This window comes from Neoarius graeffei, chromosome 16 (genome assembly GCF_027579695.1).
Source record: "Neoarius graeffei isolate fNeoGra1 chromosome 16, fNeoGra1.pri, whole genome shotgun sequence".
In the NCBI taxonomy this organism is placed as follows: domain Eukaryota; kingdom Metazoa; phylum Chordata; class Actinopteri; order Siluriformes; family Ariidae; genus Neoarius; species Neoarius graeffei.
The window spans coordinates 43,191,499-43,335,677 of NC_083584.1; the positions used below are offsets into that span (position 1 = coordinate 43,191,499).

General features: G+C 41.0%; 5 protein-coding genes across 8 annotated transcripts; 3 read left to right on the forward strand and 2 right to left on the reverse strand.

Moving 5' to 3' along the window:
• Nucleotides 1-6,461: 6,461 nt before the first annotated feature.
• Nucleotides 6,462-37,555, reverse strand: LOC132900728 (claspin). The gene is made up of 24 exons (XM_060942995.1): nt 37,322-37,555; nt 36,511-36,631; nt 34,016-34,371; nt 33,758-33,919; nt 30,139-30,195; nt 29,985-30,057; nt 29,782-29,884; nt 28,200-28,714; nt 27,873-28,061; nt 21,971-22,128; nt 20,964-21,154; nt 20,818-20,870; nt 20,504-20,688; nt 18,636-19,125; nt 18,305-18,356; nt 18,126-18,204; nt 17,763-17,863; nt 17,443-17,604; nt 17,039-17,160; nt 11,136-11,257; nt 10,823-10,937; nt 10,674-10,747; nt 8,652-8,813; nt 6,462-6,805 (listed from the first exon to the last, which is right to left on the reverse strand). The coding sequence occupies exons 1-24, from the start codon at nt 37,343-37,345 to the stop codon at nt 6,689-6,691; spliced, it is 3,783 nt and encodes a 1,260-aa protein (XP_060798978.1). The 5' UTR covers nt 37,346-37,555; the 3' UTR covers nt 6,462-6,688.
• A 440-nt stretch (nt 37,556-37,995) lies between these two features.
• ago4 (argonaute RISC component 4) lies at nt 37,996-72,455 on the forward strand. 2 transcript variants are annotated; one of them, XM_060942996.1, is made up of 19 exons: nt 37,996-38,209; nt 43,230-43,346; nt 48,498-48,669; nt 48,770-48,890; nt 49,373-49,554; nt 49,960-50,096; nt 50,214-50,348; nt 50,524-50,611; nt 50,856-51,003; nt 51,314-51,433; nt 57,441-57,602; nt 64,627-64,760; nt 65,431-65,615; nt 66,506-66,665; nt 67,029-67,344; nt 68,366-68,500; nt 68,627-68,728; nt 68,808-69,007; nt 69,372-72,455. In XM_060942996.1, exons 1-19 carry the CDS (start codon nt 38,191-38,193, stop codon nt 69,478-69,480), a joined length of 2,742 nt encoding a protein of 913 aa, XP_060798979.1. In that variant the 5' UTR covers nt 37,996-38,190; the 3' UTR covers nt 69,481-72,455. The 2 variants fall into 2 exon arrangements, with proteins under 2 accessions (XP_060798979.1, XP_060798980.1); XM_060942997.1 differs by having other exon boundaries at nt 57,441-57,569.
• Nucleotides 72,456-75,897: 3,442 nt separating this feature from the next.
• airim (AFG2 interacting ribosome maturation factor) lies at nt 75,898-90,809 on the reverse strand. Of its 3 annotated transcripts, XR_009656800.1 has the most exons (5): nt 90,343-90,809; nt 84,629-84,808; nt 82,343-82,461; nt 77,251-77,479; nt 75,898-77,056 (listed from the first exon to the last, which is right to left on the reverse strand). XR_009656800.1 is itself a non-coding variant. In XM_060942999.1 (4 exons), the coding sequence occupies exons 1-4, from the start codon at nt 90,609-90,611 to the stop codon at nt 77,427-77,429; spliced, it is 621 nt and encodes a 206-aa protein (XP_060798982.1). In that variant the 5' UTR covers nt 90,612-90,809; the 3' UTR covers nt 75,898-77,426. The 3 variants fall into 3 exon arrangements, 2 of the variants coding, with proteins under 2 accessions (XP_060798982.1, XP_060798983.1); XM_060942999.1 differs by having other exon boundaries at nt 75,898-77,479; XM_060943000.1 differs by having other exon boundaries at nt 75,898-80,979.
• On the forward strand, nt 79,252-80,078 carry cldn35 (claudin 35). Its single transcript, XM_060942998.1, has one exon. It carries the CDS (start codon nt 79,252-79,254, stop codon nt 79,936-79,938), a length of 687 nt encoding a protein of 228 aa, XP_060798981.1. The 3' UTR covers nt 79,939-80,078.
• A 27,435-nt stretch (nt 90,810-118,244) lies between the features above and the next one.
• cdca8 (cell division cycle associated 8) lies at nt 118,245-138,063 on the forward strand. Its single transcript, XM_060943001.1, has 11 exons — nt 118,245-118,346; nt 118,645-118,745; nt 130,021-130,149; nt 130,241-130,278; nt 132,281-132,356; nt 132,465-132,529; nt 132,615-132,694; nt 134,826-134,921; nt 137,109-137,238; nt 137,403-137,489; nt 137,576-138,063. Exons 2-11 carry the CDS (start codon nt 118,652-118,654, stop codon nt 137,609-137,611), a joined length of 831 nt encoding a protein of 276 aa, XP_060798984.1. The 5' UTR covers nt 118,245-118,346; nt 118,645-118,651; the 3' UTR covers nt 137,612-138,063.
• Nucleotides 138,064-144,179: the final 6,116 nt, after the last annotated feature.

The window sequence follows — 144,179 nt, forward strand, 5'->3', positions numbered from 1 at the left end:
AATAATATAGCTATTGAGTTCAAATAAGTAGATATACAGTTAGGTCCATAAATATTTGGACAGAGACAACATTTTTCTAATTTTGGTTCTGTACATTACCACAATGAATTTTGAACAAAACAATTCAGATGCAGTTGAAGTTCAGACTTTCAGCTTTAATTCAGTGGGTTGAACAAAATGATTGCATAAAAATGTGAGGAACTAAAGCATTTTTTTAAAAACACAATCCCTTCATTTCAGGGGCTCAAAAGTAATTGGACAAATTAAATAATTGTAAATAAAATGTTCATTTCTAATACTTGGTTGAAAACCCTTTGTTGGCAATGACTGCCTGAAGTCTTGAACTCATGGACATCACCAGACGCTGTGTTTCCTCCTTTTTAATGCTCTGCCAGGCCTTTACTGCAGCGGTTTTCAGTTGCTGTTTGTTTGTGGGCCTTTCTGTCTCAAGTTTAGTCTTTAACAAGTGAAATGCATGCTCAATTGGGTTGAGATCAGGTGACTGACTTGGCCATTCAAGAATATTCCACTTCTTTGCTTTTATAAACTCCTGGGTTGCTTTGGCTTTATGTTTTGGGTCATTGTCCATCTGTATTATGAAACGCCGACCAATCAGTTTGGCTGCATTTGGCTGGATTTGAGCACACAGTATGTCTCTGAATACCTCAGAATTCATCTGGCTGCTTCTGTCCTGTGTCACATCATCAATAAACACTAGTGACCCAGTGCCACTGGCAGCCGTGCATGCCCAAGCCATCACACTGCCTCTGCCATGTTTTACAGATGATGTGGTATGCTTTGGATCATGAGCTGTACCACGCCTTCGCCATACTTTTTTCTTTCCATCATTCTGGTAGAGGTTGATCTTGGTTTCATCTGTCCAAAGAATGTTCTTCCAGAACTGTGCTGGCTTTTTTCGATGTTTTTTTTAACAAAGTCCAATCTAGCCTTTTTATTCTTGAGGCTTATGAGTGGCTTGCACTGTGCAGTGAACCCTCTGTATTTACTTTCATGCAGTCTTCTCTTTATGGTAGATTTGGATATTGATACGCCTACCTCCTGGAGAGTGTTGCTCACTTGGTTGGCTGTTGTGAAGGGGTTTCTCTTCACCATGGAAATTATTCTGCGATCATCCACCACTGTTGTCTTCTGTGGGCGTCCAGGTCTTTTTGCATTGATGACTTCACCAGTGCTTTCTTTCTTTCTCAGGATGTACCAAACTGTAGATTTTGCCACTCCTGATATTGTAGCAATTTCTCGGATGGGTTTTTTCCATTTTCGCAGCTTAAGGATGGCTTGTTTCACCTGCATGGAGAGCTCCTTTGACCACATGTTTTCTTCACAGCAAAATCCTCCAAATGCAAGCACCACACCTCAAATCAACTCCAGACCTTTTATCTGCTTAATTGAGAATGACATAACGAAGGAATTGCCCACACCTGCCCATGAAATAGCCTTTGAGTCAATTGTCCAATTACTTTTGGTCCCTTTAAAAACAGGGTGGCACATGTTAAGGAGCTGAAACTCCTAAACCCTTCATCCAATTTTAATGTGGATACCCTCAAATGAAAGCTGAAAGTCTGGACTTTATGTCCATTATATAACTAAAAATTGAATGTTTCAGTAAACAGGTAAAAAAAAAAGAAAATTTGTGTCAGTGTCCAAATATATATGGACCTAACTGTCATCTCATCTTATTATCTCTAGCCGCTTTATCCTTCTACAGGGTCGCAGGCAAGCTGGAGCCTATCCCAGCTGACTACGGGCAAAAGGCGGGGTACACCCTGGACAAGTCACCAGGTCATCACAGGGCTGACACATAGACACAGACAACCATTCACACTCACATTCACACCTACGGTCAATTTAGAGTCACCAGTTAACCTAACCTGCATGTCTTTGGACTGTGGGGGAAACCCACGCAGACAACATGCAAACTCCACACAGAAAGGCCCTCGCCGGCCCCGGGGCTCGAACCCAGGACCTTCTTGCTGTGAGGCAACAGCGCTAACCACTACACCACCGTGCCGCCCAGACCTAACTGTATGATGGTAAATTCTGTGGTGAAATTAGCTGGCTGGCTGCAGACGGTCTCTTCCAGCCAAGGCTGTCAATCACATCCCCAAGTGTATTCATGCCTTTTTTAACGAAATAGTAGAGTAATGCTTTAAAACTAATTTCTGGGGACAAATAAAAACTGTGGGGCGGCACAGTGGTGTAGTGTTTAGTGCTGTCGCCTCACAGCAAGAAGGTCCGAGTTCGAGCCCCGTGGCCAGCGAGGGCCTTTCTGTGCGGAGTTTGCATGTTCTCCCCATGGGTTTCCTCCGGGTGCTCCGGTTTCCCCCACAGTCCAAAGACATGCAGGTTAGGTTAACTGGTGACTCTAAATTGACCGTAGGTGTGAATGTGAGTGTGAATGGTTGTCTGTGTCTATGTGTCAGCCCTGTGATGACCTGGTGACTTGTCCAGGGTGTACCCCGCCTTTCGCCCGTAGTCAGCTGGGATAGGCTCCAGCTTGCCTGCGACCCTGTAGAACAGGATAAAGCGGCTAGAGATAATGAGATGAGATGAGATGAGACAAAATATAAATGCATCTGCTATTTTATGAAACTGTATACAAATTATATTATTCAAGTTAAACAATGTTGTCTAAGGCAACCCTGTGATAATTGAAGTTTGCAGTTTGTTTACATGATGCTAATTGTTGGTCATAATCCGGTATGTTAGCTTCATTTGCCTGGTAACTTTGCACAATGCAATTTTAAGAAAGATAAACTGTTCAACAGCACGAACATGTACATAAATTCCTCTCTATATTGTTCTCTAAACCGATCCTTTAAGGCTGCTTCAGTGTCAGGCTACCCTCCTGGAATCGTTTTGTTGCTGTTGAGGACGACAGCAGATCATCAGGGCTTTGTCATGGTGTCTTTTGGATGTGTGACGTGTTTTGTTGTTTGCACATCACACAGACTCAGTAAGCATATCGCCTCCCTGTCCCATGACAAGCTCCAACAACATCCCCATTCAAGCACAGCACCTCCAGGCCGTCTCCGCCGAACGCTAATCTCAACAGTAGCCTTAACACATGAAAAATACATCAAACGGAGAAGCAGCCCTGCGGCCCCATCACATGCAGTATCATCTCCATCAACCAAACAAGCAAGGGAGGAGTGGAGACTGGGGGAAAAAATGACCAGAAGATGAATTACTTTTAAGCACAGCTTGTGCTTCACCAGTTAAAAACACACCCAAGGCTCTAAGATTATTATGCACAACGACCATTAGGTTTAGAATCATTATAAAACCTCAGGGTGGGATAGAATATGCTATTGGCAGTATATAAAAACATTGGTTTGGTAGTTAGCAGTCTGCAGTAGCTAATGATCCAGTAGCATCAGTTCAGCTGTATGTCACAGAGTTCATAGGAGCCCACAGCGCTGCTGTCATTGATGGTTACCACGCATTCAACCAGTCAGACGAACGCTCTCGGCTGCAGAGCTTGTGTTGCACAGTAAAGCCCAAATCTAGTGATGAGCTCTGACTGAATGCTTTCTTTACTGCTCTTGGAAAACTTGCAGGATGCATTTCTACTGTAGGTACCATACTCCAACTCACAAATGTTACATTCTGAAGAAAATTATGGTCAAAGCAAGGTCTACAAAGGACTCACCATTCAATTAGAGAACAGATCTCCAAGCGGATGACAAATTAAAGGAAAAAACTTGTGGCTGTGCTATGCTTTCTGCTATTTTTTCACCATGGTTTGGGTCTCCTTGTGAGCGGCATGGTGGTGCAGTGGTTAACGCTGTCGCCTCACAGCAAGAAGGCTCCAGGTTCGAACCTCATGGCTAATGGGGGGCCTTTCTGTATGGAGTTTGCATGGGTTTCCTCTGGGTGTTCTGGTTTCCTCCCACAGTTCAAAGACATGCAGATTAGGTAAAATACCCAGCCACTGAGGTTGTACAAGCCAGTGCATACTTAGTGCCAGCCCCCAGCCTGGACAGATTAGTTAGAAATGGCATCTGATGCCAAATCAAATATACGGAACAGATCCACTATGACGACCCCTAACAAGAACAGCCGAAAGAAGTAGTAGTTTAGGTCTCCTTGTCCCTAGAGAATGAAGGAAGGTTGAATGCAAAGTAATTCTGATTGATCACTTTTAACCCATCATGAAACCCATCCTGATGGGAGTGGTCTCTTCCAGGATGACACTGTCCTCATCCACAGGGCATGACGGCTCACTGAATGGTATCATGAGAATGAAAACGAGGTAAATCGTATTGAATACTGAACAGAACAATCTACAGGAGATTTTCAAGAATGTGTTAAGAGAGCACTCTCCACCGCCATTATCAAAAAAAAAATTGAGGGAATATCTTCTAGAAGAGTGATGCTCGTCTCCCTCCAGATACTTGTAGAGCACGGAGGCTGTTCTGACAGCTCGTGGTGGTCCAACATCTTATGAACGTTCCATACAGTGATTTTTACTTTATCATCCATCTGTATTTCAGCACCGTTTGGTCCTCGCTAACGAGGGTCCCCTTGCCTGGACCACTGGACAAAGTGATTCACAGCACCCAATTAATTAGGTTGAGATAAAAGGGATTATTAAGTCAACAGCAAAGCCTGCTCCTTATTTAACCAACCATTTGCTTAGACTTCTATTAACATCGCCATGCCTCACACTGAACAGGTCATTAGAAGAGCATCTCGAGCCTGAGGGACCAGAAGCTTGGCGCTAAAGCTTCTTTCCTGCTCGGTCACAATAAAGCAAGCGTGAAAAGTCGATTTGAAAGAAAATGGGTTATCAATGGGATAGAGAAGTTAACCTGGTTTCAATTCTGAGCCTGAGTTTTAAGCTCCTGGTCCCAAGAGCGTCACAGCAGGACAATAAAATTACACAGTGAAGAAAACATTTAAACAAACCTTTTTTTTCAGAAGCCTGGACCTAATTAACCAAATATAGTTCTATAAAATACAATAATAAGTTGCCAGATGGCACGGTGGTGTAGTGGTTAGCGCTGTCGCCTCACAGCAAGAAGGTCCTGGGTTCGAGCCCCGGGGCCGGCGAGGGCCTTTCTGTGCGGAGTTTGCATGTTCTCCCCGTGTCCGCGTGGGTTTCCTCCGGGTGCTCCGGTTTCCCCCACAGTCCAAAGACATGCAGGTTAGGTTAACTGGTGACTCTAAATTGACCGTAGGTGTGAATGTGAGTGTGAATGGTTGTCTGTGTCTATGTGTCAGCCCTGTGATGACCTGGCGACTTGTCCAGGGTGTACCCCGCCTTTCGCCCGTAGTCAGCTGGGATAGGCTCCAGCTTGCCTGCGACCCTGTAGAAGGATAAAGTGGCTAGAGATAATGAGATGAGATGAGATGAAGTTGCCAGATTGGGCAGAAACCGCAGTGCTGACGTGGATGACTTGCATACAAGAATCAATCAATCATCGACACCTCAAAGAAAGAATCATGCATTCCAAGAGAAAGCCCTGAGAATATTTTCTTTTCTTTACAAAGGATTTACTTTATCTTTAGCTTGTCCTAAATTAATTGAAGTCCCTAACACTTGTTGGTGCATGTAAAGCTCAGTAAGATTAGTTTTACAGTTTGTCAGGTATGCTACATTTATCATGATGTAATCCGTAATGTTAACGTTTTGTATTCAACTTTTCTCTAGCCTGATTTATTAATATTAGACTATTATTATAGTTATAGCCATTATATATTGTTATTTATAGTACATATAGTGTTTGGTAGATTTAAAATTTCTTTTAAAAGCCCTCATGTTTGTTTTATCTGTAACCGCTCATCCCATGCAGGGTTGCAGGGGGCAAGCTGGAGCCTATCCCAGCTGACCATGGGTGAGAGGCGGGGTACACCCTGGACAAGTCGCCAGCTCATCGCAGGGCTGACACACTCAGACACAAAACCATTTACAGTCAATTTAGAGCCACCAATTAACCTCACCTGCATATCTGTGGACTGTGGGAGGAAACCCACACAGACACAGCGAGAACATGCAAACTCCACACAGAAAGGCCCTCATCAGCCACTGGGTTCAAACCCATAACCTTCTTGCTGTGAGGCGACAGTGCTAACCACTACACCACCGTGCCACCCAAAGGCTCTTATGACGGTCCTTAATTTATATCCAACCTAATGTACATTTATCCTACACATCATTGCTTTGCTGCAGTTTCCAGCATTTAAACTCCATCAAATTATAAAATTTGCATCCATGTTTACATTTACATAACCTGCACTATGCAGAAATTTATAACAAAGCAAATTTTCATTTGTACATAATACAAGTTGCTGCCCCCCCCAGCTCCTTCTGATGTGGCAGGGCATTAAAATGTCACAATGTTAGCAACAGCGGGTTGTGTGTCATTTAGGTGTTCCAATTCTCTATGGTTATAGGAACACTATTGAGTTTACCAATCATAAAAATTTCAGAAGCATGCTTAAAATAAACTTTTAATTTATAATTTTACAAATAAAAAAATACAGAATTACAAAATCACAATATTTACACGATAGAACATTTAAAACAAATAAACGCACAGGTTGAATCACAAACCAAACCAAGTCAGTTGCCAAATTTAAGATGACAGAATCGACAAGAGATTTGGCCAAAACTAAGAAATCAGCTCGTTGGAGGCCTGTGACATCACAAATCTTCAAAACGGCTTCAGTTCTCAAAATAGCTGAAAATACTCCTTGGAGGTCCGGCAGATTTCACTTGATTTTCTCGACATGGTCGCTTTGCAACAGGTGCCAAAGTGTCTGTTTGTACTCTTTTCTTAAACTGTAACAGTCAGAGGAAATAGGAATGAGACACAATATTAAAAAAAGGTCTTTCACAAAAGCGTTAAATCAATTTTTCATACATTAAACTTATTGAGAATGTTGCTATAGCATTTTACTGAGTGAAAACTGCATATAAAAGTAGTTTATTAATAATAGGGCTGATTTTTAAAAAAGTGCTTTATTGTTATATTAATCTAAACAAATGACCTCATTAAACATGAGGAAAGCCAGATATCAGGTTCGATACATCATGAAAATTTCGTTTTATAAATCACATATTGCAGTATCATCATCATCATCATCAGGACATACTATTATTATTTACTATTTTAAATTAGACAATTTTCATAATGCCATCTTTAATCATTTTGAAAATGTACAAACAGGTATAAAGATAATATATGTATATTCTCTGGCCTGGAAAAAGCCCCTCACATAATGCTCAACATTTTGAAATGTACTATAGGAGTATAACGTTTTACAACCTACAAGTTTTCCTGAAGTGAAAGGCATTTCGGTTTTACATACAATCACTACCAAAGATAAAGTTACAGCATTAGTAACACCCAAAAAGTGGGAAAAAAAAAAAAGCCATTTAAAGAACTCATTCCAATTCCACAGAAAGACACCAGATTATCATCCAAAATGTTTAATCTGTTTTGTATTGTATCTGTGCATTTAATAAAAATGTAAAACTAATAAATATTGCCAATGAAAACTCTTTGTACTCACTTGATTCATAGCCTACAACTGTTTTTTAGCCATTTTTGATAAAACTAACTTTAGTTCTTCTACCCAACATGCTTGCAAAAAAGCCTACGCAAGTTAGTACAAACATTTCTGTGGAAATATTTATGTTTTCTCAAAGTAGATGGTATATTCAAACAGTGCTGTCTATTGTATACCCAATTTTTATATATTATATATATAAAACACACACACACATTTTTGATAAAACTAACTTAAGTTCTTCTACCCAACATGCTTGCAAAAAAGCCTACGCAAGTTAGTACAAACATTTCTGTGGAAATATTTATGTTTTCTCAAAGTAGATGGTATATTCAAACAGTGCTGTCTACTGTATACCCAATTTTTATATATTATATATATAAAACACACACACACACACACGACCGTTCAAAAGTTTGGGGTCACTTTGAAGTTTCCTTATTTTTGAAAGAAAAGCACTGTTCTTTTCAATGAAGATCACTTTAAACTAATCAGAAATCCACTCTATACATTGCTAATGTGGTAAATGACTATTCTAGCTGCAAATGTCTGGTTTTTGGTGCAATATCTCCATAGGTGTATAGAGGCCCATTTCCAGCAACTCTCACTCCAGTGTTCTAATGGTACAATGTGTTTGCTCATTGCCTCAGAAGGCTAATGGATGATTAGAAAACCCTTGTACAATCATGTTAGCACAGCTGAAAACAGTTGAGCTCTTTAGAGAAGCTATAAAACTGACCTTCCTTTGAGCAGATTGAGTTTCTGGAGCATCGCATTTGTGGGGTCGATTAAATGCTCAAAATGGCCAGAAAAATGTCTTGACTATATTTTCTATTCATTTTACAACTTATGGTGGGAAATAAAAGTGTGACTTTTCATGGAAAACACAAAATTGTCTGGGTGACCCCAAACTTTTGAACGGTAGTGTGTGTGTGTGTATATATATATTGTTTGCGAACTCTGGCTGCAAAACACTCTGGTGCCCCCTCGTGGTGCACATACAGACCTGTACACAATCACTCATTATTTACACCACTATAATCATTTCAGACTGTGTAACCTCCATGTTTTGAACAGTTTCAGACACTCTTACGAAAAGCTTCATCATAAGTTACCTGTTTCTTTGGGCTGGCAGATGTAGGTGGCTCCTTTTCTGGTGACAAAGTCTGGAAGAGGAATCCTCGAGTGTTACGCGGTGCTAGAGGGTTGCCGTCTGAAATGTTGGCGAGTTTCTGCAATACTGCCTGCGGCTGACTGAGCAAAGATCCTCTCTTCACCTGAAGGGGGAAAAAATAAAAATATTATGATCTGGAATGAATGACTAAGACGTACATGAATAAATACAGCATACAGATGTCAGAAGTTGACATACACCCATCAGCAACACAAAAGTCACGGCAATATTGGGCTTTCAATGATTTCTATGAACAGCTCTTTTTCTGTAGTAGAATGATTGTACAACATACATCTTTAAACAGGGAAAAATAATTTGGTACACAATTTTTCATTTATTTTGGGTTTTCTGAATTGAACATAATGTCAACAATATACATACTGTACAGCACACCTAATATTTGGTCCCTTAGCAAGTTTCACCCTGACCGGATGCTTTTGATAGCCATCAACAAGCTTGTGGCAGAATTCTGGTTGGATATTTGACCACTCTGCATGGCAGAAATTCAATTCAATTTGTTGCTTTCCTGGCATGGACCAGACTTTTAAGTACAGTCCACATACTTTCAACTGGGAAGGCCATTCCAAAAGCTTTATCTTTTCCACAACCAACTTTAATGTGTTTGGGATCACGGTCCTGTTGGAACACCTGATTATGTACAAAGCTGACGGTTTACGGTTATGCTGAAGAATTTTCCAAGACACAACTTGAAAACAGATTGTTAAAATGCCCTTTTGCACCATAAACAAAGACTGATCTATAGACCCCTTTCACTGACGTCACCCGAAACCGGAAGTAAACAGACCCTGCGCCATTTTGGAAGACCAACAAACTCGTGATTAGGGGGAAATAACGGCAGCGGTATGTGAACCCACGAGAATAAAGTGGAGTGGCAAACGACTTAAACAAATCTGAGCTGTTTTATTTATGATTTATTGGCCCAACAGTAGACTTGAAAGAAACCTGTGTGAGACTTGGCAAAAAACTGTGGATATAATGGATAAGTCTGTGCATGATCTGCGGACACTTTGAGGTAAGCAAACGCAAGAAATTCAGATTTAAAACATGCTAAATTGGCCTCAAGTTGATAACTGTATGAGGAGCAAGCCTCCCAGACTTCTACAATTTAATAATAATAATAATAATAATAATTTAGGATGGTTTGGGGCTTGCTCGCTGCTGCCAGGTTGGTTGTTGAGTAGCCTGACTGTTTTTTTTTCTTGCGTGTGGTATCACTGTTGACGCGAGGTTGTTTTTTGAACATGCCAATGCGGACACAATTTCCCCTGATGAGTTATGACTTCAGACGCGATGCGTGTGTGGAGGTGTGGAGTCCGTGTGATATGTGCGTAAGATAGGCTTCTCATGTGTTTGGAGATCCGCGCTCCGAGACAAGCGCAAGACCCCCCCCCCCCAAGGGAAAAAAAGGGACCCCCCGAAAATATCGGCATAGTTCGAACACTGAGTGTAGGCACTGGGTGTAAACAACAAATAGTTTACAATGTCTGGGTAGCAAACAGATGGCAGAATTGGTGTCCGGTCCTCCTTATGTTTCCATTCTCCCTTGCCGCGAGTCTTATCATATGGGTCAAACCCATCAATCACAGCCAGTTTCTCCACATACCGTGCCCTTTCTGCAGCTGGTAATGTACTTACATAACCCGAATTATCAGCCATTGTGTCACTTTACTCTCGCTCGTACTTTGTTTTATATTGTGAGTGCATGTACTTGGTCTTCCAATATGGCGCCTAACAAAATCTCGCGGCACGGTGACGTCATGTGAAAGGGGTCTATATGGGTAAGACTTAAACAAACAAAAAAAGACACCATGTTGCATAAATTTAGTCAGCATCTTGCTATTACGAGACATTCTGTATCAAAAATAGAAAAATATGATTGGAACATGAATACAAATGAATATCAATCACACTGAAAAGCATTTTCTTTCATCCAAACACTCACCACAGGTTTACAGGGCTTCTGAAAAGGGTTGGCGTTAGAAACTGGTTTCTCTTGCAGTGGCACTGAAGAGGTCTCTGGCAAAACAGAAAAAGGTTGAACATACACAACAGCCAGATCCACACCCACAAAGGATTTGTTGCAACATTCACCTTTTTTCTGGAGAGCCTTAGCAGTTAGTTTCTTTGCCAGCTTCATAAACTGACTGTCCTCCTCTCCAATCTTGTCCTCCTCTTCCACTTCTTCTCCTCTCTTCGATGTTTCAGACTACCAGAAGAAAACACTGCTGTCAAACAAACTTTTTAGATCATGGGTTGATTTTTTTTTCACAAAAAAATAATTGTCCTTATGGATCACACAGTAGTTAAAATGTCCATGAGATAAATATACCTGAGATATAAACATCTCAGCTCTGAATTAAGATGCTCCTGGAAATCACCCAGGTTCTCACACACACGCACACACCTGCTCTCGCATCCACTGCTCTCTCTCGAGTCTTTCCTTGTGCCTTTGCAGATCATGCTGATCCACATCTTCCTCCTCTTCCTCTTCCCCCTCAGCAGTTATCCCGAGCTCAAAGCCATCATCTAGGCATCAGGTGAAATGGAGATTATAAAACAGACGACATCGGCATCTTCAGGAAACAGTCATTTGAAGTGACCATGAAAGCAAGAATGCTCTTTTGGAGCCTTTTGTACGAGTCTCAGGGCATTTTGGACAGAAATAAACCAGTATACACAGTGTTGAAAAATGTTTCTCATATATACACGAGTGCATCTCAAAAAATTAGAATATTGTGAAAAAGTTCAATATTTTCCATCAGTTAAGAAAGTGAAAATGGTATATATTATAGACTCATTACACATAAACTAAAATGTTTCAAGCATTTTCTATTTTAATTTTAATCAGTATGGCATTCAGTAGGGCTGGGCGATATGGCTGAAATCTGTATCACGATATGTGTTTCATATTGGTCAATATCGATAATTATTGAAACATTTTATGACCTATTTAAAATAAGGACCAGGAGGGAACAATACTAAATTCAAACATTTATTTTAAACTTAAACTTCCTCTGACAGCCAATAAGCAAGGAATGTCAACACGCATGTTCAATGTTACGATCACAACAAAAACTGAGCAATTATCAATAATAAAGTGCTTAAAAAACTCAAGTGTTATAAAAACGAGCAAAGTGTTAAATGTAAACATAGCAAAACCTGCTATGTGAGAAGGACTGTCATATTTTTAATTTTTTACTGCAAGTTTAGTGCAAAAAAAGTTCACCCTCTGGTGAATAACATTTAAAAACATAAATAAAAATATGCAGTGCTTTATAAACATAAAAGAAATTGAGTGAAACTGAGGTAGACTTAGACTATTCTTAAACTATTCAAGTATATTTTCATTGAAGGTTTAATAAAATAAAAATAGTGTTTTGTAAACATAGAAGAAATTAAAATAAAACTGAGGTAGACTTAAGACTTTACATCTGTAACATCTGACCTTACTGACTTTACCCACAATTTCCTCGCTCGTTCCGGCACTCATCTTTCTTTTCTTGGCCACGCTGTTTCTGGAAAAAAAATAAACACGACCACGAGACAACGAGATGGCGCAACCAAACGCGATACTATTACATGATTGGCTATCAGCGTGTCACTCCCTATGCGTTGCTAGGCACCAGAGGACGAGTGCCTTTGCTCATGCAACCAAGCTTGCTTCGCAACAACAGTTGACTGAAAGCGGACCTAAACCAGAGAGAGCTCGGGCTAACGCTTGTTTCTTGAAAAAAAAAAAAAATTCTATCGAAACGTTCTATTGATATCAAGTATGTGTCTATCGCGATACGTATCGTTATCATTTTATCGCCCAGCCCTAGCATACAGTACAAAAAAAAAAAAATCTCAAAATATTAGAATATTTCATTTCGAGTTTGAGTAAAACAGTATGAACACAGTGTATCTCTCGGTCTAGTTCAGTACACACAACCACAATCATGGGGAAGACTGCTGACTTGACTGTTGTCCAGAAGATGATCACTGATGCTCTCCACAAGGAGGGTAAGCCACAAAAGGTCATTGCTGAAAAGGGTGGCTGGAAAAGGTGCACAAGCCACAGGGATGGCCACAGTCTTGAGAGGATTATCAAGAAAAGTTGATTCAAGAACTTGGGAGAGCTTCACAAGGAGTGGACTGAGGCTGGTGTCAGTGTATTAAGACCCATCACGAACAGACATCTTCAAGAAAGGGGATACAACTTTCGCATTCCTAATATCAAGCTACTCCTGAGCCAGAGACAATGTCAGAAGTGTCTTATCTGGGCTAAGGAAAGAAAAAAAATGGACTGTTGCTCAGTGGTCCAAAGTCCTCTTTTCAGATGAAAGTACATTTTGCATTTAATTTGGAAATCACAGTTCTAGAGTCTGGAGGAAGAGTGGAGAGGCACAGAATCCAAGGTGTTTGAAGCCCAGTGTGAAGTTTCCACAGTCTGTGATGATTTGGGGTGCCATGTCATCTGCTGGTGTTGGTCCACTGTATTTTATCAAGTCCAAAGTCAACACAGCCATCTACCAGGAGGTTTTAGAGCACTTCATGCTTCCATCTGCTGACGAGCTTTTTGGAGATGCTGATTTCCTTTTCCAGCAGGACTTAGCACCTACCCACAGTGCCAAAACTACTACCAAATGGTTTGCTGACCATGATATTACTGTGTTTGATTGGCCAGCCAACTTGCCTGACCTGAACCCCATAGAGAATCTATAGGGTATTGTCAAGAGGAAGATGAGAAACACCCAACCCAAAAATACAGATATGCTGAAGGCCACCATCAAAGCAACCTGGGCTTCAATAACACCTCAGCAGTGCCACAGACTGATCACCTCCATGCCACACCGCATTGATACAGTAATTCATGGTAAAGGAGCCCCAACCAAGTATTGAGTGTATAAATGAATATACTTTTCAGAAGTTGGACATTTCTGTATTGTAAATCCTTTTTTTGATTGATCTTAGGGAATATTCTAATAATTTGAGATACTGGATTTCTGATTTTCATGAGCTATAAGCCATAATCATCAAAATTAAAACAAAAAAGGCTTTAAATATTTCACTTTACATGTAATGAATATAGAATATATGAAAGTTTACCTTTTTGAATTAAATTATGAAAAAAAGGAACTTTTTCATGGTATTCTAATTTTTTGAGATGCACTAGTATTCTAATTTAAATTTGACCATCATTTCCAGTGCAAAGATTTTGGTGACTTGTCCAGATTTTGTCCAAACACATGCTCTCTCCAGATCACATTTATGAACAAACTGCAGGTGTTGCTATGGGAGGTTCAATGGGAGGTGTAGCACATCTTGAACGCTATTGGTTGTTGAATTTCAACACACTTCCTGTTTCATACTGTATATGAAATCAAATCATGACTCAAGCTGCACACTGACATTTTCAAGTTCAATACAAAAATGTTTGTTCATACAGAGCCCAAATTTTTCCCTACATGCACTTTTCTAATCAGACACTTCCATACTGTACTGTCATAAAAAAATACAAATTTACTCTTGCTTTGTGCCTTTTCCGGATGCAATTAAATCAACCAAGACTTACAGTGGTGCTTGAAAGTTTGTGAACCCTTTAGAATTTTCTATATTTCTGCATAAATATGACCTAAAACTTCATCAGATTTTCACACAAGTCTTAAAAGTAGATAAAGAGAACCCAGTTAAACAAATGAGACAAAAATATTATACTTGGTCATTTATTTATTGAGGAAAATTATCCAATATTAGGGCGGCACAGTGGTGTAGTGGTTAGCGCTGTCGCCTCACAGCAAGAAGGTCTGGGTTCGAGCCCCGTGACCGACGAGGGCCTTTCTGTGCGGAGTTTGCATGTTCTCCCCGTAGGTTTCCTCCGGGTGCTTCGGTTTCCCCCACAGTCCAAAGACATGCAGGTTAGGTTAACTGGTGACTCTAAATTGACCGTAGGTGTGAATGTGAGTGTGAATGGTTGTCTGTGTCTATGTGTCAGCCCTGTGATGACCTGGCGACTTGTCCAGGGTGTACCCCGCCTTTCGCCCGTAGTCAGCTGGGATAGGCTCCAGCTTGCCTGCGACCCTGTAGAAGGATAAAGCGGCTAGAGATAATGAGATGAGATCCAATATTACATATCTGTGAGTGGCAAAAGTATGTGAACCTCTAGGATTAGCAGTTAATTTGAAGGTGAAATCAGAGTCAGGTGTTTTCAATCAGGTGTGAGTGGGCACCGTTTTATTTAAAGAACAGGGATCTATCAAAGTCTGATCTTCACAACACATGTTTGTGGAAGTGTATCATGGCACGAACAAAGGAGATTTCTGAGGACCTCAGAAAAAGCGTTCTTGATGCTCATCAGGCTGGAAAAGGTTACAAAACCATCTCTAAAGAGTTTGGACTCCACCAATCCACAGTCAGACAGATTGTGTACAAATAGAGGAAATTCAAGACCATTGTTACCCTCCCCAGGAGTGGTCGACCATCAAAGATCACTCCAAGAGCAAGGCGTGTAATAACCGGCGAGATCACAAAGGACCCCAGGGTAACTTCTAAGCAACTGAAGGCCTCTCTCACATTGGCTAATGTTAACGTTCATGAGTTCACCATCAGGAGAACACTGAACAACAATGGTGTGCATGGCAGGGTTGCAAGGAGAAAGCCACTGATCTCCAAAAAGAACATTGCTGCTCGTCTGCAGTTTGCTAAAGATCATGTGGACAAGCCAGAAGGCTATTGGAAAGATGTTTTGTGGATGGATGACACCAAAATAGAACTTTTTGGTTTAAATGAGAAGCATTATGTTTGGAGAAAGGCAAACACTGCATTCCAGCATAAGAACCTTATCCCATCTGTGAAACATGGTGGTGGTAGTATCATGGTTTGGGCCTGTTTTGCTGCATCTGGGCCAGGACGGCTTGCCATCATTGATGGAACAATGAATTCTGAATTATACCAGCGAATTCTAAAGGAAAATGTCAGGACATCTGTCCATGAACTGAATCTTAAGAGAAGGTGGATCATGCAGCAAGACAACGACCCTAAGCACACAAGTCGTTCTACCAAAGAATGGTTAAAGAAGAATAAAGTGAATGTTTTGGAATGTCCAAGTCAAAGTCCTGACCTTAATCCAATCGAAATGTTGTGGAAGGACCTGAAGCGAGCAGTTCATGTGAGGAAACCCACCAACATCCCAGAGTTGAAGCTGTTCTGTACAGAGGTATGGGCTAAAATTCCTCCAAGCCGGTGTGCAGGACTGATCAACAGTTAATAATAATAATAATAATAATAATAATAATAATGTTCAATTTATATAGCGCCTTTCTCAAAACCCAAGGTCGCTTTACAATAATAGACAGAAAAAAAAAAGTCCACCAAATAGAGGTCAGGATATCATTCCAGTGGTGTAGCAGCCACAGTCCCACCAAAAGGCACACGAAAACAAGTCCCACATCTCCAGCACAGCCGCCGTGATGCCGCCAGCAACATCGCTCGAACACCACGCCATGGATCCACAAAGCAAGCACAGAAGCACTGCCATGCAGAGCGCTGGTATGTCCCAAACCGCCTGCACAGCTGCCACGACGCCACTGAGCAACATCGCTCGGAACACCATGCCAAGCATTTAAACAGAGAGCGCTGGACAACCATGATGTTAAAATGAGCAACAAGCTCACTGCAGTCCATAGCTGGGAGCACAGGCATCACCCACAGCGAACCAAGGCCTGGAGGGAACCGACGCCCAAAACTGGGTCCAGAGCTACACCACCACCGGCGGACAAAAACACTCAAACATTAAATGCAGAAAAAAGAAAAAAAAATTAAAATAAAAAGGAGAGAAAATATAATAAAGCTCCAGTGAGAAGCCGCAGCCAGAATGCGCATGACGTACTCTCAACCGGAAACGTTTAGCTGCAGTTATTGCTGCACAAGGGGGTCACACCAGATACTGAAAGCAAAGGTTCACATACTTTTGCCACTCACAGATATGTAATACTGGATCATTTTCCTCAATAAATAAATGACCAAGTATAATATTTCTGTCTCATTTGTTTAACTGGGTTCTCTTTATCTACTTTTAGGACTTGTGTGAAAATATGATGATGTTTTGGGTCATATTTATGCAGGAATATAGAAAGTTCCAAAGTGTTCACAAACTTTCAAGCACCACTGTATGCACAAGACAGGCAGCCATCATATCACACAATAGCTGAGGAGCTCATGCATCATGTGTGAATCACAACCAGTTGCATTGTGTTCAGTGTGAAAAGGTACTACTATTAACACACACACACACACACACACACACACACTCTCTCTCTCTGAACTTACCAATATTCTTCCAGCGGAAGCGGCGCTCTCGACCAGGTCCATCCGAGTGCAGATCCCCATCAGCTAGGTAACGCTCCTGATACAAACGCAATTTGCGCTTATCGTCATCAAGGACATGCTTCCTGTAAACACAGACAGCTCAAAAGACTAGAAAAACTACAAAAGGTCCATTACAATGCTACAGAATATTGGACTATGATTAGAATGCCACAAATCACACATTTAGAGTTCTTTGAACAGTGACTGCTCCCTAGTGGCAAATCCATGTTACAGCAGCACTGACTTTCTCAAGCCCCACCACACCACAAACGCAACCACATCCAGTTAACCAAACTTCTTGGCTCACCAATGCTGCATTAGAGCACTAAGGAAACATACATGGATGTAGACATGTTTATTCTTACATGTGGATTTTGTTTACTTGGTCCATCAGTTCCTCATCCGATGGGAGTTGCTCCTGTATCTCCTCTTCTTCATATTCATCACCTCCTTCGTCACTTTCATCCTCGCTGCCGACATCACTGCCCGACAGCTCGGCCTCAGAGTCCACAAAGTCAGTCATGCGTCTAAAGCCAAAGAGGAAAGGCACTTTGTAATGAAACAGAAAGTTCGGAAATGTCTGACTTCAACTTTGTTTAAAGATGCATATGAAAGGGTTTAATAAAAACGGTCATTTTATTACAATTTTCATTTCACAGAATTCACAAGCCTGAACACAACTTACATCTTTTTACCCGGATGTCGCCCGAATACCGCCTCCCTCTCCTCATCATCCACCTCATCACCTATCTCTCCGTCAACATCAGAGTCTTCCTCGCCCTCCTCCTGTAAAGGAAAAGAGAAAACACATCATCTATAAGACAACAGAGTAAAAACAAAACATTTTTACTGTGTTCATTTATATCCCTGGTCATATTGTGTGCAATGTATCCGTGCCAATCGGTTAAAAGATTATTGAAAAACAACAATCTTACAATAAAATATAAAATCACCTATTTCTCTCATTAAATGTCTTATGCATTTTGACCACCACATCAATACACATGCATTACTGTCTCAGACACCAAAATCGCATATTCTCACTTACCTTCTCACTGTTGCTGTCAACATCCGACAAAAGCCGAAACTCACAATTGTCTTCTTCCCCTTCCGCCTCCTTGCTCTTACTAAAAACAAACAAATAAGTGTGAGTTAATGAGTTACACGACACGGATCAAAAGGATATTGGTAAAATAGTGGACATGCAGTTTACAAGATCCACTTTACCAGTCAGGTTCATCAAGAGTGGGGCTTGCGGCTGGTTGCACTGGAGAAGCAGCTGAAAGAAAGAATACAGAAAGCATTAACAAATTATTTGATGAAATTAGATGCATTTAAAAAAAAAAAAAAAAAAGGGGGGGTGGGGTCTTTGTTGCAATATAAAAAATAAATAGAGGAACTACTCTTTGACAAAAAGGGGGGGGGGGGGGTCTTTGCTGCAATATAAAAAATAAATAGAGGAACTAATCTTTGACAAAAAAAGGGGGGGGGTCTTTGTTGCAATATAAAAAATAAATAGAGGAACTAATCTTTGACAAAAAAAAAAACAAACACACACCAGGACTGCCTGGGAATTTTCCTGAGCAGAGAGAAAGTAGCTGGTCCATGTCTGTGTCCGAGCTCCCGGAACCCTCTCTGACTGTGAGTTTTGTCTCCACGGCTGCAGTTTCCTCTTTGGGTCTGCCGGTTTCTCCAGGCTGGGTGGAGAACGCACCAGAGCACAGGCCCAGCAGCTCATCCTCACCTCCTGGCTGACTCCGTTCCGCTGAGCCAAAGCCACCTGAGCAGAGCCCCAGCAATTCACCCATGTTGGCGTCCATGGCGTTTTCATCCAGGTTATCTAAAAGCAGCTGGCGTTTGTGAGAGCAGCTCTGGCCACCACGGGGCCCCACGTTCAGGAAGCCGTCTGCATCCAACAGCTGTGACTGTGTGTCCTCCTGCGAGAAGGGGCCCTGAGAGTCCCCACCTTCAGAAGACGGAACACCATAAAGGTCCTGCGAGTCCTCCACAGGGAGAGTGAGGGACGGCTCAGACAGCTTACCAGAGCTCTGAGGAACAGGACAAGATGAAGGAACAGTTGGTGCATTTGTTGGGAGTCAGCGTGGAGAATTCAGCTTATAGCGTTTGAAATATACCACACTCCTGCCAAATCTAAACAAATTAAAAACAAGAATGCTCCGAGAGCACAATATCCCCCGCTGGCAGCTACGCCATAACCCTGCTAAAATGCGACTGAATTGAACGAAATTGCAATATGCGTATTACCGACATATAACAAAGAATTCGGTCAAGTTTCGTGAAATTCTTCCAAAAATTGTGAAAGGAGTTGATTTCAGAAGGTGAGTGCCCTTCCTAGGACAGACAGATGGAACAGACATCGTCAAGACATAATACCCCTTTGGGCTTTTCGGCCAGCAGGAAATAAAAATTGTAAGGGAAGTTGATTTCAGAAAGCAAGCACACCTTGATGAAATTGCCAAAGTACAAGTTTGTTAATCAAGGGCAGAACTCTGGTACAATTTTCCCAAATTAAACAAAATTTCAATCTGCGTATAACTGTCATATAACAAAGCCTTTTGCCAAGTTTGGTGAAATTCCTCCACAAATTGTGAGAGGAGTTGATTTCAGAAGGACCTACACCCTCACGAAATTGTCAAAATACAAAGTTATTTAATCAAGGGTCAAAACTCTAGGAAAATTTTCACAAACTAAATTAAATCGCAATATGCGTGTTACCGTCATATAACAAGGCCTTTTGCCAAGCTTCGAGAAATTCGTCCAAAAATTGAGAGGAGTTGATGTCAGAAGGCAAACACACCCTCATGAAATCGTCAAAGTACAAGTTAATTAATCAAGGGCTGTAACTCTGGTAAAATGCAACCGAATTGAACAAAATAACAATATGCGTACTACCAACACACAACAATGCCTTTTGCCAAGTTTTGTGGGATTCCTCCAAAAATTGTGAGGGGAGTTGATTTCAGAAGGTGAGCACCCTTCAAGGGACGGACGGACATCACCATGACATAACCCCCTTCGGGCCTTTCAGCCAGCGGGGATAACTAGCCAACTAGTTGGTTTTTGTATTTCCCTTTACCACCTTCACCCATGCTTGTGGACTTTAACAACCCTAAACAATTAGACGCTGAGTTATGAATACATTTTTGATCGGAGGTCTACCATCAGAAGTGACCACAGTGATGTTCTAGAGAGCATTTAATTAGACGAACACAAGACAAGACTAGTACGGAATGAGTCAAAGAATTTTGATATATTATGATAACGATGCTTAAGACAAGAATCCCTCAAACTGGATTCTAGACATACTTTACTACTGTATTGATGTCCATAATATTAAGGGATAAATCCAACTGCCTTTAAGAATAACAGCATTAAATATGATCTTGTTAAAAAAAAGGGGCTAACCTTGGAGGCTGAGCTGAGGAAACTGGGTCTGAAGAAGCAGGGCGAAGGTGAACGGAACATGGCTGCAGAAAGACCTTTGCCTGTGGCGCGGCTCACCGGCTGGTATGATGGGAGTGTGGAGCTCGTCAGTTCGAAGCTGCTGTTATGGCTATTGTCCTTGGTCAAGGAAAGCCCATCCTCGTCTTCTGTTGGAGAAGAGAACAGAAAAGGTCTATAATAATCAGTCTATGTATACGTAGCCCAAAATCACGATGACTCTCAGAAGCTTGTGGTTGAGATACTCCGTCCAAATGAACCTGGTCATAAAAACTCACCCATTTTGCTGTCATTTTCATGATTGGCTTGGCCAGACTGCCTAACACCATCCCTAAATATAAAATCAAGAAATTAAAAGTTTTAACAAGACTGATTTGCTTTCTCTCAGATAAATCGGACAGACACAAGCACATACAGTATTTACCCTGTTCTAGAGCACGAGCTGCCCGCGAACAGCATCAGTGTGCCGTCAGTGTAAGGGAATGGAGATGGACTTTTAAAACCAGGAGAGGAACTTCGTTTGGATGTATCGCCTCTTTCAGCTTCCTCTGCCTCTTCCTCATTTTCAGCTTCGTTGGCTTCCTCTTCACCATCACCCAACAACTCCTCAACACCCTATAAAGTTAGAGTTTGGAAAAGAGCAAGCAAAAAGTATTAAAAGAGAAGTGAAGTCATTTTTAAACTTGCATCATTTCTTAATTATTCAATTACATTTTCAGTTTTAGTAACCTTATATCGTGACTCGTATTGGCAACTAATTGCAATTAAATATTATACTTATTGGCCTATTCGGTTTTTAGCCATGTTGAATTTAGTTCGTTTGGTCCACGACAGGCGTCGCTTATCCATGCGATCTTCACAAGACTTGTGCGAGACTTCGAAACGTGAAGGGTCAGTCAGGTGTCAGTGCCGCCATTTTGAAAACTGTTTTCCAAATGAAATATTGCACAAAAACGAGTTTAAATGACGAGTACTGCCTACTTTCTTCAAACTTTCCTGATTGCTATCGAAATAAACAAAACTTCCAGCTTGACTACGTCAGGATTCAAAAGAGGGCGCGCGCGTCTTTTGACAGCGTTGGCAGATGTTGGTCACTTTGATTTCCGCTGTACGTTTTACTTCCGTCCTACGATGTCTCGCACAGGTCTCAACGAATCTCATTTACGGCCATTACTTTGACATGTGGACTGATAGATTACATAGCGTATTTCAAACACTCAGAACTTGCTAAAGCAGTGACAAAATAGCTATCAAAATGCATTCCGATATTGAATAAAATGAAAATAGAATTTTGATTAAAAAAAAATTGCCTTCAGTTCTCCTTTAACAAAATGATGAGGGAGCACTTACTTCAGCTACAGAGACTGGTAATGAGAATCCTAAACAAAGATGCCCTTGTTGGAAAAGATTTTTTTTTTTTTACACTGATACCTCTTCCTCTTCGGACTCCGTCATCTCCTCTTCCTCCTCCTCCTCCTCACAGACTTCATTATCCAGGCGATGAAGGGCAGCTCGACGCTCTCGTTCTTCCTTCCGGCGGATAGCCATAGCTTGCTGCAGACGAGACTTCAGTAAAACCAGCTTCTCTCCTGAAGAAAGACAGGGGAACACTCCAAACGTGAGTAAGATTCAAGGAATACTTCATGTGTTTTATTTAAACTTGATCCGGCACATCTGTAGTATGTGTGAATCCAGTGAAAAAGAATTTCAATTTCCATGAAGAACAGAAAAAGAAAAGTAATTTGCTCTAAAGGCACTCATTATGGAAGCTGTCAATATTTAAAATATGAAAATGCATGTGGAGGTGGAAGTGTGGCGAAGCACCGGTTTGTGAATGGAGAGCAAGGCCAGAGGAGGTGAGCAGTAAAGCGATCACACCAGAGTTTGATTAACGATGATGTCTGTCTCTCGTTTCAACGACGCCCGAGGGCTTAAAGGAGAGAAAGATCTGAGTGGAGGGTGAAATCAAGACCCAGCACAGAGCTGTTTGTGTGTCTTGTTGAGACATCTAAATAAGATAGCTGAAAAGCAAATAGCAAAAAAAAAAAAAAACACACACCCTAACTACCCTTCCTGTGTCTATCCTTCAGTGTCCCTACAATCCTGAAGCGCTACATGTTTAACACAAATTCAAAACTCCACTTCCAATAGTGCTCTCAGGATGAGACGTACAAGAAAATGTATTACCAAACCAGTTCTTATCCATTCCCCCCCCAAAAACAATCGACAAAAATACACATTTTGGAACATTTCTTAGCTCTCCATAGACTTGCATTGTAAACGAGTCTATAGCCAAATGGTTCTCTGTTCTTTTCTGACTGTAGTATGTAACAATTTTTGCCTGTGGTACTCTGGCATAGTCTACAGATGTGGTAAATGGCTATAAAGTTCACAAACACTGCAATTTTCATTTAACAAGCAGCAAATATCAGCAACCAAATAACATAACTTATTTTTTTCGTGGTGAGGTTTCCATCAAATCCTGCGCTCTGATTGGCTGGCGAGCGGGTCCGTATCCTACGGTATGGACCCCAGTTATGGACCTCTGGCGACTTGCTCGTTCATGACAACAAACATAGTAGCATTTTTTGTCAACATTTATCTTTTTTTTTTTAAATAAGATTTATTTATAAAGATTATCAAAAATCTTATAAATTTTTGCTCAGGAGAATAGCATTAATTTTACATCATGGATAATGATAATGACAGTGCTCACAGTGAAAGTGAGTTTTACTACCCTGAGGAAGAAGAAATAAAATAAAACATTTCAGGAGAAAGCTAAAAACCTCCAACTTGCTAACGCCGAGCAAAAACATGGCTGAATCCTGAATGACTCCTATTTATATAAATAGGGGACTACATAGGTGGCAAAATGTGTTTTTCTTGCCATGGAAGTGCACTTGTATACCGAGGAGGAAGCAATTTGCATTACAGCCGTGAATGAGGATTCAAAATGGTGGCTCGGCTCAGTTTTCCCTTTCGGGCGCTCTTGTTTTCTGTTAGAATTTGGTAAAGAAAAAAATAAATATATTATTTACCAGCTTAACATCAGTCCATATGGTGAAATACCGTGACCTCGGCATTGAATACTGACCTCAGCCCTACTTTCAAGACCTCGGTCACGGTATTTCACGATACGGACCTCCCAGCTGGTAAATAATACACACACACACACACACATTATATATACACACACACACACATTATATATACACACACACACACATATATATATATTTATTGTGTGTGTGTGTGTATATATATATATATATGAGTGATTCCATGCTTATGGGTACTGAAATGGGGACATGAACTTATTCACCTAAAACCATTTCTTTTTTTACCATCAGGTCACAAAACATGTAATCTTTAATGAATGATATGTTAAAAGATAACTTTAATTTTCTGAGATGTAATAAAAACATATTTATATGCCAAAGTCAAGCCTATGAGTTCCAAAATGATGTCTGTTACATTACTTCTGTTACGATTGTCCATCTCGCGTCTGTTACAAATTAATTACAATCTAGCTATATACCATGTTAATCTTATTGAAAGAATGTGTATGTTTATTCTACTACACATGTATAACTATATTTGCTAAAACATCACCTTCCTATGTTTCAAAAAGTAATTCTACATTGTTAAAATTGAGAATATATATGTCCACAACACTTCTGTTACGTTCTGACTTTGGCATATAAATATGTTTTTATTACATCTCAGATAATTAAAGTTATCTTTTAACATATCATTCATTAAAGATTACATGTTTTGTGACCTGATGGTAAAAAAAAAGAAATGGTTTTAGGTGAATTTTTAAAAATAAGTTCATGTCCCCATTTCAGTACCCATAAGCGTGGAATCACTCATATATATCACACACACACACACACACACAGGGATGAGAATGAAAAATATTTAAAAAGTCTGAAAAAACCAGGGCGGGACCCATGGCCCAGGGGGGCGGGGCCCATAGCCCAAGGGGGCGGGGCCCATGGTCCGGGGGGCGGGGCCCAGGGGCTAATGATTTTTGGCTATTTTTTATTTATTTTTTATTTAACCCCAAAACCATTAATTTTATCAGCAAAAAGTTGCAACGTATTTGGAAATAAATTCCCCTTCTTGGTGGACTACCAGGTGAAAATGATTAATATGGTACAAGAGACTTGTTTTTAATCAATTCACATTTGATGATTTCAAAAAAATCAATGCACCTTTTAATATAAACGAGCACTACAGTATTATCTCATCTCATCTCATTATCTCTAGCCGCTTTATCCTTCTACAGGGTCGCAGGCAAGCTGGAGCCTATCCCAGCTGACTACGGGCGAAAGGCGGGGTACACCCTGGACAAGTCGCCAGGTCATCACAGGGCTGACACATAGACACAGACAACCATTCACACTCACATTCACACCTACGGTCAATTTAGAGTCACCAGTTAACCTAACCTGCATGTCTTTTGACTGTGGGGGAAACCGGAGCACCCGGAGGAAACCCACGCGGACACGGGGAGAACATGCAAACTCCACACAGAAAGGCCCTCGCCGGCCCCGGGGCTCGAACCCAGGACCTTCTTGCTGTGAGGCGACAGCGCTAACCACTACACCACCGTGCCGCCTACTACAGTATTATATTTCTGCATTTTTGCTATTCATGTCTTTGAATACTCTAATCCTTTACAATGAAGTGCAAACCAGAAAAAAGTTCTATCATATAATTCTCTTAAAGCTTTCTTCTGATGTTATCATGGTAGCAGGAGGTCTTGCATATTAAGCAGGCAACATTCAACATCACTCATCACTTCCCTTTCAACTGTTGTGTGTACTAACTAGGTTTTATCTCGACAGGATGTTGTGTAATGTAATGCATATACCATACGGTCAATTTGAAGATCGAGATGGTGATTTTGAGTTAAAGAACAGGCATGTACAATGGGCATTACAAATTGGAAATTTTTTTTTAAAATCAAAGTTCATCTCAGCCAGGGCTTTGAACCAGAATTTTTTTCCTATTGGTTCGTTCCGAACAGAAACGGAATTTTAACGTTTCCGGTTTTGGGTTCCACCATTAAATAGACGTTCCCGAACTGGTTAGAACAAAAAAATTTCGTTCCCGGAACAGTTAATTACGTTCCCTGTCAGCTGTTTAACAAATGGCTATAAAATTATGTCTGTGTCTCATCCAGCTTAAGCCAAATGTAGGCTAATTCTATTACAACCTTCATTAAATAAGACAATAAATAATTCAAAACAATTATTTCAAATGTTGGCGATTTGGATTCTCAGTATGTCTTCCCATCTACACAAACAGAAAAAGTGCCAAAAATGAAAGATAATTCGTTTAGTGTTACCAAAGGCTAGTCAGGCCCTATAGAGGGCTACCGCATGACGTCACCGCGCCGCGAGATTTTGTTAGGCGCCATATTGGAAGACCAAGTACACATCTATGCAAGTACATACATTCATAAAACAAACTACACCTGAAATGTAGCCAGGCCCGGTTCTGCCCTAATCTGGACCCGGGTGCAACATCGCGCAACCCCCCCCCCCCCCCCAAAAAAACCACCAGTCTAAATCAGGACAACCATCACATAACTATAACTATAAACATTTTATATCAACTATTTTAACTAAATGGGCTATAATAAATAAGCCTGCAGGCAGCCACGGCGGCTGCCTCAGAAAAGTAACCATTTGTCCTACCTTAAAACTCGTTTTGCATTTTCTGCCTCCTTTTTTGTATTTTCAACCCTCCGTTTATTTTCTTTCCTTTTCTGAAAACCCGATTTGTGTCCAGACATTTTGTTCTGCTACCAACGAACTAACTCGTCAGGTCTCGTCTCTCGAGCCCGCGATGATTCCGGTGGGAAGGGCAACAACTGATACATTTTTACAAACAGCCAATAGGGAGGTTGCATCGTTCAGGCTCTTCTTTGCTCAGACACTCAGTAATGGAGATGTGATAGTAGTCCACCTTCCCGCTCTCTCCATTCAGGCAGCGACCGTCACACAGGAAGTGAACCCCAGCGGGTCATAGAAATTTGCGCAGGAGAAGAATGGCTTTTTTATTTGTAGGCTACAGAAACTTTGAGGAACGAAATAAAAACCGGTATTAACTGGTTACCATTATTTTTAATAAGCGTTTCTGTTCCGGAACATAAAAAATAATAAAGTTTCTGGTTTCGTTTCTGTTCCATGTGAAATAGAAAAAGTTCCCGGTTTTCGTTTTCGTTCCTTGAACCGGTTCAAAGCCCTGATCTCAGCCTAAAAAAATGTGGGCAGACGCTCCCGCGCGGCACATCCCAGCAATTCCCCCCCATGAAATGAGCAATAAGTAGGAGAGTTATACACGGTATCATACCTAAAATTTTATCAGAAATATAGATATGATACTATGATTCTCCCCAACATGCTACATTAGACAAGCTAACCTCATTTATAAAAAGATACACACTTATATATGACGTGTATTTGATATATATATGATGTATATTCATACATTGTTACTTTACGGAAATCTTCAATAAGTTTGGTCTTTTCATGACAGCCTGTTGTAGACCTAAATAATATAATGCACATGAAATGACACTCCTCACCTCAACATGTCCTTTACAATCATTTAAGCCACCATGGGCAATGCTGAAACCACTGCTGCAAACAGTACATCGCACGAAACTGTCATTATTTTCTACCCTTATTAGACAGGGAGATTCTTTTGTGTAATCTGAGGTGAAGTGGGGTTTGTACTTCGGTTTTTTGGGGCGCGCTCTCTCTCTGCTATGCCGGTCCTGTAGGCTGCACCGACTCAACTGAAAGCTTTGGTCCTCGAGAAAAGGGATAAAAGCCCACCCACACTGAAAGCTGATTGGCTTATTTTGCTGAGTAACCCAATCAGGATGCTCTGTGTCTGGCATGCGCTACATGAACAGGCACACAGGCAGTGTTGCCACATTGGGTGGTTTTAAGTGCATTTTGGCGGGTTTTGAACATATTTTGGGATGGAAAACGTCAGCAATATCTGGCAACACTGCACACAGTCTCCCTCGCGCGCGCACATTCTAAGACGCGTGATGCAGACCTTAATGTTGCGCGCGCATGCTCTTGCTCGCTTCTATCAATATGCAGGAGACTCCCGGAAGTTCTGGGAGACTTGGGGTGTCTGCGTTATAAGGTGACCACAGATCGTTAATCATACCCCCCGAAAATTTCTCAACGGATTTACATCGATCTCAGAAACGATCATTTTGGTCTGAAAAAGTCGGAAATCCGCCGATCGGCGGAAAATTCTCATCCCTGTATATATATACGATATGTTCTAAAGTATATACCTGGCTTCATGTGTGTAGGCTCCTCTTCCTCGTCATTGACTGCGACAGTGATGGATTCAACACACAGCTCCTCCTGTCCGGGCACAGTGCTGTCCTTCCTCACCACGTTTACATGAAGCGATCGCTCTCCTTTAGATCGTGGCGCAGGCTGGACATGCCTCAGAAAACGTTCTTTCAGAGCCTCTAGACCTGAGCAACACACAACACACATTCTAAATGAAACGGGATTAAACAGTATCCATCATGACAGCCTGATTAAAAAGTAAAATCAAGCTACCAAAGACTCACTACTATACACTGCTACATCAACACATGGTGCTTCCTCACCAGGGTTAGCCTGCTGCGGCTCCAGCTGGACAAATGCTCCATCATCAGCACACAGCCTTGCTACAGGAGGAGGCTCAAAACCCAGCTCACGCAATCTGGCCAGCTTATCCTTCTTGGGTTTAGGCACTACCGTTCCTTGGTCAGCCAGTGCTGAGCCATCCTGTTCTGACTGCCCTGCCCCAGACTTAGTCTGCTGAACCTGTGGCACCATATGATCCTCTTGAGGAGGTTCAGAACTCTCAGACATGTCCACAGAAGGAAGAGCACACTCTTCCTCCATGACCTCTGGCTTCTGGAGCTCAACACTTGCAACCCCTGATTTGTCTTCAATGGCTTCAATAGCAGTTTGTGCATCATGTTCATTTGCAGCACCATCCTGTTGGGAACAGCTGACTGGATCAGGCTCATTCAGATCAGCCTGTGGGTTCAGGTTCTGTTCTGGTGCCTCAGACTGGTTTTGTGTAGTAGAGGATGCTGAAGACGCTTCGATAATGTAGGCCTGGTATTTGGCAGATCTTGAAGAAGGGGGAACAATTGCAGAAAATTAACAGATCTAGGGGTACCATTGTAAAAACATCTAAAAATGACCAAAACAAAACATATTTTGAGAAAGGTCACTTGGGCTACGTTCACATTACCAAGCTGAAGTGACTCAATTCTGATATTTTGCCTTCATGCAACACAGATCTGACGTTTTCAGGGCTGTGTTGAGACAGAAATCAGATCTTTTCAAATGAGATCTGAGACATTTTCATGTGTGGTCGTAGATCGGATACGTATCCGATTGTTGGCCACAGGACGTGAACGAGAAAAGTCAGATCAGAATTCATGTATACGCATGCACTGAGCACGGTCTTCATCAGCCAGCATTGGCAGTGCAGCAAAACAACAATGGAGCAGAGCTACAATAACTGCGCAAACGGCAAAAGAAAGCCGTTTGGCTTTGTTTTCCCCCTTCTCGACGTGCGTGTGTGCACGTGTGAGGTTTTTTTTTTTTTAATGTCATGTCAGTATCTGAGGTTAGATTAGATAAAACTTTATTTCATGGCAAGAGCATTTCTAAAAAGGTACTATAGGTTTCTTCATAAATAAATAACTAAAAGAAATAAAATTATATAAACAAACAACTATATGAGATGCTTCAGATACACGCAATAAAAATGATAAAACTTTTTGCGGTGGCACCTTGTTAAAAACATCTAAAGTACTGTGAGAATAAAATCATTCCCTGATCGCATGCAGCTGATGAACTGTGATGTCCTCCAGAGCAAAATGAGACGCATACACTAACTACCAGCGCATCCATTTAGGTTAGCTCTACCGCCATGAGTCGTCTCACAAATATGTCTTGTGATGATGGTGACGCAGATGACGCATGCAAAAACATATCAAATGCGTGCATGCGTGCCATTTAGGAGGACAGACGCATTCACATTAGTTAGATACAGGTCACTGGCAATTATGAATGTGTTTGATCCGAGCCCCCCCCCCAAAAAAAAAAACCAGCTCACCCAGATCGAAATTCCACAATGAGGCTTGTAAAGTGAACATAGCGTTTACGTGTAATGCAGAATGTGCCTACTTCAGCAACGTCATAGCAGGCCTGTCAGGACGAACTCTTCTCTTGAAGAACTGGTCTATGCCTTTGGGTTCTGGCATATGGTATGGTAGTCCTACTACAGATTCTGGTAAAGCAAAAGAGAAACCAGAACGGGAAAAGATTAAAAGAGTTGAACAAATTGAAAGTGAGCACAACTTTATGTTCAATAAATTAACTCTATTAACCTCTAACAAGCCTCTGGCTATCACTGTGGAGCTGTTTCATTGCCTCCTTACTCGCCCTTGCTGCTTTTCTCTCCTAAAGCACAAGCCAGTGGTTAAATAAATTAATAGAAAGAAAAAAATCTAGAGAAAATACTTCCAAATGAATGACTTGTACCTTGCGCTGGGGTTTGCCTTCCTGCCCTTCATCCTCTTCAGAGTCATCTAAATGGGGCTGCGGTCAGGAGAAACAATTATTTACACTTCACGTTACTAGCCAAGTGCATTAAAGGCCTATTCTGACTGGATTCGTTTATCAGGGGTGGGAGTGGGTTGGCAGGAAGTCTATAATTTTTTTTTTTTTTAAACACATCTCAATGACAAAAATCTTGTATCCAGACAGCAGTGAAATAACCACAGGAGGAGAGAGAGAGTTGTTTGCATTGTTAGGTATTTAAGGAACCTGCAGGGATACTAGTCAATATTTATAGAAATTTATAGACTGAGGGGATCAAATGAGAATTGCACATGTAAAATAGGAAATTATCCCAAGACTGCATGGAAACTTAATTGTCTGGATAGAGCTTTAGGGAAAGAATGAGTATATGACCCGAGGAGAAGATTTATCAGCTCCTGATAAAAGTTTTAATCAATCGATCAATAAAGACCATCACAAATTTGCTTGTCCCAGGTGTCTGGGACAGCAAGTTGTCCACCTCTGTTGCCCCTTTTCCACCAAAGCAGTTCCAGGGCTGGTTCGGGGCCAGTGCTTAATTTGGAACCGGGTTTTCTGTTTCCACTGACAAAGAACTGGCTCTGGGGCCAGAAAAACTGGTTCCAGGCTAGCACCAGCTCTTTGCTGGGCCAGAGGAAAGAATCGCTTACGTCAGCAGGGGGCGGGGGTTAAGACCAACAACAATCGCAAGACCGTGAAAGGTCGCCATTTTTAAGCGACGAGAAGCAGCAGCTGTACAAACGCGAAGTCATCCATTATTGTTGTTGCTGCTGCTGCTTCTTCATGTTGTTGTTGCTTCGATATTCGCGCCAAGGTTTATGCAAACGCAGCGACGTAACTGACGTATACAGCGACGTAACTGACGTGGCTCCCCTTAGCACCACAAGCTATGGAAAAACAAACTGGTTCTCAGCTGGCTCGCAAGTTGAACGAGTTGTGAACCAGCACCGGCACTGGCCCCAAACCAGCCCTGGAACTGATTTGGTGGAAAAGGGGTATGTGTATTCCTACTACACTGAGTAGCTTTAACTCTCTGGGGTCTGAGGGTATTTTCTGGCACTCTAATGATTTTGGCATGCTCTGATTTTGTCGTCAATTTCAACAAGTCGAAGCAGTATTTTCAAAGTCATATCACTTTTTTTTTTTATTCAGCACAAGCTCAGCTACAATAATATCCATGTAGTATGTATGTCATTGGGCGGCACAGTGGTGTAGTGGTTAGCGCTGTCGCCTCACAGCAAGAATGTCCGGGTTCGAGCCCCGTGGCCGGCGAGGGCCTTTCTGTGCGGAGTTTGCATGTTCTCCCCGTGTCCGCGTGGGTTTCCTCCGGGTGCTCCGGTTTCCCCCACAGTCCAAAGACATGCAGGTTAGGTTAACTGGTGACTCTAAATTGAGCGTAGGTGTGAATGTGAGTGTGAATGGTTGTCTGTGTCTATGTGTCAGCCCTGTGATGACCTGGTGACTTGTCCAGGGTGTACCCCGCCTTTCGCCCGTAGCCAGCTGGGATAGGCTCCAGCTTGCCTGCGACCCTGTAGAACAGGATAAAGCGGCTAGAGATAATGAGATGAGATGTATGTCATTATTGTACTTTGAAAAAACATGACCTTACCCATTGTTTACGAACCGTTCTAATCATTTGAGGTGATTCTGTTCAGTCTTAGGAATGTATCTAGGACAAAAACATAAATCTGCGCCACTGATTTGAACTGGCCATCAAAAAATGTATGTCCTATTGTTTTGGGATAAAGGGTTGGCAGTGGGAGGGGTATTAAATGAGAAGTGTAAAATATTTTATTCAATGAGAAGAGGGAAAACCCCTCCCACTGCCATCTCTTAATCCCATCAGGTCAATTCACAATGGGTAAGGCAATGTTTTTCACACATTCCAACACAGTTCTAAAACTGCTTTTGAAGCATCTTCATTCATCTGGTATTTGACTTTATTTTGTTATTTGACTCTATTCAGTGTGTCTTGAAATTAACTCTTGTACTATTTTACTCCGTTCAGAGCCACAACCAACTTTCTTTGACACGGTCGAACACAGATTTATCTTTTCATCTCTCGAATTATTTGGCTTTGGTCCTAACTTCATTTCTGCCATGAGAAATTTTGCTCCCACTCCAAATTTTACTCTCTAAACTCAAAATAGAGTGAAATTAACTAGAAGGAAAATACTTTTAACTCAGGAAAAATTGCTCAGTCATTTTTCTTGTGTATGCATTACAGCACACACATATCAGCCGAGCTCATCAGTAACAGACTATTTACACGTACATGAGTTGATCTTCGGCCGGATCAGGACAAAGTGTTAAAAAAAAAAAAATCATCAGTGTTGCAGTTCTCAAGATTGTACGACGGAGCATTAGGGCCATTCATGAAGGAGAAGATATTTTTTGATATGACGAGATTAAAGTCAACATGTCGACATTAAACTCGAAATTCCGAGAATAAAGTTGAAATTGGATGTCGACTTTAATCTTGATGGGTCGACTTTAAACTCGACATGTCGACATTAAACTTGGAAATGTCGAGAATAAAGTTGATGTCAAGTCGACTTTAATCTCGACAAACACGTTAAATGTCGAGAAACAAAGTTTATTTTTTTTCTGAGTTTTGCATGCAGACAGAGCACTGCTCCACACTGAATCAGACCAAGTACTCAACATGCCACCCGTGGACAATTTGGTGAAATTATACTTTGGTATTGGATTAAGCAACAAAGAAATACTCGCTGTTTTAGCGCAGAACCACGGTGTGGTAATAAGTATTAGGACGCTGAAAAGATTGTGCCAAAAACTCCGTCTTTTTAGGAGGAAAAACTACACCGACTTAGAGGAAGTGGCCGCATTCTTGCAAAGCGCAATATCTTCTCCTTCATGAATGGCCCTAATGCTCCTGTCGACATGTCGAGTTTAAAGTCGACCCATCAAGATTAAAGTCGACATCCAATTTCAACTTTATTCTCGGAATTTCGAGTTTAATGTCGACATGTTGACTTTAATCTCGTCATATCAAAAAATATCTTCTCCTTCATGAATGGCCCTAATGCTCCGTCGTAAGATTGAACTGAATCGCTGTCCTGAATCATGAATTGATTCGCTGTGCTGAATCATCCAAAGCTCATGAAATCCGTGTACCATCTCGCAACAAGTTTTACTTCCAAATAGCCCGAACTATATCTGACAGACTTTATCCTGTTTACGGTGGGCGTTCCCACTACGAAAGAGAAACCGAAAGAGCGAAAGTGATCGTTATGCTGTTACCATGTGAATAGTCTTTTATGAATGCATAAGTGGCGCTCAGACTCCGGTATGACTGAGTAAGATGACAAGTTTTGTGTTTCATCCAATTTAGGTAATTTTAAAAATATAATATTATTTGGCAGTGGGCACACAGGAAAGTGTAAAATATAAAAGTTTCTGTCAATATGTTTATCATGCTTGTATGATAAAAACTCGAAGATATTTATCTCAATACATGACCTACTCATTCTAAACCTGCCGAGCTTCGCCGGCGAAGTTCTCAACCCCAAAGGGTTAATGATTCGTGCTTTTCTCACACCTTGTTCTTGGCCTTCTTTTTCACAGCAGCTCTGATAGCATCCAGAGACTCCTCTTCCTCAATCACCCCCTCTGCCGTATCCTCCTCCAGCTGAGCATCAAACAGGTCATTATCAGCCAGCAGACAACCACTGTCATTGAAAGCCTTGGGCAAAGGGGACTCCTGAAAATACGCACAGAGAAAGAGAAAAAGAATGCAGCAGTTAGCAATGATGACATTTCTGAACAGTGATTTTCTGAAAACCCTCAATGAACTCACTTCAGAAGTTTTCATCTTCTCTTTCAGTTGTTTCACCAGAGCACTTCTGCGCTGTTCTTTCTCTTTGTGTCGCTGTGACTTCCCCCTCTTTTTGGTCTCTCCCTTAGGTTTTCCTTGAAGCTCATCTTCTGGCTCACTCTCATCACTGGACATGACAACACGAGATATTTTCTTTCCCCGGCTCTCTTTTGGTCGCTCGTCTTCACTGGCCTTCGTCCCCTCGCCGCTGGACTCTGACAGCAACACAGCTTCAGCTATACCTTCCACGGCTTCATCCTTCTCACTGTCGCTGTCCTGGAGAACCTTCCGGGAACGGGGCTTCCGGTTGATGACAATGTCATCGTCTGAATCTTGAGCTTAGAGGTTGAGATAAGGTCTTACAGTTTAAAACGGAACTTGTCAAGACATACATGGTATTTGAACTTCGTAGCAAACACAGTATATGCAGGGATCAGAGAATTCAATTTAACATTTTAAATACTTTTTAATGCCTATTAGTAACACAAGACCTACTTGCCTTCTCATAATGCGCTTATCAGTGACTCTACCTCACAGAAACACTTCCCAAATCACAAAAAATAAAAATTAATGCTTTACAAGAGGCACTCAACCACACATTTGGTCCAGGCAGCAAAACCTCAACCACACATGCTCAATGGGGAATACCTCCTCAGGAGCAAAAAGAAAATAAAATCATTCAGGAAAGTAACATCCCACAGGCCGATAAAGAGCCATTATAATGGTAGCTACAGACATAAAGCATCACTTTATATTGACATGCGCTCAATAGCATCAACTTTTAATCTTCTACAATGACCTGTATACTTATGAAATAATTACTTATCATAGCCAGTTTCTTAAATATACAATGTTAAGTGCTGATAAATTAATACTGTAAATGATTACTGCTTATCTCATCTCATTATCTCTCTAGCCACTTTATCCTGTTCTACAGGGTCGCAGGCAAGCTGGAGCCTATCCCAGCTGACTACGGGCGAAAGGCGGGGTACACCCTGGACAAGTCGCCAGGTCATCACAGGGCTGACACATAGACACAGACAACCATTCACACTCACATTCACACCTATGGTCAATTTAGAGTCACCAGTTAACCTAACCTGCATGTCTTTGGACTGTGGGGGAAACCGGAGCACCCGGAGGAAACCCACGCGGAGAACATGCAAATTCCACACAGAAAGGCCCTTTCCGGCCACGGGGCTCGAACCCGGACCTTCTTACTGTGAGGCGACAACGCTAACCACTACACCACCGTGCCGCCCGATTATTGCTTATATTCAAAAATAATTAACAGTTAATTTATCAGCATGTAACATTAGATATTTAAGGAATTGACACATGTGATGCAAACGTGCCAGGTTCAAAGACATACAACTTGCTCGAACCTCTCTTTCCTCCTGTGGTCATTTTATTCCTGTTCGGATGCGAGAGATTTATCACTGATGAGATATGTAACAAAAATGTATTACAGACATCCCCCTGATCAACTAATCCAATCTAAACAGGGCCAGATAACCCATTTTCACTGAAAACTGATTAGCACTATTATGCTGTGATGGTGTCATGTAGGAATGGGAGTAGAACAATAAAGTTGAAATGTTGAACAATCCCCTGGAGATGGAATAACTTTAATGGTAATCTTTCGCAATGGCTCCAGTAGGAAGTGGAACCAGTTTATTAACATGTTGTGACCAGTCGTCATGTTGCTGGTGGTGACGTAAACGATGCAGTAATATTACGACGGAAATGACACCTAGATAATCTGAATACTCCATACTGCCTCACTGTAAAGCGACTGGTGGCAAATTCAAAACAACAAAGAAAAAAAAACATCAGCAAACATTGCTGGAAGTTGGAATGAATTACACATCCTATCCAGTCTTACTTGTTTTACACGTTTTATGGAGCTTCGCACTGCGTACCATCCTGCTGAATAAATTCATGTGAGAATATACAACACCCCTTACTTTACCATTACGGAAGACTGAGTGGGAATGAAAACTTCCATCCATCATCTGTAGCCGCTTATCCTGTTCTACAGGGTTGCAGGCAAGCTGGAGCCTATCCCAGCTGACTATGGGTGAGAGACAGGGTACACCCTGGACAAGTCACCAGGTTATCGCAGGGCTGACACACAACCATTTAGAGCCACCAATTAGCCTAACCTGCATGTCTTTGGACTGTGGGGGAAACCGGAGCACCCGGAGGAAACCCACGCGGACACGGGGAGAACATGCAAACTCCACACAGAAAGGCCCTCGCCGGCCGCTGGGCTCGAACCCAGGACCTTGTTGCTGTGAGGCGACAGCGCTAACTACTACACCACCGTGCCGCCCGGAATGAAAACTTATTAATTGTTATCTGTCCTGTGTGGGTTTTTTTTAACCTGATATATTAACAGGTTTTGAATGTGAAAGGGTCTAAAGTGTTAACATCAGCTTCCCATATGTTCACATCTTTAACAAGTCTCGATTTACCTTCTTCAGCCTGAACGACAGCAGCGGCGGCGGCATCAGTCACACCCTCGTCCATGGGTGAACCCACTCCACTGTCTGAATCACTCTCTGCCTCAGGGACCTCAGCAGGAAGCTCAACAGGCTGTGCACGGACAGAAAACACTTGTATGACTCAAGCTTCACCTGTCACACACAGCACACTCACAGATAACAGATTAAACTGGGCTCGATCTGGAGGGTACAGATCTGGAGGGGAATAATGCTTTACGGTCAACCACTTTAGAGCACCAAAGAGGGATTATACATCAACATAACCAGCGTGCAATGAACCTGAGTCCTGATTCACTAGTCAAGGGCAGTTAAAGGCAGGACTAGGGCAGTTAACTACCATCATATTTCCCCCCCAACAGTGTTAGAAAGTAACTATGAAACTAACCTTCTGGGCTTAGTAACCTAACCATGACTCTTAACAAGCTAGCCATGTCTAGATACCTAATTTAGAGCCAACATTTGCTAAAATATGTAGCTGGACAAGATTACCAGTTAACTAGTACACACTCTTGGTTAAAATATAGATTAGTTGTTACAGTATGTCTTAGACAGCCTGGTCTCTTTGAGTCAGTGCTTGATGGTGTGCTACTTACACTACATAGCAAGACAGCTAGGCTAGCTACAACTTTTTAATTAACCTTATTTAACATTTGAGTGGATTGTAATCTTTCAAAATCAAATTCCATAATTAATATAAACTATGACTATAAATTATCTGTATGAAGCAGATATTAGCTGGAGTTTGAGTGAGCTAATAAGTTTATCCAGCACTCCATTTTACCCGCTCAGAGAGAAGCAGGCTCATCTTTTGTCCTCCACTGGAGCTATTCGGCGCAAAAACTCATCAAAAACAAATCCAACAACGACAAAAAAAGGCTTTTACACAAAAGAAAAGCGAACTCATAAACACCACGAAAAGAAAACGGAAGAGTTTTTTTTGTCGTCACAACAAAACTAGGCGTAAAAAACCATCTCCCGCCTGATCCTCTGAAAAGGGAATAAAAAAATTCAACTGTTCGCGCGCTGGAGTGAAAAGTGCACTTCCGGCCTTTCACGTCATCATTTTCAAGCGTTCTGATTGGCTCAGCGGTTGGCACGCGACGCTGTTCTGTCTCCGAGCCGGCGATGTGTTTAAAGTTGCACGCTTGTAACGCGACCGAAAAACAATTTCCTACTCCGCATAAAAAATATCTACACATTTTAAATAAACATACAGCAAGCGATTAACATTCCAACAGTGTTTCAATGACATTACCGTTGATTTCATTAAAAATGCAGGCCATACCTTTTCGACAATCAATTAGACTAATTAACGTTTTCAAGAACAAAATGCGCCATATTTAAAGGATATTTATAGTCTTGGTTTATTTAATCATGGGTTATTTCACTACCAGGACCACATTCATGTCCTGTTTGTATGTACTGCGCAATTGCGCGTGCGCACTAAGCTGCGCACGTCCTCACGCATGCTCAGTTACAAATCCAATGGATCTGCTTTAAATCACACAGAAGACAACGCAGCGCCTGGAACAGATACGTATCCTTCAAGTTCTTAAATTAGCCACATTAAGCTTCGAGATACCGCCCCCAATTTCAGTGTCGGTACGGAGCCGCCAGGCCGGGACAGAGACGGAGAGAGAGCCCTCGGCCATGGAAGCGCTCGGACCCGGTAAGCGGTGAATATGAGGCGCCTGTGACCGCTGACAGTGGAGCGCAGGTCGGTGTAGCGCGTCACTGTGGGCCGCGGCTTGGTTTGGCTGCGCTGTTTTGTAGGCCTCAGGGACAAAAAAACAAAAACAAACAAACATACTGCCGCGTTTCTTTTGTCAGAATTGTACTTTTGTTTGCTTGTTTACTATAGTTGCTTACCAAGATGAATACTTAGTCAGAAAGCCAACAAGTGTTTGTGTGTGTGTGACGTCGGGACAGTTATTTATTGTGTAGGAGCGTAGTGAACTGTAACACACACAGCAGTGCGGAAGACTCGGTATGGTGGCGACGATGATGGGGATTTAACCAAGAAGCGAGTTTTCTTCCTGGTGTGTTTGCACAGCCGTGAGAGAAAGAAAGAGAAAGAAAGTCAGTCAGTTAGGTAGCTGGTCGTCTGCTCCTGTTCTGTACTTATTTCGGAGGCTTTTATTGTAAAAGGAAGTAGTGTTTAAGTCTCAAAAAACGCAGGGGCTTTTGGAATATTTGAGGCAGTGACTGAGACTAAGCGTCAATTACATCGACGTAGTAATTATCGTGTTATTACCTAGTTTAAGCCCACGATGAGGGAGTGCTCGGTTTGTAAATGTGTTTATAAACTGGTGTTTGATTGAGTGTTGTCTGTGCGGCTGATGGACAGGTTTCACGCGCCACTTGAACACATCCGGGCTATCAGGACCCTGCTTCCTGTCAGACAAAAACATTAAGGTCCATGTGGACAAAATGGCATTCTTGTAACTTCCAGCCCTTGGTATGAAGCCCCGTTTTGTCTTCCTGGAGATAGAAAGGTTCAACGAATGAGAGTAAACACTCCTCCTTCTTCCCTGTGCTGAGCGGCCAGGCTGTGAAAAGCGGAAGGAGTCGCCAGTGTGTTGATCTACAGCTGTATTCGAAAAAAACTACACATTGATCCTGAGTGTAGTAATGCCACAGACAGGCAAAAAATGGTGCATTAGTACTCTCCATCATCTCAAACTTATCTATCTGTGACTTTCCCTCGTCTCGTTTTTCCCTCCACATGGCATAGCAGCACATTGAGCTGCCCAGGATTAAATTAACTCCGGGCATCTATTGGAAAATGGGTTTACATGACACACACACACTATAGATCACATTTTGAAATTGATAATCTTGCAACAGTTTAAAATCAGTCATGCCTCTTGTGCTTTTTTTTTTCTCGAGTGCAAGAAATTGCATACCCTTCAAAGTTTAATTTATGAGCAAATTTAAAAAGAAAGAACTTTATTCATCACACACTTGTGAAATTTCCTCTCTGCATTTAACCCATCTGAAGCAGTGAGCACACACATGTACCCAGAGCAGTGGGCAGCTATGCTAACAGCACCCGGGGAGCAGTTAGGTGCCTCGCTCAAGGGCACCTCAGCCCAAGGCCGTCCCATATTAACCTAACCGCATGTCTTTAAACTGTGGGGGAAACCCACGCAAACACGGGGAGAACATGCAAACTCCGCACAGAAAGGCCCTCGCTGGCTGCTGGGTTCGAACCCAGAACCTTCTTGCTGTGAAGCGACTGTGCTAACCACCGTGCTGCCCAAGATGTTTATTAAGATGTTTATTATTAGCATATAATAAAACCAGTCCCCCCAAGATTCCGCGGGCCCTTTTTTTTTTGTGGTTGTTGCGGGCTAAAATGTCTGATGTTGCGGGGGGGTTTCCAAAAAATTACGATGAAAGTTGCGGTATTTATAGGTTTTTGTTGCGATTACATTGCGGGAGAAAGTGAAAGTTGCGAGAAATTGTTACATTTTCTCTTTTTGTGATTAAAATTGAGTGACATGTTAAATATTAAGTTATTACTGAAAAACTACTGATTAAGAAAAACAAAGACACTGAGAAATGAGAAACATCTTTACCAATATAAAAGATTACCAGGACTACAAAAATGCAGAAAAATAGGCTTTACTGATCCAAATGCACCTGTTGGTTCAAAAGTCGAAGTGCATAGAACCTCACAGCACAACATGAAGTTACCTTAAAATATAATATAAATGCCTCAGCTTTCATGTAAGAAAAAAAACCTATTAATACTAGTACTGTGTGCAGGCAGTCTCTCCTGAAGACTAAATTAAACAATTATAAACTAATAAAATAAATGGCTCAGGCTTCATAGAATTAAAAAATCGATTTGAACAGAATCTCACAGTATGATGCTGAAGCTGCCTAAACAATGGAAAATAAAATACCATTTTGGCAAAAATGTTGGCATCCATTAACTTCTTGTATTAAGTAAAAAAAATAATGTGAAGTGCACACAGTCCTTCACTGTAAACATAACACTTTCAGTCACAGAATTTAAGCCTATATAAACACTGACTCGCACATGCTGCTTCTCTTGAACGTATACACGGAAGTAAGGTGGAAGGTAGTTTTTCGACGTCACCTTAAGACGACGCCAACGATTGGTCAAATTTGCGGGAAAGTTGCGGTGATTGGATATAATTGCAACACCGCCCTGAATTCGCGGGGATTGGTTGAATTTGCGTTGAAGTTGCAAATCGCAACATCGCGAAATCCTGGAGGGTCTGTAAAACCCGTTAGAGTGTATGATGTTCGTGGTGGGATCACCCGTTCAAAAGGTTATTTTTCTATGTTTAAGTTTGATTTGGAATACTTTTGTGTACACCCCTCGCCAGCCTCCAAAACCTAAGTCATCGAAGCAGCTTTTGGATCTTCTCAGGTGTAATATACGCTCACTGGCCACTTCAATAGGAACTTGTTCTTGATTTGAAGATGTTCTTGGCTGCAGGAGTGGAACCCAGTGTGATGATCTGTTGTTGCATACTGAGATGCTTTTCTGCTCACCACGGTTGCAAAGAATTGCTGCATCCTTCCTGGCAGCTCAAACCAATCTGGCCATTTTCCTCTCGCCTCTCTGATCAACAAGGCGTTTGTTTCCACCCACAGAACTGTCGCTTACTCAATGTTTTTGCTTTTCGCACCATCCTGTGTAAACTCTAGAAACTGTTGTGTGTGAACCCCAGGAGACCAGCAGTTTCTGAAATACTCAAACCAGTCCATCTGGCACCAACACTTATGCCACAGTGAAAGTTACAGAGATCACAATTTTTCCCCGTTCTGATGTTTGAAGTGGACATTAACTGAAGCTCTTGATTTGTATCTGCATGATTTGATGCATTGTGCTGCTGTCAAGGGATCGGCTGATTAGAGAACCGCATCAAACAGCCAGGGTATGGGTGTACCTAATAAAGTGGCCGGTGAGTGGATGTGACTCAGTTGTTCCCCTCCAATATGTGTTCTGACTCCTCTAATAGCTAATGTTATAATACCCATGGCTAATATCTGCCTATTCTTCTTGATTTTATTAATGACAGTAAATCAAAAATCACCCCACCCAAAAAACCCTCTGGTCTGGACACTTGAGAGGGTCTCCAGACAACCCACTTTTCACCTCTGAAGTGAGAAACTTTCTTACTGACCTTTTTTTTTTTTTATCTCCGTGTGAAATGTTTGAATGGTAATAAGTATCCACTTCATAAATCAGGAGGAGAGATTAACAGTTCTTTGACAAATAAAGCTTTAGTATTACTGTAATTTTTTACAGTATTTCAAAAGCCCACTGTAATTAGAGGCAGGATGATTTGATGATAATGATGGCATATTTTGAAGACTGCTGTCTAATTATTAGTGTTGGGGCACATGGTAAATTGGTATTTGTTTGTGCCTCATCTTTCATATTGCAGAACAAAGCCATCTGTTGTAAATGGTTCAGAATACCTCAGCATATGACAGGTTGTGCTGAATAACCCAAACATACCATTTAAAGCATGTTTCCTGGTATTCGTTTATATGCTCGTATTCTGTGTAGGCTGAACTTTCATTCAGACATGAGTTCAGACTTTAGCCATGGCACACGTTGTTAATAATTATTTATTAGAAGGATAAATCCCTTGAGATGAACCATTTAGTTTTCAAGTGGGTCCTTATGGTCTAGTGGGTTGAGGTTGGGCGCAGTTGACATAGTTTTAGGAAACGCACAAGCATGGACGAGGCCCAATTAGGCAAAAAAAAAAAAGCTTGTACTGCACCCCTCCCCTCAGCTAACAGAGTTAAAGGGGATCTAAAGGCAAATTTTTTTTTTAAAATCTAAATTCTATTTATCTCATTTTATAAAATGTAGGAATGCATTTCTGACCGCTATTTTGTCACTGCTATAACAAGTTATGAGTGTCTGAAATATGCTATGTAATATCAGTCCGTACGTCAAAGCAATGGCTGTAAACGAGATTCGCTGAGACCTGTGCGAGACATTGTAGGATGGAAGTAAAACATGCAGCGGAAATCGAAGTGACAAGCATCTGCCAACGTTGTCAAAGATGCGTGCGCACCCTCCTTCGAATGCTGACGTAATCAAGCTGGAAGTTTTCCCTGTGTCTGAAATTGCTCCCTACTCACTATATAGGGCACTATATAGTGAGGACGCCGTTTTGTAGTGCTGTCCGAAACCTTAGTGAGGATTCAAGGGCAAATACAGCCCCAATTACATACCGTATAACGGCGCCCAAATTACGGGCTTGTCAAAGGGCCCAAAATAGAACATACGAAAATCGCCCAAATGAGAAGAAAAAAAATCCTGTTTCATAAGGGTGGAGAACCCAAAATATTTTTAAGTTATTGTTAAATGTCATTTTTTGGCATATATATATTTCAACTTGTTGTTCAGTCGCTTCATAACATGAAGTGAACATGAAATGCGTCTAGCGATTACCGTAAACCGTGTCTGAGTCTCTGACGTCTGAATGTCGTAAAATATACTTCCTTTGTTTGTTGTGAAATTCTTAACGATTCATGATAACACGTGGCTGTCGGTTTGTGATACTGTTGATAGTATAGATTGACAAGTGGTCGTGGTAGACCTAAGACAACTGGTAAATCACATGATAAGAACAGCAGTTCATATATTCATGGAAAACGCAAAATCGATGGCATTATTAAGTCTACAGGCGGGGGAATGGAGAGGTTTATCACACGACAGAACAGTCAGAAGACATCAGACGATATTGTTGACAAGGTCGAGGTCATTGACTTGTCGTCTGCAACAGCTGCCTTACAGTTGCCAGGTACGCTATGGATTTTTATTACATATTTTATGTGAGACTTTTATGTAATCTGCTTTGTACCAGCTTATTTTTAAACTTAAGTGAAAATAATTTTTACCCCATTTATGCCCAAATTAATTTATACCAAATTATATTGGAAGTTGAATTGAAATAGATGTGCGCCCAAATAGATGCTGTGATCATAATTAGGCTTACAAAATATAGCATAAGCTATTATATCAAGTACTTGATTTTTTTATGTGGTTATATTGTATATTAATATCTTGTTTTATTTTAATTGATATATTGTTGAATTGACACATTCTAGCTTTTTTGATATGTATCAATAGCTTAATTTAGACAGATACATATGTCATATTTTTGATATTTTGATTGTTCTAGATCATTATTGTTTCACTGTTTGAGATTTTAAAGTTCTCTGCTGCTCATACTCTTGTGCAAATAGATTGATATTACATATTGCTTCCCATTTTTCATGCATATAAAAAATTCATGAACTATTTTTATCTTTTTAATTTATTCAGAATGTTGGAGAAAACTTTTGACTTTTTAGATACAGCACTACTTTATACTTGCACATGATTATGTAATTTCTATTATTTTTATTGCTAGATATATTTATAATTAGTTTAAAAAATTACTAAAAATGATATGTCAAATTTTCTGCACACTACGCGCAAAAATAGTAAAAAAAAAAAAATGTTGGCTCGCTGCACTCGCCATGGTGCCCAAATTAAAAACCTGTCTTTGCCCCTGGGATTATGTGGGAAATGCGCTCAGTATAATATGCATTTATCACAAAAATACATGCATGTATTTATTATTTTGAAAACCCACCAGCCTCCTGATCTGGCACGCTTTAATTGTGCGATAGTAATGACGTAAATACCAGCGCGACGGACTTGTCCTTATCCTGTCATCCTTCCAACTCTTCTCTACTCCACGTTGGTTCGAAGTCATATGGAATTATCTCCATCACTGATGAAGCTGGCAAATCTCGAAATTAATCTAAATTGGAATGATATAGCGATCTGGCTGCTGTGTAAACAGTTTTCAAAATGGCGGCGCTGACCCTTCACGTGTGAAGTCTCGCACAAGTCTCGTGAAGATCGTGTGGATAAGCAACGCCTGCTTTCAGACCATACAAACTGCATTCAACATGGCTAAAAACCGAAAAGGCTGATAAGTGTAGTATAATATGCCAGTACGAGTCACGATATATGTAAGGCTACTAAAACCGAAAGCGTAATTGAATAACACGTTAATTAAGAAATAAAGCAAGTTTAAAAATGACTTCAGTTCCCCTTTAAGATGCATGTTCTCGGGTCCTTGTTGAGCTTTAGGCCCCTTGAGTAATTGAAGGCTTTTCTCTTTAAGCCTAGGTCACAACCAGCCATACGTGCTCCTACGGCCGGTCTGCGTGCAAAGAAACGCACGGAGGGCGCGCGTGTGACGTGCTGATTTTCGAGCCGTAGACTGGCCGCAGACCGGCCGCAGAGGTTCTTTGTCATGTCAAACAAACTCTACGGGCGCTTACGTTTTTTTCAGGTTGCAAGACAAACTTGCGGCCAACGTGCGTCTTTCTCCACGAACAAAAAAAAAACGCAGCGATTTGGGAAACGCCAAAAATCGCACGGCCAAAAAATCGTACGTCTGGTTGTGACCTAGGCTTTAAGATGCCTCCTTTTTCACTTTCAGCATGTAAGTAGCAGACAGTGATTGTAGATAATGTAATATCCTCATCACTCCAATACCTTTTTATTTAAAAAAAGAAAAGTGTGCCAATGGTAGATTCGTATCCACAGTATTTTCTAGTTGTAGCATCATTACTTGATAAAGTACCAGTGAATAAAAGTGGCATAAGTGGGGGGCTATCCTGTCCTTAATGGTGTCTGTTTGGCTTTCAAAAAAAATTCACGGTGCTGTTCTGTAGGGCCAATTTGTAGTCTTCTCTGTAGCAAAAAGTGGTGGGGATTCCCTCTGTCCTCTCACTGTGGTGAGATCTTGTGTTCCTGGTGTCACGGATGATCCTCCTGCTCAGCTGTACCCTGTGCTGAGTAATGTAATCCAGGTGATTGGGCAGTGACTGCTTGTCATGTGCTCAATGTCATTACTGACTCAACACTTTAATCCATCTACTTCTCACCTTCAGCCCATCATGCCAGTCCTCAACATGGGAACGTTTGAGTTACCAGAACACTTAATAGCAAAAACACCTCATGAAAAGGTGTAAGTAACTTGCGAATATTTGGTGGCCAAAGCTTATTTCAGATGCTTCAGAAAGGTGTAAATAAATAATTCTAGGAGGCATTTACACACCAAAGGATGCTTTATTTCGTAAATGGGGGGGGAGGATTTAGCATGCATTAGGGCTGTGCCGATAGACAATGCCATCGTCCATCGACGATGGTGGTCATCCATCACGATGGAGAGCCACCATCGTGATACCACGCCCCCTCCTGTCATAAACATGCATATACGGTATCATCTGGGCCTATTTAACCTAAAAAGTTAGTTTTTTGTTAGTTTAGTTAGTTAGTTTTGTTTAATATATAAATGTATTTTATATATATATATATATATGAGTGATTCCACGCTTATGGGTACTGAAATGGGGACATGAACTTATTTTTAAAAATTCACCTAAAACCATTTCTTTTTTTTTACCATCAGGTCACAAAACATGTAATCTTTAATGAATGATATGTTAAAAGATAACTTTCATTTTCTGAGATGTAATAAAAACATATTTATATGCCAAAGTCAGAACGTAACAGAAGTGTTGTGGACATATATATTCTCAATTTTAACAATGTAGAATTACTTTTTGAAACATAGGAAGGTGATGTTTTAGCAAATATAATTAATAAACATGTGTAGTAGAATAAACATACACATTCTTTCAATAAGATTAACATGGTATATAGCTAGATTGTAATTAATTTGTAACAGACGCGAGATGGACAATCGTAACAGAAGTAATGGAACAGACATCATTTTGGAACTCATAGGCTTGACTTTGGCATATAAATATGTTTTTATTACATCTCAGAAAATTAAAGTTATCTTTTAACATATCATTCATTAAAGATTACATGTTTTGTGACCTGATGGTAAAAAAAGAAATGGTTTTAGGTGAATGTCCCCATTTCAGTACCCATAAGCATGGAATCACTCATAATATAATATAAATAAATCATTATAAAGTAATACCCTATTACCGCTTGTTCACGTAGGCTATGGTGCAGGGACGTGCTAGTGAACATAACATGTGGTTACACAAATACAGTATGCTACTAATAATAAATTTTGACTTCATTTTTTAGCCTACACTATATTTTTAATGTAAAATTTATCATGTTGTTCAAACAAATAGCCACTATTAACGACTTCAGTCGGGAAATATTGCACCTTATCAAACGGCAGTGAAGCGCAGACTTCGGCAGAAGTCAAATAACTTTAATCTGGTAAATAGGCCTACTTTCAGACACAAAATGGTCCACTCTAAGCCATAATGTCAAACCAAAGGGAAGAATGAAGGTGATTCTGATAAATGTAAAGACGGTAAAAAAAAATTAAAAATAAATAAATATATATATATATATATATCATGATTTTAAAAGCTGGTGCAATAATTCAAACACTAATAAATTTGAAAAATTAGCGTGTTCAAGTGCGCACTAAAGGCCGAAACGCATCTTCAATTGATATGGTGTAAATAAACAATGAGTAATAGCTTAAGTGTAGGTTCTTCTCATAGTTTGAATACTAGTCTTTCATTGCTAGAGCAGATTAATATCTTGCCGTGATCAGTGAGTGCTCGGGGAGGTTCGTTTCCACCTGCGCTTTGCGCAGCTCATTTCTCCGAAGCCAGCTGTGCGCAAACGCAGTGTTGACTGCTCTGCAAACTCCAAACGCTCGGTCTGTACTGGCCCTCTGTTGCGCAAGCGAGTTGGTTATGGCCAGGTTCAAATTGTTCCCAAAACAACTTAACCACGGCCATTTCAATTGCCTGATGGCTGTGACAATATTCGCCCCGTTGTTATGCAGGTGATCTTTTTCTCCTCTATTTTCCATTAGGCAAGTGTCTCGTGCAATGCGTCTTCTAAATTGTCCGCTGAATGTGTCTCTGGCATGAAACTCGTCTGCAGGCATTTGGACTGCATTGCCCACTCTCGGTCCACATAATGTACGGTAGCTGACATATAGGGCATCATGTTGCAGCTGGACCACATATCCGTGATCAAGGCCAAATATTCCACATCACCTAGCGCTTTTTTTTTCTTTACGTGCCAAAGCCTCGGATGAGTATCTAATACTTTTAATAATAATAATAATAATAATATTTAATAACGTGGTATTAAAATCCCACCCCCACCCACGATATGATCGTCCATCACAATGTTTGCACTGTAAACATCGTCGATGCCAATTAAGGGGATATCGCACAGCCCTAGCATGCATGCAGAGGTGTTTCATCAGTGGAGGGGAAAAATATATTAAAGTACAAAAATGTCAAGTTACAGATTACTACTATAAAAATCAGTAGTTTTGAAGAGGAGTCTGCAATTGTTTGTTAGAAAACCACTGGAAGAGAAAATGGAAAGGGTGAGACCAGTGAGTTTATACAACAGCTTGAATTCTATAACAGGCACACAAGATATTGACAACCATAGTCTAAATAAGAGGAGGAGGTGGGTTCAGGAGCAGGACAGGCCACAGAGGACCACAGTACCCCCTGTGAATTATGTGCTAACTGGAGCGTGTAAGACCACCACGGGTCTTGACCGCTCCAGTTCGCTGAAGCATTACAGCGTCCACCTTGTGACAATGTACAGTACCCACACATTGAATGCACAGTAGATTGGAGGATGATACAATGGAAACTTGTACATCCAGTTTAATTGGGGGGTAATTTTTGGTATGAACAGAATGATCAGTGAGGCATCTACTGATTTCATAGAAATGTGAGAATTTCCAGAACACCAGACATCATTCATTGAGAATAATTACGTCAGATATTTTTTTTGCCCCCCCCTAGTGCTTTGTCTAAATCCTGGTTTTCTAGTCTCTTATTTTACCAAAATGAAGTATCTAGTGTATATATTTATATTATTAAATACTCTTGTTATTTTTGTATGTTTTCTGTAGGCCCGCCTGCCCCTACCTCCCTTTTCCAGCCACCACGCCGGCCCGGCTTGGGCACAGTGGGGAAGCCGATTCGCCTGCTGGCCAATCACTTCCAGGTGCAGATTCCCAAGATCGACGTCTACCACTATGACATTGAAATCAAGCCAGAGAAACGACCCCGGCGGGTCAACAGGTGAGATTTGACTCCAAAAGGGACAAGTCCGAGAGCAGAGATGATCATTGTTTTGATATCGCTTTTTGACAGTAGCATTTTCTTCATTGTGTGTGCGCAGAGAGGTGGTGGACACCATGGTGAGACACTTCAAGATGCAGATATTTGGGGACCGGCAGCCTGGATATGATGGAAAGAGGAACATGTACACGGCTCATCCACTGCCTATCGGGAGAGACCGGGTAAGCGGTGACTTAAAGTTGCTATTACACTTAAATCGCCCTTAAAAAGGCATTTTTGAGTGCAGAAAGATGACTTTTGTTCAAGGCTGTGTGTGTGTGTGTGAGAACTCCTGGACACTGTGTCTTTTGTTGTGGGAGAAATACGGTTTAGTTTTGGAGCTCAGTAAGGCTGTGCTTGGGTCATGCTAACTGTCCTACGAGTACATGGCTACTTATTTATTTCTGAGTATCCCACACCAGCTTGTACAGCAGATGTGCTTTTGTGTTCACTTCTTCCTTCACTTAAAATTATACTGCCACCATTAAGTAGTATTGAACCTTGTCTCGTGAATACCACATGCTCTATGCCCAGTCACACAAGCTTACACTCGTTTCAGTTGAATTCTCTGTGATCGATTGTTTGTTTTTCTTGCAGACGTCAGGAGCAAAATGATTTGGTGAAATTTAGGAAACGGCAGTAAAATATGCTTTGTATGTTTCAGGTGGATCTGGAAGTGACACTGCCAGGCGAAGGGAAGGATCAGACCTTTAAGGTTTCTCTGCAGTGGGTGTCGGTGGTCAGTCTGCAGATGCTCCTGGAGGCTCTGTCCGGTCACCTGAACGAGGTTCCTGAGGACTCCGTGCAGGCTCTGGATGTCATCACACGCCATCTTCCCTCCATGAGGCAAGCTCATGCTATGCTGATTTAATATTCCTCCATATTTACTTTAGGAATGCACTCTGAGAGTTAACGGTGGACCAGTTAAGAAAAGATCCTTTTACTGTTTGTCCCAGGCTCATTTTTGCTTGATAAGACATAATAGGTTTCAATATTAAGGTTAAAGTTAGAGCACTTTTGGTAATGTTTGGTGACATGCAATTCAGAAAACTCAGCTTCTTGCAAGGGGGGGTATTTATTTATTTGTAGGTATATGGCTTTGGATGTAAAAATGAGCTTGTTTGTTTGAGGTTTAATTCAGTTATCTTCATGCAAAAAATTTGGTAGTTTGAGTTGGTGACTGTTGGTGGATGTGTGTAAATGCACTGATTTTACATCATTCTGAACACCACTCTGTATACTTTATTGCAGGTACACTCCTGTAGGCCGCTCTTTCTTCTCTCCCCCTGAAGGTTATTACCATCCGCTAGGTGGAGGAAGGGAAGTGTGGTTTGGGTTCCATCAATCTGTTCGTCCAGCCATGTGGAACATGATGCTCAACATCGATGGTAAGAGGCCTTTGACAGAATCTGCAGCTGTTCCAGCAGCCCCTTCTGCTACTACCTTTGCAATCTTTTATAGTGAAAGAGTTATTATAAGCATTCTTTTGTTTCCCAATCCAATAGTTTCAGCCACTGCATTCTATCGTGCCCAGCCAGTTATTGAGTTCATGTGTGAGGTTCTAGACATCCAAAACATTAATGAGCAGACCAAGCCCCTTACAGATTCTCAACGTGTCAAGTTCACCAAGGAGATCCGAGGTGAGTCGGCAGCTCCAGTTTGGACCAGTACGCAAACTTGTCATTAACTGTATGTGATGGGAATTGAGTGTTAAATTAGTCTCGGCTTTAATCAAGCATAGTTTTGAGTGTCTGTTTTTCAGGGTTCTTGGCATGTTTGACATATTTTTGCATATGGTTGTGTTCCTGTGTACAGGGTTGAAAGTGGAGGTTACACACTGTGGGCAGATGAAGAGGAAGTACCGCGTGTGCAATGTTACCCGCCGCCCAGCCAGCCACCAGACGTGGGTCTTTTTAACACCATTTGAGACTTAACTTCCTGTGCAAACATTCCCTTAAATAAATACTTGATGCATAAACTGCAAGTGGTTGTTTAACTGGAAGCTTTTTATTTAGTTTTTTTTTAATCAGTGAGTGTTGACTGTGTGATTTTACTGTACTGTGAAATAAGGACCTGTATTATGAAATCCATATCAATAAACCTAAAAACAATCACTCTTGTAATGAATAAACCTCTTGCTTTGCCAGGTTTCCCTTGCAGCTAGAAAATGGACAAGCCATGGAATGTACTGTAGCTCAGTATTTCAAACAGAAGTACAGTCTACAACTTAAATACCCCCATTTACCCTGCCTTCAGGTGGGGCAGGAACAAAAGCACACGTACCTTCCCCTTGAGGTGAGCCATCTTATTTATTCTAGAGCTTTTTCCGTCTAGGGCTGCATGATGTCTAAAATTGTAGCCCTTGGAGCTTAATTAAACATGAGTACTAGAGTCATATGAAGGATTATCTAAGAGAAACAATATCAACTCCAAATTATACTGCCACAGTTCCAGCTCTATGGTCTGACACACTTTGCCTGAAAATGCGGCTCCTCTTCAGTAGTTTATGCCAGCCAAAGTAAAGTGATTCCCCGCCATGTTTGATCAGTTTGTATGATAATTCCATCAAGCACATCTAAACTTAAGTTTTTGTCCATTTCTGCAGGTCTGTAATATTGTAGCAGGCCAGCGGTGCATAAAGAAGTTAACTGATAACCAGACTTCCACCATGATCAAAGCCACAGCCCGCTCAGCTCCCGACCGCCAAGAGGAGATCAGCAGGCTGGTGAGTTGCACTGCTTTACCTCTGGTCATTCCTGCACAGTACTGTTCTTTATAAATCCATAGTCCCTCAATAGTGTTCTCAGCATTTTTCTGTATTCCAGAAGGAAACTGAAGTGACTCAAGCTTGGCCTTTTTAAGGAAATTAGGAGAAGATAATTTAAGTCTGCTGAAGAACATTGACAAAACTGTGTTTATTTATTTATTTAGATTGTGTAATTTGACCTTACTAAAAGTGTTAAGGATGGCATGAAGAAGATTCAGTACTACATTACAGCTATAACTTATTTGTTGAAACTACCAGCGTGCTTAAAAAAAATGCACACAACATACCATGGGTCTGGGTTTAAAATTATATTTAAAAAAATGTGATCTTGGTGCAGTTTGTTTAGAGAACAGAACTGATTCTGCAGCATTTGCAATTGTGCTACCATTGCATAAGAGTGTGCCACTACTCCTGCATAAGATGCAAATATATTTTACTTTCACCACACGTACATGTGTGCATGCAGCTCCTATGCAGCTGGCATTGTTCATGTACTTGCTTTCATAGTTTATCTACATTTGGAAGATTAAAAGCAACATCCACTATATGGCAGGTCTGAGCCAAAACATCTCGTCCAAGTTGAATTTCATAGCAATTTTAAGCACAGTGATGTTAAACACACTGATGTGCTCCTGTTCTCTTTAAAACTTCCTGCTGGTGCTAGACTGCCTTCACTGTTTACATTTGGTATCGCACAACACGGATACGAATGAGGACGTGTTAAGTAACTATAGGATGCGCGTGGTGGCCGTCTTGCATACACGTAATTAACAGCAAGTATAAATCAGCCTTACCGTGAGTTGGCCTAGTGGTCAGCGTGTGTGCCTCTCAGCCGGGATATCTACTCGTGGTTAGGGATGGCGAAAACTAAAAAAAAATCTTGACCGACCACCGAGCCTCATTAGCCGGTTAAAGTCGGTTAACCTATGAGTTTAACAGGGATGCAAACGGCGCGCCTTTTGGCGGATGCCGCTGTTCTGATAAACGGTCCTACATCCGCGAAGCGTCCTAGGAGGGGATGTCAGACATGTCTGTCGAGCAGTCCTACATTGCAGGAAATCCTACAGTGTGATTCAACTTTAACTTTTAGTCATAGTTCGCGGTTTTTCCCTCTGCAAATAACATGCTTCTACATTGATACAACGTCCACCAACCCTGTCAGAATTCATATGAATGTAGGACGTTCTGACAATTCAGACGACTCTGTCAGAATATGCTTTTGCATTCATATGAATCTAGGACGCTCTGACTCAATTGACCCTGTCAGAATATGTAGAATTAATAGTTTTTTTTTGTTTTTTTTTTGTCACTATTCACAAGTACCATTTGCTCTATTAAAATGAGTGTAGGACGTTATTACAATTCAAATGACGCCGCAGAACGTTCTCACAACTCATATGACCCTATCAGAATATGCTTCTACATTAATAAATGAATGTAGGATGTTCTGACAATTCAAAAGACCCCTTCAGAATATGCTTCTACATTAAAATATGAGTGTAGGACGTTCTTACAATTCAATTGATGCCGCAGGACGTTCTGACAACTCATGACCACGTCAGAATATGCTTCTACAGTAAGTAGGACGTTCTGACTATTCAAATGACCATCGGAATATGTTTTTACAATATCTGAATGTAGGGTGTTCTGACACATGCTTCTACATTAAAATACAAGTGTAGGACGTTCTGACAGTTCAAACGACCTCGTCAGAATATTCTTTTACTTTAATATATGAATGCAGGACTTTCTGACAACTCAATGACCATCAGAATATGCCTTTACGTTAACATATGAATGTAGGAAGTTTTGACAATTCAAATGACCCCACCAGAATATACTACACTCACTGTAAAAAAGAATAAGTTAAGCTTACTTGGAAAAAAAGGTGGAAACTCGTTGCCTCAAATAAATGAAGTAATATAACTTGTTCTCTTTCAAGTTATCTTTACGTTTGATCAGATAGGTCAGAAGTTGAAGCGCTTTGGTGGAAATCGTGAAGGGGAGATATTTCAGATGTATTGCAAGACTCACGCAATGGTTAGAAATCAGCATTATGTTAGATTAAGTAGTAAAGATTGAATGCACGCTGTTAATCTGCACCGTTTATTCTGCACTGTTTATAGCACAGCTGATGTAGGACAAAAATCTGTTCAAATGCCAAGAAATGACATTTTGTGCTCTGCGCATGTGCAGTGGGGCTTTGTAGGACGCATTGACGTGTAGGACAGTTTATCAGAACACCGCCTTTTTCACAGCTGAATCGTGCAGATCCGATTTTTTGGGGGGGGGGGCGTTGGAGTGTCTGAATAATTTCAACGGCATTTGCTTATTTAGTAATTTTAATACAGAATTTACTCTGATGAAATTATTCAGACACTCCAACGCCCCCCCCCCCCCCCCCCCCCAAAAAAAAAAAAATCGGATCTGCACGATTCAGCCGTGAAAAAGTCGGCATCTGCGCCTTTAGTTTGTGTGGAGAGATATGATCTGCAATAACATGCATTGTTGGCTACAGACCGAAACATACTTTCAGAATGCACTGGCCAAGGCAGGACTAAACTCGATGTGGCTTCTAATAATAATAATAAAAATAAAAAAACAGTATAGTAATTTGTAAGCTAAAAAGCCTGTGTCTACACTTTTCTCTCGCCGAGTGGCAGCTGTTTTCAACTGGGGCGGGAGGGCAGGACATGACTGAATGGGTGTTTCTCATTTGTCAGCTGTCTTCAACTGGGGCGGGAGGGCGGGACATGACTGAATGGGTGTTTCTGATTTGTCAGCTGTCGTCCTTACACCGCATGGCATGCCCCAAGCGTTTACAACACAGAATTCCAGGTTCTCCGCTCCAAAATCGGCAGCTTCAAAATGATTTTTTTTTTTTTTTTAACCGACAACCAAAAAAAAATTAACCGGTTGACGTTGATTCGGTCAACCACCGGTCAAACGGTCATCGGTTAACATCCCTACTCGTGGTCAGGTCATGCCAAAGACCATCATAAAAATGGTACCTCCTGCTATCTGGCAAGGTACACCACAATACAGACGTGAGTAGGGAGTCAAACTCACGGTTACCAGAGGACTAGCGTCCCCCCCACGTCACCCTAGCTATGTAATAGGCGAGAAGCCAAGGGCAGGGTTCTCCACTTTTCAAAAATAAAAGATGGCGGGGCCCTGGTGGGGGAGTGGAACCCCAGTGGGGGGGCCAGGGGGACGAAGTTCCCCTGAAGCTGACGGACTTTGGGCTTTTTTGACAGTGAAACTGACCAATAAATGGATAGGAAATGCTAAATCATTGTTAAAATCATTTTACAAAAAAATTAACATTCTTACTGTACAGATCATCTTTGTCAATGTGAAACTCATTTGACATTTCAGTTGAGACTGATGCGCCTGTTGCGCATCCCTGAATTAATTATATTTTTTTCTGTGTGTGAAAAATAAATGAACTTCCATGCATAAACAAAATACCCAATTACAATAAATGCATATATTATTTTTTACAATACACATAATGTTAATTGGGTGAAACCACTCCAATCCATGCACAAGCTGGTGCGCGTGCCTGAGACTGGCCCTACAAAGCCACCCTTGCCTCTGTAGTTCGGGTCCTTTGATCCAGGAACCCAGGAGTCCTGCAGTAAACAAACAGTGAAGCAACGGGAAAATGTAGCTCTCGCCTACATGATCACAGATGCGTAAAATAAAAGACCTGAACTTAACTAGTGTGTGTGTGTGTTGTTATATGATTACTGTAACTGTATATGGTCAGAAAAGACGACTATAGATAAGCGTAACCATTGCACAATAACACTACAAACACCCGCAAAGTTATTTAGCTGCTGGCTAGCTGCAGCTTGTAGCTTCCAACGTTACTATGTGTCGGCATAGTGTAATGTGGTGCGGTGTAGTGTAACGCAGGGATAGACCCGTATGCATTCATTTAATGTCTGCCACGTGTTAAATAGTTACAAAATTATAATAAAGCGAATACTTTACGATTTATTTGGTGTATACTGATGAAGCTACGGGTGTTTTTTGTTTTGTTTTGGGGGGGGCCACGGAAAGGGTGGCGGGCCAGAATTATAACATGGCGGTGCACCACTTTAAAAGCGCCCGTGGAGAACACTGCAAGGGCTACTGAAACAGAGCTTGGTGTTGCCTGATGTGGCATGGGAAAGACTTTTTAAATCAGCCTTCATTTACTGTGACCATAGATGTACCATATGACCTCATGTGCACACAATCTACAGAAGAAAAAGAAGGAAACTATGTTGGAAAGCTGTAAATGACCCAAACGCCAGTTTGTGGTGATGATAAATAATAAAATGGTTCTAAACCTATGTTTATATTTTATGTACAGTACTGAGTATTCACTTTCCATTCATTCATATATAACCATATGATCGAATGGGATGAATGAGTCGTTGCTGTATGTACCGTCTCACTCACAACTCACCAATGACACACAGAATGTATTTATTTTGACTTATAAACTTCTATCAGCAGAACAACGGAAGTCATTGCAGTAGCTGATTGCTTTAACAAGCCATTAATATTTCTACTTGCCTTTACAGAGCATAGTGTGCTAATATATGATTTTAAAGTTTTATACTAAATAGCAGTTATTTTTGCTCATGATTTATTTTGTTGAACTTCTCATGTGCTTTTAAATCCACAATTAAAAATGCAGACAAGCCCTCAATTGCAAACATGTGCTAGGAAGCATAGCTTCTGCAGCCTGCTACAGTGTGATAGGAGTTTAGTAAATATTGTTTCTAACAGAACTAGTGAAAGATTTCAGTGGGAATCTTAATTCTAACCCAGAAATGGTGATTTAGTATTTCATCAAGTATCTTATGAAGTTCTGGGTTGTAATGAAGTAACAGCTGCCTGTCTCTTTGGAATCTTCCTCATTATCTACCACAGAAATGTCCTGGATGCCTGGAAGCTGCCATCTTACACATAATGACTAAATGTATTTGTGATCTCTCGGTTAATTTTTAACCCTTTACTACAATGATACAGGAGCCACCTGAAAACTTTGTCTGCGTTTGCAGCTAAAGCAGCAGGGGACAAAAAGAGGAAGGTGAAGGGTGCATTTGTTTTGGGTCGCAGTTAGTTTTGCTTCACACCAGCTTTATCTAAGTGAACCTTGAAACTAGAATAGAAAACAAGAAGGTGCGACCGTGGGCTTTTTGGATGATGATAATGGTGGGGCTGCTCATTATTAAGTGGTGATAACACCAGACCTTTGCCCATGTGTGTTTTGGGGGTGTTTAACTGCTTTGTGGTGCGTCTTTGGACTGTAGTGCACAACTAGAAGGTATCACATGATCATTTAGTCTATATGGTGCTAAAGTCTGGCTGTATCAGAGTGGAGAAAACTAAAATGGGTTAATTGTGTGGGGAAAAAAAAAAAACCTACACTTTTTGTACACATTTTTCATGAGTATATTTTCCTGTCAACAGGAAGGTTAAATAATAAGTGAAGCAGAGAATGTAGTGTCTCCATTTAAGATTTTCTTTCCATTTGTAGGCCATCGGTTTTATTTATTTATTGTATGATGTAATATTTTCGTTCTTGCCAGTAATGCGTGTAAAGACCATTTTTATGTTTTATCTGCAGTGTACAGCAGTAAACATCTTTCCGTGCACATTTTATCATGAGAAACATAAGGCACATGGCTTATGTTAATTGTAATAATTATATAAAGTAAGCTGCTATGCTTAGCTGGTTCTGCAGACTGCAGCTAAAAAGTTTATTTGCTATGTGTTTTAAAATGTATGCTGTTAGTGGATGGGATAGCTCCATACTGTCATACACTTGAGCCTTTGTGGTAAAATATATTCTCTGTGTGTGTGTGTGTGTGTGTGTGTGTGTGTGTGTGTGTGTGTGCGCGCGCGCGCGTGTGCTAGGATTTTCTTGTTTTCTCTGAATTTATACAGTTTCATGTCTTTTTAGGTCAAAAGCAACAGCATGGTGGGTGGCCCTGACCCCTACCTTAAAGAATTTGGCATCGTGGTGCACAATGACATGACTGAGGTGACGGGGCGGGTCCTCCCAGCGCCCATGCTGCAGTATGGGGGCCGGGTGAGTACAGACACTGGGAGGGACTGTGGCAGGGTGAGTACTGGGGCACGGGTGCAGGGTGAGTACGGGTGGGGCCATAAACACAGGCGAGTGTGTGTGTGTTTTGTGATTCGTGGTGGGGTGAATGGACTAACCAAGAGGAGGATGATCAGACTCGTGTGTGTGTGTGTGGGGGGGGGTTGTGTAATCTGTTACTTAATTGATACTTGTGTGTATGCGTGAATCTCTTTTGGCTTTTTGTTTTATGGTAATTTGATTCTGATGGAGAAAATTCATCATTTCATCCCTGAATTGAGTCATCATTTTATTCGTGCTGTAAAGATCTAGCTGTATGAGGTGTGCTTTGATCAATCAAGTTACTGGCTAACGGAGTCTTATCCTCTTCCTCAGGAACGTATGGAGCTTTTGAAAGACTGCTTTTCTGTTTGCTCAGAGTTATTTGCAACGCTTGAGTTTATTAATCATTTGGGCTGCCCCCCTAGTGTTTAGGAATGTAGGCTCATAAAATGTAAAGAGAAAAGCAATCTCTCATTTTTGTTTAACTTCACAGTACCATTTCATTAACTGATTGCATTCAATACTTTAATGGTTTGCAGTAATCTTTTAACTGTGTAATTTGTAAGTGGGATGAAATGTTGGGTAAAACATGAACCATTAATTAAAATGCGTATTGGCTTGATGTGTTAACCACTTGCTGTTCTAACGTGATCATCTCCAGTTTTCAGTGTCTATACTTTATTGCATATTAAAAGTAAACAACCAAAAATGGGGGGGGGGGGGGACATCCTTGGCACTTAAGTCATGCTGTTTATTTAACCTTTGAAGCAGAGGAATAAGTAGCTTGAGTACTGAATTCCCTGAACACTGGAGTTGCTTAGTTCCTACTGTATGTGTGTTTATTTAAAATGTGTTTAGGATAGACAGCTTCATGCTTAAGCAACATGTTTGGACACTGTTATGCCTAGTGATTGATTTTATATTTGTTTAATCATGTTGCAGTTGATCAGCCCTGGCTGGAGTGATATTGATTTGAAATGAGTGGGAAGTTTTGAGCAAAAAACAGGCCATTTGCAGGAATTGGTCACATGTCAATTTTCCCCATAGCAACAAGCCCATGGTTTAGGTTGGTTTATTTAGCACTCATAAGAACAATGGTGCAAGCAGGGAACGAAGCCCGAAGGGCTAGTACAAGAGTTCCACCCCTATCAATAATCAGCATCAATCATTATGATGATGGCTAAAAAGTGAACTTTAAAAAGTAAGGAGACAATGTACAAAATAGTCGTTGAAAAATGGAAAATATAGAAACAAAATACAAAAAGTGAATAATAAGGAGATAAGGTACATAATGAAAAGAAACATCAAAGAGGGATGATAATCATGGAAAAAGGACACAAAAAAATAAATAAGTGAAGAAGTGAGGCAATGGAGAGGGCAGAGTAGATGCGATGACTGGAGGATTCATGAAAAGGTAAAATGTATTTTAAGCTGCTTTTTGAAGAGTGAGGGGGAAGATATGGATCTTAATGGGAGAGGTAGTTCATTCCATAGCTTAGGGCCTCTATAAGATGTGTTGAATTGATGGTGTGATGTACTAGAAAAGGGTAAGTATAGATTATTATTGTTACTACGTCTTGTGCGATATGAATGGACATCTGATGTGTAGATAAAGAAATTTTGGAAAGTGTCAGGGAGATCTTGGTTTTTGTAAATAAACTTGTGAGTGAATAAACATATATTTGGTACATACCGTAAAATACCAAATAATAGCCTGGGCGATTATTTGTCTCAATCACGTAAGAGACCCGGCGCGTATTAGAGACTAGGCGGCTATTTGGAACAGGCGATTAATTCCTTCTTCACAAACACCTTCCCCAAAATCTACCTCAAAACGGGGAAAAAATCATTCTCAGATAGGCCTACTTTTAACCAGTATAACTTAGTTTGTTTAGAGTTAGATTACAGATAGCACGGTGCCGACTTCGGGGAATTTTGAAGACGCAGAATGCATCTTCGCATGGCACAGTCGGGGTGGATAAAGGATAAATCGCACACCTTTTCCTGTTAATGACTAGTTAAGTGCATGCTTTACAAAATAATCAAGAAACCACACCATTGTCTGTGCGCAGCACTGTGATTTAATTACTCTGCAAAGTTATGGTCACTTGCTATCACCCTCACCCATGCAGCCTCCACCCTTTGCGCTTCGCGATGTCTGTCAATCTGAAATTGCATGGAGGGCGCGACGCTGAAGCAACATAATTAGGGTGCGAAGTGTCAAACCAAAGGGTTTTTTCTTATGCTGAAAAATAAGTGACCTGCAGTGGCTACATACTGTCATCTTGCATCACGTTTCTCTCCAAGACATCTCCCTATTTGGCCGATATGAGCCTATTCCCCGAGTGAGTTGGTACGGTGGCTCGACCCCGTAGAAAACTTAAAGTTCGGATGAAAGTTAGTTGAATAGGTTACTGACTTGTAGGCCTACATGTTGCCTGCCTGACGCGTGCTTCTGCCCAACTTGCACGACAGATTACTTGTTGAAAAGGCCCCTTGGATTAGATTGGCCGTGAGCAGACTGAAATGCATGTTAGAACGCTCTCACCTTTTTTGTAAAGTGTCTTCCAGATCCGAATGGGTAAGGGCAAGTGAAATGGTATAAGGTCTTTAATAAAACTCAGTGTGTGCTTTGACGCATGCATTCGGCAATTTAGGTCGTTTAACAGAAGCAGCAGTCCAACCTTGGAAGCCTGCAGTCCTCAATGTCACCACACACGCTGGCTTTCGTTGGGTATACCCAAAGGGGTGGCTAAGACATCTGTCAAAAGTTACGGAGTTGCATTCCTCAAGAAATATTACGGTAGACCAAGATTATAACATTGAAATGGCATGTTTATTATCACGTAAGTTACGTGTAAGTTACGTGTCATTCTGAGATGCGCAGATAGACAGTAAAGGGAATTCCGAATTCCCTTTACTGTCTATCTGCGCATCTCAGAATGACACAGGACAATGGGCGAACTAGATTTTTTTTTTTTTTTTTTCCCCCAGCCACGGCGCGCCGGAAATCCGGCGCGGCGCGCCGGAACGCTATCACCCCTGCGTAACAAAATGTTGTAAACAGTATTATAGAAATAATTTCATTTTGCATTCATTCATTCATTCATTCATTCATTCATTCATATTGTTTCGGTAGAAAACTATGCAATGCAAAATCGTTTAAAAACCAGAAAAGTGCTGGGCCTCAAGATTCTAGATAGAACGTTCGGACGCTTTTTTTTTTTAGACCCCGGCGAGTATTCGGAACCGGCCTTTATTTGTCACAACACACGCGTACACCCGGCCGTTAAAGGGAACTCGGCGGTTAATTGGAACTCGGCTATTATTTGGTATTTTACGGTATTCAATTTTTGAATTGGCAATGAAGAATATTTTTCAAAAAGTGGTGCAGATGGAGTGTATCTGTTTAGAATATGAAATGAACCTTAGGAACAACTTCTGAATAATACATAATTTAAGATGAGTAGGGTAAGAGGCTGCCCAAACAATATTGCAGTAATTCAAATAAGGAAGCAAGAAACTGTAGTACAGAGTTGGGTGGGCTGAGGGATGTATTAACGGGCAAACCTTTCTTAATATGCCCAGCATCTTCGTAGACCTTTTGCAAACAAGGTCGATTATGGTTTGACCACTTGTGTCTTTCATCAACTATAATTCCCGGAAATTTAGTACACTTTACTTGCAATATTTCAGAACCGTTAATATATAATTTAGCTAGCTCTTTTGGGTAAGACTTATTTGTGTTGTAAAAGATCATGAAGTTACATTTCTTTACATTAACTGTTAATTTATTAAGTTGGAACCATTTAGAAATATTAGATAATTCATCATTCACACTATTAATCAAATGATTGAAGTTTATTTTATTTATTTTTTTTAATATTATTTATTCTTTATTTAACCAGGGGAGTCATATTGAGACTGTCGTCTCTTTTTCAAATGGTCCCTGGCCAAGAAAGGCAACACCTTTTAAAATTTAAATAAAAAATAGAGAAACCTCATCTACAAAGACAAATAGACCAACATCAAACAAAGCCAAACACACAGCAACAAACACCAATTAATACAGACATAAGAACACAAAAGCAGAGCACACCATAATGCACAAAAACATAACACCACACAAATCACACCACATTACACAGCAACAAAACACAACACCTAACAGAACAAAAAATTAAATACAATGAACAAAATATAACGAAAGAATATAACATACAACAACCAAGACATCATACAACAAACAGCATAAGAAACCACAAACAAAAAACAAGAGATAAGAACAGTAAACTACATACAATCACACTTATAGCTGAAGGCCTCTGAAACATACAATTTAAACTCCTTAAGCGAGATAAAAGTGCTTTACTTCAACTGTTTGTCATTATGTGTTGCAATAAGATTAGTGTCATCAGCAAATAATATGGGAAGATGTTTGCAAGATATGGCTAAATCATTTATATAAATCAAAAATAATAAAGGGCCAAGAATTGAACCCTGAGGAACTCCGTGTATGATTCCTGATTTGGTGGAAGAGTATCCATTTAGAGATGCATATTGTTCTCTGTTTAAGTAATTTTTAAACCACATTAGGGCAATATCCTCCACTCCATATCTATTTAATTTGGAAATCAAAATACTGTGGTTGACAGTACCGAAAGCTTTACTTAAGTCTAAAAAGACCCCAAGGGCAAACTTTCTTTCCTCCATGGTGGTTGAAATAACATTTGTTAGCTGAAATAATGCATGCTTTGTTGAGGTGTCCCCCCCCCCCCCCAAAATCCATATTGGTGTGCATATAGGATGTAATTTTCAGCTAAATGCTTAGATATTCTTGAATAAACTAAATTCTCCAATATTTTAGAAATTCAGGGCAGAATGGATATAGGTCGATAATTACCGAAGTCCTTGGTATCATCTGTTTTGAAAATAGGAATAGCTTTTGCAATTTTGAGATCGACGGGAACAACTCCAGGTTGTAATGATAAGGAAAGAATGTGGGTTAAAGGTTGAATTATATAATTAATAGCTTCTTTGATTTAAAATGCTCTTTATGCCATCATGACCTGGTGCTGAATTTTTTAATTCCAAGATGATGTCACGGACTTCCTGTACACTTGGAGAGTCGAAGGTATGGAGAGGAGGAAAACGCCCTTTAATCATATTACATGGGTCTACATGGGAATCCAAAATACTCGATGCAAGAACAGAACCAACACTGACAAATTGTTGAAGCCATCAGCTATTTCTTTGGAATTTGAAAGAATCCTCTCTTTCTCACGCATCTCTGTAGGTGCAGCTACAGGTGAATTTCTCCCCCCCCCCCCCCCCCCCCCCCCAAATTTAATAAGTGGTTTATGAGGTTCCAAGTTGACTTGATATCATTTGAAGCTTGTGTGACTTTATCTGCATAGTACTTTTTTTTTCCTTATATGGGCTATGAATGTTTTTATATTTCTTATAGGTTTTTATGTTTGCTGGGGTGGGGTTTGTGAGAGCTTTCCTGTAAAGCTTGGGGTTTTTTTGCGGGAGCGTTTCTTCAGTTCATCTGAAATCCAAGGTTTCCCCTTAGAAGAATTAATATTGTATTTTGAGTTGATCAAAGGAAAAGATTATTCTAAAGCAGAATTAAACTGTACTAGAAATGAGTGATAGGCTTCATCAACATCTCGTAACCCGAGAACCTCATCCCAGGAGAAGTAACTGATGGCTGTTTTAAAAGATTCTAAATTATTTCTAGTGAATTTGCGATGTTTCATTTGTCCATAATCAGAATTGGTGCATTTAAAGTTTGGATAGTCTGCATGTAAAATCTGGAAAACCAGGAGATGATCTGAGACATCACACACCAATAGACCCGAAGTGATTTCAAAGTCTAGAGAATTGAATAGAATGTTATTGATAATGAAGCTGATGATCTAGTAATTCGAGATAGCTTTGTTATTAAGGGATAAAAATTAAGAGTAAATAGTTTTTGAATACTCATTGAATAAAGAGTATTCAAAAAGTCTTTTGTTGAGGTCAGATCATCTTTGAGCAAATTAATGTTGAAATCACCAAGTAATACACACAATTTATGTTCCTTGTTTATGATTTCTAAAGTAGAATACAATGCATCAAAAACGTATTTATATCAGAGTCGGGTGGCTTATAAATACATCCAGCCTTTTCTACCGAGGGATGGACGGGATGGAATGTCGATAAATAGACTCAAGTGTCATGTCAAAATCAGCACACAGATCCTTTCTACTGGTGAAATTATAGTTATCCGACACATACAATGTGTGGTGGGCAAGCTAACTTGACATTCCTTGACAACCATAAGAGTTTGACTGGCGATGCGAAGCAATCCATTTCTATGATGGCTGTTTTTACCTTTTCTACTGTCTTTGACCTGAATTTTCGTGTGTACTTGGCAAAGTTTGTGGTTTTAACTTCTGTCGTAAGTTAAAGTGAATCATTGGCCGTAAAAGATTTTTTTTGGACTCAAATTGGTCGCCGCCAAAAGAAATTCATGTGCGAAATGGCGGAGTTCTCAGGTATAATTTGTAATTTCTCCTTTTCTACCTTTGATCATTCGCTTAATGTGTGAAGATTCTTGAAAATATTTACAGATCTATAAATACAGATATATCCGCCATTTTGCATGTGAGTTTCTTTTGGCGGCGACCAACTTGAGTCCAAAAAGCTCTATTTTATGGCCAATGATTCACTTTAACTTACGACAGACGTTAAAACCACAAACTTTTTCCAAGTACACACGAAAATTCGGGTCAAAAAAGACAGTAGAAAAGGTAAAAACAGCTATTATAGAAATGGATTGCTTCACATCACCAGTCAAACACTCATGGTTGTCAAGGAATGTCAAGTTAGCTTGCCCACCATGGGCTTGTTGCTATGGGGAAAATTGACACGTGACCAATTCCTGCAAATGGCCTATTTTGTGTGCGCGCTGAGTTTATGGGCTTCACTAAGAGTGTAGGGACTCTTTCCACAGAACAAGACGGTGGCTACGCCCAACCAGGGCGTGTGGGACATGAGGGGGAAGCAGTTCTATGCAGGCATCGAAATTAAAGTGTGGGCCGTGGCCTGCTTTGCCCCTCAGAAACAGTGTAGAGAAGACCTGCTCAAGTGAGTGGTTACTTTTTTGCTACCAAAGCCTCTTTTCCACTGTTGGGCTGAAAAGTTTTGTTTCTTGTTTTTGTTGCTGAATTAAGATTGTGATGTACCCAAGAAAAGCTACAATGAGGACAGGGCGCAGTGAGACAGCAAAGTCTATCTGTGTATGAAATAAATGTCATGTAATGTAGTTGTTTTAACCATTTTGCCACAAGTGTTTCCTTCATTGAACATTGCACCATCTTCAAGCCAAGCTGACATGGAGTCACAAAACCAGTCTGTGCATACCGGTCTCACTCGTTACACTGCACCGTGTTAACTAATGATGCTGAAGAAACCTGTTGGCTGGAGCTTGTAAATGTTGTCAGCCCAAGTCTAGGTGAAAAATGCAATTTGAACAGTTACTCTCAGTGCTCAAAATCATTCAGTCCTACATTGCATACAGAAAACTAAAATTCCAGCCTGATTGTCACTTTGGTTCCTTTGTCTTGCACGCATCGTTTTCTTCTTCTAAATTGTTCTTTATAAAACTAGCAATAAATGCTGCTTTTCCCCTTGCTTTTAACTTGTTTCCCAACTTTTTCTTTTTAATGGATTTAATCCATTCCAAAAACTAAATCCGATTAGCAAGTTTTAGGGAAAGTGACCCCCAAATGTTAAGCCTTTTGCCTCTCCTTCACAGAAGCTTCACAGACCAGTTGAGGAAGATCTCCAAGGATGCTGGCATGCCCATTCAGGGCCAGCCCTGTTTCTGCAAGTATGCCCAAGGAGCAGACAGTGTGGAGCCCATGTTCAAGCACCTTAAAATGTCTTACGTTGGCTTGCAACTCATTGTTGTCATCCTACCTGGGAAAACCCCTGTCTATGGTAATGAGATGATGCTGAATGAAAAAAAAAATGTATATATTAGTGCTGTCAAAAATGTTGCGTTATTAACGCGTTAACTTGACTCAATTTTAACGGCGATAATTTTTTTTTATCGCGAGATTAACACTCTGTGACATGATGTAGGTTTTTCATAAGCTTTTGAAACTGCCAGGAACTTGGAACAGAGACTTTGCTTAGAAAAACGATAACAGCTAGACTGTAATGCCACGCCCCGCACAGCCAGAGTCCTCTGCCCTCCCCCCAAAGAACCACGCGGGGCAGCTCATGCTGCCGCGCCTCGGGACGAAGAGCCACAGTGCTCGGCTTAGGTTTCGTTTTCCCATCGGCGGCTCCAGCCTGACTTTGCAGTGGCTGTGACAAGACGTGTTATACGGAGCCGTAGTAACTCGTCCCCTCACTTTTAATTACCCGAGCGCACGCCTTAACGCAAAGCGTGCGCACGGGTTATAACTCGTGCACGCGCATTAATATCTCGTGCACACGCCTTATAAGTCGTTCCCACGCTTTTTTTTATTCACCATGTCCCCTCTACGGCTCCGTAGTGTTATGCTCTGCAATAAAAAAAAAAAAACATTGGTACAAAGCAAGCCCATTCACTTTTTTATGCTGATAAGAGAATTACAATGGTTTTTCATGTGACAAAAATGTGCGATTAATCGCGAGTTAACTATGACAGTCGCGACATTAATCGCGATTAAATATTTTAATCGCTTGACAGCACTAATATATTTATTTTTTTTTTATTTTTTTTTTTTACTGGACCTCATTAGCCAAACTTCTGCCTTGCTTGTCATTCTCAATGTAATTGTGCATGAGTAGTGAATGCTGAAACAGTGTTGAAGCAAACTTTTTTTCTTTTTTTTTTTAAGCGGAGGTAAAGCGTGTTGGAGATACTCTGCTGGGAATGGCAACCCAGTGTGTCCAGGTGAAGAATGTGGTGAAGACCTCCCCTCAGACACTCTCCAACCTCTGCCTCAAGATCAATGCTAAACTGGGTGGCATCAACAATGTTCTGGTACCCCATCAGAGGTGAGGTGTGCAGGAAATGCACTGTGGAAATGACGGCATACTCTAAATGTCAGTTTTCTTTTAATTAATTAATCCTTTACATAAATAATTTTTGTGGTACACAAAGCAGGCTAGATGTGAATAAGAATTTGATTGGCCATATAGTACCTCATCCTAGTGGCTAATTTTGCACGTAATCAAACACTCTTGTCACTGATTTCAGTGATGGTATATTGATTTGGTACTCATACCAAACTCAGCAATGCAAAGAAATTAGGCTGTTATTTGTAATTTTACCAAATGCAGTCTGTCATGATTATCTGCCAGCTAATAGGAAATGAACAAAAATGAATGATGCCTCCAAATACTTTGTGCCTCCTTTAGACCATCTGTATTCCAGCAACCGGTGATCTTCTTGGGCGCTGACGTCACTCACCCCCCAGCAGGTGATGGGAAGAAGCCGTCCATAGCAGCAGTGGTGGGCAGCATGGACGGTCACCCAAGTCGCTACTGCGCCACAGTGCGGGTGCAGACTTCGAGACAGGACCTGTCCCAGGAGCAGCTATTCAGCCAAGAAGTAATCCAAGACCTCACCAACATGGTGCGTGAGCTGCTCATTCAGTTCTACAAATCCACTCGCTTCAAGCCCACACGCATCATCTACTATCGTGGAGGTGTGTCCGAGGGACAAATGAAGCAGGCAAGTACAGCACGGCATGACGTTTTATATTGATCGTGTTCATTTTATAGAGGTGATAAGTTATAAAGGTTATAACACATTTACAATTTTGTTGGTTCAGCTGTTGGTTAGGGGGTTAAGTGGCTTTCTGTTCATGGAAAATTCACCATTGTGCTTTCGAACGCATCATCTCCAGTGGTTTACGAATGCAGTTGTTATACACAACACAAAACGGAAGTCAAAGAGCAGGATCAACTCAAGTACAGACAGTTTCAACTTTTGTGCTACAAGTTAATTTCTAAGAAATCATGTTTTATATGTTTTGAGCGAGTGGGGAAATCTCTGAAACGTTATTAAATTTGACAAATTAAAACATTTCCTTTATATACTGTATAATATCGTGATGTGATGCCGTTTTGGCAGTTTGAAACTGTTTACACCTTGGCATGGTTTGTACAAGTCTCCTGTACTGTGCTGGGGTGGGTTTCCCAAGAGCCTCTTAATGCAAAGAGCATCTTAACTAGGGGAGAGAGTGAGTGTGTTCATTGTGATGCTTGCTCTACCATTTAATGATGATCTTTGTGCTATGATGCTTTTGGGAAACCCACCCCTGTATTGTACTGGAGGGATGAACAGCATTCCCCATGAGCACTATATTCCTTTTAATAGGTGTTTTGTTGCTGGTTCTAAAGAGCACTGTCTAATATGGATGGGGAAGTTGTTATTCTGAGAGAGGCCACTCCCATCGGAATAGAAACGTTTCATCACAGCATCACTATAATCTAGTGTATATTTTTAATATGTTAAAGAGACGTTTTTCTCCACCTGAAACTCAAATGTTGTCATAAACAGATTCTCTCAAAGCCTGGTGGCTTGAGAATTTTGCCACTCAATATTTTACTGAAAAGTGAGTTGGTCCCTATACTGATTGGATTCTCCAATCCCTTAGCAAGTGATCACTTGTCATGCTCTTGAATGTGATCTGTCAGATCGATGCATCAGGATTTTGATGGTGTCTGATGCCTCTCTGTGTCTACACTAGGTTGCATGGCCAGAGCTGATAGCCATCAGAAAGGCCTGTATCAGTCTGGAGGAAGACTACAGGCCAGGGATCACGTACATCGTAGTGCAAAAACGTCATCACACCCGACTTTTCTGCTCCGACAAAGCTGAGCGAGTAAGTGATTCAAGTGACTCTAAACTGTTCAGCTACCCCCAGCTTGGTTTTAAGTAGAATTCAGTCAGAAATATTTTGTCCATACCATAGGGGTTTTAACCTGAAATGATTTGTCGCCCTCTGCAGGTTGGGAAGAGCGGTAATGTTCCTGCAGGCACCACGGTAGACAGCACCATCACGCATCCCTCAGAGTTTGACTTCTACCTGTGCAGTCATGCTGGTATCCAGGTGAGTCTGTCTTCCTGCCTTTAAGTCGACCTATATCCATCTGTCCCTCAGTCCGTAATTCGGTCTTCGCTTGTTGTAGGGCACCAGCCGCCCCTCACACTACCACGTGCTGTGGGACGACAACTGCTTCACTGCAGATGAGCTGCAGCTTCTCACCTACCAGCTGTGCCACACATACGTGCGCTGTACGCGCTCAGTGTCTATCCCAGCACCAGCGTACTACGCCAGACTCGTCGCCTTCCGCGCCCGCTACCACTTGGTGGACAAAGACCATGACAGGTACATCACAGTTTCCCATGTGCTGTTGTCAAAAGAAGAGCTTTCTTCATGTCTGATGGTTATGTATATGTTACGAGGCACGTAAAACATTCAAAAACAGACCTCTTGCATTTCAGTTCAGTGACATGTTGATGACTTGCAACAAATTTATTTATTTGTTAAATAATGAATGTTTTTCAATATTTGAAACAAAGTGGTCTAATGTGCCAGCCAAGAGAAAATGGTCAGGGGTGGAGTTTCAGTTGTCAGTACTGAACAAAATGGCAAAGAAGTGTTACAGTTGTCAATTTGATATATAAAATATATTTATATTTCCCTGAAAATTAATTAGAGATCTCTCTCCTCTCTCTCTCTGTGTGTGCAGTGCGGAGGGCAGTCATGTATCAGGCCAGAGTAACGGTCGTGACCCTCAGGCCCTCGCCAAGGCAGTCCAGATTCACTATGATACCCAGCACACCATGTACTTTGCCTAACTGCTTCAATCAGCAGTACATGCACTTCTCTCTCTCTCTCTCTCTCTCTCTCTCTCTCTCTCTCTCTCTCTGTCTTCATCCACAACCAAAGCGGTTCTAAAGCCAGAGGGCTGGACACGTCTGAATCAAGCGTTCGCCCTCCATGGAACTGCCCACCAGCAATCCTGCACTGAGAGACCACTAGTCTCCAAGGCACAGAATAAATCAAATTGAGCCATTTTAAGAATTTTAGTTTTTCAGTTTTGAATGTCATTTTCTTTTCTTTTTTTAATTTGTAATATACACTGAGTGTGAGCAAACCTGCGCCATTTTTGTCGTGACAGCTCTGGCTCTCTCAGCTAAGCTGGACTTTGTCTACTTTTACCTCAGGCCACTGTTGGCTCAAACTTGTCCTTTTTATGATCGTATTTTAACTCTCTCTCCGCTCAGTCTTTTACAAGCGAGGTGATCTGGGTATCATACCCATTACTCTTCTCCCATTTGTGTGTGTGTGTGTGTGTGTGTGTACGTTTCATGGCAGGCCACTGAATTGTAAAGGGAAAAATCAAGGAGTTAACTGCTGTAAATGCCTCAGTTTATTTTATAGTGCTCATATATATACATATATAAAAAAGACACATCTATATATAAGCTTATTTCAGTAGATTTACATTTTCGCAGGATTGCATAAGCTGATGGTTATGTGTAGCAGGAATTATCCATGGTCTCAGCTGTGTGACTGAGTATCAAGCCGGGACACTGAGGTCTTATTATAAGTTCCTTTGTGTCTGTGGCAAAGTTAGAAACACGTATGTACTTTGATGAATGGATACGTATAAGGTGCAGGGATGGTTATGGACGTACAGCCGGCCCATCAAGGCTAGCGTAGTAGGCAAAAAAAAAAAAAAGGGCAAAGCTTGCAAAAATAACTGCACTCTCCCTTACCTTTTATGCATTTCTACAAGACTCAAGTCAGATTTGTAAGAGTTTAATATAAAACCTTTTGTGGTTAACTGTTAGTGTTCAAAGTCGGTCATTGTTACTGTTGTAATGTTGCTGTTATGTATATCAGACTGTCAGAATCTCAGTTGCATAAAGAGTTTATCCGGGAGTTGTTTCGATGGTGTTGGGTGAATCCGGTTTCTTAGCTCAACATGTTGTAGCATTCTGTCCATGGTTGTGGGACCCAAAGCGCTTTGGTTGGTGTTCCTTTTTTCAGTTTCAGGTGATATCATGTATGATTTTTATGTATTGGAAGTAATGAATTATTGTGGCAAAGATTTTGCTTTGACTGTGTTTCTGCTCCCACATGTCAGACAGTGGCTTGGTGGAGAAACTGTTTAGACAAGGAAGGATGAAATGACAATCAGGGCTCAGGGGGATTGTTAGAGCTGTTTAAAAAGTTGGCCATTATTTGAATTTTACACATGTTTTATCGCTGTTGTGAGTGAGTTGAACATGTTTATGTATAGATAAAGTCTGAAGGTGTGTATGTGTTTTATATAATTTTTATTTTTCCTTTGGAGGTGGAAAAATGCAAACATTGTATTATTTGCTAAGCGACACAAGCATAAGCACTGCCTATGATGTATGATTTTGACAATGCCTGACTTGGTGTGGTTGAATGTTGGGAAGCCTTGTCCCGGGTTATGTCGTGTTGTTGGGCCTCTGCGTGCGTCTTGTCAGGTGGGCAGCTCATCAAAAACCCTTTTGTAATAAACCATCTATAAAGCCACAGGTTTGCTATGAATGAGTTTGAGCTCTCGCCTGTTTAGGACGTGACTGTGGCCTGTTGAGAAGGATGGGACAATGGCATCACTCGCAATAAGTTTGATTAAGGTGTTGGGCAATTTCATGTTATACAGATTTTCTAATGTTTATCCCATAGCGTACCATATTTGGCAGAACAATCGTGCCTCAATAAGCAGGTTGTTAAATGGTAAAATGACTAATTCCAATTTCATATTATGGCACAGCAATATACATCAGATGATCAAAAATAATGCTATAATTATTCTCGTTGATGTGGCTGTTGGTATGATTGCCCATGGACATTGTGTGTTTGTGGGGTTGTTTTTTGTTTGTTTGTTTTTGCTTGTGTCAATCAGTGGGAATGTGCATTTGGTGGACTAGCTCTTTAGGCTCTATGGAAAGCTATACATTTTAGACTTTGCTTGCTTGCATGCCAGAGTATTGTCCTAAATCTATTACAGAATATTTATTGTCTCAGAAAAAGGAAAAAAATTACTTCTGTAAAGGTGTATGAATTAATTGAGACTGCTTGTTTTTAGGGTAGCAATATTGACCAGTCTCTTTTGACAAGATTTGATAATTCCGTCACAGACGTCAGTAAGTCCTGTGGGTCAGGCTGGATGCTGTGAGGGAGTGCCGAGTTCAGTCTTGACAAACTCAAACGAGGTACTTTTTTTTTTTTTTTTTTCCTTCCCCTCCCCTTCTTGGTGTCTTGCAGCACCAAGACTGGCATGTCACCCCCTCTGATAGTCCACAATATGCCACATGGCTGCTCAGCTCAGGCCCTGTTGATGACACTCACTCTCAGCATCCAGAAGCTCCAGGATTACACAAGAATTACCTCTTTTTAACCTTTTGACCCATGGTTTCTCACTACTTCCCTGATTTTAAGAGAGCATGAATTTTTAAAAATCTCCTCTTTATATATCAAAGATTTGTTATTGGACAAAAGTGTATTGTAATTTATTTCTTTTTTTTTTTTCTTTTTTTTTGTGCGTGTAGCTTTTGTGCTGTATTTTAATGTTTTGAGCTGTGTGACCTGTCTAGTAGCAATAGAGGGTGCTCTTGTTGACCTGCTGGGGCTTCCTCTGGCCTCTCCTATTAGGGTGCCACATCACTTGGTGTATTGCTATTTGACATTTTTAAAAAAAAAAAAGAAAAGAAAAAGACAATTCCCTTTTTTTTTAGCCTGCAGGGACTATTCGTGTTATTGTGCAAAGTAATAAACTGGTATTTTACGCCTATATCGCATCTTTGTCCTTATTTGTTATTGATACGAATGCTGGTTTGCAGTCATGTCTTGCAGTGTATAAAGGTTTCTGGAACAATGAACTTATTGGATTTTAAATGTGAAAATGAAGTTTAATCGAGATGGAGTTTTGAGGATATTAAGTCTCAAGTTAAATGTATAGAAAGTGTGTCTATCTCCCCTATTTTAATGGACCAAAAGTAGCAGGGCAGATGCCTGCCAACTGTGTATCAGCACATCAGTTCTAATGATTCCATATCATGTGCAAGAAGGTGATTAAAGGAGGAACTAAATCTAGAATGGGCTGTTCAACAAGCCCATCTGAGGCATCGACAGTTGTTTGGTCATGTAGTGCATCTCTCAAAGACTAGCATAAAGAGAAGAATGCTTCAGCACCAGCACATGAAAACCATGTTTTCAACTGTCACTTTGTAAATCCTACTGAATGCACTTGTTTGTTGAAAACAAAATTTCAACAGGAAATGGAATCATCATGCATTATATTTTTAAAGTTGTGTTCTTTAAAGCTTTGTTAGATAATAAGTGTTCTAACTTCCCAGAAAGCATAAAACCTTTAAGGATTCTTCCAGAAGTAAAACCAAAGAACCATTAAAGACTTGCTCTAAATTTTTATAAGTAATGCAAACACCATGCCTAATACACGAAGGTTGCCTGGGCCAGCAGGAATGGCTGAAGTGCCCTTGAGCAAGGCACCTAACCCCCAACTGCTCCCCAGGCTGCTCTGGGCATGTTGTACGCTGCTCTAGATAAGAGCATCTGCTAAATGCCTGTAATGTAACAATAACATGCTTCCCTTGGCCATCTCTCTGTATTTGCCCTTTATTATCAGACTTGATGTTATTCTTGTACATGAAATGTAGAAGGATGATACAGCAAGCTCCTTAATATTGTTTTAAATTGTCATATGTGCCATTTTTAAACATCCCCCCCCAATATTTAATGTTCAAAATTGCCCTAGGAGATCAGGAGACACAGCTAAGAAGGCAGGCATAGCAGATGAGCACTAAACCAACAACAAATACTGTACATAAATGTAATGAAAGGTAATCACTATGGCTGATAAAGGCCCCTCCGTTATATAGTGTGGCCAGAAAATAGTCTCAAGAGCAATATTACCTAAAAACAATGAGATTACACGGTTGCGCAAAGATATGAAGCTTGTGTTCGAGGGGTAACTGTATAACTGTAAATACACTTTCACGAGTGAGCAAAGTGAAAGAGTGAAATATTTTTCAACATAAGAAACTTCACATCTTCACCACCGTGTAATATTTTTTTTATATTATATGGACATATCCACAAAAAATACGCAAGTTAATCAAAAGAATTTTAATTTTGAACCGGTTCGGCATTTTGACAACGTGCATTTAGTTAGCGGGAAAACACTGGGTTTATTGATGGCATGCAATATTGTTAGCATATTGCTTATCCTGTGTATTACACCACTCTACCCAATGGGGAATGAGCGTGCAATATTATTACAATACTGGACGTTGTCAAGACAACACAATATCGCACGTCGGAGACGTAAAACTTCCATATTAGCGAGCGACAGTGACAATTTGTAAACAAACATGGCTGCCAGGTTTACTTTGTTAAAAATGGAAGATTTTGAGAGAATTTTGGCTGCTAGGTAGCACTGTTGTGTAGACTGCCGTGCTAACAGCACCAGGTTACAGGTAAGCTAGCATTGGCCTTCGCTAACACTATTGCTACACTGGGTGGAAGCTAACTGGACTACTGTGCTAACAGCACCGAGTCGCAGGTAAGCTAACGTTGGCCTTCGCTAATGCTATTGTTACACCGGGTGGAAGCTAACTGGAATGGCACACTAACAGCACCAAGTTGTGGGTAAGCTAGCGGCGGCCTTCGCTATCACTACTGCTATGGTGGGTGGAAGCTAACGACTGCTGTGCTAACAGCACCGAGTCACAGGTAAGCTAGTGTTGGCCTTCACTAATGCTATTGCTATGGCAGGTGGAAGCTAACTGGACTGCTGCACTAACAGCACTGAGTCACAGGTAAGCTACCACTGGCCTTTGCTAACACTACTGTTACACTGGATGGAAGCTAATTGGACTGCCACGCTAACAGCACCGAGTCACGGGTAAGCTAGCGACGGCCTTCGCTAATGCTATAGCAGGTGGAAGCTGACTGGACTGTGGCACTAACCGCCCCGTGTCACGCAGACGCGCAGCTTGTAAACAGGCAAGGCAGGCAACTGCTTGGGGCCCCCTGGCCCAGGGGCCCCCCTGAGAGTCAGGGCCTGAGGGCTTATTTATTTTGTTTTTATTGTTCTTTACCATTGTATTTTCACATTTGGAATTTAAAAAACTTTGGTTTCATACATTTTTTTTGTTGGTGTTAGATTATTTATAACATATTGGTGATGAACACTGGTCAGAATGACCCCCTGGAAATTTTTGCTTGGGGCCACAACAGACTCTAGAATCGCCTCTGGTGTCTCGGGTAAGCTAGCGTTGACCTTCGAGAATGCTGATATGAAGAGTGTGTATGTATTATTATAATAATAATAATAATGGCTAGCTTTTTTTTGTGGTCTACTTGTCTTCAACTCATTCACTATCATGCTAGCTGAATAGAATATATCTGATAGACCACAAAAAAAGCCAGTCAATATTATTTAAATATATCATGGTTGCTGTCCAGATGTGGTTCGTATGAAAAATGAGTGGCATATATTTCCCAGTAAACACTCTCATCTATATAATATAATGTGATATGCAATCACATTGTCTGTACCATAGAATTGAAGAATCGAGTTGTCCATCTTGAACTTCATAGGTCCCATTTTTCTGATGATTTAGAACAGACAGTTGAAGAGTCATTTCCCTAATGCAATAGAAGCAGACGTGGGATGTGACAGACTGAGGATTTACCACAACCTGTTGGTAAACAAGACTCCAAATCATATCCAAGATGAAAATGCAAGGTGGTGAGAACATGCCCATATGAGTGTGAAAGTATCCATAGGGTAGTGGGAAGGTGGTGGGTACGTAATTTCTCTACGTAACTTTACAATGTAGTAAAAACGTTGCTAGTAGTCCAGAATTTTACATAGTAACCACGTAAAAACACTACGTAACAACCAAACCACTACGTAGTTACTACGTAAAATTTAGTATTAAATCTGATTTTATATGGGAAAGCTGCGGTCATGCAATATTACAATACCACGGTCATGAAAGTAGCCATCTACTGGACATCTCTGTTCAACTTGGGCTCCATGTGTGAGGTACCTTTAATCTCACTGTCATACCTGCCTGGCTCAAGGCAGCCACAACATAAAGGGGAGACCACGCCGTTGCACAATTAACAAAATACATTTTTTTTGTTGAATACTTTATTTTCACAATTTCACTTTTTCAACTTAACATACATACCTATAGGTACAATAAAACAAATCAAGACACAGAACAACCACACATACACAAAAAGAGACAAAACAAAAAAAAAAAACCCTGAGAGAAAGATCAGAACCTTGGTCAATACAAAGAAAAATACAGAAATAAAACTATTACCAATCCCACACAGCAGCCCAAATCACAAACTGGTCATTTAGGCCTCATCAAGTAAATCCAAGAATGGTTTCCATGCTTTTTCATAATACTTTGGTGAGTTCCTTCTGCTAAAGCGAATCTGTTCCATCCTAGAAACCCAAACCATTTCGTTGAGCCACCTCTTAAAACATGGGGAAGATGGAGATTTCCAGTTAAGTAATATCAGTTTTTTGGCTGCTACCATGCCTGTTTTGAGAACCTGCTTACAGTAGGAAGGAAGGGTCGATGTCTTTTCAGAGGAACCAAAAATGGCCAGGTTACAGTCTGGTTGAATATTTGTTTTATATTGCTTAGAGAACCAATTAAATATGTCACTCCAAAAGTTGTCCAGTACAGGACAGTACCAGAATAAATGTGCGAGTGAACCCTCGGCTCTGTTACATCTACCACACATGGGAGACACCGATTCAAATATTCTATTAAGTTTAATTTTAGAATAATGCAGTCTATGCATGACTTTAAATTGAATTAACCGATATCTAGAGTTTATAGAACACTTCCTTACATTGGACAGGCTCTCCTCCCATATTTCATCTGACAGTGGAACTCCCAGTTCTTTTTCCCATGTATCCCTGAGATAACTAGTACTCGCTGATGTCTCAAAAGTAATGACGAAGCGGGAAATCAAATGTTTGGGATTTGGTTGTAAGAGAAGTGTATCATAAAAGTTATAATTTTGTGGTCTTATTGGGAAATCCGAAATATGTTCCTTTACAAAGTGTCTGACCTGTAAACAAAAGACATTTATTAAAGTAAAATAAAATAACTATATACAAAAGTCAGCACATGAAAGATAAAGCAAAACTGTAGTGTATGTCAGCATAATGAAGTGTATTCCAAAAGTAAAGCAAAAAAGGGTCAAGCGCAGCCCGCTCTGGCCCCCCAACGCCAGGAGAGAGTAGGAGAGACCCCCGGTAGACTGCCAGGCCCATACTTATCCACCTCCCAATCACGCCATCAATTAGCCTACGTCACTAGGACTGGAAAGCTCCCCCTGCAGGCCAAAGACAGACAACACAGAGCCAATAACACTGGCAAACGGAACTGGAAACGTGACAAACCCAGCACAGGCAAGCTGGGACGTCACACTCACCAACTCATACCGTTTGTGGAATAATTGTAACCCTCCTTCTGATCTTATTAAAAGGTTTGCTGGATCATTAATATCATAAATATGAGTGGCATCACCTGTAATGTGATTTTCCTGTTTGATGCCGGTGACACAGGTGAACAGTTGAAATAAACCACGTTTCACTACATGCTGCCCTTTTGTATGCGGATTCTCAAACGAAGCTCTCTCTCTGCCATCATTCCGTCTTTGCAGTCTTTTGTGTTTCCCCCAACCTGCACCTGATCCTCCCTGCTCATTTCAATTCCTGTCCTGTCGTCATGGTCACTGTTGCCAAGGAGAGGGGGTCTGCATGAAAAAAGGAAACTTGAACCAGGGATCTTGTATCCTTGATATATAATTCATGAACTGAGACACTGATATTTACACGTAGAAAACTGAGAGAATACAATTGAGCCCCACACACGCAAAAAGCCATTCGCTTGATTCAAAAATAATGGCAAAAAAAAAAATTTATTATTATAAATATGGATTCTGTGATAGATTTGTATTTTACAGAGTTAGTTGTTCATTACTAATTGTAAAACGATTATACTTTTTTGTCGTTAAAAAGTGATCACAATGGCAAATAAAACTGTTAGCTATTTTAATCAAATTTAAAAAAAAAACTTTTAAAACCATTTATAAGCTAAACCTGAAATAGATTTTTGAAAACGACAACGTTTAAATGGAAATAACAATTCATACCTTTCTTCATAAAATATTCCAAGAGGTTGCTTGTTTTTTATCATGTTTTACAGATCACGTCCTCATCTCTAACATTTGTCTTACGAAAACATTCACCAACAATGACTACAAGCAATTTGTCACTTTTTATGGCTAACAAAATGAATAAAATTATTTTATTTTAAAGTGATTTAAAATAAATGCACAGAGAAAATTTAACTGTTATTTTTATGGCCCCTAGATTGCCTTTGTGCTAATTAATCCATTTACAGATCATGTGCTCTCCCTCCCTCTCCTGTTTCACTCTCTCTCACTCTGGCTCTCCACACATTCATTTGTAAAGAACAGAGTGATATTAGCCAGTGTTTTCTGTTTTCCAGAGATGGCAGCATCTGGCATCCCAAACACGTTTAAGGTTTTTCAGTAAACGATCGCATCTCTGACTGATCGACAATCAGATTGGCACCATTTTATTGTTCAGAAGAGTAGCTTCTAGTCTTTGTCTGTCCTCAAGTGGCCTGAGTCTCAGCGTCCTGGCTGCATATTCCTGCTTCTATTAACCATACTCTTCAACACACAAGAGGATCCCCTCAACAGCCTGGGAGACTAGAAAGACCTCCACTTCTCCACACCTGCATATCTGAGCCGGCTCCAGTCTGTTTCAGCTAAAACGTTTGTACCGTTTAACAGCACCGTTAACATTCCGTTTAACTGTACTGTTAACATTCTCAGCCTTATGATTGTGGACATTGTATTTACTTTTGTCTGACGTCAATCTTAATTTTTTTTGTAAAGCTGTTTTTTTGTGTGTGCGCGCGCGTAGAGATTAAATGTTCACTTGGATGAGATCCATCTTCAATCGTAGTTCCGTATGGTATCAAATTGAATCTACCTGACCCAGCTGAGTAAGGCAACACCAAACCAGGAGAGAAAATATCATTCCAGTAACAAGCTGGATTTTTTTTTTTTAACGTGAAAGGGGGAAAAGCATCCTTGCTCCTTCGAGTGATAAACTTTGGTTCTCCAGGCACGCTGTTGATTGAGTCTTCCACGGCTGACTTGTAACAAACAATAGCGCTGGTTTGTTTCTTAATAATTCATTACATCAAAGAGAGGGAGAAAGTCGGCATGGTAAAGAACTGAAGGAGAATACCAGCAGACAGCATTTGAAAAGCAACTCCTGTACTTTGCGAGGATTGGACAGAAGTGTTAATTCGTCTGAAGAAATCTTCAAGAAAGGAGCTTCCTGAAGAGAATCTGAAAGGCAGAAAGTGACGAATAGTTGGAGGAGGGAGTGAAGAGGAATCAGACAAGTAGCCCTAGCTAGACCTGCAGCAGGAGAAAAAGTGTCGTCCCGGTTGTGGCCCGACGGGTGGTACAGAGACAGTAGCATCATGGTGAATACAGGTATGCAACTGATCAGCTTCACCTGTGCCGTTACTGGCTGGGTGATGGCTATCGCTGTGACTGCGCTGCCCCAGTGGAAGGTCACTGCTTTCATTGGGCCCAACATCCTCACTTCGGAGATTGTGTGGCAGGGCATCTGGATGAACTGCATCTATCAAACCACTGGGCACATGCAATGCAAGACTTATGACTCGTTGCTGGCACTGCCGCCAGACATTCAGGCGGCCCGCGCTCTCATGTGTGTGGCCATTTTCCTGGGCTGGCTGTCCTGCACGGTGTCCTGTTGCGGAATGAAGTGCACCACTTGCGCCGGGGATGATCGCCATGCCAAGGCTGGCATAGCGCTGTCCGGCGGGGTGCTCTTCATCCTAACAGGCCTGTGTGTACTCATTCCCGTGTCCTGGACAGCCAACACAGTGGTGCAGGACTTCTACAACCCCAACGTTCCCATCCAGAAGAAGCGCGAGCTGGGCCAGGCCATCTATCTGGGCTGGGCGGCCGCAGTCATCCTCATCATCAGTGGCATTGTGCTGAGCACCACCTGCTCCTACATCGAGAAAGGACACTACAGACGTGGCTACATGGGCCGCAGCTTTGCTAATTCCAGGCCGTCCCCACTGGATCCCCCGAAACCCATCACCACCAACAGCGTACCTCTTAAGGAGTATGTCTAATGTAGAAGGCAAGCAATGGCATTTCTATAAAACTTGAATGGAGATTATAGAAGGGTACAACAGGGTCAGTTATGTAAAATACACATAGTGGAAGCTCTAGGATTGGACCGACAGCTGTCCTGTAGTGTTTTAGAGGTAGCTTTAACTATTTGTATTGTTTTTCACTACTGTGATGTTCTCATGACGTGTACAGTGATAACTGCACTAGAGTATTTCTAAATAATTTCTTATTTATTAATTTAATTGTTGCAACGTTAATTTTACTCTGTTGGTGGTGTTCCCAAAGAAGATTCCTATGTTTTGTCTCAAATTTCTGCGTTTTTTTGAATTTTTCAAATGATTCCAGTGTTTGTGAAATGTTTGCTTCTAAAATAAAATTAAAATGGTCTGAAACCAAGCTGAAATGTGCAATTTGTTTTGTCATATTCTTGAACCTCATACATGATGTAAGCAAAACACCGATATGTCCTGTATCAAAATAAGCCAATTACTTTAAGTAAAGCAACCAAATTAGTTATTGCATAACCATGCTTCCTCTGACTGAACGAATGAATGAATATAAAATCACTTCGTTAAAACCATAGGAAGTGTGTTAATGTAAAAATGTGCAGATATTTTAGTATCCTTCCAGCAGTCTGCAGCATTTATTAATAACACTACAGCTGTAGAAATCCATGAAAACAACAACAAAACAACTCAGTGATCCTGTGTAAGTCCATAAATACAGAATTGACTGAGCATGTTGTGATGCTCCTGCTGGAAATTCTTCACAGGAAGAAACTACGATTTAATTCTTGTAAACTACCGAAAGCAAGTTCATACAGAGGTTGTAATATGAGATGATAAGGACCAGACATTATACGTCACAACTTGTGTAACAGCGTTTCCATCTGGTAATTATATGAGCTCGTAGCGTCACTGGGATACATTTCTTCCAACGAGGACATTAAACACATGACATAAGATGAGGCGAAATCCACAGATTCCATTAAAATGTTACTTAATCAGATTCCATGAAGAAGGACACTTGAAAGAGTGCATCTAAAACAAAACAGAAAAATAACAGTGAGGAGTATTTAACAGCACGTTCAGCACCAAAAGATTCCTTCATGTACATTACTCCTTCCCAAGTGCAGGACGAACAGACTGTCATCAGACTGTACAACTCTCTGGGGGGAGGAGGTAAAACAGAAGGACAGAGGACGGGAAGGAGCAGTAGCCTAGCCTAACGATAAGCAATACCAGACAATGTGCAATATAAAGTGCAATATATCTCCTGCTGTCCCCCCTTCCTCCCTCTTCCCCATATCTTATTCTTTTTATATTTGTATATGTAAATAATTTATTTTAATTTATCTAGAAGTTTTCTCTATTTCTTTTCTCTGTTTATCTGTAATGATGCTGCTGGAATCTTCATTTCCCTGAGGGAACCCGCCCAAAGGGATCAATAAAGTTTTATCTAATCTTTTTTTTTTTAAAGATTTTTTTTGGGCTTTTTTCACCTTTATTGGATAGGACAGTGTAGAGACAGGAAATGAGCGGGAGAGAGAGATGGGGAGGGATCGGGAAATGACCTCGGGTCGGAATCAAACCCGGGTCCCCGGATTTATGGTATGGCGCCTTATCCACCTGAGCCACGACGCCCCAGTTTTATCTAATCTAATTACAATTAACTGAACAAACCAAACAAGAGTGCTCTGAGAGCACAATATTCCCCGCTGGCAACTAAGTGCTTAATACATCCTTATGAAATTGTCGAAATACAAGTTTGATAATCAAGGGCCATAACTCTGGTGAAATGTGACCGAACTGAACGAAACTGTAATATGCGTGTTACTGACAGAGCCTTTTGATAAGTTTTGGAAAATTCCTGCAAAAATTGTGAGGAGTTGATTTCAGAAGACAAGCACACCCTCATGAAATTGTCAAAGTACAAGTTTGGTAATCAAGGGCCCTAACTCTGAAAAAATTCAACCAAATTGAACTAAATTGGAATATGCATATTACCAACATATAACAAAGCCATTTGCTAAGTTTCGTGAAATTCCTCCAAGGATTGTGAAAGGAGTTCATTTCAGAAGACAAGCACACCCTCATGAAATTGTCAAAGTACAAGTTTGGTAATCAAGGGCCATAACTCTGGTAAAATGCGACTGAATTGAACGAAATTGCAATATGCATATTACTGACATACAACAAAGAATCCTGTCAAGTTTTGTGAAATTCCTCCAAAAATTGCGAGAGGAGTTGATTTCAGAATGCGAGTACCCTTCCTGGGACAGATGGACAGATAGGCAGATGGACAGACATCACCACGACATAATCCCCCGTCGGGCTTTTCGGCCAGGAGGGGGGGATAAACAAAGCACAAAAGTTCAGTGGCCATTCGATAAGGACAGGTTACCTGAAATTCTTTCTTCTTCTCGAGGTGAATCTAAAGATGTCCATCTCTTTGGTGCTGTCTCTAGAAGCGTGAGATCATCGGGCTTCAGCAGCTGTAACAGGTTCTTCCTCTGGATGTATCTGAACACAAAGCTAAGGACCAGCATACAGGCCTCATGCCTAATATATTTACTAACCCCTTCTAAAACATGCAGTCAGTCACAACATCTTTTCCAAACAACTGTTCATGCAACACGGAACAGCAATGTTTATGTGGCTGGTGGAGATCTGAGGAGAATTTCTACCTTCCACTACATCCTCCATCCTCTAATCCAATCTCAATATCCTGATTTCTATATAGTCATCTCCTTTGTAGCTGCTTGCAGGCATACGCCAATTCTTGACAGAAAGAAATCCAGATTCATTCAGGACTATACAGTGTGTATATTTGAAATATGGAAGTAATTTAAATTTAGTATGGGTAATAGTGATATTGCATAACAATATTAATACATAGATGGCTTGGAGACTTGACTGAATTCTTTAAACCAGCAGTCAAACTTAGGGGCCTAGGCAGTCAGATTTGGGGGCCTATGCATGGGGAAACCCCATTTCCAACCTAATGGTTAGAGAAGAAACTTTGGGAACAAAAGGTTACTGGTTCGATTCCCTAGACCAGCAGGAATGGCTGAAGTACCCTTGAGCAAGGCACCTAACCCCCTTGTAAGACCTTGTTGTACTGTACATCACTCTGGATAAGAGCGTCTGCTCAAGGCCTATAATCTAATGTCATGTAAGCAACAAGGGACCACTTATCGTAGTGAATCCCAGGACCACCATAAAAACACACTCATTCACACCATAGGCAATTCTGGCATGCTTTTTGAAGAGGAAACCAGAAAAAACTTAGAAGACACAAAAAGAACGTGGACAGAAAATCCACATGGATGGTAGCCTGAGCTCAGCATCAAACCAGGAACTGCGGAGCCCTAGTCCTTGATCTGTCAAATTTCTCAGTAGCCTACAGATTAATTTTATGAACGTAAAGGAGTATTTGGATTATCTTCAGTAAGAGCTTTATCCTCATTGAGGTAGCACTGGCTAATGTTCATGAGTCCACCATCAGGAGAACACTGAACAACAATGGTGTGCATGGCAGGGTTGCAAGGAGAAAGCCACCGCTCTCCAAAAAGAACATTGCTGCTCATCTGCGGTTTGCTAAAGATCATGTGGACAAGCCAGAAGGCTATTGGAAAAATGTTTTGTGGATGGATGACACCAAAATAGAACTTTTTGGTTTAAATGAGAAGTGGTATGCTTGGAGAAAGGAAAACACTGCATTCCAGCATAAGAACCTTATCCCATCTGTGAAACATGGTGGTGGTAGTATCATGGTTTGGGCCTGTTTTGCTGCATCTGGGCCAGGACAGCTTGCCATCATTGATGGAACAATGAATTCTGAATTATACCAGCGAATTCTAAAGGAAAATGTCAGGACATCTGTCCATGAACTGAATCTCAAGAGAAGGTGGGTCATGCAGCAAGACAACGACCCTAAGCACACAAGTCGTTCTACCAAAGAATGGTTAAAGAAGAATAAAGTTAATGTTTTGGAATGGCCAAGTCATAGTCCTGATCTTAATCCAATGGAAATGTTGTGGAAGGACCTGAAGTGAGCAGTTCATGTGAGGAAACCCACCAACATTGAAGCTGTTCTGTACGGAGGAACGGGCTAAAATTCCTCCAAGCCGGTGTGCAGGACTGATCAACAGTTACCGGAAACGTTTAGTTGCAGTTATTGCTGCACAAGGGGGTCACACCAGATACTGAAAGCAAAGGTTCACATACTTTTGCCACTCACAGATATGTAATATTGGATCATTTTCCTCAATAAATAAATGACCAAGTATAATACTTTTGTCTCATTTGTTTAACTGGGTTCTCTTTATCTACTTTTAAGACTTGTGTGGAAATCTGATGATGTTTTAGGTCATATTTATGCAGAAATATAGAAAATTATAAAGGAGTCACAAACTTTCAAGCACCACTGTATAAGCCTACCAGTTTTTGATTTACTGGGATTTTAAATTTGAGTTGAGTTTCCAAATGTGACCAAATCACATTCTTGATCCATACGACTGACAGGCCTTCTGTAGTATGTTTATGTCACCACCGTCTAATGACATCCATCTGACTCTTTCTAATTACAGTGGATGTGATGTGCTACTTATACTGACTCTGCAGCACCACATAGAAAGTAAAGAGCTGGGGGTAATAGGAGTACACAAGCGTGTCAGATCTGGGATACTGTATCCGATAGTAGCGTTCTGTGTCCTGCAGCCACTCCAGCATGTCAGCGATAGATGGGGAGAGAGCACATCTCATCACACATGTGCTAATAGGAAGGACGTCCGAGTTTTGTTCATACAGCTGGAAAACAGCAGCCACCTGCTTACAGACTGAATCTCGCACTAAGCCAAGAGCATCTCTGTAAAATCAATAAACAAGATTTCAATGCGGGAACTATACATACGGTATCCGTCAAAAGTTTGTACACCCCTACTCATTCATAGGTTTTTCTGTATTTTGACTATTTTCTACACTGTAAAACAATACTGAAGAGATCAAAACTATGAAATAACATATGAACATATATTGAAATTATGTGGGAAATAAAAAAAAAAGTGTGTTTAAAAAATATATACATGTTTGATATTTTAGAGTCTTCAAAGTATCCGGTGTTTACCTTGATGACGCTTTGCACACTACTGGCATTATCTTAACCAGCTTCATGAGGTAGTCACCTGGAATGCTTTTCAATTAACAGGTGCCTCATCAAAATTTAATTAGTGCAATTTCTTGCCTTCTTAATGCGTTTGAGATCAAACAGTAAATAATAAAAACACAGTAAATAGCCCTATTCCATAACTGTAGTAATCCATATTATGTCAAGAAGCGCTCAACTAAGTAAAGAGAAACGACATCCATCATTACTTTAGGACATGAAGTGACTTAATAAAAATAAAGAAAAAATACTGAATTATAAGGTATGAATAAACATTTGACTGGTACTTGGAGAGAGACAGAGAGAGAGAGAGAGAAAATGTGCAAAAGTCTTAGGCACCCTAATTTTTTCAGTACAAACTTTGTTATAGATTTTTATTTGATGACACCAACATTATCTAGTCAGTCCAGAAACATTTTAGATTCCAAACATTAGTTTTCCAGCACAAAATTAAATTTTACAGAACAATGTTTGTAGGTCAAGAAAGAAAGCACCTTATTACTGTCCATAAGAGACACTTTTCAGACAAACAAAACATAATGAAGGCTGCTGGGTTTTGGTGCAAAATGAAGACGCGAGTGTGACAGTCAAAGTGTCCAGAAGAACTGTGGCTGGTTCTGGAAGATGCTCAGTAAAACCTACAGCTCATTTCATTATCAAACTGCACTCACTGGACCTCAGACTACTATTATTATTTTTTTTAGCAAAGGGTCGTCACACACCAAATAAGAATTTTGTTTCATTTATTACTGTTCACATAACCTGGCGACTTGTCCAGGGTGTACCCCGCCTCTCGCCCGTAGTCAGCTGGGATAGGCTCCAGCTTGCCTGCGACCCTGTAGAACAGGATAAAGTGGCTACAGATAATGGATGGATGGATCACTGCTCTTTATAGTTTTTTTTAATACTAGTCATCTTTGCTCTACATTTCTTTTTATGCACCCAAGACTTTTGCACAGTACTGTATATATATATATATATATATATATTTATTACACACACACGTACATATATACAGTCCTGTGCAAAAGTCTTAGCAACATGTTAAGAAATGCTGTAGACATCCATCCATTATCTGTAGCCGCTTTATCCTGTTCTACAGGGTCGCAGGCAAGCTGGAGCCTATCCCAGCTGACTACGGGCGAAAGGCGGGGTACACCCTGGACAAGTCGCCAGGTCATCACAGGGCTGACACACAGGCTACATCCACACGACGAGATTTTTTTTAGCGGGTTAAAAAAAATATATATTATATATCGCGTCCACATGGGCAACGGATCAGTAAAATATCAGGTACATATGGCAACGCAACGCTTGCTGAAAATGATGCAATACACATGCCACACCTCTACGTGCGCTGTAAGACGGTCCCATCGGAGACAGCAGAACAATAGAAGAAATAGGACGCATGCGCATAAACCCCTTCTTCTAGTCATGTGGTTGTCACGTCATCGTAAACAAATCCGTTCTACTCATCCAGACGACTTCGCAATGGCGCCGTTGCCAGATTTTTCCACTCTGGAAACTGTTCTCAAAAAATATCGTTTTGGGGCACCCAAAACGCCGGTGCCATGTGGACGCCAGGCCGAAATGATAAAAAATTTTATCGGATTCACCTGAATCCGTCGCCGTGTGGACAGGGCCATAGACACAGACAACCATTCACAGTCAATTTAGAGTCACCAGTTAACCTAACCTGCATGCCTTTGGACTGTGGGGGAAACTGAAGCACCCGGAGGAAACCCACGCAGACACGGGGAGAACATGCAAACTCCACACAGAAAGGCTCTCGCCGGCCGCTGGGCTCAAACCCAGGACCTTCTTGCTGTGAGGCGACAGTGCTAACCACTACACCACCTGCTGTAGTCCAAAAACGGCTTAAAAATAATGACATGAAATGTTTCACCATTAAAAAACACTAACAGCAGTCCATTCCATTGCGATCCATGTCGCAAGTGACAATTGGAGACCCCAGATTCATCAGACTATCTCTTTCGATGAGCGCATCTAGCTGCCGCTCTTTCCAGAAGACTGGCATCAACCAAAGCCCTTCCACGTCTTATTTTGCACCGCCATGTGTCACGATTAGGGCTGTAACGATATGCGTATCGAAATCGAAATACGCAGAGCCACGATCCGTATCGCGATACAAGAAGGCAGAATCGCGGTACACCCTTTCAAACTTCTCCTCAGCCCAAAAACAGAGGCGCTTCCAAACTTCAATTTATGAATACTTTACTTTTTATTTAAATTACATTTTAAACTTACTTAAATTACTTTTATTTTTTTATATCTATTAGTAAGTCGTTTTTTCGCCGACCTGCGACAATCTTCTGCGAGTCACGCAACGTCCACACTCGCCACTGGCAGAGCATTCATTTCTTTTAAGCGGTCGCCATTCTGGTTGCGACGCGGGGAGCGAATCTGTAAACAAGCAGCTCATTGGCTGGCTAGGTGTGCCACAAGCCAATCACAGTCACTTGACCGGAAAGGCATGCAGTGTTGCCAGATTGGGCGGGTTTAGGTGCTTTTTGGCTGGTTTTGAACATATTTTGGGGTGGAAAACGTTAGCAATATCTGGCAACACTGAAGGCATGTCTGCTTGGGCGGAAGCCTTCTGCGGCAGTTACATTTTGACACGCGAGCAATGTTTCACCATAAAAATTCCGTAATTTCCATCTGTTTTCCGCGATCACAGAAAATCATTGGCCCTATGAGAGTGAGACAGTGAGAGCCACCCCCCCAAAAAAAATCTTAACGGATTTACACGATTTGGAAAAATGACTTTTTCAGAACCGGCTCAACAGTATTATTTTGAGAAATAAAACAATCTTTGGATATACATTTGTTCATTTTTGCATACATATTACTCATTCTCTGCAGTGGTCTGAATTATTTGTTATTAAATAGTTAATGTAAGTAAGTAAATGTTAATAAGTCAAATTTACTACTTAAAAAAAACATTTAAAAAAAAATCGTGGGCGTATCGAATCGTGGGTCAAAAATCGCGATACGAATCGAATCGTGAGTTGGGTGTATCGTTACAGCCCTAGTCACGATCAGCTGTCAGATTATGCCAATTGTCCCAGAAGCTGCAAAGTCTCAGATCGTCGTTTGCGCAATCTTCCCATCGCTTCTTCGGTCTTCCTCTACATCTTTTACCTTTGGCTAGTTCTCCAAACAAACTAACAGCAGTAAGCCATAATAAATGAAACAAAGTCAATATTTAGCGTGAGACAACCCTTTGCTTTAAAAACAAAAAAATCTCAGGTACAGTGAGTGCAGTTTCATGCGGAAATGAGCTGTAGGTTTTACTGAGCATCTTCCAGAACCAGCCACAGTTCTTCTGGACACTTTGACTGTCACACTCACTTCTTCATTTTGCACCAAAACCCAGCAGCCTTCATTATGTTACATTTTCTTTTTTTAATCTGAAAACTGCTCTCATGCTGCTCAGATACAAACTTTTTTTTCCCCCTGTAACATTTAATTCTGTGCTGGAAAATGAACGTTTGCACAGTTGCCTCACAGCAAGAAGGTTCTGGGTTCAAACCCAGTGGCCGACAAGGGCCTTTCTGTGTGGAGTTTGCATGTTCTCCCCATGTCTGCGTGGGTTTCCTCCGGGTGCTCCGGTTTCCCCCACAGTTCAAAGACATGCGGTTAGGTTAATATGGGACGGCCTTGGGCTGAGGTGCCCTTGAGCAAGGCACCTAACTCCCAACTGCTCCCCGGGCGCTGTTAGCATGGCTACCCACTGCTCTGGGTATGGTGTGTGTGTGTGCGCGCGTGATCACTGCTTCATATGGGTTAAAGGAACAGTCCACCGTACTTCCATAATGAAATATGTTCTTCTCTGAATTGAGACGAGCTGATCCGTACCTCTCCGAGCTTTGCGCGACCTCCCAGTCAGTCAGACGCGCTGTCACTCCTGTTAGCAATGTAGCTAGGCTCAGTATGGCCAATGGTATTTTTTGGGGCTGTAGTTAGATGCGACCAAACTCTTCCACGTTTTTCCTGTTTACATAGGTTTATATGACCAGTGACATGAAACAAAGTTCAGTTACACAAATTGAAACGTGGCGATTTTCTATGCTATGGAAAGTCCGCACTATAATGACAGGCGTACTAACACCTTCTGCGCGCTTCGACAGCGCATTGATACCTTCACTCCTGTTTTCCCCCTCTCCCCCGCCCCCCTGACTAGACTGTGTTCCAAGGAGTGCAGGCTACTTGTCTTGGTGGTCACGTTGGTTGTATTGACGGAAGTTGGGGGGGGGGGGGGGGGAGAAAAAAAAACAGGAGTGAAGGTATCAATGCACTGCCGAAGCGCGCAGAAGGTGTTAGTACGCCTGTCATTATAGTGCGGACTTTCCATAGCATAGAAAATCGCCACGTTTCAATTTGTGTAACTGAACTTTGTTTCATATCACTGGTCATATAAACCTATGTAAACAGGAAAAATGCAGAGGAGTTTGGTCGCATCTAACTACAGCCCCAAAAAATACCATTGGCCATGCTGAGCCTAGCTACGTTGCTAACAGGAGCAACAGCGTGTCTGACTGACTGGGAGGTCGAGCAAAGCTCGGAGAGGTACGGAGCAGCTCGTCTCAATTCAGCGAAGAACATATTTCATTATGGAAGTACGGTGGACTGTTCCTTTAAATCCAGAGAGGAAATTTCACAAGTGTGTGATGAATAAAATTGTGCTTTCTTTCTTTCTTTCTTTCTTAAAATGTTCTTGTACTGACTCGATAATGTAGAAGAAGTCATAAAATAGAACTCTAACTACAACAAAGTTTGTATGGATGTTAAGGTTTGCGATGGGAGGTTGGACAGGATAAGGAACGAGCACATCAGAGGGACAGCACATGTGGAGAGCTTGGGAATGAAGCTAAGTGAGATGAGACTGAGATGGTACGGGCACATCCTGAGAAGAGATGCAGAACATGTTAGAAGGAGAATGTTGAGGATGGAGCTGCCAGGCAAATGAAAACAAGGAAGGCCAAAGAGGAGATACATGGATGTGGTGAGAGAGGACATGAAAGTGGCAGGTGTGGTAGAGAAGGATGCGGAAGACAGGGAGCAATGGAGATGAAAGATCCGCTGTGGCGACCCCTAATCGGGAGCAGCCAAAAGAAGATAAAGTTAGTATGGGAAAAAAAAAATCAGGTGCCTAAGACTTTTGCACAGGACTGTATATATAAAATTTGTCAGACATTTAAAGAAAGACAACTCACACTTTCTCACTGAACTCCCTCAGGACTGTGTCTGCAGAGTTCAGTAGTTTGTACTGAAGGCGCTCTGGGAGGTTTGGAAAAGTCCTCAGTGGAGTGTGGACTATCTGAACGCTCTTTAGCGCCCTCAGCTGTTCTCCTAGGTTCCCTAAGGAACTCACTAAAGGTGTACACTCCTCCAGCACTCTCTTCCAAACACTCTGATTCTCCTTCACACTCTGAAAGCATTTCCTGAGCTCTTGGTGCAGCTGTACTACCGCTGCCTGAGTCATAATGACCACACTTTCAGCAAAAACTACTGAGTGATTAAACGGCTGTCACCATTATTTTTATATCACTAACACGACTATCACTGTTAATCCATGTGAATGTAAATATGAGCTACATTATATAACGGATCGAATATCCATCATTCACTACTTTCTTACTGTATACGTCTCCTCAGCACGTGCGAGCCCATGTGGTACTTCTTCTTCTTTTAATGGCAGATTGTCGCAATCTGTGTATACCGCCACCTACTGTACAGGAGTGTGTGAAGGGACTGGACAGATTCTATGTCAGATTACTAGGCTACAAAAAAAAAAAATTATATTCTTTTCATTAGACCTGTATCATTAAGATAAATGATTAGTGCTTTAATTCTATTTCGCTGTATTCCTTCTTCCTTTAGTATGTTGTGAATGTCTGAACCTGCTTCAAGCTCCAACCATTTCTGTCTTTGAGAACTGTATTTAGGGCGGCACGGTGGTGTAGTGGTTGGCGCTGTTGCCTCACAGCAAGAAGGTCCTGGGTTCGAGCCCCGTGGCCGGCGAGGGCATTTCTGTGCGGAGTTTGCATGTTCTCCCCGTGTCCGCGTGGGTTTCCTCCGGGTGCTCCGGTTTCCCCCACAGTCCAAAGACATGCAGGTTAGGTTAACTGGTGACTCTAAATTGACCGTAGGTGTGAATGTGAGTGTGAATGGTTGTCTGTGTCTATGTGTCAGCCCTGTGATGACCTGGCGACTTGTCCAGGGTGTACCCCGCCTTTCACCCGTAGTCAGCTGGGATAGGCTCCAGCTTGCCTGCGACCCTGTAGAACAGGATAAAGCGGCTAGAGATAACGAGACGAGATGAGATGAGAACTGTATTTACTACAATGGAATAAAACATGCTCAACATCTTCCTTAACTCTACATCCTTGACAAAGACCATCACTTTTACCTAATATCTGTAATGTTGCGTTAAGACCTGTGTGTCCCAGTCTTAATCTTGTATATACTACCTCCTCATTTCTGTTAAATCCCATTGATGTTAATATGCAGACCTGACTCTGCATATTAAAGTATTGTCTACCTTTGGGTTCTGTTTCCCATTCTTTTTGCCATCTTTTCATAATCTCTGTTTTAATTAAGGCTTTAGCTTCTCCTTTTCCCAGTGGAATATGAATGTCTATCTGTTCTTGATCAATGGATTCTTTGGCTATGTGGTCTGCTATTTCATTGCCTTTAATTCCTATATGGGCTGGTACCCAACAAAACTCAATAGTTAAGTCCCATATTCCTTATGTGAGCTAAGAGATGTTTAACTTCAATTACTAAGTCTTCCCTTGTTGAGTTACCTGATAAAAAACTTTGTAAAACTGACATTGAATCTGTACATATAACTAACTTGAGTGGTTTGATTTCTTCAATCCATCTTAATGCAGAAAGAATTCCAGCCATTTCAATTGAGTAAACTGATAGGAAATTATTCAGTCTATAGCCATATGTTTTTTTTTTATTCTGGAATATAAATTCCAATGCTACATTTACCACTTAATGCATCTTTTGATCCATCAGTATAAATTTGGAGATATACTTCTTCTTCTTCTTCTGTGATTTTTATTGGCAGCTTGCAAGCTTAGTGCCCCATGTGGTACTTCCCGTTATTGCACTGTACGTCACAAAACCCACCAATCCAAAACGGACATCTACAGCGTCCTGCAATCATCTGTGCTGTGATTGGTTAAGCTATCTATCTTAACCAATAAACTGTTGCTTGAATATTCTTGAAGACGGTTCACCTCTCATCCGAAAGGCTTCTTCAGTTCTGTCTGACTGATAAGGAGTATCAGCTATTTATCCTCCAGACTTGCCAACTTTTCAAAATTCTCATGGGGGAGAAAAGTGCTTGAAAGACATTTTCAATCGGCCGAGGGTCTGATTTGCGGTTGAAATGATAAAAACAGTGGATCCCAATTAATTGCAAACCATTTGAAATTGATACAGTTAAAGAGTTTTTGAATTGTTGATATTATTCTATCAATTACTCTAGGTTATGGGATTCATGTATCAGGCATGAGAGAGCTCAGCTCAGAGTGAAAAATCTCAAATAATACTCATGTATTGAATTTTAATATAATAACACTGAAAGGGAAGTCTTAAATCAGACTTTTAGCTGAAAAATCTCCTGCCTGAATATTGTCTACATACAGAGACCCACAGAAAATAACACAAGTGATGCTTTAGAAAAATGTTTATAATTTCTTAAAATAGTCACAGTGAATGAAAGTATTATTGGATTGCATCAAATTCAAGATTCAAGATTTTTATTTGTCATATACACAATAACAGACACAGTGGTTTATTATTGGGTAATGAAATTCTTATTTTGCAACTGCCCGACCAAACTACGCTTACCAATATAAAAAGAAATATATATATATATATAAAATATAAAGTGCATATGGAATGCAAAATATAAAGGTAGAGTGAAAAATTAAGATCTCATCTCATCTCATTATCTGTAGCCGCTTTATCCTGTTCTACAGGGTCGCAGGCAAGCTGGAGCCTATCCCAGCTGACTACGGGCGAAAGGCGGGGTACACCCTGGACAAGTCGCCAGGTCATCACAGGGCTGACACATAGAGACAGACAACCATTCACACTCACATTCACACCTACGCTCAATTTAGAGTCACCAGTTAACCTAACCTGCATGTCTTTGGACTGTGGGGGAAACCAGAGCACCCGGAGGAAACCCATGCAGACACGGGGAGAACATGCAAACTCCACACAGAAAGGCCCTCGCCGGCCACGGGGCTCAAACCCGGACCTTCTTGCTGTGAGGCGACAGCGCTAACCACTACACCACCGTGCCGCCCTAATATCTCATCTCATCTCCTTATCTCTAGCCGCTTCATCCTGTTCTACAGGGTCGCAGGCAAGCTGGAGCCTATCCTAGCTGACTACGGGCGAAAGGCGGGGTACACCCTGGACAAGTCGCCAGGTCATCACAGGGCTGATACATAGACACAGACAATCATTCACACTCACATTCACACCTACGGTCAATTTAGAGTCACCAGTTAACCTAACCTGCATGTCTTTGGACTGTGGAGGAAACCGGAGCACCCGGAGGAAACCCACGCGGACACGGGGAGAACATGCAAACTCCACACAGAAAGGCCCTCACCGGCCACGGGGCTCAAACCCGGACCTTCTTGCTGTGAGGCGACATCGCTAACCACTACACTACCGTGCCCCCCCGCCCTAATATAATAATATATAATATAATAAATATAATAATATAATATCATCCCCATTCTTTTTCTTTTTTGTGTTTAATAAACACCTTAACCTAAACTTTGTGTTCTCATTGTGTTGCTTCCCTTTGAGCTGGGGTTTTAACGCCCCCCCCCCCCCCTTTTTTCTTCTGTTTTCCAGTTTAGTCTCTGAAATTTTTGAACAGCTCTTTTACTACTATATTTTTAGGGAGATTATTTCAGTTTCTTTTATACAGTGTATCGTTCTCTTTTATATATATCTTTCTTTCTATTTCAAAATTTTTAAAGTTATTTTTTAAGCAGGATTAAAATAGAAGAAAGAAGAAGAAACCTTTATTTGTCACATGCACACTTCAAGCACAGGGAAATTCATCCTCTGCATTTAACCCAACTGAAGCAGTGAACACACACCCAGAGCAGTGGGCAGCCCAGAGTGCCCGGGGAGCAGTCAGGGGTTTGATACCTTGCTCAAGGGCACCTCAGCCTAAGGCCACCCCATGTTAACCTAACCTGCATGTCTTTGGACTGTGGGGGAAACCGGAGCACCCGGAGGAAACCCACACAGACACGGGGAGAACATGCAAACTCCGCACAGAAAGGCCCTCGCCGGCCGCTGGGTTCGAACCCGGACCTTCTTGCTGTGAGGCGACCGTGCTAACCACTACACCACCTTGACACCCAAAAATCCATCTGATCTTTGCAAAACCACAAACTGCTGGTGGAGGGAAACTGAGCTTGAATTCTCCTCCACTGCACAGTTTCACACATAATGTAAAGACATTTGCTTTCCAATTCTCCATTTTTTAAAAATACATCAATAAAATATTTTCAGTTTGTTCTACATTTAAACACACATTTGCGATTTTAATGAAATGCCCTGTCATTATTTTGAGTTAATACCTTGTTATTTCAAGATAGTAGGTCATTAACTTATTTTATTTTTTTCGCAGTCCGGTTTCCATCAAATCCTGCGCTCTGATTGGCTGGCGAGCTGGTCCGTATCCTACGATACAGACCCCAGTCACGGACCTCTGGCGACTTGCTCGTTCACAACAACAAACGTAGTCGCAAATTTTGTCAACAATTATTTTCGCATTTCTCAGGAGAATAGCATTAATTTTACAGCATGGATAGCGATAATGACAGTGTTCACAGCTAAAGTGAGTTTTACTACCCTGAGGAAGAAGAAATAAAAGAAAACATTTCAGGAGAAAGCTAAAAACCTCTAACTGTTGCTAACGCCGAGCAAAAACATGGCTGAATCCTGAATGACTCCTATTTGTATAAATAGGGGACTACATAGGTGGCAAAATGTAGTTTTTTCCTGCCATGGAAGTGCACTTGTATACCGAGGAGGAAGCAATTTGCATTACAGCCGTGAATGAGAACTCAAAATGGCGGCTCGCCTCGGTTTTCCCTTTCGGGTGCTCTCGTTTTCTGTTAGAATTTGGTAAAGAAAAAAATAAATATATTATTTACCAGCTTAAGGTCGGTCCGTATGGTGAAATACCGTGACCTCGGCCTTGAATACTGACCTCGGCCCAGAGGGCCTCGCTCAGTACTTTCAAGACCTCGGTCACGGTATTTCACCATACGGACCTCCCAGCTGGTAAATAACATATATTTTGACTTCCTCAGACTTTCAAAATATATCATAGTTAAGTTATTGCATGAAATCGAGTCGTACATGAGCTGATAGCCGATGAGGTGCGTAGCACTGAGTTGGCTATAAGCCATGTGCAATGAGATTGAGTGGAATAACTGTTTTATTCTATCCACATTCACTGGATTTTGAGAAACTGAGCATTTTTATTTTTTTGCAAATTCGATAACTTTGTACAAAACGTTTGACAACGGAATGTAAACAAACCAGCAAAATGACAATAGCAATTTGTGAAAAATGCTATAATTCTTGAAAAATAGGAGGTTCTTACCATCAAATATTTTTATTCCATATTTTGTTCTTTTTTGGATTTTTGGGGGGTTTGTTTTTGACTAGCTTTTATTTCTTCCTCGATTGGTTCAGCAAAATGCTCCACCATTTTCTTCTTTAGGGTTTTTTGGCGGTTGGCAAACCAACTTCAAGGTGCATTACCATCACTGACTGGGCTGGAGTATGGAACAGGAGAAATGTGTGTGTGTGTGTGTGTGTGTGTGTGTGTGTGTGTGTGTGTGTGAGATTCTTTTAGCTATTTGTTTCTTTTAAATACTTGATAAAGTGATATATCTGATTTGATGCGCTCTGCCATTTTGTTTTTCACTACTCACAGTATATGAGCTGATATCCTAGTAGTAGAATAGTCAGAGCGTGTGCTTGCTCATATCCAGTGGATGTGGATAGAATAATTTAAAATATCTTGAGTTAATTCATTATTTCAAGATATTCTGTAAATATTTTAGTTGATTCACTTTTTTAAAAAATCAGTGTGCTTCAGGGTTTCCAAAAGGAAGAAAGACTTACACAAAGAACATTAATATTTTAATCTGCAATATTTTATTAATGAAGCCCTGTGATGACCTGGTGACTTGTCCAGGGTGTACCCCGCCTTTCGCCCGTAGTCAGCTGGGATAGGCTCCAGCTTGCCTGCGACCCTGTAGGACAGGATAAAGCGGCTAGAGATGATGAGATGAGATAAGATTTTATTAATGAACTGGAATAAGACAACATTAGCTCTAACTGATCTGATTCGCTCTTACAGAGCACTGAAGTGGGAGGCTCTTTAGAGGAGATTCTTTACAACAAACATAGGAATGGCAGTAATTCGTCAGTAAATGTGTTTGCAAGTGTGCAAGTGTTTGTTAGCGAGAGAGTCAGAGAATGACAGCTTTCCTCTGTCCCAGTCCAGCTTCACTCTGATCCTCTGGAGTTTCTGTGCTACGTCTGGATGTGGTGTAGAACCTGCGAAATATTGACCATCATAATACAACACATGCCAGATTCCATTTCTGGAGATTATCTTCTCCTTCCTCTGAACAGATTCTGTCATCACACCCACACTCCACCATGTACAATTTCCAACTTCAACACCCCAGCAGTGTATCCCTGAGTTAAAGCCCTCCGATCCCAAAATACACCGATATTTATCACCAAATCTCTCTGGAAGTTTCTGTTTCTCCTCACTGCATCTCTCACTTTTCAGATAATCAGATACAATGAGTTCAGGATGAACAGTATTAGTTCATTAATAAACATGTAGAACTTAAGAACATGCCTTGTGTCCTTTTCTCTCTGTGTTTAAATTACAAATGTAAACAATCTTTATAATAACTGTAACTCGAAAACTTTTGTAAGCCACTGAAACACTCCATTTTTTCATTGTCCTTCTGTTCGTGCTTCAAACACTGAACAGTCTGACAGAAACAGAAGCTTTCCAAAATAAAACTTGCCTTATATTGTATGAGTTCAACATGAAAGGTGAATAATAATTCCAAAAAAGTATACAAATGAAATGTGTCATTATATTGACCACATTAGGGTTACTAATAAAGGCAGAAAAAAATAAAAAAAATATTCATGTTCAATATTCAGAACACACACACACACACACACACTTAAGCGTCTTACCGTTACTTACTCTCCCAGATTCTGAACTTCAGGTTGGCCAGATGTTTTTCCACATGGATCAGTGCTCCTGAAAGCTCCTCTGGATGCTGCAGTGTGCACTGGGCTCTGCAAAACCATTCAGGAGTCAGTGTTTCTGTGGGTTTGGATTCAGAAACACAGAATGAGGGAGACAGGAAGCACATCACTCACCTTCCTGGTGCAGATTTAAGGGGGGGCCCGCAAAAATAGTTTTAGTATTTTAGTATTACAGATACCGAGATATGCCTGCTGTTTTCTAGTTAATTAATACGGTTTAAAAAATACACAATAAATCATTATGTGGGATTGAGCTGAAGAGTTTATGGTATAAATTTATATTTAATAATAGGTCTTATAGCTTAGGTTTTTTCGCACTGACACAAATGCAGTGAAAAGCAAGCTGGGTGAGTCCTGTTGGATTTTAAGAGGGTGCGGGAACTTTGTGCATCGACAGAACAACATACTGCATTCCCGGACTGCACTGTAGACTACATGTAAAGGGTGTGTGCCATCCTTTTATGTTTATGGTATCATTAACACGCATGCTCACAAGCCAAGATGCTGCAGCAGACACACACGTGTCGGCTGCCCAACTCCCGTTTGTATTTATTAATAGGGTATGCCTATACTTACTATACCCTGTGTATGTACGTGGGACACGTGCCGTTTTGGGGGTGAGCCTCACTTTAATTTTTACAACAGCAGATGGATAGATCTGTGAGAGATGTTGATTTTTGCTACGGCTTTGAAGAAAATCTGCTTGAAATCCCCTGAGTCTTGGGAACTAAGACTTATTATAGGACTTGTTCACATGTAACTCACACAATCATTGTATAGTTATCTCCATCTATTAGACTCAGGAGCTCAGATTGCAGTTACTGACTTTATTACCTCACCCAGGATAGAGTCCACCAGAGATGAGGTATCGTTTTTGGTTGGATTTGTTTGTTTGTTTGTTTGTTTGTAAATGATGTTATGGGAAAATGACTGGACCATCCATTCATTATCTCTAGCCGCTTTATCCTGTTCTACAGGGTCGCAGGCAAGCTGGAGCCTATCCCAGCTGACTACGGGCGAAAGGCAGGGTACGTACACCCTGGACAAGTCGCCAGGTCATCACAGGGCTGACACATAGACACAGACAACCATTCACACTCACATTCACACCTACGGTCAATTTAGAGTCACCAGTTAACCTAACCTGCATGTCTTTGGACTGTGGGGGAAACCGGACCACCCGGAGGAAACCCACGCAGACACAGGGAGAACATGAATCTTCATGAAACTTTCAGGACAGATGGACATTGGGGTCAAATAGAAACTAAAGAAATCGCTTTCAGACATGTTTATGCTTATTACAGAGGGAAAGTGCGTTCCACTGAGCTCTAGCACTGGGCCATTTCTGGGAAATAAGAGTTTCGATCATGGCGACAGTGTGTGTATGTCAGCCTCGGTTCGGAGGTTTCAGTTTCGAAAACTGTAAGAGTAGAATTATATAAAGTACAGACACTTGGTATATTTTACTTCTGTGATTTTTAAATTGTTCATTTTTGGATTACGCTTCATTTTTGTGGCTACTGCCTCATAGAGTCAATATGTTATATTTACTGTATGGACATGGTATCAGAAAGCAATTTTATTTATAAACAGTAGCCACATGGACCCATAGGGTACTTTTTTTTCGCGATATCTTCCTTCAAATTCATCATAAGTGCTACCGGGTGAGGTTTGTTTTGCCTGGCAACACTTGTTATAGACATGCAACTCTTGCAGTCTTTGTTTATAGTTATCTCGGTATTAAGCTCTGTCTTAAGTGGCCACTTACATTCCCTCAGTTTCCCTGGGTATATTCCCTGTCTTATACGGTATGTACACTGAATGTCCTGAGCAGGAGCTCAGTGCAGTTGCTAAAATAGTGATAATTTATTGATATGTTTTGTGGTCAGTGCACTACACTGTAGTGTGTCATTATATGACAATGCAACTTTCATAAATATTACCATATATCGTTGTAAGCATGTTCTATGCATATAGAATAGAATAGAATGGAATAGAATAGAGTTTATTGCCATTTGCACAAATACACTGCAGTACAAGTACATTGGAATTATTGTGTGTTTTCCATGAGTCAGCTTCACAGACATTATTATAATATTAAAAAAGGGGGGATTTACAAATATACAAAACAACAATATACATTCTAAAACACACACACTATAATACACAATTATAATACCTGCAACTCTGACAATATCATTTTCAGTGACTAATAAAATGGTTTTGAAAGTTCATACTTTTAAAAATATTTTTGATACGGTAATTTTCTTTAAGAGAGTTCATTTACAACATGCTCTGACAGCTCAAAACGCATCTCCAGACATTTAAAAACTGCAGAGCTTCCGGGGGCCTCTGGTGGCCCTGGGACCCCCTGCCTTACTGGGTTGACCCCCCCCCCCTTTTCCTGATCCACCCCGCCTTCTCACTGTGTCCTTGTAGTTCTGTAAAACAACAAAACAAATATTAGTGGATATGATTTACATTTTTACATCACTGAAATGTGATGTTACTGATGATGAAAAGAAGTTTTACTTTCTCACAATATCAACTGACTAAATGATCCTCACTTGTAACAGTGAAACATTTTCAGCTCTCATCTCCTCTTCTATGGTTCGGATTGTGTCTGAAAGAGATGATGTGTCTCTGCTCAGCTTCTCAATCTTCTCCATCATCATCTGACTCTTCTGCTCCTCTTCCTCTCTTAGTGCAGTGATCCTGACTGCATCTTCATCTTGTAGAAACTGGTGAAGCTTCTCAAATTCCTCTTCAATCTGATGCTCTGTGTGTTGGGGCTGAATCTGCATCCATCCATCCATCCATTATCTGTAACCCGCTTATCCTGTGCAGGGTCGCGGGAAAGCTGGAGCCTATCCCAGCTGACTATGGGCGAGAGTCGCCAGGTCATCACAGGGCTGACACGTAGAGACAAACAACCATTCACACTCACATTCACACCTACGGTCAATTTAGAGACACCAGTTAACCTAACCTGCATGTCTTTGGACTGTGGGGGAAACCGGAGCACCCGGAGGAAACCCACACAGACAACATGCAAACTCCATACAGAAAGGCCCCTGTCGGCCACTGGACTCAAACCCAGAACCTTCTTGCTGTGAGGCGACAGCGGTAACCACTACACCACCGTGCCACCCCTGAATCTGCAGTGAAAAGGAAATCAAATGAAACATATCTGAATGTGCGGTGATGCAAAATATAATTATGATATCAAACCCATATTATTGAGTCTAACCTTTATATGTTCCGCAGTCTGACTCCAGTTCAGTTTACAGTCTTTAAAGATCTTTAGTTTCTCCTGAAAGGGCTTCAGTGCAGTTTTGAGTTTGAGCTTCTCCTGAAATAAATTAACACACTGTATGGAGACTCTGTGTTTTTGATATTATTTTAACTCAGATGAACCAAACTGATGACAAAGTAATTGCAATAATTATGAATAACAGCATTTGTTCACGTGACCCATGAGTTCATATGTACTGTACATTTACTTACAGTAAGTAATCAATGGTGCACACTCTGTGGTTGAAGTGTTTTGTTGAAGTCGGACACTCCAAACACACTGGCTGTTGATCATCCAGACAGAAGAATTTGAGTTTCTCACTGTGCAGACTGCAGACTGTTTCAAACCTTGATGAAGATCTCTGACTTCTGTCCTGTAAGAAAATCTCACACAGGTTCTTTAAGGCCAGGTTTATCGGAGGATACTTCACAGTCGACTTCCTCCTACAAATAGGACATTCTCTGGATCTTTTGGTTTCCCAGAACTGCTTCAAACACACTTTACACACACTGTGACTGCAGTGCAGGAGAACGGGATCCTTGAAGATTTCACGGCACACAGGACAGGAGAAATCCTCCTCTGAAAATTTAGAAGCCATTTTATTTTGCTGCTGCTGTTGTTGTTCTCTACAATCGGAATGCTCAGAGTTCCACTGTCGCAATTAGAATTAGAATCAGAATCGTGTTTATAGCAAAGGACATTTTCGCAAGGAATTTGGAAATTACAAGGAATTTGCTTTGGTGCTTGAACAGTTAAGATAAAAAAAATTAGTAAAGAGACAAAAGTAGAAATATAAATAGAATGAAAATATGGAGAAATCTAAAATATACAATTAAAAAAATAAATCAACATAGAGCGGCGGCTACAGTTATCGGCACCGTAACAATCTTTTGCCCATTGCAAAAGTAGAAAAGACTTTCAATTTATAAATTGTGCATGAATAGTTACTCAAACTTCCCCTGGAAAAAAAGGAGTTGATTCCCGATTACTTAGTGTATCAGATCACGTGACACCGTTCCACAAGTATTGACACCTTTGTCCACAGTTATCGACACCGTTCCACAATTATCAACACCCAGATAATTATTTATTTAAAAAAATCTGGTATGTGGTATTAAGTTAACAAAACATAGTTTTTATTTAAAATTTGTTTGGCATAGACTTATATTTAAAATATATTTTATATAAATATATGGATGTCGGTGCTTATGTAATTGAGGAAGTAATTCTAATGCTTGTAAACAAAAGAACTGATAATGTTTAACCTGTGTCAGAAAATCTTTTTGTTCCACTTTCTAAGTATTTTCGTAGATCACATCTTGTTAATCATTCGTTGTTGTTTGTATTAATTTCTAGTTTTGTAGTTTACCAATAAATGTCAACAGGCAATTGACATTGTAACCACATGAAAATCCAGGTCAAAGGTCGCATGTCATTCTTCGAAACAAAACGTTATATTTTTACATCTAAAGATATTAAATGTCTACTGATATTGTAATATGTGGTAGATATTTACAACAAACTGCAAAAAAAAAAATCTGAATGGAATAGAAAAATCTGAATATTTCAAGCATGTAATTTTGTACGTATATGCTAGGAATTTAATTCTGGTCTAATTCTATTTATTACAATAGGATTCCAAATACTCTATAAGCATTCCATTCTGTTATGAATCAGAAAAAAAATTATTATAAGTCACAGCACTTTTATTTGATACAAAGATTGATACATAACAGTCATGCATGCCATTTAATTCCACAGGGTGTCGATAATGGTGGACACCAGTGAAAGTGATCACTATTATTGAAACATCACTTGACTTCTCAAATGTGCGTTTAGATACAATATGGCGACTGTCAAATTAAAGAGTAAGAAACAAGATAGGTTTTGACAAGGATATCATGAAATATCGGTGAATTTGATGAGTAAAAACATGTCCGTGACCTTTCCACCATGCTTACCTGCAATGATAATGTTCGGGTTTTTCTCAAATCGCTGATCGTGCTGAAAAAACTTCCATCTCGGGTAACGAACTGTGTCATCAGATGACAAGATCGAGGCGGGTCTTCCGGTTCATTAATTAACCAATAATAACTGTTGTACCTGAAACTCACCTTTGTAAAATTGTTTTTAATTGTTAAATCTGAAAAGGTGTCGATAATTATGGACTGTCTAACTGTAGCCGCCGCTCTATGTAAAGAGTATGTGAAATGGATTATTTAAATGTCTAAGCTGTACAGCGTGTGCTGGAATGTGCAATCAATGGTCACAGGAAAAAGTTGGCCTTATGGTGTGAGGTTTTAGTCTTAATGGACTGCAACCTCCTATCAGAGAGGAATGATTCAAAAAGTTTGTGTCTGGGGTGGGAGGGGTCAGCCACAATCCTTTCTGCTCTTCTCAGGGTCCTGGAATCATACAGGTTCTGAAGAGATGGAAGATTGCAGTCGCTCATCCTCTCGGCAGAGCGAATGATACACTGCAGCCTGTCCTTATCCTTGGCAGTAGCGTACCAGATGGTGATGGAGGAGGTGAGGATGGACTCACTGATGGCGGTGTAAAAGAATGACAACATTCATCACACATACACTTGTGAAATTCCTCTCTGCATTTAACCCATCTGAAGCAGTGAACACACACATGCACACACACACATGAGCAATGAGCACACACACATACCCAGAGCCGTGGGTGCATCATCATTGTCTTTGGCAGATTGAAGTTCTTCAGCTGCTGCAAAAAAGTACATCCTTTGCTGTGCTTTCTTGATGAGAGAGTTGATGTTCATCTCCCACTTGAGGAGTGATGGTTGTGCACAGGAAGCGGAAATACTCCACAGAGGTCACTGGGGAGTCAAACAGGGTGAAGGGAGGGTGTGGCAGAGATCCTCCTAAAGTCTACAATCATCTCCACTGTCTTTCACTTTTGTAAAAAGTAATCACACCCTGATTTCAGCTTTCTTTAAAGCAGATACACAGAAGCTTTTATTTTTAAATACATTTCTGAGTGGATAGTATCTCCATCCTTGACTCTTGTATGCTGCATAAATGGGAATAATTTTTTTTTTTGAGAGTTAAAATCAACCGCAAAGTTGGCATTCGAGCTGCCCCGCTGAGCCAGCCAGCCCTGAGTGCGTGACGTCACTGCTGTAACCTGTTTTAAGGCCGAGGCCTTTTACAGCTATAGACCAAAGTCATATAAATAAAAACTGATGGTGAAAATAAGAAATACCGTTACCAACTTGCTCAACTAAGACTGATTTGACTTCATTGATTGTGGGTTGACTCTCATTAAAACAGGATAGGTGTTATAACTTATGCAGCATACATGTACATGCATGCATTTTCACTGATAAAACGTAAAAGGCTAATTAAATAATCAGATGAGCTGAGACAATCACATTCTGAAGCAAATTAAATAATCTTATACCGCTAACTTAAATACACAATACAAGTTACATTTATTAATCTAAATGCAGGTAAACAACGTGTTTTTGTTGTTTTATATCCAAATGAGAGTCGGAGTTTACCCGTCTGTGTTCTCGCTTCTTGAAGGCCGATCTTGTGGCCGATTGTTTTGAAACAATCTGACTTTCACTTGCTCGTTCAGTTCTCCGTTCATTTGCGTCTTCCACGTAAGGGCGAGATGGCAGCAATATCCAGTTTAGAAATAAGACGGCTGCTCCACTCTTTCTCCATTCTCTCCATTACTGAGTACTCCACCATTACTACTCAGCTCAGGCAATTACTAAAACCTAGGATGGAACAGGATGTCACTAGTTTTAGCAACAACCACGAGGAGGTCACTGCCTGAGCGATATGTCCTGTCCCGTTCCATCCTGGGTTTTAGCAACAGCCCTCGGCTCACTCTGGGAGGACTGGTGCAACTGAACTTTCCTTTTTTAAAAAAAATAAAATAAAATAAATGCTTTCCTTTTCTTGTTTTCTTTTCCTTTAATTGTTGGTACTGCACCCTCTTTCAATATGGGCATATAGCCAACGCTCCTCAACAGATCAGAAGTCTCATACGAGTCTTCAGTAAAATGTGCAGAGCAGAGGAGAGACCACTTCATAGGCGCCCAATGTGCCTGTGAACTTCTCGCAAAACGCGTCCAAATCTTTGCAGTTTGAACATTCTTGAGCCATGAATGCAACGTAAATCCACCTTCTGTCATGTTGCTGCACCCGCCAGCAACACATCTACGTGGCATGGCGATAAATTAGCTCAAAATGGAGGATCGGAGTTGCAGTCAGCTCTGTGTTTTAGTATAGCGGAAATGGCGATGAGACCGATAGACTTCCTGCTGTGATGTTACGGACGTCAAGGTCATTCACTCAGACGGCTACCTATATGAATCACTTTAATCGTAAAAATTACTGTGGTATTTTCCCTGTGGGTGGGTGGAGCACAGAGGACGGCAGGACAGAGATCAGGTGAAACAAGGCTTTTATTGCCACACTTTTCAGTCTAACAATCTCGGACACACAGAGACACACACATCTATCAGCGTCTCGTCCAGGGATGAGCTCCTTCTGCTCTTGCTCTCCCTCCTGATATAGGGCGCAGTCACTGGGAAGACACACAAACACAGGTTAATTGCTCTCAGGTGACGTGATTCTGCCACTTACCTTCCCTGACTCCGCCCTCCTGTCACAGACCGGCGCTTGACCATGCCCCCGCTGCCACAATTACTATATTAGATTTATTGTTAATGCTTAAAACTATTCCTGTGCCATTCTTGAGGCCTCAAGGCATTTATAAACAAAAAGTCTGGCCATGGCTCTGCGTATCTGCTTTAAAGTTAAATAGATGACTTTGTAGTTTCAGTTAATAATCACTTTTTTTCACAGTGCTAAAAATGAGACTCAGAGTTCAAAGTCAAAGTCAAACTTTATTGTCATTCAGACCATACAACAAGCAGTCCACAGCTGAAAGAAATTATGTTTCCCCACACTCCAATGTGCTGGTATGTACAATAAACAAATAAACATGTTACAGTAAATGCACACAAGACAACAATAGGTAAACATACTAGACAGCTAGACAGACTTGCATATTGCACTATAAACACAGACTTAGGCTACATCCACACGACAACGGCAACGAGATTTAAAAAAAAATATCGCGTCCACATGGGCAACGGATCAGTAAAATATCAGGTACATATGGCAACGCAACGCTTGCTGAAAATGATGCAATACACATGCCACACCTCTAGGGGCGCTGTAAGACGGTCCCTTCGGAGACACCAGAACAATAGAAGAAGTAAGGATGCATGCGCATAAATTATTATGCGCGAGACTTCATATTAGCCACAAAGTCAGGAAAATCTGTTCGTAAAATTACATTATAATGACCAAATACAATGAAAAGTATTTTTCCAGTCTCACCTGTGAAAGGTAATCCCATGTGATCTCGTTTGGACGGCAAACCTGTTGGTACAGTTAAACGCAGCACATGAATGAGGCATCTTTATTCTCCGCTTTGCCCCATCCAATATGGCGGCGAGGATGACGTATGATTCTACGCGGAAGGCGGCGTCTTTAATGGTCCGGAATAAATTGAATGCTACACGTTGATGGATTAATTTGTTCTTCTACGCCCTTTTTGAGGAATGTATTGTAGGACTTAAACCAACATCTGAAGAGGTGAGATCGCTCCTTTTTTTTCCCTATTTTTGCTGGCGGGATTGACTCTGCCCTAAGGGCTATTCTCTCTCTCTCTCTCTCTCTCTCTCTCTCACTTTGCACCATTACACAATAAATATTCACAGTGAAAATATTTTGTAAGCGCATTTCATGAACCAAGTTATAGGATTTGTTGACAACTCGCATCGAGTTCGTTACACTTCTACCCAGCGTGAAGCACATGTGGTTGTGACGTTATCGTAAACAAATCCGTTCTACTCATCCAGACGACTTCGTAACGGCGCCGTTGCCAGATCTTTCCACTCTGGAACCCATTCTCAAAAGATTTCGTTTTGGGGCACCCAAAACGCCGGTGCCGTGTGGACGCCAGGCTGAAACGATAAACAATTTTATCAGATTCACCTGAATCTGTTGCCGTGTGGACAGTGACAGTAGGGTCACAACCAAATATTGCACAAGAGAACATATTGCACAAAAAAAAATGGATAAGAACCATAACACTGCTGAGTGATGATAAAATGCATAGTGATGAATTGTAATTGAGTTGTAAGTTCTCCATAAACTGAGAATAAATCTCAACTCACAGAGCAGAACACTGCAGGCTGTTTATGAAGGACTGCAGTCGTCTCAGACTCGGCACTTCCTTAATAGGAGGAGTTTTAGAGAAACACATTATGACCTGTTCCACTCATCAGTTACATCAGATATCTGGATGGTTCATTGTCCAGTCAGAGTGAAGCCATCTGGCCGCCATATTACCGTGCACATCGCATGTATTTGGTTTATGTCTTAAAGTGCATATCACGGGTAAATTCAGGAGCAAGATCAATGTAATTCTCCTATTTTATATTAAACTTTGGTCAAATATCTGCCACATTTTGCATTTTGTGCAATTTTTTTACCTTACGCAATACCAGAAAAATTCAGTTGAAATCAAGCCATTTGAGGCGAATTGGTCCGCCTCTGAAAAAACTTGGCATTTGGATTTCCCGGCAAACATTGATTTTTGTGACGTCACATGCGGGACGCCTCCCTCTGAATCCTACGTCAGCTCTGGTTTGTTTATGAGAAAACGACTGTATTATTTACATCCCCGGTGTTGTCTCCGTCGTCTTCACTAATCATCATAATCATCATCATCAAATCCAAACAGATTAAGCCCCAATTCTGACATCTCATTGTATTCTTCATCCAAAGGTGAAGTAACATTGCGTATTCCATATTTCAATGCAAACTCGCTAGCTGTTAAACTTGGTCTACACAGGCTGTGCACTGAAACCGTGCAAGGTCTCTCAGCCTGCTGGCGGTTCCGCAGGTGATGTCATGAATCTGGCTCCAGACTCCTTTGGGATTTTTCCAGATGCATTTTGTTATTTTATTTTTTTCTGCTGTAAACAGATGGCCTTGTACAAAATTACCCTTCTGGATGAGTGTGTAATGGGACATACTTTCATATGAAAAAAAACATGAAATTGGTCCAGAATATGCACTTTAAAGCATCGTATCCAATCAAATTTGCCCCAAGAAAAATATTTCCTGACTTTTTATTCCCTTTCATTACCTCCTCTTATTTTTTCATCTTTACCCACATTCCTTACATGCCTTTATAGCGCTCCCCTTCATTGTTATTGCGTTTTTCCCTTTTCCAGTTCAGTCTCTGATAGTTTTTTTGAATGGCTCTTTTACTACGCTAATTATTTTTACAGAGATTATTTCAGTTTTTCTCTCATACAGTGTATCTTTCTCTTTCGTATATTTCCTCTTCCTTTCTATTTAGGACAATTGTTGAAACAGGATTATTTTCTCATGTTCTTTACCATTTTCACATCATTTTCACAGTCATGTCTTAAAAGTATTTATTGGTCACATAATTCACATCACACATGAATCAACCCTGATAGAGTTCAATAACTTATAGATTATTCCTCAGAACTCACACTAATATCTCACATCTTATTTTCTTTAATACACATTGGCTTTTTATACTATTGAATTGTTATATTGATCTTATTTTTGTTTGATATAGGTATGAATAGATATTACCTGATGTTATTTAGGTTTTCTTGAAATTTATGTCAATTTTTAATCTTTTGGAAATATTAATTTGTATGGAAATATTTTCTAATAAATGGAGTATTAGAATAATTTATTGTTTTGTTATAATCAAGCAGTAATTTGTAATTAATTTAGGACTTGTTTAATTTTATTATTATTAGATGATTGATTGGGGCGGCACGGTGGTGTAGTGGTTAGCGCTGTCGCCTCACAGCAAGAAGGTCCGGGTTCGAGCCCCGTGGCCGGTGAGGGCCTTGCTGTGTGGAGTTTGCATGTTCTCCCCGTGTCCGCGTGGGTTTCCTCCGGGTGCTCCGGTTTCCCCCACAGTCCAAAGACATGCAGGTTAGGTTAACTGGTGACTCTAAATTGACCGTAGGTGTGAATGTGAGTGTGAATGGTGTCTGTGTCTATGTGTCAGCCCTGTGATGACCTGGCGACTTGTCCAGGGTGTACCCCGCCTTTCGCCCGTAGTCAGCTGGGATAGGCTCCAGCTTGCCTGCGACCCTGTAGAACAGGATAAAGCGGCTCGAGATAATGAGATGAGATGATTGATTGAATATCCAACCCCGATTCCAAAAAAGTTGGGACAAAGTACAAATTGTAAATAAAAACGGAATGCAATAATTTACAAATCTCAAAAACTGATATTGTACTTACAATAGAACATAGACACCATATCAAATGTCGAAAGTGAGACATTTTGAAATTTCATGCCAAATATTGGCTCATTTGAAATTTCATGACAGCAATACATCTCAAAAAAGTTGGGACAGGGGCAAAAGAGGCTGGAAAAGTTAAAAGTACAGTCGGAGGAAAATATTTGTACACACTTTAGAATTTTTTACATTTCTGCCTAAGTTGGTCATAAAACATCGCCTGAACTCTCCAGCAATCTTAAGAATGAACAAACAGTGTCTGCTTGAACTAAAACCACTCAAACAATTACATGTTATCATATTTTTATTGGCCATAAGATGGAAATATTGACAGGATAGGGAGGCATAAGTAAATACACCCTTAGCTAAGGCTCATCCAAGAGCTAATTAGACTAATTAGATGATTAAACAATTTGACTCAGGTGTGAGCCAACCTGATGTCCAATCACTGAGGTGTGTCGTAAGCTACCCACCCCACTGCACTGTAAAAAAGAATAGTTGAGAATACTTGAAATTTCAAGGCAACAGTCTGCATTAATAATTTTATGTTTTGCCAACGATGTGCCCATGATAATCCAAACTATGATAACACTGTTATCTTTATTAAGAATTCTTAATTAAGTCAATTTTCAATTCCTCATTCTGCCAACATAGATTTCTCTTTTTGCTGAACAGTGGCATTCACAGTAGTACAAAAAGGCAATTGAGGTTCTCACAATTTTTGGGGGGGCTTTTTTCACCTTTATTTGGATAGGACAGTGTAGAGACAGGAAATGAGCAGGAGAAAGAGAGATCAGGAAATAACCTCAGGTCAGAATCAAACCCAGGCCCCCAGATTTATGGTATGGCGCCTTATCCACCTGAGCCACGACAACATGAACTTCAACCGAAGAGAGAACCACATTGCCCAGCCCTTGCATTTGGGAGAGGAAACCACGTGTCTTGGTCATTCAGAGCATGCGCTGAATAAACACCTGTGACAATTATGTATTTTCAATTCAGATTATTCACTATTGTATATTTACACATCATTGAGGTGCACCCTATCAGTTTGATGTGGATTTTTCTTGATGTGGATAATTCTAAAAAATAGAATTATGCTTTGTTCAAGTAATTCCATATTCACAATTGAATGGACAAGAAAATATGAATAATTATTAACGAACAGAAAAATCCACATCAAACTGATAGGGTGCACCTCAATGATGTGTAAATATGCAATAGTGAATAATCTGAATTGAAAATACATAATTGCCACAGGTGTTTATTCAGCACATGCTCTTAATGACCAAGACACGGGGTTTCCTCTCCCAAATGCAAGGGCTGGGCAATGTGGTTCTCTCTCTGGTTGCAGATCATGTTGTCGTGGCTCAGGTGGATAAGGCGCCATACCATAAGTCCAGGGACCCGGGTTCGATTCTGACCTGAAGTCATTTCCCGATCCCGCTCATTTCCTATCTCTACACTGTTCTATCCAAATAAAGGTAAAAAAAGCCCCCCCAAAAATTGTGAGAACCTCAATTGCCTTTTTGTACTACTGTGAATGCCACTGTTCAGCAAAAAGAGAAATCTATGTTGGCAGAATGAGGAATTGAAAATGGACTTAATTAAGAATTCTTAATAAAGATAACAGTGTTATCATAGTTTGGATTATCATGGGCATACATCGTTGGCAAAACATAAAATTCTTAATGCAGACTGTTGCCTTGAAATTTCAAGTATTCTCGACTATTCTTTTTTTACAGTGTGGAAAACCAGTTAAAAGGTGTGTTTTGATGAGAGGCATGTTCTGTGCATCATGCCTCGCTCAAAGGAGCTGTCTGAAGACTTAAGACACAAAATAATTGATTTGTATAAAGCTAAAAAGGGTTACAAAACCATCTCTAAGACCCTTGGTGTTCATGTGTCTACAATTAGAAAAATTGTGTATAAATGGAGACAATTTGGAATGGTTGTTACTCTGCCAAGGAGTGGCCGCCCTGCGAAGATCACTCCAAAGGCACTGCGAGTCATCATCAATGAGGTAAAAAAGAATCCAAGAGTGTCCACTGAAGACTTGAGGAAATCACTGAAACATGCAGACATCTCTGTGGACACATCTACTATAAGAAAGACACTGAACAAGAATGGGATTCATGGGAGAAGGCCACGGAGGAAGCCATTGCTGTCCAGAAAGAACATTTCTGCTCATTTGGAGTTCGCGAAAAAGCATTTGGATGCTCCTCAGCGCCACTGGAAAAACATATTGTGGTCTGATGAAACCAAAGTTGAATTGTTTGGGGGGAACACACCACATCATGTGTGGAGGAAAGTCGGTACAGCACACCATCAGCAAAACCTCATCCCCACCGTCAAGTATGGCGGTGGTAGCATCATGGTGTGGGGGTGCTTTGCTGCCTCTGGGCCTGGACAACTGGCTATAATCAATGGGAAAATGAATTCTCAAGTATATCAAGATATCTCATCTCATCTCATTATCTCTAGCCGCTTTATCCTTCTACAGGGTCGCAGGCAAGCTGGAGCCTAGCACAGCTGACTACAGGCGAAAGGCAGGGTACACCCTGGACAAGTCGCCAGGTCATCACAGGGCGTATATCAAGATATTTTGCAGAAAAACCTGAGGCAATCTGTCAAAAAGTTGAAACTCAAGAGAGGATGGGTCCTGCAACAGGACAATGACCCTAAACACAGAAGCAGGTCGACATTAGAATGGTTTCAGAAGAACAAAATTCACGTTCTGGAATGGCCCAGTCAAAGCCCCGACCTCAATCCAATCGAGATGTTGTGGCATGACCTCAAGAAAGCCATCCATTCCAGGCATCCCAGGAATCTTGCTGAATTGCAACAGTTTTGCAAAGAGGAATGGTGCAAGATTTCTCCTGATCATTGTACCCGTCTAGTCTGCAACTACAGGAAACGTCTGGTTGAAGTTATTGCAGCCAGAGGAGGGTCAACCAGCTACTAAATCAAAGGGTGTACTTACTTATGCCTCCCTATCCTGTGAATAATTCCATCTTATGGTCAATAAAAATATGATAAAACGCAAATGTTTGGGTGGTTTTAGTTCAAGCAGACACTGTTTGTTCATTCTTAAGATTGCTGGAGAGTTCAGATGATGTTTTATGACCAATTTAGGCAGAAATGTAAAAAATTCCAAAGGGTGTACAAACATTTTCCTCCGACTGTACAAAAAAGAAACAGCTGGAGGACCAAACTGCAACTCATTAGATCAATTGGCAATAGGTCATTAACATGACTGGGTATAAAAAGAGCATCTTGGAGTGGCAGCGGCTTTCAGAAGTAAAGATGGGAATTCTGCACCGACAAATAGTGGAGCAATATCAGAAAGGAGTTCGACAGTGTAAAATTGCAAAGAGTTTGAACATATCATCATCTACAGTGCATAATATCATCAAAAGATTCAGAGAATCTGGAAGAATCTCTGTGCGTAAGGGTCAAGGCCGGAAAACCATACTGGGTGCCCGTGATCTTCGGGCCCTTAGACGGCACTGCATCACATACAGGCATGCTTCTGTATTGGAAATCACAAAATGGGCTCAGGAATATTTCCAGAGAACATTATCTGTGAACACAATTCACCGTGCCATCCGCCGTTGCCAGCTAAAACTCTATAATTCAAAGAAGAAGCTGTATCTAAACATGATCCAGAAGCGCAGACGTCTTCTCTGGGCCAAGGCTCATTTAAAATGGACTGTGGCAAAGTGGAAAACTGTTCTGTGGTCAGACGAATCAAAATTTGAAGTTCTTTATGGAAATCAGGGACGCCGTGTCATTCGGACTAAAGAGGAGAAGGACGACCCAAGTTGTTATCAGTGCTCAGTTCAGAAGCCTGCATCTCTGATGGTATGGGGTTGCATTAGTGCGTGTGGCATGGGCAGCTTACACATCTGGAAAGACACCATCAATGCTGAAAGGTATATCCAGGTTCTAGAGCAACATATGCTCCCATCCAGACGACATCTCTTTCAGGGAAGACCTTGCATTTTCCAACATGACAATGCCAAACCACATACTGCATCAATTACAGCATCATGGCTGCGTAGAAGAAGGGTCCGGGTACTGAACTGACCAGCCTGCAGTCCAGATCTTTCACCCATAGAAAACATTTGGCGCATCATAAAACGGAAGATACGACAAAAAAGACCTAAGACAGTTGAGCAACTAGAATCCTACATTAGACAAGAATGGGTTAACATTCCTATCCCTAAACTTGAGCAACTTGTCTCCTCAGTCCCCAGACATTTACAGACTGTTGTAAAGAGAAAAGGGGATGTCTCACAGTGGTAAACATGGCCTTGTCCCAACTTTTTTTGAGATGTGTTGTCATGAAATTTAAAATCACCTAATTTTTCTCTTTAAATGATACATTTTCTTAGTTTAAACATTTGATATGTCATCTATGTTCTATTCTGAATAAAATATGGAATTTTGAAACTTCCACATCATTGCATTCCATTTTTATTTATAATTTATACTTTGTCCCAACTTTTTTGGAATCGGGGTTGTACATAAATTGTAAGTATAGCTATGGATTGGTATCTAAATAGTTAATTTGTAATATCTACATGTAACTCTCTGTTCCATCCATTATTTGCATGATTAGTTTCATTTCATTGTTCATTCTGTGCAATAGAATGGTTTATTTATTTATTTTTTATTTTATTTAGTTTAAAATCATTCAAATTCTGTAAAGCTGCTTTGCGACAATGTCTATTGTTAAAAGCGCTATAGAAATAAACTTGACTTGACTTTTTTATTTTTTTAATTGCTGCTCTGGAACAGTATATGAGGGTTCACAGCCTCCGGGCAACAGGAAGTGACTTTACTTTTGTGGACCCTGACCCACAATGCTGTCTCCATCTCCGTGGAAACCAGAATTGTTCTGTCATGTTGTAATGTACACTTTGTTTTGTTCTCTGTTGTACATGTATGTCTATGTATTTTCTATTTTGTTGAATTAATAATAATAATAATAATAATAATAATAATAATAATAATAATAATATGCAGTAATTCAATCTGCATGTTTCTTGTTTGCCATAGTGATGGATAGCTTGACGGACGAAGTGAGGCAATTGCCTCAAAAGAGTAACCATGGAACATGATGTTTGTGGATGATATTGTGATATGTGGTGAAAGTAGAAAGGAGGTTGAGTTGGGTTTGGAGAGATGGAGGTATCCATTATTTGCATGATTAGTTTCATTTCATTGTTCATTCTGTGCAATAGAATGGTTTATTTATTTATTTTTTATTTTATTTAGTTTAAAATCATTCAAATTCTGTAAAGCTGCTTTGCGACAATGTCTATTGTTAAAAGCGCTATAGAAATAAACTTGACTTGACTTTTTTATTAATGAAGAGGAATGAAGGTGAGCTGTAGCAAAACAGAATACATGTGCATCAATGAGAATGGGGATGAGAGTGTAGTGAAGATGCAAGGAGTAGACGTAAAGAAAGTTGGTGAATTCAAGTACCTGGGGTCAACTGTGCAGGAAAATAGGGGCTGCGATAATGAGGTGAGAAAGAGAGTGCAGGCAGGGTGGAGCAGTTGGAGAAGGATTTCAGGAGTCATTTGTGATCGGAAAGTCCCAGTAAAAGGGAAAGGTAAGATGTATAAGACAGTAGTGAGACTAGCTGTGATGTATGGACTGGAGACCGTACCCTTAACGAAGAGACAGGAGGCAAAGTTGGAGGTGGCGGAGTTGAGGATGTTAAGGTTTGCGATGGGAGGTTGGACAGGATAAGGAACGAGCACATCAGAGGGACAGCACATGTGGAGAGCTTGGGAATTAAGCTAAGAGAGATGAGACTGAGATGGTATGGGCACATCCTGAGAAGAGATGCAGAGCATGTTGGAAGGAGAATGTTGAGGATGGAGCTGCCAGGCACACGAAAATGAGGAAGGCCAAAGAGGAGATACATGGATGTGGTGAGAGAGGACATGAAAGTGGCAGGTGTGGTAGAGAAGGATGCGGAAGACAGGGAGCAATGGAGACGAAAGATCTGCTGTGGCGACCCCTAATTGGGAGCAGCCAAAAGAAGAATATGCAGTAATCTTAGTGAATGTATCCATGATGATAAAATGTATTGAATACTGTACATTAGGGCGGCACGGTGGTGTAGTGGTTAGCTCACAGCAAGAAGATCCTGGGTTCAAGCCCCAGTGGCCGGCGAGGGCCTTTCTGTACGGAGTTTGCATGTTCTCCCCGTGTCTGCATGGGTTTCCTCCGGGTGCTCCGGTTTCCCTCACAGTCCAAAGACATGCAGGTTCGATTAATTGGTGACTCTAAATTGACCGTAGGTGTGAGTGTGAATGGTTGTTTGTCTCTGTGTTAACCCTGCGATGACCTGGCGACTTGTCAAGTCAAGTTTATTTGTATAGTGCTTTTAACAATAAACATTGTCGCAAAGCAGCTTTACACAATTTGAATGACTTAAAACATGAGCTAATTTTATCCCTAATCTATCCCCAATGAGCAAGCCTGTGGCACCGGTGGCAAGGAAAAACTCCCTCAGACGACATGAGGAAGAAACCTCCAGAGGAACCAGACTCAAAAGGGAACCCATCCTCATTTGGGCAACAACAGACAGCATGACTATAACATTAACAGTTTTAACATGAAGTCAGTTTTGTTGATGTTATAAACTCTTCATTGATGGAAACTTGAGTGCAAAACTGTTCATGACAACTGCAGTCCTAAAGTTAGCAAGACAATTGTAGTCCTCAGCCATAAAAGCATTACTGTAAGTGTCCAGAGCGTCTTCCAAGTGTGACTTTCAACTGTCCATATGGGGCTGTCCTCCACAGGAACAAAGTGAAAGTATATTATATGCTGGAGATTTTCATTACTCTGTATACAGGTGTGCACGGGAATAATACCATCCATCCATCATCCATAACTGCTTATCCTGTGCAACGCTGTGGACAAGCTAGAGCCTATCCCAGCTGACTATGAGTTCAGAGTGTCTTCCAAGTTTGACTTTCAACTGTCCTCATGGGGCCGTCCTCCACAGGAGCGATGTGATGAGACTCCAACCAGACACAGGGCACCAGGATGGATCAAGCAGGTCCGAGGAGCAGAAGAGGTCAGCATCTCGATCCCAGGACCGACATGTAACTCAGAGGGACAGATTTGGGGGGAGGGGGGAAGAGAGAGGGAGAGAAAACACAGGTTGTTAGGTATGCCCAATGTCACCTGAATAAGTAGGAACAGTATACATATTGCACTGAGTACAAGCAGGGACTACGGCAACTAACTATGACAGCATAACTAAAAGGGGAGAGCCAGAAGGTAATACAGGCATGAGGGAGCAAGGGTGTACCCCGCCTCTCACCCATAGTCAGCTGGGATATGCTCCAGCTTGCCTGCGACCCTGTAGGACAGGATAAGCGGCTACAGGATGGTGTAGTGGTTAGCATGGTCGCCTCACAGCAAGAAGGTTCCGGGTTCAAACCCAGCGGCCGGCGAGGGCCTTTCTGTGTGGAGTTTGCATGTTCTCCCTGTGTCTGCGTGGGTTTGCTCCGGTTTCCCCCACAGTCCAAAGACATGCAGTTAGGTTGATGTGGGGTGGCCCTTGAGGTGCTGAGGCACCCCTGACTGCTCTCTGGGCACTGTGTGTGGCTGCCCACTGCTCTGGGTGGGTGTGTGTGTGTGTGTGTGTTCACTGCTTCAGATGGGTTAAATGCAGAGGATGAATTTCACTGTGCTTGAAGTGTGCATGTGACAAATAAAGGTTTCTTTCTTCTTCTACAGATAATGGATGGATACTGTACATTATGAGTAAAACACAAACACCCCACAAAAATCAACCACACACACATGTGTATAAATAAGATATCCAATTTGATGAAGGGTGGCACGGTGGTGTAGTGGTTAGCGCTGTCGCCTCACAGCAAGAAGGTCCTGGGTTCGAGCCCCGGGGCCGGCGAGGGCCTTTCTGTGCGGAGTTTGCATGTTCTCCCCGTGTCCGCGTGGGTTTCCTCCGGGTGCTCCGGTTTCCCCCACAGTCCAAAGACATGCAGGTTAGGTTAACTGGTGACTCTAAATTGACCGTAGGTGTGAATGTGAGTGTGAATGGTTGTCTGTGTCTATGTGTCAGCCCTGTGATGACCTGGCGACTTGTCCAGGGTGTACCCCGCCTTTCGCCCGTAGTCAGCTGGGATAGGCTCCAGCTTGCCTGCGACCCTGCAGAAGGATAAAGCGGCTAGAGATAATGTGATGTGTGAATGTGATGTGTGTGGCACAGTGGTGTAGTGGTTAGCGCTGTCGCCTCACAGCAAGAAGGTCCGGGTTCGAGCCCCATGGCCGGCGAGAGCCTTTCTGTGTGGAGTTTGCATGTTCTCCCCGTGTCCGCGTGGGTTTCCTCCGGGTGCTCCGGTTTCCCCCACAGTCCAAAGACATTCAGGTTAGGCTAACTGGTGACTCTAAATTGACCGTAGGTGTGAATGTGAGTGGTTGTCTATGTGTCAGCCCTGTGATGACCTGGCGACTTGTCCAGGGTGTACCCTGCCTTTCGCCCGTAGTCAGCTGGGATAGGCTCCAGCATGCCTGAGACCCTGTAGAACAGGATAAAGCGGCTAGAGATAATGAGATGAGATGAGTTTGATGAATAACATGTCCAGTTTTGTGGAGCTTCCTAGGCAGAGATGTGCCCATACCGATCAGATGTGCGTGGTAATATGGCGGCCAGATGGCTTACTCTGACTGGCCAATGAGCTATCGAGATCCTTTACAGTGTGTGAATCATCAGACTCAAATGGCTGTTCGATTCCTAAAACGTAAATGGTTGCACCCGATTCTGACTCAGAGTCAATTCTACACGATACTTTTTCAACGTCGCTCACGACAAATTTTAAACGATACTAACATGTTAGAGCTGCCTATCAGACACGAACTCTCTGAGATAAATTAAATTTAAAAAAGAGTTTGAATTTAAACCCATCTGTCAGTTTCGCTGACTCTTCTCGACTCTTAATGATTTGAAGAATCGGATCTTTTTTTTTGAACGAACAGGAACGCCCTGTATGAATGACGTAGAACAAAAGCTTGTCCCTTATTGGTTGGAATATCTCTGCGAATGAATTTGAAAAGCTTTTTGTCAGCCGTTGTGCTGCTGAGGTACTTCGAGAGGCAACAGTAAACAGAAAGAAACGAGTAAATAGAGTAAACAGGTAATGGGAGCGCCAGAGTAATGGAAGATAAGTTGTTCCTCGTCACTATGGTTTGCGTTACTGAGTGCTGTGTTGTGGAAAATGCCGTTATTTTCCTCCGACAGAGCTGATTCGGCTAGTCAGTGTCTGATCACCAGTGGGTTTGGGGAGGAAATCTGCAGGAATGTTGTTGTTTTGTATAACGTATTAATTTCTAAATAAGATGATTGAGGTGAAAACTAGCGATTGTTATCTAACCAGGAAGAACAAGGCACTCGAGTTCACTATCTGTAGCCATCTTCACTGTGTTTTCCTCCAGAATCAAAATGGCGCCTAGAAAAAGGACCACTAATGCTAAGAACAAGAAGAACCCCAAGATGGCCAAACTGGAAGCCTTTCTGCTGGACTTTGATGATGAAGGTGAGTTAATTTACCTGCCCTCCCTTTTCCCTTCTCACACACTCAACACTTCACATGTGCTCAAATACAATGCAAGGATTTCCACAATAAAATGTTATTCTTTCATTTTAAATCCACTGGTATTATTCAGGGTGGTGTAGTGGCGTTAGTACTGTCGCCTCACAGCAAGAAGGTTCTGGGTTCAAGCCCAGTGGCCGACGGGCACCTCATTGCATGTGGGTTTCCTCCGGGTGCTCCGGTTTCCCTCACATACCCCTTTTCCACCAAATCAGTTCCAGGGCTGGTTCAGGGCCGGTGCTGGTTCACAACTCGTTCTTCTTGCGAGCCAGCTGAGAACCAGTTTGCTTTTCCATAGCTTGCGGTGCTAAGGGAAGCCACATCAGTTACGTCGTTGTATACGTCAGTTACATCGTTGTATATGTCATTACGTCACTGTATACGTCAGTTACGTCGCTACGTTTGCATAAACCTTGGCGCGAATATCGAAGCAAAAACAATTTACGGGAAGACTTTTTTGTTTGGTTATCCTCGTAATTGGTTTACGGGAAGATTTTTGTTTGGTTATCCTCGTAATTGGTTTACGGGAAGATTTTTGTTTGGTTATCCTCGTAATTGGTTTACGGGAAGATTTTTGTTTGGTTATCCTCGTAATTGGTTTACGGGAAGATTTTTGTTTGGTTCATGGGACAATTTGGCTGGAGTTTCTCTAAGCTCCGGTGAGGGGGGACGAGGGCTGATAGGGCATGCCCGCCCTCTGAGCACCAATACTTGTCAAGAAGACCAAGGATTAACTCGAGCATACATCTCTTAATATTGTTTTTATTTTGGGGGGCAAGTGCTCTGGGGGGAAAAAAGGGCACTTTTTTGCGCATGTGGAACACCTTATTATAAAAGTCTGAGATTTAACCCTCCACTTGTGTTCGGGTCGCCACTGACCCGTTTTAGTTTTTAAAGGTGTAAAACAACCACTTAATGTTAATTTATTACATCAAGGCTTTTTGACTTTGCCAGGAATCTCTAGTTGAACAAAATAGAAAAAGAAATTTTTGTTTTCCTAAATCTGAAAATGGTCTAGCAAAAAATATAATACTTATGTGCAGTTGTTTCTGTATGCGACGGGCTACTTCACGACAAAATAATTACAGCTTGGGCTTAGAGGGCAAACAATACATTTTCACTCGATTCATGTGTTACCTGGCTGGTGGGGCAGGGGAAGAGCTGACTGACTGCCCGATGTGTTGTCTGCGCTACGACAAGGCCGTGGCTTCCAGGACGCTATGCTGCTGCAACCTCACATTGAATGCACTGCACGCTTGTTCACGTGACAGAGCAAGAGGGGGTAGGCCCATAGGTCTGACACCGATGTGACTTAGAACTTCACCAAGCTGCTATGATTGCCTGTTGTTGAACCCTTTCTTGTGCTATGTTTGAGTATATGTAAAGGAATAAGTTGTTGCGCTAGATAGTTGTTGCTGCCAGGGCGGGCCAGCCCCGCGCCTCGGGACGCGATTCACCCCGAGGCGAGCCGCGGCGCTCCGCATCAGTTTCCTTTTAACGGCGGCTCCACTGATGAAACAATCTGGCTGTCCTACTACTAGGCAACTACTTGCCTACTACTAATACTAGGCCTATTGTAGTAGTAGTAATAATAATAATAATATTTGCCTATTGAAAGGCGATCAGGTGAAAAATCTAAACAGCCCTGTTGAAGCCCCAGCAAGATCTATGCTATTAAGCCTTTTGTAGGTTAAACAGGCTTCGGCAGACAATGTTCTGGAAAGGCTGTGTTTTTCTTTGGTTTGATTAGCCTACGATTTAATCTTTAAACATTATGGCTTCAGCAGTTCGCTTAAACATTGGAGGCTGCGGAGTCGGGCTGCAAGATTTCCCAACACTTAAGATGCCAAACTTCATAGTAAGGAGAAAATAATTCCACAGTATTTAGTGCCTCATCAGTCTCAAAAATTAATAGTGAAGGACCAACGCGAATTAAGTCCCAAAAAACCCATCTCGTAGGCCTATATTTTACATTTTCAAAAAAGTCCGGAATTGGAAGTCGGTCAGTGGAGTGTAATGAAGTGTCTCACTCACTAAGCACAAAAGGTCAGAAAACAGTGCAGAAAACAGCGATTGCTTAAATAGGCTACTAATGTTTTACATTAGTAATTTAATGTATGTGACAAATTAATTGATTAAATAGATAAAGAAGCGAATACTCTGAAGCTCAAAATTCAGGAAAGTGGCTCCGGTGTCGCAAGTGCACAAGAACAGTTATTTGAAAGTTAACCGAATGAATTTGTGCGTGCGCGTGCGATTTCATGAAGAACCGGGACAATTGGCATACCGGTGAAAGTCACACCTATGACTCATTATATTCACGCGCGCCCTCTCGCCCACTGTTGCTTCGTTTTCCCGATTTACACGAGTGTCTGAAGATGGAGTTTTCAGAAATCTCCACTCTGCCCAGAGTTTGCAAAAGTAGCTGTTTTCAGTGACTGAAACCTCCGTATAGGTGTGAATGAGAGGTGCAACCGAATAAATAAATATGCGTCTTTTTTATCCGGCTACATGTAGGCTATCACTGCGCAAAGCCTCTAATGTTGAAATGGTAGTAATATTTGTTAAAATAATAGTGGGCTAATCTCCACATTAATTGGCAAAATGGCCCAAGGGATGTGATGGGGGGGGGGATGGCTGTTTTATAAGGGGGATGATTTGAGATTTTTATTTCAGAAGGGGGATGCCTCCCCCCTCAACTCGAGTACTGCATATAAGGCCATATTTCACCGGACATAGGCCCTTCGATTTCCATCACTAGAGCGCGTCAAATTACTTTCGGTTTTGCCAGCATGGACGCGCTTCTTTTAAATGAAGGCACGGATGTGTCAGACATCGACAAAACGGTAAAGAATAAGTGGAGATGGGCTTGGCGAAATGAAATGGGCGATAATGGCAAGCTCCTGCTGCTGTGCCAAGGAAAAAGAAACAAAAACAGGCATCAGGTGTTGCCAAACTAGATGCCTTTGGCTTCACTGCAAAGAAGCAGAAAAAGTGAACTTTCACTTTACTTTTCTTGTTTCCTGGCTTTATTTCAACAGATTTTCTTATTTTTCTTTCTGTTCCACCCTTTTGAAAGCATGGTTCAAGTTCGACTGCACTTGCACTTTTCTCTTAACCACTGCTGTGCATTACTAAAGTATTGTTGAAATAAATTTTCACTTTGCGCTGAAAACTTGATGTTTCATCATTTATAGCCAGTAATGACAATGGTAAAGTCTTGCCTTAGCTTTAGTCATTGTTAAAATTATGTAAATGTACTATAAGTAGGGGCTGAGGGGATAATGACAACACGGCGTTTAAAATTTGACGCATCGCTGACGTGGTAGGGGCCAACGACATGGAGCTTTTTTTTTTTTCAGTCAGATGATTTTTTTTTTTTTTTGCTTTAATTCATGAAGGTGTAAATCCAGCTCTTCCTGGAAATGATTTTCAAATTAAAGTTTGCTGAAATAAAGGTGGACATATTTTGTGTTTTACAATTAAACATTTGCACCCCAAAAAAATGAAGTCACATTAAAAAATGGAACAATATATGTCCCTTAACTCTCATTAGAATATTGCTTCTGAAATGGTCTAAAGTAAGTCAACTGGTCAACAAAAATCAAAGCATGTTCATTACTTTGTTCCTGTATACAGTATGCATGAAAGTGTTCATCAAAATAAACGCAGGTCATTAGCACGGTCCCTCATGCAGCAGTCGGTGAAGCGCACATAGATCTTCTGGCTTTAGCCAATCAATGTGTGTCTATGCAGTGGGCGGGGTGACATGAACACTTCAAGTGTAAAACCCAGGATCGGAGTTGAGAGTTAGAAGTTCAGAATTAGTATTTATACAATTACACCGACAGGTTTGATTTAGTGACGCTTTGTTTTTACACCCGATTTTGACACCAACTGCTTATCAACTGAAGTCAAATATAATGGCTTTAACTCTATCAGAGTAAAATTAACTCTACTTTTGCTCAAATTTCACTAACACCCAAAATTTAACACTTCTGAATTTGCTGTGTATGTGTCAGCCCTGTGATGACCTGGCGACTTGTCCAGGGTGTACCCCGGGTCTCACCCATAGTCAGCTGGGATAGGTTCGAGCTAGCCTGCGGCCCTGTACAGTTAAAGTGGCTACAGATGATGGATGGATAGATGGTATTATTCAAGGGTGGCACGGTTGTGTAGTGGTTGGTACGGTCACCTCACAGTAAGAAGGTTCTGGGTTCGAGCCCAGTGGCCGACGGGCACCTCACTGTGTGGAGTTTGCATGTTCTTCCTGTGTCCGCGTGGGTTTCCTCCGGGTGCTCTGTTTTCCCTCACAGTCCAAAGACATGCAGGTTAGGTTAATTGGTGGCTCTAAATTGACGTAGGTGTGAGTGTGATTGTCTCTGTGTCAGCCCTGCGATGACCTGGTGACTTGTCCAGGGTGTACCCTGCCTCTCGCCCATAGTCAGCTGGGATAGGCTCCAGCTTGCTCACGACTCTGCACAGGATAAGCAGCTACAGATTAGGGATCGACCGATGTGTTTTTTTTCAGGGCCGATACCGATTATTATGGAATTGGGATGCCGATAACCGATAAATGTAAACATTATAATTCACATGAAATTAAACATAGCACATACTGACACAGACCTTCATATCCATGAAATGTATGTTTAATTGTAAAATTGAACATGAAATTTTGTGCAGGGAGATGCCAGCAGCATTTGTACAATAAAGTCAAACATTAGTTAGAATAAAATGAGAAATAAAAAAATAAAATATTCACCAATAAAAAAATAAATCACTCCCTACTATATTACAGCTCACCATTTTCAGTGGAAAATAAATGAAAATACACTCTGGATTCTTTTACACCAAGAACTAAGTAAGACTCACCAACTTCAAGTAGTTTTTAAATAGCAAATCAAGTGTAGGCCTGCAGCATTTTTTAAAAAGTAAAATCAAACATTCAGTAAAGTAGGCTATCACTCCCTATTAGGAGCGGCTGCTCCTTTAAGAGTATATCGCTTTCCGAATCAGAAGCGCTAGCGAGGAGAATCACTTGTGCAAGAATTATAAATACTAGTCACACCTGGCTTGTTTAAATGTTCAAATAGCGCTTTATAAAGTTACCTAACATATACAAGTGCAATGCGCTTTTTGAGCACGAGTCACGTCATGAAGTTTACTCATCACCATAACAAATAGCCTTCTGTAGGCTAGGCTTGCGCTAGCCTACAGAACACAAACACTGCGTTTTATTTGGTCTTCCCTTGACCACCTCTCTGTATGGCTGTCATTCTACTGTTCGAGTAGAACTACTGACACATTCACAACATTTCCAGACGGGGATTTAAAAATGACTGCAGCCTACGTTATGCTGTTTCAGCGAGACTAGTTGGTTGTAGGCTAATTCAAGTGCTTCCTTCCGTAAGCTAAGTTTGCCTGGCTACACAGATGCAAATGGACAATTTTAATGAGTAGTAGATGAAGATTGTAAACATATAATGATGTTGTGCTTTTGCAACTTGTATGTTTGTGACTTATTGCGGGAAAAGCAGCGTGTCCTTACCTTGATACGGGCGCCTTGAAACAGTTCAGAGTGTTTAGCTGCGCGTGTCGATTGGCTATATCTCTTGTGCCAAACAAATCAGATGTTGTGGTGGGCGGGACCGTGTTCTTGAACTCAGAGAGGCGAGTGCAGGAAAGGACGTGCAGTGACAGTCGCGTTAGGAACGAAATGGCTGCAAAAAGGCATGTTATCGGCATATCGGTGGAAATTATGGCCGATACCGATAACCCTAAAAATGCAGAATATCGGCCCGATATATCGGCCAGGCCGATTTATCGGTCGACACCTACTACAGATAATGGATGGATGCTATTATTCAGGGGCGGCACAGTGATGTAGTGGTTGGTACTGTCACCTCACAGCAAGAAGGTTCTGGGTTCGAGCCCAGTGGCCGATGGGCACCTCACTGTGTGGAGTTTGCATGTTCTTCCCATGTCTGCGTGGGTTTCCTCCGGGTGCGCCGTTTTCCCCCACAGTCCAAAGACATGCAGGTTAGGCTAATTGGTAGCTCTAAATTGACTGTAGGTGTGAGTGTGTTTGTCTCTTTGCATCAGCCCTGCGATGACCTGGCGACTTGTCCAGGGTGTACCCCGCATCTCACCTGTAGTCAGCTGGGATAGACTCTAGCTTGTCCACAGCCTTGCACAGGATAAACAGTTATGGATGGATGGTATTATTCCCGTGTACACCTGTATACAGAGTAATGAAAATCTCCAGCATATAATATACTTTCACGTTGTTCCTGTGGAGGACGGCCCCGTATGGACAGTCGAAAGTCACACCTGGAAGACGCTCTGGACTCTTACAGTTATGCTTTTATGGCTGAGGACTACAGCTGACTTGCTAACTTTAGGACTGCAGTTGTCATGAACAGTTTTGCACTCAAGTTTCCATCAATGAACAGTTTATAACATCAACAAAACTGACTTCATGTTTAAACTGTTAATGTTATAGTCATGTTGTCTGTTGTTGCCCAAATGAGGATGGGTTCCCTTTTGAATCTGGTTCCTCTCGAGGTTTCTTCCTCATGTCGTCTGAGGGAGTTTTTCCTTGCCACGGGTGCCACAGGCTTGCTCATTGGGGATAGATTAGGGATAAAATTAGCTCATGTTTTAAGTCGTTCAAATTGTGTAAAGCTGCTTTGCGACAATGTTTATTGTTAAAAGCACTATACAAATAAACTTGACTTGACTTTGCAGTTAATCAGCATCTAGAGCCTGACTGATATACAGAAGGACTTTTAAAACCAATACTGGTTTCGATTAGGGCTTTGACCTTGGCCCAAAAATCATATTCGAAGTTCGTTTGGAAATTAATCTAGACATTCGAATAGTATTCGAACTTTTATTAATTATATTATTCTTAAATGCCTCACTAACACCTCGGCATCAAAATTAAATGATATTCAGTCCACCAGGGGGCAGTGTTCAGTCAATGTCAATAAGATTACGTGCAGGAAATATGAAATATTCAGGCGTGTTTTTACAACCACTACTAATGAAACGTGCAGTGTCGTAGTAATTGGCATTATACCGGCTGACACTTTTAACGTTACATAATCCACAAACTTCGTCGTTTGTCCGTTGCCTTTTTTGTGTGAAACGCTGTTCCTTCGGTTTCCTGGTTGCTTGTACTGATGAAAGCCTCTAAACTGTAGCCTCACTGACAATCAAAGGGGAACGTTTACAAAATGAGCAGGTACTGCTAGGCCTATACCTAATCTGTGAGTTTATAACACTGCCGTTCCGAGCCCATTCGTGTTGGCTTTTGAGAATGTTTGTTTTGAATGAGACCGGTGTCAGCTGTCATGTCACTGCTTCCTGCTCGCGTCTCTGATTCACAATTCAAACAAACACGGACACGATATGTTATAAGATCACAGATTAGTTTTACGTGCTCACTTCGTTAACTTATGAACTTCATGGTATGTAAATTCCACCATGTGTAGGCTAAATTAATTTAGGCCTATAGGCTACTTGCGCAAGTAAGCTAATAATTTTTTTTATTTTTTATTTTTAGCAACTATCCAAAGTTGACAAAAATAACAGCACATGAAAGCATTACTGTGCAGTGTCGCATAGTCTACGTTAGTAATTTCATTTCTTATGTTATAACATCAGGTGTACAAAAACCAACCAAATATCTGCAGAAAAAAAACAAACACCGATATTTTCAGAAGAAAAAGTCACATTTTATATTGCATTTAATCACATCAGCAGTTACATTACACTTCATTTATTGTAGGCCTATGTTGTATTTAATAAAGTCAGACTCTGTCCAATCTCGCAAAAATGACTGACTTCTGATGAGGAAATGAAAAATATTAGAGTTAATATTAGGAATTAGAGTGTCTATCTTCACCTGCCGGCGTATCACAGACCCCTCTCGCAGCCCCCCTCACCTTCTAGCGCTCCCGCGTGCAATGTCTTCAAGTGGGCCCTCAAGTTTGAAGTTGTTGATTGATAGGCCAATTTGTTTCCACATATTTTACAGGTAACCTTTTTTTTATCGCATTCTCCATCTTTTTTTCGAATCCAAAATAGCACCACGCATCACTTTTTAAATTCTCCGGAGTGCAAATCTCCAACATGCTAGCATCTGACTCCATTGTTCAATGCGTGCCAGCTTGACGCTAACGTCTACAGGTGCCCAGATAAGACAAAAGACAATGACCTTCGCGATTCACATAAATTCCACAGACGTTAAAAAAAAAAACCTGCGACCTGAACTGAAAACGTTTACAACCACATTCACAAAAATAAAAGAATTATGCCTAATGATACCATATACAGGTTCGAATATTTAGAGCTGCCTAATATTCGTTCGAACATCACTTTTTTTTTTTTCACAACATTCGAATTGTATTCGAATATCGAAGTTCGAAGTCAAAGCCCTAGTTTCGATATTTAAGGATTTAAAAAGCCGGTTATGATCTCCATCTATTTTCTGTACCTCTTATCTGTCAAGCGCAGCAATGGAGAAGGAAACATCTTCAGGAAAAAAAATGGACCGTAAACAAATATCCGCAATAACAGAACAAAAGCTCAGAGGTAACCAATGCGCACTTGCCCCTTTGCGACTGCTGTTTACTCCTGTTGTGCATTGTGCACACCCTCTGTTCATCATGCATCCTTGATTACAACGGTTCCACTCAAAAACTGGTGAAAATATGGGCTACCTGGGCCCAAGGTTCAAAGAATCCTGAACAGAACTGATTTTCAACCCTGTTGGTTGAAAGGGGGCAACAGGGACGAACAACCATTCACACTCATGTTCACGCTTATGGACAGTTTAGAGTAGCCAGTTGACCTAATCTACATATCTTTGGACTGTGTGAGGAAATCTGCGCACCCGGAGGAAACCCACACAGGCACGAGAACAACATGCAAACTCTATACACACAGGCTCCAGTTGGCCATGAGGTTCGAACCCAGAACCTTCTTGCTGTTATGTTTTTGCCCCTGATAATGAAATGACCTCAAATATAAGTGGACACGCTCATATTTTACTGTTCGCTCCTTAAAGAAAAGGACAAGACCTTATTTCTCATTATTTTTCAGTGACGTTTAATGTCCTCATAACAAGACAAGAACGTTAGGCTAGAACAGGGTTGAGCTGCCACTAGGGGGTGCTCAAGATAAAAAATGTAATGGCGATTTTTAACTCTTCTTCTACGCCGTAACGGTTCTGCAGTAGTTTGTGGCTTCATTCATTCATTCGCAATGCTCAACTGGTCGAAATAGGCAAAACTAAATGCGCCACCACAAATCAGGGATGAAGGAGGAGAAACCCCAACAGATAGGGAGGAATCGGGGGCAACTGGTGAGGAGGAGAGAAGAGAGGGAGATGGGATTGCAGCGGATGTGGGAGAAGAAATGCGGAGTGCAGGCAAAGAGACGGAGGAAAGGAGATTGCAGCAGGGTAAACGACGTGAAGATGAAAATCAGACAGGGAAAAAAAGGAGGAAATACGATGACCGTTATCTGGGTCTGGGCTTCACTTGGATCGGCGACACACACTGTCCCAAACCACAGTGTGTAGTGTGCGGTGAAGTGCTAGCGAACAGCTGCCTGAAGCCCTCTTATCTGCGTCGCCACCTTCACACACAGCATGCACACGCAAGTCAAAAACCACTTACATTTTTCAGAAATAAATTGGAGGAGTTACAAAACGGCCAAAAACAAATAGTTTCATTCATGTGGCTCTACAAAAGATGCATTAAGAGCGTCATATTTGGTCAGCTACAGAATAGCGAAGAAGGGGCTGCCTCACACACTTCCTGAAGACGTGTGTTTGGCAAACGATGTTTTATCATTTTAGCACGATTAAAGATGCTGCCTTTATAAGAAAGCGTGTGTTTTTTGAAACTGGGGAACTGGGGGTGCGTCAACCTGGTTGGAGTATAGAAGGGGGTGCGCGGCCAAAAAAGTTTGGGAACCGCTGGGCTAGAAGTTTCAGAACTTAGTGCAGGGGTACAATGGAGTTGTGCTGAGTTATGGCAGAAACTCGACCCAGTTAGGTAGCGATGTATGAAATGACAGGCATAGTGGTATTAGCATGAAAGCTGGAGTTTTGGAACCATGTTTTGTGTTTGAGTGAAGCGTACAGATGAGGAGGGGAGAGAGCTGGACAGATTAAAGGACTGAAGTGCTGCTGCCACCTCACCTCACTTTTTTTTTTTTTTTTTAATAAATAAAAGTACAGATGAACCAAGACATAGATCTCATTGCCACCACAACTAACAGTGGGTAGTTTTGTAGCATTGTAGGTAATGTAATCATCCCTTAACCAAAGTGAAAACAGATCAACATGTCGATCTCATCTCATTATCTGTAGCCGCTTTATCCTGTTCTACAGGGTCGCAGGCAAGCTGGAGCCTATCCCAGCTGACTACGGGCGAGAGGCGGGGTACACCCTGGACAAGTCGCCAGGTCATCACAGGGCTGACACATAGACACAGACAACCATTCACACTCACATTCACACCTACGCTCAATTTAGAGTCACCAGTTAACCTAACCTGCATGTCTTTGGACTGTGGGGGAAACTGGAGCACCCGGAGGAAACCCACGCGGACACGGGGAGAACATGCAAACTCCGCACAGAAAGGCCCTCGCCGGCCACGGGGCTCGAACCCGGACCTTCTTGCTGTGAGGCTGCAGCGCTAACCACTACACCACTGTGCCGCCCCTCAACATGTTGATGAATCTTTAAAAAAAAAAAGTCAATTCAGCATTTTATTACATAAAATCTTGGACGAAATTGAAGATCAAATGTTCATTAGATTAATAAATATTAATATGCAAATGAATGAGGGTGCATATACGCTAGGTGTGCCTCATCACTCAGATTCACTGGTGTCACCGAGACTGTGGAAACAATCCAGACCTGGCTCGACGACAAGGAGAATAATGTTAAGTACTACTATAGATGATACCAGTTTAAAGCCGCGTGGTTTCTTCAGTGAGACACTGAAGACTTCGAAGACAGTTGTTATCCTTTAGTGGGGTTAATTAAAAATTTTCAGCCTTTCGGTGGTTAATTTACAGCTCTATTTTATACACAGACAATTAATTATTCTTCTGAAAGCCCAGATTATCCATCCAGCTTTGGTAACAGTTGTCCTGTGTCAAATCCACCCCTTTTTTTTTTTTCCCCCCTGCACAGTAAATACAATCGTTAAGAGGTTGAACGAGAAGACCAACAACCTTCTAAAAGATGCCGACAACCTGTACAACATGACTCTGATCAAGCTTCCCATGGCAGTGCGACAGATGAACTGGATTCAGTATTGGGGTGTGTGTCTAATGTCCTGTTCCTTTCACCAACTGTTTGTTCTTAATGTGTTTCAGCAGCAATCAAAACGTTTCCTCTATCTGCTTATTAGGTTCTGAAAAGCCCGAAACACCAGTGGATGAATCAAAGGTTGGTCTGCTTTGTGTACTTGTGGGTTTATAGGAGATTTGTTACTTTTTATTTAATTCTGAGTTCTTCTTAAGCCCATTTTACCCCAGAACACAGTGGCATGGCATCCAACATGCTCTCATGTTAATCAGAGAAGCCCTAACTCCAGACACTGGCAGCGTTCAGAACGGAGGTTTAAAATAAATATCAGCATATTTTGCGTGGCATGGTCATGGTTACAAGCTATAAACACTATATGTTGCAGTGTTGCCAATTACTTTCGATAGAAAGCAACTAAAGCCTACTTGAAAAGTAGCTAAATGTCACTAGATGATATCATGTGCCGATTAGTGCACTAATTGGTGAAGTCATCACGTCGTATTTGCGTTCTGGGTAGTTTCAGATAGCGTCCGTCCATTCTTTACATCTGTTTACGTCTCTTCTGTGCTCACGAATATTGTATTTTTAATAAGTTACAGCTGAATTCCCAGTTAGAGGTTCTGACTGCAAAGTTGAATTCTGGGCAAAATGTTCCATTTCTATTGCTGTTGGAGTTTCAAGATGTTTCGCTGCTGCACGCACCATGCGTGAATGTTTTGCCGAGATAAAATGCTTCCCGCATTTTACGATTCCGGAGATTGCCGAAGCACGGTGAGCAACAAAGTCACATGACCACGGTGGAGCGTGTTTGACCTACTTTTAATCAAAACAAGTCAGCGTGGGCAAACATGGCGGACTCCGCTCTGCCGCCAGTGGAAAAGAAAAGCAAAGCCTGTCTAGTGAGTGCAACTGCAAGATAGAGCAAGGTTAGATTTTGTCCTTTTTTTTTTGGACAGATAACTAAATGATTCTAGCTAGCGCTTAGCTATCCTGACCTTAGGATGCGTGGGCTCGACTCCACAGTCGTGAGTATGGAGTTATACACCTAATGTTTTGTTCTTCCAGAGAAAGAAACGAGTGAATGTCAATCACAAATTACATACCCGTGACTCAAAACTCTCTCTCTCTGAGGTCGATGCAGAATCGCAACGTTTTCCTCATGTTGCTATCTTGGTGTGACGCAGTTCCATGGTTATGCTAATTAGTTCAAGCTCCTCGTGTTCAGCTGTTTCCGTAGGGTCATACCGTTTACCTCAAGAGGGAGGAAAACGGTCCCAAAACAGAGAAAAGTGACCCTCAGCACATCAAAATGATCATGTGTCATCTGCATGAAAATGCCATGCACAATTAAAAAAAAAAAAAAAGTGAGCGAGAATTTCAGATGACCTTTGTAGTCAGTGCCTTTAAGCTGTTCTCATTTATATATACATTTTTGCTGTTGCTGTTATCAGACAGTGGAACGAGTATGAAACAGTGACTGAAATGTGGCCTATTAAGACGACATGATGCCCAGCAGTCACTTCCAAGCCGCTGTTCTGCACTGATAACATTGACGTTATAACCACGACTATGTCTGACGAAATCCCCGTATACGTAATTTAAAGACAACGGCTGTGCTGTGATTGTAAAATGTTCACTCTGAGGGAAAGTTAGAAGACAGGATATCTTCCTTATTTTTCTCTCACACAGCCTCTGCCTGTCTGCAGAACACACAAGAGGATGTTGTGTTTTCCGTCAGGGATGATTAGGCCTAATCTGCCCCCGAGTAGATAAAACCTTTTAATCCTCCAAATACAAAGATTGAAAAAAAAATCTTGGAGTATCTTCTCTGCAAAGCAGTGAATGTTTGTCCAAAAAGTTGCTAGATTTGTCACTAGTCACTTTTTTTTTGGGGGGGGGAAGTGAAAGTTCTGTCAGAAGCGAGAAATGAACATTTGAATCACTGGATTAGTGAACTTGATGTGATCAGTGATGCATGCTTATACTGTATTATTGACCGATATCTGAACGTTCTATTTACTAAACTAATTCATGGGTCATGAGAATTTTGAGCCTTGGGGTTAATGAGCAAAAACGTTTGACAAACTTGATCAAATTCTAATTGTGTCTTTTCTGTCTCGATCTTATCTTTTGTCAAACGCAGCAAAAGGAGGAAGCTGCTCAGGTGGAGCTCACCATCGCTCAGGATCATACAATTCCCCACAAATCTGACAAAAAACGTAACTTTCAGGTTTTTTTTTTTCCCTCCTATCTCTGCTGGTTTTTTTCCTTCTCTCCCTCTCTGTGTGCTTATATTAATCCTACCATGTTTTTGTCCATATTTGTAGATTCAAAGACCAGTGTAAAGTCTGAGGACGAAGAGAATTCGGTGCCAAAGTCTACAGCCAAAAAGGTCAGTGCAGAAACAGTAACGCGTCCCCTGTAAATGGACCCAGAGCCATTTTATGAAATATCTCAGACTTTGTTGCTTTCAACAGGGAAGAACAAAGAAGGCACCATCAACTACCAAGAAGGTTAAAGCTCTTTCTGTGAGCAAGCAGAATGGTGCTATTAGAAAGTAAGTTCGGTTTGTTTGTTTATACACTCACTGGTCACTTTAATAGGAGCACTTGTATACCTACAGTACAGGTCAAAAGCTTGGACACCTTCTAATTAAATGCTTTTTTTTTTTCTTTATTTTTATTAATTAAGTCATGTCTTAAAGTAATCATGCATGTTTCTCTTTACTTAGTTGAGCGGTTCTTGATGTATGGATTACTACAGTTGTGGAATAGGGCTATTTACTGTATTTTTATTATTTACTAAAACACTGGATACTTTGAAGAATCTAAAACATGCAAGTTTGTTTACATGGTAGCTGCGGGGTCTTAAGTCTTAAATTTAATATTCCAAAATTAAAGCCTTAAAAAGTCTTAAATTGCTTTGCCCAAGTCTTAATTTTTTAAACAAAGGCCTTAAATTTACTCATACTATTCTACAATGTGAAAACGTGGGTTTTGCGTAACATCAGTGAATTTCTTGGAGTATGCGCAAAGAAAGAAACAATATTGATACATTTTCGCGCCGGCGCAATCGTTGGAGTCCGTGGTGGAGAGGAGACTCCGCGAATCGCAGCATGGGGAAGTGTCATTTTAATCAGCAGTGGCTTTCAGATGAAAGATATCGTGATTGGGTGAGGGAGGTTCCTGGAAGCGACGTTGAAGCAAGATGCTGTGTTTGTTGAAAGACCTTCAAGTTGTCCACTATAGGTCCTTTCGCTTTAGAGTCTCACATGAAGAGCTCAAAGCACATTGCATCTGCCCTCCATCGCTCAGTTCTGCACGGTTCAATCTCCGAATGCACCTGGAGTTGGCACTAGCACCACTGTCGAACGTCAGCAGCATCAGCCAAGCCAGACATCATCGGCAAGGCTAGCAACAACACAAGGGCCGAGCAGTGGCATGATGGGTGTCGGTGGAACCCCGACGCTTCGGGCAGAGGTGCTCTGGATTTTAAAAACAATTACGGAACACCACTCGTACAGCTCGAATGAGGGCATAAGCGAACTCTTTAAGGCTGTGTTCCCAGACTCGGAAGTCGCTACAACATTCTCCTGTGGAAAAAACAAAACGTCTTGCATAACAAAATTCGGTCTTGCTTGTCTTGAATGTGAAGATTTGACAAGCAATGCACATAATGACTTTATGTAACTTTTTTATATAACTTTTATATAACTTTTTTATAATAAAAGTATTTTTACTTGAAACATTTGTCATTATTGGGAATTTGATCTGGTGTTCTACGACCACATAATGGGTGCGATGTAGGCCTTAATTCTTATTTAAGTGGTCTTAAAAAGGTCTTAAAGTCTTAAATTTATGGTGGTCAAACCTGGGGAAACCCTGGTTTACAGCATAATTCCATCGATGTTCCAGATGTTATTTCATAGTTTTGATGTCTTCTGTATTCTTCGACAATGTAGAAAATAGTCACAATACAGAAAAACCGTTGAATGAGGAGGGGTGTCCAAACTTTTGACTGGTACTGTACACATTCATGCAATTATCCAGTCAGTCAATCATGTGACAGCAGTGCAATGTACATCATACAGATCAAGAACTTCACATCCAATCTTGCATCAGAATTTGGGATAAATATAATCTCAGTAAGTCTGATTGTGGCGTTGCTGTTGGTGCCAGATGGGCTGGTTGGAGTATTTCAGAAATGGCTGCTCTCGTGGGATTTCCCTCCCAAACAGTCTTGAGTTTACACAGAATGGTGGAAGAAAACCAAAAAAGCATTCAGTGAGTGGTAATCTTTATCACCTTGTTGATGAGAGTCCAGAGTAGATTGACCAGACTGACAGGAAGGCTACAGTAACTCAAATCACCACTCTTTACAGCCACGGTGAGCAGAAGAGCATCTCGGACTGTTGTGCTACAACAGCAAAAGACCATTTGGGGTTTCACTTCTGTCAGCCAGGAACAAAAATCTGAGGTTCCCATGAGCACAGGCTCACAAACACTGGACAGTTAAAGAGTGGGGGAAAGATCAGTGAACATTCCACCCCCATCTTCAGCTGGATAATTCCTGAAAGAGTTAGGTGTACTTAATAAAGTGTTCAGTGTGTGTAGATGTATTCAAGTGTCTCAATTCATTTCAGACATTAAATGTTCATCAAAAAAAACATCTTTTTGTTTTGCGTTAAGATCCAATAGGAAGCCTCTGCTCACTCCAGCCAGAAGTTTCTTGGACTCCTCCATCATGGGTCCAACTCCACTCGTCACACCCCGATTTGATTCCAGGTATCGTAATGCTATGTGTGAGAGACTCAGAGGCTGTCCACACGGCAACGGATTCAGGTGAATCTGATAAAATTGTTTATCGTTTCGGCCTGGCGTCCACATGGCACCGGCGTTTTGGGGTGCCCCAAAACGAGAACGGGTTCCAGAGTGGAAAAATCTGGCAACGGCGCCGTTGCGAAGTCGTCTGGATGAGTAGAACGGATTTGTTTACGATGACGTCACAACCACATGACTAGAACAAGCAGCACTCTCGCTGTTTTGTATGAACCACTGCATTGCATTCACTTTTGTATACAGCTTTTCTTTTAAATAAACAAGTAACTGAACCATTTCTTGAATTTCTTTTTTTTTTTTTTTTGGATAAGACTGCTTTTCAAAATGTTCACACACAATCTCATCTCATCTCATTATCTCTAGCCGCTTTATCCTGTTCTACAGGGTCGCAGGCAAGCTGGAGCCTATCCCAGCTGACTACGGGCGAAAGGCAGGGTACACCCTGGACAAGTCGCCAGGTCATCACAGGGCTTGTTCACACACAATATAAAAAGTTATATAAATTATATAAACATGCTTTTCAAAATGTTCACACACAATAAGAAAATTAAGTTATATAAAACTATGCACACTAATAAAACTAATTTGTACACACAGAAGGCACGATTTCCTCGCGTAGTCGCAGCCATCTTCTTGTTGTTGTGTGCTTGTTCCTGTGAGTGCTTCACGCCGGGTAGAAGAAGGGGTTTATGCGCATGCGTCCTACTTCTTCTATTGTTCTGGTGTCTCCGATGGGACCGTCTTACAGCGCACGTAGAGGTGTGGCAGGTGTATTGCATCGTTTTCAGCAAGCGTTGCGTTGCCATATGTACCTGATATTTTACTGATCCGTTGCCCATGTGGACGCGATATTTTTTAAAATAAAATCTCGTTGCCGTTGTCGTGTGGATGTAATCTCAGTCTCTTGGGATGGAAACTGCCTTTTGCTTGAGGTTGAATCTAAATTTTTTTTAAACATGTTGGGATAAATTGGCTTCTGACACACACACTATGATGGCTTCTTTATTCTATTATATTATAATTCTCTTTATATGTAGCATTTCAAAGATCCATTGTGAAGGAAAATGTAAGGAATGAAAAGTAAGTACATCTTGGTGTGACCAACAGGGAGTGCCGTTACCACCCTGGAGTTGATTATTTTTCTACAACGTCCCATTGTGGTTTATTCAGTTTGTACCACAGGAGTTTTTATTATTATTATTATTATTATTGAACCTTAATATGTACTTTTTAAAATCAGTTTAAAGTTGCATTTAATGTTGAACAAATGCAAAACAAGTTATTTCCTGTTATCTTGCATTATAGCAGTTCGAATTGTTCATTCTGTCACCAGTCTGTCCCCCCCCCCTTTCCTCAATACTGATAAGACAAAAATGCAGCTGATCATTTAACAGATAAACTACAGGGTACAAAGTCTTGAAGACTTCGGTGCAAAGCACAAACGTAGCGACTCCTTCCAGGAAATGTTAAATACATTCTTACAGAAACTTAATTACAGCAGCAATCGTATGTTTAACTGTTAAATATGCATTAGGAAAGATTAGTGTGTGTCTCCCCCCCTTTCAAGATTAGGTCTCTAAGGGTTAGGTGTGTTCAATATTTATTTAAATGATTCCTACCCATATTCACAAAGCTCCGCCCCAGGATCTGCAGTGGCCTGGAGAGTAGCGTGTCTATAAAACGACTGACAGGAGACGGATCCAAGCACGAACAATATTTCCAAACCAGAAATCAGTTTTTCAAATGGATTTTCTCAACATTTGCTCATGCGATGGCTTAATGCTGTGTGTGTTTGAAACATGCATGTTCTACATCTATTCCATGGTTATCTGTGCAAGTAAGGAGTTTTAAAAAATCGACTAGTGCACTTTTAAAAACAAACAACTTTTCATATTAGTTCGAACAACTTTCTGAGCCGTGCAGCGATATAAGGATAATGCACACATCCTGACCAATCATGTTGCGGTACAACGGCTTGTAATGTCGAGTGTAAAATAAAACAAGCCACAAATGATGTGTAATTTTTATTTTTTTTTTATTAATTGGCAGTATATCTGTGACTTTGTATTTAGCCGTTCTCGTGCCACCAAAGTTTGTACTGAATTGTTAATGTGTATAACATTCTCTCTCCAGGTTGCCCAAAACTCCAGCAGTACGAGTTCCTCGGCACAGAGAGAAGGTGTACAGCATCTCTGTGAACGGCTCTCCCATCACTGGAGGCACGGAGGATATCGTCATCAATGTCCCTTTGGGCAACGGAGAGGCGAGTGCTTTTCCACCATAAAGCAAAACCCCCATGTTGAAATAAACAGGAAGTAGTGTTTTTCTGGAAGGGGAAGCAAAATGTAGATAAAGGATGTGTGAACGTGACGGTGTGTTATTCCATAATGAAGCCAAAAATGATGGCAGGTACTGGTTTGTTTATAGAGCATTCAGCTGCTGGCCAGTGAGATGGACTCTGTTGATCTGAATCAGCTGGACGAGAAAGCGCTGCACAGTATCAGGCAGCTGCAGGTATACCTTCGTGTGAAGTTATTACAGTTAACAATGCAAACGTTATAGAAGTTTAAAAAAAAAAATTTTTTTTTGTTGTTGTACAGAACCGACTCACAGCTCTCTGTGGAACCTCCGAGTGAAGAGCCCGCATGTGATCAACTTTTTCTATACAACACCCTGTACTTTCAATGTGTTTGTTGATATATTTCTATTCTTCTTGTTGGGTTTCCTTTTTTTTTTTTTTTTCTTCCCCTTCTCTTTTTCCTGTTGTATGTTATGGGCATTTTCTCACTGTACTTTGTCAGTATGTACAGTTCAGCTATAGCTTTTATTTTGTAAATATGATCCAAAATAGTAACCAGATGTTTCTAATGTTGCTTAGCTTATTATTTTAATCACTGTCATTTTTATGATATCTGTAATTCTGCTGCTTTTCTTGAAGAGCAGAAGAACTGGATGCATCTCCCAGAGCGAGGACAACATCTACAATAGTGTTTTCATGAGTTACAGCTTTTAAATGATTTTGACCAACTTTTAGCTGGTAGTGTAACTTTTCCTGCTCTGTAAATGGCATTAAAGTGTAAATATTCAAGGTTAAATTAATTTTAGATTAAGATACCTGGTTTGCTCAGCAGTGCATTTCAGTCACTGTGCTTTTTAGGCTACAAGAAGTTACAGCTCCACTGAAACTTTTTTTTTTTAACCAGTACAGTTTCTAAAGTATAAACACTCTACATCACAAAGTACATTTTGATTGGTTTGATAAGTTAAATATACAGCACAAACACATCAAAAAGAAGGATTTCTCCTCTGCAGTGTCTAGACTCAAGCGTGTGTGGTCTCATCTCATCTGTAGCTGCTTTATCCTGTTCTACAGGGTCGCAGGCAAGCTGGAGCCTATCTCAGCTGGCTACGGGCGAAAGGCGGGGTACACCCTGGACAAGTTGCCAGGTCATCACAGGGCTGACACAGAGACAAACAACCATTCACACCTACGGTCAATTTAGAGTCACCAGTTAACCTAACCTGCATGTCTTTGGACTGTGGGGGAAACCGGAGCACCCGGAGGAAACCCACGCAGACACGGGGAGGCCCTCGCCGGCCACGGGGCTCGAACCCGGACCTTGCTGTGAGGTGACAGCGCTAACCACTACACCACCGTGCCACCCGTGATTTGATTGTTTTAGCAAAATATTTTTGAGCAAAATTGGAAATTTTGCCTTGCAAGACTGATCTTCAACAGTAAATGAGCGTCCCAATAAATAGGTTTCGGTAAATGTTAAAATATTAAAAAGTTTGGGTAAACAAAATAATATTAAAAGTAAGTTTGGATAGATGTTAAATGTATGTTTGGGTGAAAGTTAAAATGCTGAGGTTCTTATTGTATATTATATAGTTTAAGTATTTGTTGATAAGCCAATTATTTGTTTAATTAACTTGAAGTATTCACCACCAGGCTGCAGAAACGGCAGATCTCAACACTACCGTGCCACCCAGCATGTGTGGTTTAAAAAAAAAAAAACAATCCAAGCAGGTCACGGAGACTGTCTTTAATCAGCATAGTTTAAAATAAGTAAACCCCCCCCCCCCCCCCCCCCAAATTACAGCTTTATGTATGATACAGCTGTGAGGTTGTTTAAAAAGAACCTGTTGCTCTTGGTTAAGTTCATGACTGAGACTGTTAGAGCAATTTTTTTTTTATCAGACAGCTACCACTATGGTAAAGAGATCAATCATAATGACATACGAAAGTGCTGCTACAATATTTAAAGTGGCTCTAAGCCAGTGCATGTTTATGGGGGGAAGGAACCTGTTAATCTGTAACTTGAACCAGGTATTTATAGTCCCCCAATGTCCTTAGGTCATTGTTTTTTGTTGCATCTGGTTTTGCTTACTACTTTAATAACGTATTGTTATTAACTACTTACAGGCCTCCGAGACATTCAGCCAAAGTTTTTCTGGAAGAGTTTGGTGAACTGTTGTCAGTCATTTGCTTAGAGTTTGACTGTCTTCTTATATCTGGGGATTTTAACTTGCATGTAGATAATCCTGAAAACACTTATGCCAGAGAACTACTTGCACTTACTGACAACTTCAACCTAGTACAACATGTACAGGGGCCGACCCACTCTCGTGGTCATACCCTTGACCTTGTTATCGCAAAGGGTCTTACTGTTTCTACTACTGTTGTTGACCTGGCCTTATCTGATCATTTCTGTGTTTTCTCTGATGTTTCTGTGTCCCCTCACATTCAGAACAGCTCAATGACTATGGGTAGGAGAGTCATAAACGACAACACGTGTTCTCTTTGAGCAAGCTCTCTCACGGATCTCAACTAAAATGTCAGACTCTGTAGACGACTTACTGGAAATTTTTTATTTAAATATGACCCAAATTATGGATGATATTGCTCCATTCAAAATCAAGAGTCAATGACAAGCAGAAAGCACCATGGAAGCAATACCAGTGGCGGCTGGTGAAAAAAATTCTTGGTGGGGCTGGTGTGTGCCAGTAGAGTTCCCTGCCTAGTCCAGTATAAGCATTCAAATGAACAGTCAGAAAATGACAATTCCACAATAATAATTTAATTTCCTTCTCAAAATCAGCAATTTCACAGATAAAGTAAATTAACAATTTACAGCTATATCAGGCTCCATTTATGCTTTGGAAAGGAACGGTTTCAAATACAATACAATACTCAAGTTCTTGAGAGAAGTTTACAGCAAGGGTATGATTTCAGCTGAATCTATACAAATCAACTCTGTGTGTGTGTGAGAGAGAGAGTGAGAGAGAGGGAGGAAGGTTTCTAAGGTGAGTGTGGGACTGAGTGAGGTGGTGTGTGTGTCTCTGATTCTAAGGTGAGTAAGATTTCTGTGTGAGAGAGTGACTATGAAATGAGGTGTGTTCTGAGCTAGGTGTATTTCTGTGAAACGAGACAGTGAGAGGGGGAGCGAAACAGTGTTGACACTCTTGTGAATACAAACTATGACAAGAAAGATGTGATTATTGTCCAATATGAACCAAAAGTCTAGTTTTGAACATCAGAGAGAGAGATGCATTTTCTGTAGCAGGGGCGAAATTTCCAGCGCCCCAAAACCATTAAATTCGGCGATGCTGATTGGCCAAATATTTATGATTTTTCCCGAGCAACCATACACGATTGGCTATTCCGCTGCACTTCTGGGGCGCTTTGCTGAGCGCCCAAGAAGAGAAATGATACGCGTCTGTCGGTGGAAATTCACCATTGAATGAGAGTCAGTTGGTGGAAATGTTGTTTAAATAATTCAGATCGCATGTAGGCACACACTTAAGTAAAACTGACACTGATCAAATTTGTAAAAATATATAGATATATTTTATATTTTTTTCCCCTCCACATCTGGGAGGGCGGCGCCCGAGCGCCCCCTATGAGCCAGCCGCCACTGAGCAATACCCAGCTGTTAAACTGCTAAAGAGAGAATGTAGGAAGACTGAAAGAAAATGGTGCAAATCTAAACTTCACATCCATTATCAAATCCATAAAGAGATGCTTTGTAAATATAATTATGAAATTGGTAAAGCAAGACAGTCTTTCTTCTCCAACATCATCAGCAGGAATATGAACAATGCCCGTGTGCTATTTTCAACAGTAGAGAAGCTAACTAATCCCCCACCACAATTAGCACCTGAACTTCTCTCAGTTAATAAATGCAATGAGTTTGCATCCTTCTTCAAAGGTAAAATTGATAAAAATACGGCAGAATATTGCTCATAATATATCTCAGTTGCAAATAACTGAAAAGCTGCAATCACCAGTGACACAGACAATTTCAACACAATGTCAGAATTTTGTTTGATTGATTGATTACAAGACTCTTGAAAAACAAAACAAAACTGTACAAAATCTCAGTTCTTCAACATCTGAATTGGACATTCTGCCCACCAACTTTAAGTCTGTTCTTCACCTCATAATTACAGATGTGCTTCAGATCATGAATACATCCCTAGAGACTGGCATTTTTTCCTGTCCCCCTGAAAAAAAGCCGTTGTAAAGCCCCTACTTAAAAAGAATAATCTGGATGTTTCAGTATTGAACAACTACAGGCCAATATCAAATCTACCATTCATCAAGAAAATCCTTGAAAAAATTGTCTTCAATCAATTAACTGCCTTCTTGATATCAAACAGCTGTTTTGATAACTTTCAGTCAGGATTTCGTGCCAATCACAGCACTGAAACAGCGCTGATTAAAGTTATAAATGACATACGTCTTAATACTGATGCAGGCAAAACATCGGTCCTGGTGTTACTGGACCTCAGTGCAGCTTTTGATACTGTTGATTACAACATACTGCTATATCGACTTGAACACTGGGTTGGGTTGACTGGTAAAGTTATCAATTGGTTAAAATCATACTTAAAAGATAGAAGCTTCTTTGTTACCATGGGAAGTTGTACCTCAACATCAATGTCCTTGACCTGTGGTGTCCCCCAGGGGTCGATCCTTGGATCATTACTATTCAACCTTTATATGCTCCCACTTGGACAAATTATCAAGAACAACTCAATTTTGTATCACTGCTATGCAGATGACATCCAAATTTATTTTGCTCTATCACCTAATGATTATGCCCCCCCTGAATGTCTACCAGTATATCAACCAAATCAACAACTGGATGTCACAAAATTTTCTTCAGCTGAACACATAAAACAGAAGTAATTCTATTTGGGAAAAAAGATGAAAGACTCAGGATTACCACTATTCTTGACACAAAGGGGATTAAAACAAAAGATATGGTTAAAAATCTTGGTGTTTTCATTGACGGCGAGCTAAACTTTGACAGTCACATGAAAGCAATCACTAAATCGGCATTTTATCACCTAAAAAACATTTCCAAACTAAGAGGACTTGTGTCAAAAAATGATCTGGAAAAACTTATACATGCCTTCATCTCTAGTAGGGTTGACTACTGCAATGGCCTTTTCACAGGCCTGCCAAAAAAGACCATCAAACGACTTCAGCTGGTTCAAAATGCAGCGGCTAGGGTTCTCACACGAACAAAAAGAACAGAGCACATTACTCCAATTCTAAGGTCCCTTCACTGGCTTTCAGTAAGCTACAGAACTGACTTTAAAGCATTGCTGCTGGTGTACAAATCTCTAAATGGTACAGGGCCCAATTACCTCTCTGATATGTTGCAGCGGCCTAACCCAATCAGATCTACCAGATCGCAGCAGAAAAATTTACTGGTAAAACCTGTTGTTAAAACAAAGTGTGGTGAAGCAGCTTTTAGCTACTATGCAGTACAGCTATGGAACCAACTCCCAGAGGACATCAAAAATGCTCCTGCTGTTGGCAGCTTCAAATCTAGACTAAAGACCAAGCTGCTTTCAGATGCTTTCTGCTAACTGATAAATATCGTCATCTTTACGTTTTAAACTTTACTTAACTTTTATTCTATTTTATTCTGCTGTTTTTTACTGAACTTTTACTTCATTTTATTTCTACTATTGTTTAATTCTTATTTTTTTCTCTTCTTCCCCCTTTATTTTATGTAATTTTATTTTCTATTGTTTACTGTTTTGCCTTTACCTCTGTAAAGCACATTGAACTGCCACTGTGTATGAAATGCGCTATATAAATAAACTTGCCTTGCCTTTAAGAAAATGACAAAAGTAGCAGATTGTGGCGCTTTTTTTTTTTTGACTTATCCATGATGTATTGTACTATGATAAAAGTATGCCATGATCATCCAAAATATAATTTTGTTAGTTACAAGAAACCAGCCAATTGCATCTGCTACTCATACTGAGCCACGGCTGATGTACAGTAGTGCTTGAAAGTTTGTGAACCCTTTAGAATTTTCTATATTTCTGCATAAATATGACCTAAAACAAATTTTCACACAAGTCCTAAAAGTAGATAAAGGGAACCCAGTTAAACAAATGAGAAAAATATTATACTTGGTCATTTATTTGAGGAAAATGATCCAATATTACATATCTGTGAGTGGCAAAAGTATGTGAACTTCTAGGATTAGCAGTTAATTTGAAGGTGAAATTCGAGTCAGGTGTTTTCAATCAATGGGATGACAATCAGGTGTGAGTGGGCACCCTGTTGTATTTAAAGAACAGGGATCTATCAAAGTCTGATCTTCACAACACATGTTTGTGGAAGTGTATCATGGCACGAACAAAGGAGATTTCTGAGGACCTCAGAAAAAGCATTGTTGATGCTCATCAGGCTGGAAAAGGTTACAAAACCATCTCTAAAGAGTTTGGACTCCACCAATCCACAGTCAGACAGATTGTGTACAAATGGAGGAAATTCAAGACCATTGTTACCCTCCCCAGGAGTGGTGATCTTTGTTGGTCAACTCCAAGAGCAAGGCGTGTAATAGTCAGTGAGGTCACAAAGGACCCCAGGGTAACTTCTAAGCAACTGAAGGCCTCTCTCACATTGGCTAATGTTCATGAGTCCACCATCAGGAGAACACTGAACAACAATAGTGTGTATGGCAGGGTTGCAAGGAGAAAGCCACTGCTCTCCAAAAAGAACATTGCTGCTCGTCTGCAGTTTGCTAAAGATCATGTGGACAAGCCAGAAGGTTATTGGAAAAATGTTTTGTGGACAGATGAGACCAAAATAGAACTTTTTGGTTTAAATGAGAAGCGTTATGTTTGGAGAAAGGAAAACACTGCATTCCAGCCTAAGAACCTTATCCCATC

What these genes read in the sequence shown, in the direction of transcription:
- LOC132900728 (XM_060942995.1), bottom strand. Translation starts at nt 37,345, where the DNA reads ATGAGCCTGCTTCTCTCTGAGCGG. An exon ending in GCCGCAGCAGGCTAACCCTG is followed by an intron (nt 28,062 to 28,199) that starts GTGAGGAAGCAC and finishes TGTGTTGCTCAG; the next exon opens with GTCTAGAGGCTCTGAAAGAA. An exon ending in CAAGTAAACAAAATCCACAT is followed by an intron (nt 17,161 to 17,442) that starts GTAAGAATAAAC and finishes CTGTGTTTACAG; the next exon opens with GAAGCATGTCCTTGATGACG.
- ago4 (XM_060942996.1), top strand. An exon ending in TGCCTATCGGGAGAGACCGG is followed by an intron (nt 48,891 to 49,372) that starts GTAAGCGGTGAC and finishes TGTATGTTTCAG; the next exon opens with GTGGATCTGGAAGTGACACT. An exon ending in CGCCATCTTCCCTCCATGAG is followed by an intron (nt 49,555 to 49,959) that starts GCAAGCTCATGC and finishes ACTTTATTGCAG; the next exon opens with GTACACTCCTGTAGGCCGCT.
- cldn35 (XM_060942998.1), top strand. Translation starts at nt 79,252, where the DNA reads ATGGTGAATACAGGTATGCAACTGATCAGCTTCACCTGTGCCGTTACT.
- airim (XM_060942999.1), bottom strand. Translation starts at nt 90,611, where the DNA reads ATGACTCAGGCAGCGGTAGTACAGCTGCACCAAGAGCTCAGGAAATGC. An exon ending in AGGGAGTTCAGTGAGAAAGT is followed by an intron (nt 84,809 to 90,342) that starts GTGAGTTGTCTT and finishes TTGATTTTACAG; the next exon opens with AGATGCTCTTGGCTTAGTGC. An exon ending in GAACGCTACTATCGGATACA is followed by an intron (nt 82,462 to 84,628) that starts GTATCCCAGATC and finishes CTTTGTGTTCAG; the next exon opens with ATACATCCAGAGGAAGAACC.
- cdca8 (XM_060943001.1), top strand. Translation starts at nt 118,652, where the DNA reads ATGGCGCCTAGAAAAAGGACCACTAATGCTAAGAACAAGAAGAACCCC. An exon ending in CAGAATGGTGCTATTAGAAA is followed by an intron (nt 132,695 to 134,825) that starts GTAAGTTCGGTT and finishes TTTTGCGTTAAG; the next exon opens with ATCCAATAGGAAGCCTCTGC. An exon ending in ACACCCCGATTTGATTCCAG is followed by an intron (nt 134,922 to 137,108) that starts GTATCGTAATGC and finishes TTCTCTCTCCAG; the next exon opens with GTTGCCCAAAACTCCAGCAG.